The 121,896-nt window shown below is 44.8% G+C and overlaps 2 protein-coding genes across 6 annotated transcripts in view; both read right to left on the minus strand.

Moving 5' to 3' along the window:
• Positions 1 to 7,598, minus strand: part of mdk (midkine) — a 21,414-nt gene extending 13,816 nt beyond the window's left edge. Inside the window, 1 exon segment of the mRNA NM_203743.1 lies at positions 7,475 to 7,598. The gene's annotated coding sequence lies outside the window, so the exon portion shown is untranslated.
• Positions 7,599 to 20,894: 13,296 nt separating this feature from the next.
• Positions 20,895 to 121,477, minus strand: dgkz (diacylglycerol kinase, zeta). 5 transcript variants are annotated; one of them, XM_004913380.4, is made up of 33 exons: positions 69,050 to 69,145; positions 59,916 to 60,498; positions 55,185 to 55,284; positions 52,886 to 52,975; positions 51,527 to 51,604; positions 48,643 to 48,699; positions 47,222 to 47,290; positions 46,436 to 46,507; positions 45,784 to 45,900; positions 45,631 to 45,702; positions 45,413 to 45,508; positions 44,867 to 44,949; positions 44,151 to 44,211; positions 43,855 to 43,968; positions 43,477 to 43,617; positions 43,015 to 43,093; positions 42,516 to 42,571; positions 41,360 to 41,422; positions 40,464 to 40,537; positions 38,991 to 39,102; positions 38,409 to 38,608; positions 37,638 to 37,738; positions 36,618 to 36,697; positions 32,274 to 32,318; positions 30,611 to 30,680; positions 29,808 to 29,848; positions 28,980 to 29,236; positions 28,310 to 28,341; positions 28,148 to 28,191; positions 27,161 to 27,281; positions 26,509 to 26,545; positions 24,583 to 24,682; positions 20,895 to 22,638 (listed from the first exon to the last, which is right to left on the minus strand). In XM_004913380.4, exons 2-33 carry the CDS (start codon positions 60,452 to 60,454, stop codon positions 22,522 to 22,524), a joined length of 3,318 nt encoding a protein of 1,105 aa, XP_004913437.1. In that variant the 5' UTR covers positions 60,455 to 60,498; positions 69,050 to 69,145; the 3' UTR covers positions 20,895 to 22,521. The 5 variants fall into 5 exon arrangements, with proteins under 5 accessions (XP_004913437.1, XP_004913439.2, XP_004913440.1 ...); XM_004913382.3 differs by lacking the exons at positions 59,916 to 60,498; positions 69,050 to 69,145 and adding an exon at positions 121,254 to 121,477; XM_004913383.4 differs by lacking the exons at positions 59,916 to 60,498; positions 69,050 to 69,145 and adding an exon at positions 101,614 to 102,047.
• Between the last annotated feature and the right edge of the window lie 419 nt (positions 121,478 to 121,896).

Consider the following 121,896-nt stretch of genomic DNA (forward strand, 5'->3'; position numbering starts at 1 on the left):
ATTTGGAACTCATGGCTTATGTTCCTATAAGCTGGCAGCCACTGAGTAGCCAGAGGGCAAATGAATCATTAGCACAGACAGGGGTTGACTGAAGGCTGAATCCTACTGTGTATCCGGGGGCTCCGCAGCCCCAGCAACAGCCGAAGTGCTAACAAAGCCCAAGAGACATTTCTGGGCCACTAATGGGCTCTGGGCCCAGTCAGAAACATTTACACTTCTCTGCTGTCAGCTTTTCCCTCCATTGCCCTGGGCAATACCTCCCTATAGCCATTGCTCTGTGTGTTCATTCATTTACACTCCAACTGCCCCCCCCCCCAGGCAAACCCTACTCACTGCCCTTCTCATCGCCTCCCACCCAGGGGGATCCCATCTGGAGCTCTGACCTGGTTTCTATCCCCTCCAAACCCATTAATAACAGGCAGTCAGCACCAGTAACAGAGCCATGTATCAGCAGCCCAGCCAGGGCAGTGTGTCAGCAGCTCAGGGGGGGGCCCAAAATATATCAGCCACATCCAGGAACCCCAACATTATATGGAGCCCAATATATCACCGGGCAGAGCCAGCCGGCAATTTACAAAGCAATATATCAGCAGGCCCAGGAATCCAGTATAAATTACCCCCATGAAAGTGTAACAAGGATGTAATCATTTATGAGACAATGTATCTTTATATACAGGGCAATGTGGCGGCACAGAGAGCAATCTGTCAGCTGGGGAGGCAGTGGGGGCTGACAGTTAGCAGTAGCATATACATTAGCACACAGAGGAATGTACAAACACATAGCTAAAGGTACTTGGGGCTGTATAAACATCCGCAGAAGGCAGATCTGGGGCAATCATGGCCAAATAACCAGCTGCTCTGCAATGACAGGTTAAGCACTTGGGCTGGGGTTATTACATGCACACCCCTGTAAACCTTATGTTACTCTTAATATTAAAGGGGAAGTAAAGGGCGGCATTTACAAAATGCAGTGCAAAAAACAGGCAAAATCCTGTATTGAGAAGAATTGCATTCATGAATACAGCACAGTCTGCATTTGGCAGCACAGTATTCATGTACGGCTTTGCAGAGACACGTAGGGACCCCCCCTCCTGGCCCCTCTCTTAAGTGTCATTCAAGCTAGGGGGCAGCAGTGGGTACAGGCGGCAATGGAGCTCTCTGCACTACCAGCCCGCCCTATGGACTAGGCGCTCTGCACCAATTTGGCACTGTGATTGGCTAAAGGTAAAAACTGCCACTGTGGGTCATTGGACCCACCTCTGTAACGCAGATAGATTGGATTTACAGCCCAAATTCAATATAGGCACCATATGGTATGTATCATGGGCGGTGCTTTTAAATGACACTAATTGGATAAATGTAGGCCCAAACTGAGGAACCTATAGCGGATGAGTCAGCGGCCCATAAGTCCATGTTTGGACCCAATACAATGGCCTGTTATTGGGCTTGGTCTCATATTTGATGGGAGTGAGCAGAAACCCCAGTTGCCATGGGCCCCTAACGCCCAAATGAGGGAGGAAATACTTATCTGGCAACTTGACCAAACAGGGAGATCTACCCGCGGCCTTGGTTTGGCAATGATTAACATTGATCTGGGTGTAGATCATTACTGAAGGGTCCAATACAGCAATACAATGTATATTCCAGTGACTCCGACTGCCTGTACCCGGCAGACAGCATGAGTCAGATTGTTGCACCGGGGGATGAATGACACATGCCCCATCCTATTGGCCCATGGTGCAGTCTGGAATGATTTACGGTGTTTGGCAAGTAAATACAAGAAAGGTCCTGTAATTGCTGGAGGGAACAATCTGGCTGAGATAGCTGGGCCATAAATCACTGGCTATCTCCAGAACTATCCAGAATGGCTGGATGTAAACCTGAGGAAATAATGACTTAGTGAAAAAGTAGGGGAAAGGCTGGAGCCGGGCAGCTGCTCCGTTTGCTAAACTCAATAGGCCAGTTCATTGTAGTCATTTCCTACACTCAATAGGCCAGTTCATTGTAGTCATTTCCTACACTCAATAGGCCAGTTCATTGTAGTCATTTCCTACACTCAATAGGCCAGTTCATTGTAGTCATTTCCTACACTCAATAGGCCAGTTCATTGTAGTCATTTCCTACACTCAATAGGCCAGTTCATTGTAGTCATTTCCTACACTCAATAGGCCAGTTCATTGTAGTCATTTCCTACACTCAATAGGCCAGTTCATTGTAGTCATTTCCTACACTCAATAGGCCAGTTTCCAGGACAAGTAATATATCACGTGTGCATACATGGGTCTGATGCTTGGGGGCGCCACTGTGCAGCGTGAGAAAACATATGGCTGCTTATTTACCTAGCAGATGGGATTATAACAAGGCGCTATACTGGGGTATGATTGTTACTATGTACTGTAGTATGACATTTGTTTATGTGCAGGCACCCTTCCTCTAGCCCCCCCCCCCTCCTGTAAGGGATAATTAGAACCATATCTCCCACCTAACACCCCCATAATGCATTGCTTCTCCCGTCTGCAGCCCTCTATAATTGGGAAACGCACGTAACACTTTCCCAGATTCCCCTGTAATCATTCATCACCAATATCCCAGAGAAGCCCCTTGTAATATGTATCTTCCACAGCACCCCCTGAAACGCACAGCCCCTCAATACCCTGACCTACCCCTTTAATAGATCAGCCCAACATATCTGCCCCAGTCAGCCTCTGTAGTGCCCTGCTTCTCCCATCAAGAACCCCTGTTATAAAGCAACATATTCCCTCTTCTCTAAGTTCTCTTAACCTATATTCCCTGTAATGGATCAGTACATCTTATATATTATATATATATATATCAATCCAAATGGTGTCCGCACTCCAAGGCTCAATATTCTGCGGGGTGCTAGCCAAAATTATGTCTGTATAGAAAATAATCATCTGTGGCCAGCACACCCTTCAATGTTTCATCAAAATTTTTTATATCATTCACAACAGAATCTGTAATGGATCAGCACTACTTTCCCCCCTAACAGATCAGCACCAATTCCCCCCCCCAAAACCCCTGTAATGGGTCAGCACCATTTCTTATTCCCAACAACCTCAGTAATGGGTCAGCACCATTTCTTATTCCCAACAACCTCAGTAATGGGTCAGCACCATTTCTTATTCCCAACAACCTCAGTAATGGGTCAGCACAGCTTCTTTCCCCCAGGAGCCCCTGTAATGGATCAACAGAACACGCAAGGTCCTAATGCTGCTGGATTTGCACCATTTGGATTTGTCGCCGTATCCTAATATTTTAATTGGCTGAATAATCCCAGCCCCGTAGCCATTGCCTTGGAAATCCAACAAATGAAGCCATGTTATTGCCCAAGGCCCAGATCTTGTGTGTGGATTTCAGACTCATAAAGGCTCTTTGCACAGGGCTGTTCTGCTCACGTTTCCAAACTCAGGATTAGGCACAAATTGCCCAATTAAGTTTAACTGGAGAGAGGGGATCTCGCTGAGCAGGGAATTCCAAGGTCAGGAGCCTTTGGATGTTGGTCAAATAAAGTATATTAAAAGCTGCATAAATATTTGAAGAGCCACATGAGAGAGTTTAATGGCTTTTAATGGAGTGGAGGAGAGGCGGCCGGGGGAGCGGGAGGCAGCAGTAATGTGAGCAGGAGAAGGAGGGGATTTGCATTTATAGATTCTTTGTGCAACCCAACATAAGGGCTCTTCATGGAGTTCTAGTGTATAGATTTCCAAACCTGCTGGGATGTGGGCTCTCGTCTGAAAGGGCTCAAATTCTTTCTCGCTGCCAGTTCCAAAGCCGTGCTTATGTTACACCACTCTAGTCTTTTGTCAATGAGCCCCATTCAGCTGACTTGTGCATAAACACCCGAGGCGCAGCGTTAGAGTACTGCATTGGGGTGCTGGGGTCAGAGTGTGGATGTCAGGGTAGGAGCTGGGGTTTAAATGTTAGGAGTCACATTTTGAATACTTGAGTTGGAGTTTGGGTGTAGGAACTGGGTTTTGCATGTAGGAGTTGGGGTTTGGATGTAGGAGTTATGGAATGGATGTTGGGAGTCAAAGTATTGAAGTTGGGGTTAGGATGTTGAAGTTGAAATGTGGATGTTGGAGTTAAGGTTTAGATATTGCTTGGACTTGGAGTTTGGAAGTTGGAGTTGGGGTTTAGATATTGGTTGGACTTTTGATGTTGGAGTTGGGGTTCGGAAGTTGGAGTTTAGATATTGGTTGGAGTTTGGATGTTGGAGTTGGGTTTAGATATTGGTTGGAGTTTGGATGTTGGAGTTGGGTTTAGATATTGGTTGGAGTTTGGATGTTGGAGTTGGGTTTAGATATTGGTTGGAGTTTGGATGTTGGAGTTGGGGTTTAGATATTGGTTAGAGTTTGGATGTTGGGGTTAGGAAGTTGGAGTTTAGATATTGGTTGGAGTTTGGATGTTGGAGTTGGGTTTAGATATTGGTTGGAGTTTGGATGTTGGAGTTGGGTTTAGATATTGGTTGGAGTTTGGATGTTGGAGTTGGGGTTTAGATATTGGTTAGAGTTTGGATGTTGGGGTTAGGAAGTTGGAGTTGGGGTTTGCATGTTGGAGTTGGGGTTTAGATATTGGTTGGAGTTTGGATGTTGGAGTTGGGGTTTACATGTTGGAGTTCGGGTTTAGATATTGGTTGGAGTTTGGATGTTGGAGTTGGGGTTTACATGTTGGAGTTGGGTTTAGATATTGGTTGGAGTTTGGATGTTGGAGTTGGGTTTAGATATTGGTTGGAGTTTGGATGTTGGGGTTAGGAAGTTGGAGTTGGGGTTTGCATGTTGGAGTTGGGTTTAGATATTGGTTGGAGTTTGGATGTTGGAGTTCGGGTGTAGATATTGGTTGGAGTTTGGATGTTGGAGTTCGGGTTTAGCTATTGGTTGGAGTTTGGATGTTGGAGTTCGGGTGTAGATATTGGTTGGAGTTTGGATGTTGGGGTTGGGGTTTACATGTTGGAGTTGGGGTTTAGATATTGGTTGGAGTTTGGATGTTGGAGTTGGACATTTGATGTTGAAGTTATGGCTTGGATATTGAGGTATAATAATAAAATACATGTTGAAGTCAGGCTGTAGATGTTGCAGTTTTGGATGTTGAATAGATGTCATGACAAACTCCTACCCCCAGGACATGAGATTCAGGGAGTGAGATATACAAATTAACACAATCCCCTAGATTACTTGACAAATATCTTCCTCATCAGATGCTTTATTACATTAAATGAATGCTCTGGGAAGCAGTTGGGGTGGGGGCTAATTGGATCCCCACACAGACGAACAGAAGGCATGCACATCTTAGAACCAGATTGCCAACCATGGAGGTGTAGCCTTGGGCGCAGTTCATTTTATCCTTCTTTACTGAGTTGTCTTTGCTTTGCAAATAACTGCGCTGCCTGACAAGCCCCGACATGTGCAGCACCGCTCTGTAACTGGGGGCACAGTGGGGCTCAGCGGGGCTCAGTGGGGGAGCATCACTTTATAGAGATTCCATGAATATGGGAAGCCTTTCAGAAAGATAAGATGTTCCTTCCCAAAAACCCACAAAAGGACAGCAGCTTTGCTCTCCCTATGTTTAGTGATGGATATGGAACCTCCACTGACTTTCTCTCACTGCTTCTCCATCACCAACAGCTTCCAACCTATCAAACTTCCCCTCTTCACCCCTCTATCTCTCAGCCTCAGACCTATCTACACCCCCCAGAATCCTTCATTGTATTATATCCCTTCTCCTCCCTATCTGTGCCGCTTCTGAAACACCTACCTCTAATCTTCCTTATCTATATACCAGCCCAATACATCTAATTATCTTCTTAGTATCCCCCCCCCACCAGTCGGTACCCCATTCTCTCTCTCTCTCTGTCTCTCTCTCTAACTACTACTCCTGTTTGTCACTTTTCCACACCTGCCACTCACATCTCTGCTTGTGCCCTGCCTGTGCCCCATTGTGCCCAAACTACTGCTCATTGCTTGATTTTCCCAGTACACTTCTCTCCCCAATCTACCAAATGACCCCCCTGTATTTCTTTAACTGTCTCCCTGCCGGGGTGGTGCTCCTCTCCAGCAAATGGCATTCCCATAGACTTTCATAGAGCCCACATCACTCTGTAGTTTCATGCTTATGATGCAGATTCTATGACGTTGGTAAGAAAATCATTGATCAGAGCGACAACTTCTCTCCCCTCCTCCCTGTGCCGCTTCCTACTGTCCAACCTTCCAACTTCTTTGTGTACCAATCTGTGTTTTACTCCTCTACCTGATACTTGTCTTTCTCTTCTGTGTGTCCCATATGCTCCTACCTACTAATAACCCTCCCTCTTCCGGGCACCCCATAGGTACTGCTCTCCCATGTAGTTCTGGGTACCCCTCCACCTCTAGCCTTCACCAGACTGGATACTCGTCCGTTACCTTCCCTCTCTTGGGTGCCCCCCACCTCTTTAATGGTAACCATCTCCCTTATCTGTGTCTCATCTACTCCGATTAATAACCTTCTGTTGCCATTAATCTCCCCCCCCCCCCAATGCTTTTCTAGGCTTTAACTTGTGCCTCCTATCTTCTTTCTTTTCTTTCCTCTGGGCCCCCCTTCTCTCCTACCTACTGTTCACCCACCCTTTTTGTGGTTAAGGCTCCACTCCTTTGTACTGCTCCTCTTCTACCTACTACTTACCCTCCCTCTTCTGTGTACCCCTCCACTCCTATTCACCCACCCTCTTCTAGGTACCCCCATCCACTCCTACCTACTACCCACCCTCCCTCTTCTACTCTATGTCCACCTACCCCCAACAAAATTCTTTCTGCGTGCATCACAGTGTACCCCCCCTCCCTCTCTGTACATTGCAGGACCCCCCTCTGCTATCTTGGCCTTTTCACCGCTCAGCCCCATTCAGCTCACATCCCAACCTGAAAGAAATGCCCTAAAGTGAGATCTTTTTATCCCGCCGCTCCCACGCAAGGATCCAGAGAAATGACTCTGTTGATGGATTATTTAAGTGGCAACTTGTTTCAGGACCCAAGAAGAGAAAGGAACCCTTACGTTTATTATACCCCCCCCCCCCCCCCCCCGGCATCTATCAACATCATTCTTCCCAGGTGACTGCAAGCTTTGTGGGTTAGCTGCCCTTTTACTCTATAACTCTGTACTAATGGCACTAATGAACTTTATATGCAAACAATAGAGACATAATTCTATATATATATATATTACATTATATCCAATGCTGAGCTACGGTATTGGGACCCTATAATAAATACAATGTGCGCCTTGCTCTGGAGCAGCTAGTAGTTGGGTGGGATTCACTTGGGATAAAAGGTTGAGGTCTCTTTGATCAGACTGCACTACTATGTAACAAAAGAGATGAACGACTAAAAAATGGAAAGAAAGAACCAATAAGGGGAGGAAAGGAGAAAACTTTCTGGACTTTGTGCCACAAAGCATCCGCCACCTGTCCCTAAGTGCCGCCACTTACCTGCCTGCCTGCGTGGTGCCTTGCTTGTATCTCACACCTCAGAGGAGGGAGCCTGAATGTGGGCAGTGGGTTTCAGCAGGAACGGCCAGCAGCCTTGGGTGCCTGCACTTCTCTCCTTATCTTCCTACTCCTTTGTGTTCTCCCAACTAGTTTCAGCTAGTCGCACAGAAACCTCTCAATTATCTGCTCAGCTGACACCAGCAGGGAGTTTTCCCAAACTCTGACCCTCCCCCTAAAGTATTAAAAAAAAAAGGGGGGGGGGGAAGAGGGGAGGAGGTGAGAGAGGAGGGGGCCAGGGGCTACACTAGCCATTTCAGCTCATCCAGCTGTGCCAAATCTGGACTTAGCACTCTCTGCTAGGGAATAAATGGATTTGGCACTTCAGCCTATCTATGAGACATTCCCTGAAATGCTCTGGGTGCTCTCATTCTCTGCTGCTTAAAGGGACAGGCCACTTTAATTTGCCTACATTCCCCCCTCCAAAGGCACGCTAGAGGGGGGAATAGCTCTGGCAGTTGTTTCATGATGGACAGGTCTCAGGCCCCGGGGCCAAAACAGACGTCAAGGGTCCTCATTATTTATTAACAGCCCAACCTATGGCCCTTTAGCTGTTGAAAAACTCCCAGCAACCCCTGGCCACTATCTCCATGTTGCCCGACTACACACGCCTGCCCCGGAGGAGAGATCACCCCTCTCTGGGGTCCAGTTACATATTATACTTATTATTTATTATTATTCTCCTTACGCTTATACAGGTATGGGATCCCTCTGTAATAATAAAACAGTACCTGTACTTGATCCCAACTAAGATATAATTACCCCTTATTGGGGGCAGAACAGCCCTATTGGGTTTATTTAATGGTTAAATGATTCCCTTTTCTCTGTAATAATAAAACAGTACCTGTACTTGATCCCAACAAAGATATAATTACCCCTTATTGGGGCAGAACAGCCCTATTGGGTTTATTTAATGGTTAAATGATTCCCTTTTCTCTGTAATAATAAAACAGTGCCTGTACTTGATCCCAACTAAGATATAATTACCCCTTATTGGGGGCAGAACAGCCCTATTGGGTTTATTTAATGGTTAAATGATTCCCTTTTCTCTGTAATAATAAAACAGTGCCTGTACTTGATCCCAACTAAGATATAAATAATCCTTATTGGATGCAAAACAATCCTATGGGGTTTAGTTAATGTTTTATTGATTTTTTTAGTAGACTTAAGGTATGGAGATCCAAATTACAGAAAGATCCCTTATCCGGAATACCCTTGGTCCCGAACATTCTGGATAATGGGTCCTACACCTGTACATGATGGAGGTTTGGATTTCATTGGACAGTCATATGGACCAATCACTCCCAGCAGGGGCACCTACTCACTTTGAGGGTCACATGAAACCCCCCATACCATGTGCCTGTAGTTGCTCTCACTATATGTTGTTGCTAGGGGTAACAAGCTCCCTGGTATCTCTTAGGGCCCCTGATCAGTGTTGGGTTGGGGGCCAGAAGAGAACCGGGTCCCAATGGCTTACAATAGATTGTATATTATCCATTATATTTACAGTAGTGAGTACATTATTCCCTGTGCATAGATATATATATATATATATATACACACATAATGCTGTATTACCGTAACTTGCACTTAGTTGGGAGGTTACAATACACATTGTTCTACGTAAAAAAAGCTAATTCTGTTGTTTTTACAGGAAAACGGCTTCTGCGATTCCAGGATTCATCGTAAAGCTCAGTCTGTTTTCCAGGAAACTTAATTATCATGTCAAAGTCATCTCTGTGTTGTCTGAGGCCTGGAATCCAGCGATGATCAGATTTCTCTGCCTATTAATGATACAGTGCATTTATATTAGCTGGAATGGGGGCAGAACAGGGAGATGGACTTATAATGGGAACTACTGGGGGTGTGGCCAATGTATTAGCTAACTATAAGGATTCTGGGACTAATACAGAGGCTACTAATACAGAGGCTACTAATACAGAGGCTATCTCCCCTCTGCTACTATGGGCACCATCTCTCCCTACTATACCTGCTATCTCACAGCCCCAGTCCCTTCCCAGAGGATATTATCCCCCCACTGCTACTATAGGCACCATCTCTCCCTACTATACCTGCTATCCCACAGCCCCAGTCCCTTCCCAGAGACTATTATCCCCCCACTGCTACTATAGGCACCATCTCTCCCTACTATACCTGCTATCCCACAGCCCCAGTCCCTTCCCAGAGGCTATTATCCCCCCACTGCTACTATAGGCACCATCTCTCCCTACTATACCTGCTATCCCACAGCCCCAGTCCCTTCCCAGAAGCTATTATCCCCCCACTGCTACTATAGGCACCATCTCTCCCTACTATACCTGCTATCCCACAGCCCCAGTCCCTTCCCAGAGGCTATTATCCTACTGCTACTATAGGCACCATCTCTCCCTACTATACCTGCTATCCCACAGCCCCAGTCCCTTCCCAGAGGCTATTATCCCCCCACTGCTACTATAGGCACCATCTCTCCCTACTATACCTGCTATCCCACAGCCCCAGTCCCTTCCCAGAGGCTATTATCCCCCCACTGCTACTATAGGCACCATCTCTCCCTACTATACCTGCTATCCCACAGCCCCAGTCCCTTCCCAGAAGCTATTATCCCCCCACTGCTACTATAGGCACCATCTCTCCCTACTATACCTGCTATCCCACAGCCCCAGTCCCTTCCCAGAGGCTATTATCCCACTGCTACTATAGGCACCATCTCTCCCTACTATACCTGCTATCCCACAGCCCCCTGTATGTTTACTAATGGAGGGTGGAGAGGTCATTTAGCCACATGATACCCACCATCAGCCTCAGTGAAAGATCTTAAGACCCTTTGTCCCGCTCCCTGACATCCCTGTGTTTGTGTAACTGTGTGGGTGCTGCTACTGAACAGCTGGGGGGGAACCAATTCACCACTGGGCTATTCACCTTCACAATTCCCTTCTGCTCAGAGCGGTGCCCTGGGGAGAGGAGCAAAAGGCCGGCCGCCTCCCAAAGCCTCTGTATAAAGACACGCGCACTGCCCCGCTCTCTTATACTGTACATTTGCATTTTGCGCATTTTAAAGGGCAAGCGAAGGCTAAAAATATTTTCCTTGTTTGTTTGTGGCAGCAGCTGCATGAAATCAGTGGTATTTCCTTGCAACACTGTGGTTTTAGGTTCAATCCCAGGCAGGGGACTATCATCCAGGAATGTGTGTATTTTCCCTTCTGCTGTTTGGGTTCCTTTTGAGTAACCCAGTTACCTTCCTTCCTTCCACACCCCAAACCCTGTCATATGGACCATAGATTGTAAGCTCACTGGGGTAAGGACTGATGGGAATGTGATAGGGACCTTAGATTGTAAGCTCACTGGGGCAGGGGCTGATGGGAATGTGATAGGAACCTTAGATTGTAAGCTCCACTGGGGCAGGGACTGATGGGAATGTGATAGGGACCTTAGACTGTAAGCTCACTGGGGCAGGGACTGATGGGAATGTGATAGGGACCTTAGATTGTAAGCTCCACTGGGGCAGGGACTGATGGGAATGGGATAGGGACCTTAGATTGTAAGCTCACTGGGGCAGGGACTGATGGGAATGTGATAGGGACCTTAGATTGTAAGCTCCACTGGGGCAGGGACTGATGGGAATGTGATAGGGACCTTAGACTGTAAGCTCACTGGGGCAGGGACTGATGGGAATGGGATAGGGACCTTAGACTGTAAGCTCACTGGGGCAGGGACTGATGGGATAGGGACCTTAGATTGTAAGCTCCACTGGGGCAGGGGCTGATGGGAATGTGATAGGGACCTTAGATTGTAAGCTCACTGGGGCAGGGACTGATGGGAATGTGATAGGAACCTTAGATTGTAAGCTCCACTGGGGCAGGGACTGATGGGAATGTGATAGGGACCTTAGATTGTAAGCTCACTGGGGCAGGGACTGATGGGAATGTGATAGGGACCTTAGATTGTAAGCTCCACTGGGGCAGGGACTGATGGGAATGTGATAGGGACCTTAGATTGTAAGCTCACTGGGGCAGGGACTGATGGGAATATGATAGGGACCTTAGATTGTAAGCTCCACTGGGGCAGGGACTGATGGGAATGGGATAGGGACCTTAGATTGTAAGCTCACTGGGGTAAGGACTGATGGGAATGTGATAGGGACCTTAGATTGTAAGCTCACTGGGGCAGGGACTGATGGGAATGTGATAGGGACCTTAGATTGTAAGCTCACTGGGGCAGGGGCTGATGGGAATGGGATAGGGACCTTAGATTGTAAGCTCCACTGGGGCAGGGACTGATGGGAATGGGATAGGGACCTTAGATTGTAAGCTCACTGGGGCAGGGACTGATGGGAATGTGATAGGGACCTTAGATTGTAAGCTCACTGGGGCAGGGACTGATGGGAATGTGATAGGGACATGAGATTGTAAGCTCCACTGGGACAGGGACTGATGGGAATGGGATAGGGACCTTAGATTGTAAGCTCACTGGGGCAGGGACTGATGGGAATGGGATAGGGACCTTAGATTGGACTGGACCACAACCCATTGATTGGTGCAAACCTTTCATAACATCACCCACTAACTTAAGCAAATAAGGCTGCAGGATATAAAGCAAGTTGGCCAAGGAGCTGACAAAGCACCTATAATTGAAAATCAACCAACCCTAAAGGGGGTCTATGCCCTGACAAATGAAAGCTTCCCCTCTGGACCAAGTTGGCAGATTATTGGTAGATGCATGGGCCTTTCCACTGTTAGAATAGACAATCCCATTGGTCGAGGGCCATATAGGGATGGGGGAAGTGTTTTTATTCCCAACCAGTGCAGATCCACTCACCAATGCATGCCAAGTATAAAGCTGCCCCCTGTCCTGCCCCCAGCAGCTTTTGGGGCCCCTTTGATGGCTGAAGATCAGGCAGATATCTATGGAGCCGGTTAGAAAAGCCCATTGGACAGGCCGCCCTCATTACCATCCAATCATTCACCAGGGGTGGTTTGTTGGCAGGCTCAGACTGGGCTGGCAGGATACTGGGAAAAATCCCAATGGGGGCCCCAGGGGTAACTCGCACACCCCAGTCTGACCCTGTTTGTTGGTGGCCAAACTAGGTCAAGGGCTGCTCTGTTGGTAACTTCATCTTATTTTGGATATAAACCCAGTTGCTGCTGTTTTAGGGCGAAGACACACGGAGCTACTTAGTAGCAGCTACTTCTGCCAGAAAATCCCCTGCCATAGACAATACTGCAAATTGCCTCTGCTAAACACACGTAGAGACAATTATCAGTAAATGATCAGCATTGTCTGTTTCTGTAACCGTGACAAGTAGCTGCTACTAGTAGCTCCGTGTGTCTTCACCCTAAGTATCCCTACCACCTCCAATAAAGACCAAGTTTATACAGTAGTGCCAGGGTCGGACTGGGCTGCCGGGACACTGGGAAAATACCTGGTGGGGCCCCAGCTGCCCAGACCCGACCCTGTTGACGATTCCCTTGCACGCATTCAGGGGAGGACGTCCGGCGGGGGCCCCTACAGGGGACGCGTACCTTGGGGGGTGCGGAGCCCCGGTGGGCCCTGCACCCCCCAGTCCGACCCTGAGTAGCACAGGGTTTGGGCTCACACTAAGGGAGAAGACACACAGAGCTACTAGTAGCAGCTACTTGTCGTGGCTACTAAAATAGACAATGCTGATCATTTACTGATAATTGTCTCTACATGTGTTTTAGCAGAGGCAATTCTCAGTATTGTCTATGGCAGGGGATTTTCTGGTGTTTAGTAGCCGTGACAAGTAGCTGCTACTACTGTAGTAGCTCCGTGTGTCTTTGCCCTAATAGCTTAACCCTCGGCCCCATACAAAGGTAGATTATTAGCGCCTGAGGGTGCAGTTAAACTACACAGCCAGTCACGCCAGGAAGTGACATGCGTTGAAACTATTCCTACCCCCGGGGCAATGTACACCTACACTAACGACCAGTCTCCCTTCTCCGAGGGATGGTAAAGGTGCAGCACCCGCCCTGCCCAACAATATAAAGGTTTGGAATGATGTAGAATGGGTGTAACGACACTGGGGACAAGTCTTGGCACTTTATAAACCACAGATAATAATAATAATAATAATAATAATAATAATAATAGGGGGCGCCTTGCAAAGCAGACAGGCAGTGAAATGGTCCAGCCTGGCATTGGCGGATGTGCTTTCTGCTACCACATTGAGAGTGGTACAGCCCAAGCGCTGGGGGAGGGGAGCTGGCACTCACAGAGAGAGAGGGGGGGGCTTTATTTCAAACTTTAATGGCTCCCCCCCTCCTCCCCATTCACTGCCCTCTTTCTCTGCAAACTCTTTTAATGAACTGCATCTCAAGTGGTTTACAAACAGCTCTCTCTCCCCTGCAGTTAAACCTTTGTGCCGAGGAGCCGGGGAAAGGGGGGGGCAGAAGGGAGAGAGTCTCATGTTACAGCTAGCGCTCCAATGGGAGCCCAGGAGCGGCGGATGGAAGGGGGGCAGCTCTCTTGACCTGTAGCTGCCTGATTCAGTCTCTGGCGACTAAGTGTTGAGCTGTGAGTAATGTGTTACTGGGAGTTGTTACTCCCGACACACTCGCTCCCTGCAGTTCTTCTACTTTATGATCCTCTATAGAGTACGGCAGAAAGTGAGGATCATCTGCCATAGAAGCTGATGCTACAGGGCTGATTATTAAATTTTGATGCAGACTGCACTTATTGCTGTGCTGCCATGAATAGTTACTCTTAATTAATTACTAATCAGCCTTTTATTGTGCCCGTTATAGTGTATATATACTGTATATAGTGACAGTTATAGTGTATATATACAGTATATAGTGACAGTTATAGTGTATATATACTGTATATTGTGCCCGTTATAGTGTATATATACTGTATATAGTGACAGTTATAGTGTATATATACAGTATATAGTGACAGTTATAGTGTATATATACTGTATATTGTGCCCGTTATAGTATATATATACTGTATATAGTGACAGTTATAGTGTATATATACTGTATATAGTGACAGTTATAGTGTATATATACTGTATATAGTGACAGTTAGTGTATATATACTGTATATAGTGACAGTTATAGTGTATATATACAGTATATAGTGACAGTTATAGTGTATATATACTGTATATTGTGCCCGTTATAGTGTATATATACTGTATATAGTGACAGTTATAGTGTATATATACAGTATATAGTGACAGTTATAGTGTATATATACTGTATATTGTGCCCGTTATAGTATATATATACTGTATATAGTGACAGTTATAGTGTATATATACTGTATATAGTGACAGTTATAGTGTATATATACTGTATATAGTGACAGTTAGTGTATATATACTGTATATAGTGACAGTTATAGTGTATATATACAGTATATAGTGACAGTTATAGTGTATATATACTGTATAAAGTGACAGTTATAGTGTATATATACAGTATATAGTGACAGTTATAGTGTATATATACTGTATAAAGTGACAGTTATAGTGTATATATACTGTATATAGTGACAGTTATAGTGTATATATACTGTATAAAGTGACAGTTATAGTGTATATATACTGTATATAGTGACAGTTATAGTGTATATATACTGTATATAGTGCCTGTTATAGTGTATATATACTGTATATAGTGACAGTTATAGTGTATATATACTGTATATAGTGACAGTTATAGTGTGTATATACTGTATATAGTGACAGTTATAGTGTGTATATACTGTATATAGTGACAGTTATAGTGTATATATACTGTATATAGTGACAGTTATAGTGTATATATACTGTATATAGTGACAGTTATAGTGTATATATACTGTTTATAGCGACAGTTATAGTGTATATATACTGTTTATAGCGACAGTTATAGTGTATATATACTGTATATAGTGACAGTTATAGTGTATATCTACTGTATATAGTGACAGTTATAGTGTATATATACTGTATATTGTGCCCGTTATTGTGTATATATACTGTATATAGTGACAGTTATAGTGTATATATACTGTATATAGTGACAGTTATAGTGTATATATACTGTATATTGTGCCCGTTATTGTGTATATATACTGTATATAGTGACAGTTATAGTGTATATATACTGTATATAGTGACAGTTATAGTGTATATATACTGTATATAGTGACAGTTATAGTGTATATATACTGTATATAGTGACAGTTATAGTGTATATATACTGTATATAGTGACAGTTATAGTGAATATATACTGTATATAGTGACAGTTATAGTGTATATATACTGTATATAGTGACAGTTATAGTGTATATATACTGTATATAGTGACAGTTATAGTGTATATATACTGTATATAGTGACAGTTATAGTGTATATATACTGTATATAGTGACAGTTATAGTGAATATATACTGTATATAGTGACAGTTATAGTGAATATATACTGTATATAGTGACAGTTATAGTGTATATATACTGTATATAGTGACAGTTATAGTGTATATATACTGTATATAGTGACAGTTATAGTGTGTATATATACTGTATATAGTGAGTGGGTGCAGGTAAGTGCCAGCGGCCCAGAGTATGTGCCCAGTAGGGGGGGCTATTGGGGGCACCTTCAGGGGCACAGACCTTCCCTGCTATAGGGCTGTGGGGGCCTTGGGCTGGTAGAGAACCCCAAACATAATGAGCAGGTAACTGCCGGCCTGGGGGCAAATGCCCAGAACAATAACAGGGCTATAACTTCCTGAATTAAAGGCAAAGCTGTACCGGCAGAACATGTACAAATCCATAATAGGACTGATCCCAGAATATTAAAGGGGATATAAACCCCCCAAACAACATTTTGCCTAATGAAATATTAATTACAATAAAATATCTGTGGCTTTAAAGTTATTTGTAAGTTCTCCTCCCAGCCTGCTACATTGTTTCAAAAGTCAGAACCACCGCGGTAGAGAAAGGGTCAGACACTCCTTTCTATGGCAATTATGTCTCCGGTTATTATGGGTAGGTAGGTGGCATTCATAACGATCTCACATGCCTAATTGGTGACTGTGGGAAGGAACCTCATTACCTGGGTGACATAATCAGCGCAGAAATAGGAGCTGCCATATTGCTTGTCTGCAATCAGCCGAGGAGGTCCGGTAACGGCAATACCGCTGGTTCCGACTGTAGCACAAGGGCGGAGATTCGGCCATTGTTCCACATATAGCACTCTATTGTCACATACCCCTATGCGGAGTTTGCCTCGCAACACATACCCTTATCTAGCCTGGCCTACTGAGTGTAGGAATGCAACAGGTACACCTGCTGGCTGAAGGTGGAATTACAGGTGATTTGCTATTCTTACCCTTTAGACAGAACACGGGGCTTAAATAAACAAAAACATTTTGATTTTAAAGAGATAGTTCCCCTTTACAGTTAGTATGGCCTATTCCAGTACTCCATACTCCAATATTCCATATCCAACTGGTCTTAATTTTTTTTTTAAATACTTTTTGAATTATTTCTTCCTCTTCTGCCTTTTTCCAGCTTTCTAATGGGGGGTCACTGACCCCGACAGCCAAAAACCTAGTGTTCTATGAGGCTACAATTGTATTGTTACTCTTTATTTAGTCCTCTGCTTTTTATTTTCAATTCTCTCATTCACACCACTGCCTGGTTGCTAGGGTAACTTGGGCCCTGGCAACCAGAAAACTGCTGAAATTCCCAACTGAATAGCTGCTGAACAAAAAAACAGAATAATTCAAAAGACCAATTGCAAATATTGCTGTATGTGGGGTGTGGGGGCTCCTTGGGGGGTGGGCCCTGTATATACATATATATAGTATATATATATATATATAGTACACTGGCAGCAGTCAGAATGGCCTATGTGCCCCTCCCCCCCCCCCACCTTTTCACTACACCACCCAGTATGTGATCAATAGGGCATGCTGGGAACTGTAGTACAACAGATGCAATCTGAGATAGTTAAAGGGCATAGAAACCCTGTGTAGCTCATGGAGAATTACATGAAACATTCTAAAATATATTTATTTTTATATTTTTAAAGCTACGGCACCATACACAGATTTTTATTTTGCTAACACCATCAAGAGATTTCAAGGAATAGTGAACTTTTTTTTTTTTTTGGTTTGAGTTACCCTTTAGGGTGAAGACACACAAAGCTACTTAGTAGCAGCTACTTGTCACAGCAGAAAATCCCCAGCCATAGACAATACTGAGAATTGCCTCTGCTAAAACACATGTAGAGACAATAATCAGTAAATGATCAGCATTGTCTATTTTAGTAGCCGTGACAAGTAGCTGCTACTAGTAGCTCCGTGTGTCTTCAGCCTTAGGGTATAGGATTTGGTTGGGAGCCACTAGTTTAGGCAGCAGAATGTGCCTGTAGCCAGAGCAGCTCTCCCCTGTAACCCATTCCCTGCCAGTAGGCAGAGCTGCAGTGTGGGCACTGCCCCCGCTGGACAGATAAAGCAACTGCAGATACCGCCACACACAACATGGCATCTTCTTGTAGCAAATACAGGTTGGATACATTGAGCCAAAAGGCCATTTTCAGGGATTACTATTGATTGAAAGGTATATACATACGATCCCAATGTGCCTGGCAAGTAACACGTATTAGTATATGGAAGTACCGTGTCCAACGGCAATAGATACTGTATCACAGAGAGACATATATACACTGGGGGAACCTTAGTATGGGCACGGATAGGGAACATTAATCTCGTTACACCCAACAAGACAGAATGAATGTAAACAGACATACGCCAGCCTGGCGCTGCCCAATGGGCACTCACCCTTGGGTCACATTCTCTCCCCAGCACAATAGGAAACATAATAAGAGGAATATACAGTTTCTGGCAGTGTTAGGGGTGGGAAAGAGTTAAACGCAAAGGCAGCAGCAACACCCCTGATTGTGTGAATTGCACCCTGGGAGTCTGGAACCCTGTAAGCCGCGCAGTTATCCCTATATGGGATTCAGTGGCTTTAGGCAGTTTGGCCTCCTTATGAACGTTACGCCAATAAGGATTTTAATAAGATAGAAAAAATGGAAACCAACAACTTGGTGCAGCACAATAATAAACATGGTAACGCGCCCTTATTGCACGTGATGAATAATGGTAATGTGCCCCTATTGCACGTGATGAATAATGGTAATGTGCCCCTATTGCACGTGATGAATAATGGTAATGTGCCCCTATTGCACGTGATGAATAACGGTAACGCGCCCCTATTGCACGTGATGAATAATGGTAATGTGCCCCTATTGCACGTGATGAATAATGGTAATGTGCCCCTATTGCACCTGATGAATAATGGTAATGTGCCCCTATTGCACGTGATGAATAATGGCAATGTGACCCTATTGCACGTGATGTATAATGGTAATGTGCCCCTATTGCACGTGATGAATAATGGTAATGTGCCCCTATTGCACCTGATGAATAATGGTAATGTGCCCCTATTGCACGTGATGAATAATGGTAATGTGCCCCTATTGCACGTGATGAATAATGGCAATGTGACCCTATTGCACGTGATGTATAATGGTAATGTGACCCTATTGCACGTGATGAATAATGGTAATGTGCCCCTATTGCACGTGATGAATAATGGCAATGTGACCCTATTGCACGTGATGTATAATGGTAATGTGACCCTATTGCACGTGATGTATAATGGCAATGTGACCCTATTGCACGTAATGAATAATGTAAATGCACCCCTATTGCACCTGATGTATAATGGTAATGTGACCCTATTGCACGTGATGTATAATGGCAATGTGACCCTATTGCACGTGATGAATAATGTAAATGCGCCCCTATTGCACCTGATGTATAATGGCAATGTGACCCTATTGCACGTGATGGAGAATAGCAATGTGCCCCTATTGCATGTGAGGGGGAATAACAATGTGCCCCATTACACATGAGGGAGAATGGCAATGTGCCCCTATTGCACGTGATGGGAGAATTATAGCGTGGCCCTATTGCACAGGACTAGGAATGGTACCAGGCCCTGCTGAATAACCCTGGGGAATGGCGCCTCCGCTGCCTCCATTGACCTGATGCAGAATAACATTGGGCCGTGCCTCTAATACACATAATGGCACTGGGGCAACGTTACACAAAATGGCGGAATGGTGATGGCGGAATGGTGATGGCGGAATGGTGATGGCGGAATGGTGATGGCGGAATGGTGATGGCGGAATGGTGATGGCGGAATGGTGATGGCGGAATGGTGATGGCGGAATGGTGATGGCGGAATGGTGATGGCGGAAAGGTGGGGCTCTGCTAGTAATGGGCAGGCTGACCCAATATCATCAGGTTTACCTGCAAGTTGGGCAGGAACATGGATGAGCTCAGAAGGAGGTGGGTCAAACTTCAAACATGGTCCCACCCCTACAGTCGCTAATTGCACCCACGTATGAGTAACCAGAGAGCAGTAAAGTCAGGCCTGGGTCACACAGTAGGAAGGGACTTTGGGCCGGTTTGGGTGCGGGTTGGAACGTAGCAGTTTAGGGTTGGGTTCTGAAAAACATTTCTGAAAACTGGGGAAAGGTAATGGCCCTGCACTGCCCCCGATAATGAGCTTCTGTTGTACAAATTGGTAGAGCAGCAGTGTGACCCTACTGCACATGATGGTACTGTACTCTCACTGTACAACAGGGGGAGGGGCCTTTGCTATGTGCCTCTATATCTAACCTGCCTCATTCATTGGCACCTACATCCGGAAAGCAGCCATGTTGGTGCCGGGGCCCATGACGTGACTATTGCTTTACTGCACCCACCAACGCCCCGGGCTTCCTGCCTCTCTGGTCCCTTTGGAAGAACAGGGAATGTGGGACAGAATTTGTCCAAATACATGGGCTGTGGGCTCGGAATCCCCTTGATTGTCAAGCCGTAAAGTGAGCTTGCTTGGTGGGAATGACAAGTGGCCCATTAAAGGGGCGGTTCACCATTAAGTTAACTTTTATTACGTTATAGAATGGCCAGTTCTGAACAACTTTTCAATTGGTCTTTGTTATAGTTTTATAATTATTTGCCTTCTGACCCCGGCAGCCAAAAACCTATTGCTCGGTGACGCTACAGTTTTACTGTTATTGTTACTTTTTGTAACTTTCTTTTCTATTCAGCCCCTCCACTTCCTGGTTGCTACAGTAACTTGGACCCTAGCAACCAAATACCTGCTGTAACTACTGCTGGAGCTGCTGAGCTAAAAATGAACTAAAAAACTAGCAATAATAAAAAATGAAGACCAATTGCAAATAATCTCAGAATATTACTCTGTACATCATACTAAGGGTTAACTTAAAGGTGACCGACCCCTTTAACATCTGACCATGAAATGAGCGGAGATAGGAGGTTAAAAGTGTAATTCTTTGACATCGTTAATCAATATTATAACAAAATGACAAAAAAAAACTATGATAAAATATGCAATAAGTTAAAATAAAACAACTGAAATAAAAAGAACAGCATGAAACAAATAACTCATCTCAGTGATAATATAGTTTGTAGGTTACAATACTCATGGGTGCAGGGGGCGGGGCAACAATGCCACAAACAGCTGCACCAAGATGGCGGCTAGGGCCGTAGTCGACATGGCCGGTGATTACAGCAAGATGGCTGAAAACAACAGCGACAAAAGAAAAAAAAAAAAAAATGTCCAACAGTGACTGGTCCAAGATGGCTGAATGACTGATGTAGTTCCTGGTCCAAAGGTAAAGGTCAAGTATAAGACGGATTGGCGCCCGCTATGTGCAACAACAACAGCCACAGAGAGAATGTAGGGCTTTCGGGAGGGGCAGTATCGGAGCAAAACTGCAACGTTGCACCTGGGCAGTAACCCATAGCAACCAATCAGTGATTAGCTTTCAATGTCAGAACAATAAAATCAAACATCTGATTGGGTGCAATTTTGCCCAGTGTTTATAAATGACCCCCGCAATCTGTAGGCAGGAACCTGTGCTCTGGATGGGGGGGGGGGCTAAAATAAAACTACAAACACTCCAATCGCTCCTATGTCTAGTTAGCACACCTGGTAGTAGGGTAAGGACAAAGGGACCAAACCAGCCATATACACAGGACAAGTGGGACACGGGGGGGTCGCTCCAACGCACAGAATGTATGGGGGTAGGGCCCCGCGCAGAAGAGCAGCACCGTATGGGCAGAATCCTGGGAGCAGGGGAAAGAGGGGTGTCTAATCCTGAGCCTAAATGGGAGGGGGGGGGTGGTATGTGCAAGGAATTGTGCAAAAACAACCACAAATAAAAAGTAGGTCTAACAGCGATCCTAGAAAAATAATAATACAGCCTATAGTGAGGTATGCACAGTGAGCAGGTCTATACGGGGGCCTCTCTCTAAAGCAGTGACCCACAGCCCCCCCATAATCCCAGGCAGCCGCCCAACGTCACTGCTCTAAAGAACGGAAATACTCTGCTTACAATCGCTTTAAAGGGGAAGCTATACCTTACAACCCCCCAAACATTTCTGCATTTGTACATGAGTGCTTGCTGCTGCTCCATCACTGCGAACAGCGCCCCCAGTGGTGATAAAGAGGTAGCCTTTCTGATCTGTTGTCCCAGCTATGGCAGCACTCCCTTGTGTGTATAAAAGCAAATATGCAGAGTAAGAATGCCCCCCCCCCCCCCCTTCCTTTATGGTCTGATCCATAAGAGAGACACAGAGCCAATCGTGTGCCCCTATAGAGCTGGCTGCGGTGTAATGATACTCAGTTTGGGGGGGCAGTCTGATGCGCTGCAGGGAGTAGGGGTGTCCCAATGTCAGTGAAAGGGAACATTCTCCCAAGACTTGAAAGGGGGTGACTGGGAGATGTAGAGTAAGGCCTTCTGCTGGGAGAGGGTGTGGACAAAAGTGCAGTTCTCCCATCAAAGGGAATAGGAAGTTTAGGATTTCCGTAGAGAGGTTCAAGTCTGGGGGGGGGGGGGGGGGGTACGGTTTCTCCTCGTCTCCCACCCAGCGGCATCAGACTGCGGTCTCCTGGTCCTCCCTTTGGATCATTTGGTAGTGCTGCCTGTTCTCTAGGTACGCTGCCAGCTCCAGGTCCTTCGCCTTCTCTGCTTTGTTTTTCGGGGTGTCCCCCTGAAAAGGAAAAGTAGAAACAGATTAGGATAAAATGGTGGAGTTTCACAGTGAGGAGCTCGATGGCAGCAACACATCTCCCCCCATAGGAGGTAGGAATTATAGAGCAGGATTCCCTTGGCAATCATTGGCTGACAGGAAGGATGCAATGCTTCTATAGGCTGTGCTTGGGCTTCAGATCAAGGGCATATATTGCCAATAAATATGTAATACTAGCACTGGCCCTAGTTGGTGATTTGCTGATTGGGCCGGCCAAATAACACCTTGGTGGCAACCATAGCTGGGTTTTGGCGGGGCCACTGGGTTTTTACCTGGTGTCCCCCCCAGCATAAAATACAAATAGGTAGTTATTTTAAATTCAACAGTGAAAATAGATTATTATAAGCTTAAGCGCTAGGTGTTTCAGTGCACAGTTGGAATCAGGCCCCTGTCCCAAAGAGCTCACAATCTATTCAAATGTCCTATGCACTGAGCCAGCGCAGAGTGAAGGCCAATGCAGGCCAATGGGAGAGGACCATATCAAGATATCTGGTTGGTTTTCAGCTAACTATCTGTTAGTGATTGGCCATACACAGGCAGAAATAGAGGGAGAATGGGCTTGCAGAATAGGCAAGTGGTGAGGGTTGGGATTAGAGATTAGTCAGTAGTCTGTAGGATGAAGGTATCGGTCCTTGGCAGGGTCGGACTGGGCCAGTGGGACACCAGGAAAAAACCCAGTGGGCCCTGCTGACCCAGACCCGATCCCCACCCCACCACTGACCACCCTCCCCGGATTGCACCTAGGTAAGTATGAGGTATGCATGCAGGGGGGGTCCCATTAGGCCCTGCACACCGCAGTCTGACCCAGGTCCTTGGGGAAGGTGAGCCAGGGGGTGCAATGGGGCGGTGATGAAGTCAGATGTAAGTATTAGGAAGGGTTAAGCTTATACTGTATATGTGTCACAAACAATGTAACTAAGCTGGCCTTATACCTACTGATTTTGGCTACCAACTTGGCCACTTGAGCAATTTGGAATCTTACTGGCCCTTCTGAGTGGAAGTTCTCTGTCACTGCCATATTGTTTTTCCATATTTTGCTATGGGAGGAAGTGGCAGGTTATTGTTTGATTGCTGGTTTTTCCCACTCTAATGGCCAGAATACCCCAGGGTGTCTCAGGCACAGGAGGGTTAAACTGGCCCTTAGATAATACCAGCAGCAGAGAGGGGAAGGGGAGAAGCTGTAGGATATGATATGGTGCTGGGAATGAAGTGGGCAGGAATTCCCAGTACCAGGCTCTTGGTACCAGTTGGTATGGTATGCGCCCAGGGGAGAGGGCAGACCTGGGAGGGGCGAGACCCTTTTCGCCTGCAGCTGTCTGGAATTCTTCAGCTTCTGTATTATCCCTGCTCCCAACACTTTTTGTTCTCTCCAACCCCCTCCTATGTCTGCCCCCCCCCTGCCATTCCTACCAATGGCCTCTGTACCAGCAGCTGTCATTGCTCAGGTGAAGGGGTTGTAGAAAGACAGACGTCTGGTGGGGGAAGAACAGGGGGTGCACTAAAGCTGGCGGGGGGGGGTTATTGAGAAAGATGGTTGTTATTGAGCCAGATGTTTTGCTGTGGGATATGTGCCCCCCCCCAGATGGATAGTGTTTATAAGCCGGACCAGACAGATCTATATCTTTCTCTGGAAAGAGTTTTGGGGTGGGGGGGCAACAATGTGAGCTAGAAATGAGTTCTTCAGGTCGGTGTGGGGCTGGTGCTGCAGGAAATGCGCCTGTAATTAAAACAACCTGGAGCGGAGTGTGACATGTTGGGGGGGTAGAAAAAGGACTGATGTGGCCGTAGCTCTCACCCCCGCCCATTCTACAGGCTATTTCTATCCTCTCCTGGTGTCTCAGCGCAACGAGGCCTAATTAGCCTGAGCTTTCAGCCCGTCTCCCTGACACCTCTGCTCCCATTTACCTGCAGGTCTGTTTTCATCAGGGACGCGCCGGCCTCCACTATGTAATGGCAGATTGTGCGCTGGCGGAAGGACGCAGCGAGGTGCAGGCAGGTTTCCCCTCTGCAATCAAGGGAAAAAAGCAATAAGTTAGGTGCTTTGCCTCTGCTGCAAACAGGAGAGAATAAAGAGGGAAATAAATAAGCCTCAACCCAGTTAGTATGGATCTGTCTCTGGCATAAACACCTCTGGCACATCCTTCCAATGTTCCTGCTGAATTGTGCTTAGTACAGGGGAATCCCTATGCTGCCATAGTTTTATGGTATCTCTCTGTACAGGCTATGAGCAAACTTAGGGGGCTGTTCCTGCTGAATTGTGCTTAGTACAGGGGAATCCCTATGCTGCCATAGTTTTATGGTATCTCTCTGTACAGGCTATGAGCAAACTTAGGGGGCTGTTCCTGCTGAATTGTGCTTAGTACAGGGGAATCCCTATGTGCCATAGTTTTATGGTATCTCTCTGTACAGGCTATGAGCAAACTTAGGGGGCTGTTCCTGCTGAATTGTGCTTAGTACAGGGGAATCCCTATGCTGCCATAGTTTTATAGTATCTCTCTGTACAGGCTATGAGCAAACTTAGGGGGCTGTTCCTGCTGAATTGTGCTTAGTACAGGGGAATCCCTATGCTGCCATAGTTTTATGGTATCTCTCTGTACAGGCTATGAGCAAACTTAGGGGGCTGTTCCTGCTGAATTGTGCTTAGTACAGGGGAATCCCTATGCTGCCATAGTTTTATGGTATCTCTCTGTACAGGCTATGAGCAAACTTAGGGGGCTGTTCCTGCTGAATTGTGCTTAGTACAGGGGAATCCCTATGTGCCATAGTTTTATGGTATCTCTCTGTACAGGCTATGAGCAAACTTAGGGGGCTGTTCCTGCTGAATTGTGCTTAGTACAGGGGAATCCCTATGCTGCCATAGTTTTATCTTATCTCTCTCTACAGGCTATGGGCAAACTTAGGGGCTGTTCCTGCTGAATTGTGCTTAGTACAGGGGAATCCCTATGTGCCATAGTTTTATGGTATCTCTCTGTACAGACAACGAGCAAACTTAGGGGGATGTTCCTGCTGAATTGTGCTTAGTACAGGGGAATCCCTATGCTGCCATAGTTTTATGGTATCTCTCTGTACAGGCTATGAGCAAACTTAGGGGGCTGTTCCTGCTGAATTGTGCTTAGTACAGGGGAATCCCTATGCTGCCATAGTTTTATGGTATCTCTCTGTACAGGCTATGAGAAAACTTAGGGGGCTGTTCCTGCTGAATTGTGCTTAGTACAGGGGAATCCCTATGCTGCCATAGTTTTATGGTATCTCTCTGTACAGGCTATGAGCAAACTTAGGGGGCTGTTCCTGCTGAATTGTGCTTAGTACAGGGGAATCCCTATGCTGCCATAGTTTTATGGTATCTCTCTGTACAGGCTATGAGAAAACTTAGGGGGCTGTTCCTGCTGAATTGTGCTTAGTACAGGGGAATCCCTATGTGCCATAGTTTTATGGTATCTCTCTGTACAGGCTATGAGAAAACTTAGGGGGCTGTTCCTGCTGAATTGTGCTTAGTACAGGGGAATCCCTATGCTGCCATAGTTTTATGGTATCTCTCTGTACAGGCTATGAGAAAACTTAGGGGGCTGTTCCTGCTGAATTGTGCTTAGTACAGGGGAATCCCTATGTGCCATAGTTTTATGGTATCTCTCTGTACAGGCTATGAGCTATTTATGCAGAATACGCAGGAACACCAATGTAGGCTCAGTATTATGTTATGGGATCAGTTGTGCACAACAAACCCTGGTCATCAGTCAGATGGATAAGCAAACTTATAGTGATCTCACTGATGCCTTTAGTACATTTAGAAAGCAAATTTTAAGAGAATAAAGGTCTCTCGTTTAAACTCACCTCTTTAGTTCTGCTACATCCAGGATTTCAGCGGGAGCTGGGGAGAGAAGGAGAAAAAAGTATTTAGGAAAAAACATAGGTGGTGCCCAATGAACAGACAGACCAAGGGAATGAGTTACGGAATATCGGGGTCCTTGGAAACCCTGGATAAGGGGGGTGCAGGAAAAAAAAGGAACAACTTTGGCCCTCCGTTTGTGGTTGCACTAAATCTCTTAGAATCCCTAACAGTCTTTTATGCCTTTTTACGCCCATTTATCTATTTGTTTTTCCACTCACATAGCCCCCATGATACTGAGGGTCCCAATGCCCTCCCTGCTCTACACTAACACCAGCCCTGGCTGGATCATTACAGAGAAGTGGTAGTTTACACAGGGTGGCAGAGGGAAAGAACAAAAGAAAAGGTTTCTCCCGGAGAACAAGAAGGTGGTCAATATTCTATGTTTGCCATTAGTCATTAGGATCAAGGCACACGTGGCACATTCCCTGCTGATGTGCTTTGAGAAGGCTCCTTGGCACAGCTTGGCACAGCTAAATATACAGTACATGGAGATCAAACAAATTTTGACTTAAAGAGGAGCCACTGCTATTACCCAGGAGAATTTTAGGCATGAGTATTGGCTGTTGGGATGGAAAAGGCAAAGGTGCGACTTACCATGCTCAATGATATACTTGACAATCTCCTTGCTCCCAGAGGTGACGGCATGATGCAGGAGAGTGCAGCCCTGGGCGTCTCTCAGGGTCAGGGTGCCCCCGGCTCGGTGCGCCTCCCTAAACTGGCACAACAACAAAAGAGCAGGTTGAATAGGCGGATGTGGAATATGAGCTACCAACAATAGTCAATAGTCAGTATCCTGCCCAACCGAGAAAACCCTAAAAACTACACAACAGGGTGGAGGTGTATAACAGGGCCTAGTCGTGTAATAGCTTCACCAAATTGTCAATCCTGTGGCACACTTGTAATTCCTGACAATTACTTGCTATTCCTGACTGCACTCTTTCCAAGACAGCCCTGTTGCCCTGAAACTCATTCCAAGGCATGCCTTGTTCCCGTGACATTCTTTCCATCAGAGCCCTGTTGCCCTGACACTCTTTCCATCAGAGCCCTGTTGCCCTGACACTCTTTCCATCAGAGCCCTGTTGCCCTGACACTCTTTCCATCAGAGCCCTGTTGCCCTGACACTCTTTCCATCAGAGCCTTGTTGCCCTGACACTCTTTCCATCAGAGCCTTGTTGCCCTGACACTCTTTCCATCAGAGCCCTGTTGCCCTGACACTCTTTCTATCAGAGCCTTGTTGCCCTGACACTCTTTCCATCAGAGCCCTGTTGCCCTGACACTCTTTCCATCAGAGCCTTGTTGCCCTGACACTCTTTCCATCAGAGCCTTGTTGCCCTGACACTCTTTCCATCAGAGCCCTGTTGCCCTGACACTTTTTCCATCAGAGCCCTGTTGACACTCTTTCCAAGACAGCCCTGTTGCCCTGACACTTTTTCCATCAGAGCCTTGTTGCCCTGACACGCTCTCAGGGACAGCCCTGTTACTCCTTTGCAAGATGGCCCTGTTGCTCTGCTTTGAACAACATGTCCAATGCACAAACACCCCTCAACAGAACTTTCTCCTCTTGTGGTGTCACACACTTACCCTCTCCAAGTCGCCATTTTTTGAAGCTTCCAACAATATTTCATCTAGGGAAGAGAACACAACCAGCGTTAGAAGACATTCACACTCCCGTTTGATTCCCTTTAGCCCCTCCACAGAGACCCCCAATAAGCCCCAATAAAATGAGGCTCCAGGACAACTTACTAGACTGAGACTCTGAGAATCCTTCCTCCATCCTAGAAAAAAAATAGAAGTGTTTAAGTGTCAGATTTTCAAACATGCCATGGCCTTGACTGTGTATCATGCTATTAGGACCAGTAGCCCTGCGCCATCACTGAACATAGAAACTAAACAATCCAAAGATCGTGGGTCCTACATAACACCAAAGTGATCATTATAGTTTCCTTTTGAAAATGCTAACATCTGCCTGTCCTATAAAACTTGTGGCTAATACCAATCCTGCACAGGGGGTATTAGCACCAAGTGAATACTGGCATAGGCTGAATATGGTACGCCCATCTCCCAGAGCCAAGCTGTGCAGGTAGGTACGGATTCCACTTGCGCCAACATTCACTTAACCCTCTGTTCATACAGCACCCTCTCAATGCCCTTGAGTTGCTAGCACTTTATAAATATATACTGGGAATACTATATTGTATGTATCATTCATAACTGGGATATAATAGATTCATGCAGATAGGATAGTATGAGGATAAAGCTTACTGTGTGCACACAACTTTCCTTCTCTGCATGATTACATTGGAATGGGGGCTTCAGTGCTTCAGTGTACATAGTTTAGCCTAGCAACCAGGCAGTGGTTTGAACAAGAGACAGGAATATCCATCATGCAAGTTCCTGGGCCGGGGTAGCTTACCTATTGTGGCTGCAGACTGGTTTGGTGAGAAAGGTGTCACTCGCTGATCTGCTCCTCTGAGATCCATCTGGTGATCCAGTGAGTGGGGGGGAAATCGGAGGTGGGGGGAACTGGAAAAGTCTGTTGTTGGGACTGGCAGCTTTGTCGCTGGTGTCCAGCAGGGCAGGGGAGGTGCCAACAGACTGGGTTATGATCAGCTCGGGATCCAGCACATAGAGTTCGTCCTGACAGATCTCCAGCACAAAGTTCAGATGTTCCTGGAAACACAAAGAGAGAAGTGAGGTGCTTTGGGGTAATGCTGGAACCATTTTCCACAGTGCTATGAAATACAATTGGCTACATTTATCTGCAATCTCCTGGTACAGACTCCTTCAGGCCTGACAGAGACCATTAGAAAGCTATAGAGGCAATCTGATGAAATTTATTGCAGCTAGAATGACAAGTGGGCTGCCTGGAACCTTTGCAGCAATGCTGTTAAGCAAGGATTGTAGCGGAGAGTTTCCTCTGCTGTTAGCTTTCATTACACGCGCCACCTACTGGCAGAACATGAATCAGCAATGGATTGGGTTAAATATATATGAATGTATATGGGCAACTCCAAATATTTTAAACTACTGGCAGAACGTTCTATTTAAGCAAACTGTCGATCACTCCTGGGTAGAATGTTCTAGTCTTGCCCTATGCTGGAAATGAGGGCTCCAAGTCCTTCTAACTATTTGGGAAGAAAAATCAACACAAAGGACTCATGCCCTAGGGAGGAAGAACCTCCACAACTACAGCTCCATGAGTCGGGAGAGGCCATACTGATTCATAAAAAGCACAACTCACCTGTGCACGGTCGATTCGGTAGAACCGGTCAGCAGTGGTGGCTAAAGAAGACAATCAGACAGATAGGTGAGCAAGGAGAAGACTAATAGAAAAGCTTTGGGTAGGGGGTTGGTATACACAAACAGAAAACATGCTTGGAAAATAAAAATAGATGTTCGTCTTACTGGGAGTGTTTTGTCTTTAATGATTCTGTTATATCACCTGACACTCTCAAATAATTATAGGTTACTTGGCACTGCCTGAAACAGATATGGGTCTAGAACCCTTAAGCAAACAGTCAGTACTGTAGATGTCTGAAATCAAATACCTTACTGGTTGCTATGGGTTACTAGAACTGTTTGTGTATTGTTGATTGTGTATGTTAAAAAATGCAATCTGATAAACAGGGCTGGATTTGTTAATATGGCGCTCAAGGCCATCCCCTTTCCAGTCTGGGCCTGGAGGTTACTCTTTTGTTGTACAGATGGGCAGTTGGACTGTGGAACAGTGGACCCCCATGCTAAATGGAAACCCCATGAATCCTTAGAATCCAAAAACCAGCACTGAGCACCGTTTCCTGGACGGCTCTGCTGCTGTTTGGAACACACCAAGAATGCACTTGCCCTGCAGGAATGCGCAGTTGCAATAGGTGATTTATGCCTTTGTTTTGTGGCAGTGACTACACACAAAGTGATATGGGAGGGAGCGCTGCACCCCCCCAGCTCCCCACACCAGTAAAGCTGCTATACCGGAAGGCCAGTTTGTTTCAGCCACCAACAAGATGGCTCCTACAGTGATTTGAATGTTATACACCATATACTCACAGTCAAGGAAACACCATTTGGGGGATAGCTTCTGTGACGAGACAGTTTGGGGTCTAGCTGTTCCATCCTCCTGTAGGAAGACAAAAAAAAAAAAGATTTTATTAGAAATCTGGCAGATATTTATTAGTTTAGGGTTGCACAAAAAGCGTGAAAAAAAGCATGGCAGGGAGAACACATAGGGGTATTGTCAGCAAGTCATGGACTTCTACATGAGAGATGCCTGTGCCGGTCTAATCAGAGTGCTACATGGACCCATGATTTTCCCTAAGACAGAGATTACCTTTCACTGACCCAAAGAGGGTTTTGCTACATTCTTATCCGCTCACTGCATTACCCAGAAGTGATGGCACAATAGCCCGGAAATTAAGGTAAGGCGACTGAAAGGATTGGCCCACCCAACTGGCCATGCAAGGTGCCTGTGGACCTCCAGAATGGTCTTGTATTTAGGGATCTTTGGGACAATTTCTTTTTACCATGCAGGTATCTCTTTTAAAATAAATTATGGATTATACCTTACTAGTCTGTGTTGCCCTTGCTCCTTTTGTCTTGCTGAAACTACAACTCTCTCCATCCACAAAAAGTCAACAGGAGGAGGCTGCCGGGTGTGATATCCCAGATACAGAGAGTTCCAGACACCATTTTGCCTTACTATACACACTATTCTATCTTTAAAGATCATTCCCAGATTACAGATATGTATCTAGGGTACAGAAGGGGTGTTTTTCCTTTGCATTTAACTGTGGCTCTGTGGCGGGCCACAAAATATGGGGCCTGGGCCAGCTGAGTCAGCTCTGGTATATGGCCAAGCTAGTATCTCAACTATGAAGAAAAATTAGCACTGAGCAGTACTGCATTTGCTAAAGTGCCGAATAAGTGGATATCTCAACAATTTGGCCATCCATGAAATTGTTCCCCCAGGCACAAAATCAGGTCCCAATACAGGTCTATATAGACCTTTTAGGAGAGGGCTGAACCAGGGGATGTTGCTGGGGCCCCCACATCCCCTAGGGACACAGGCATGCAAGCATTATAGTTATTATAGTTCAATGCAATCAAGAGAGGGAGAACAGCAGGGAAACGCCGGCGGAGATCGGGTCTGGGTCGGTGGGACCCACTAGGTTTTTCCTGGTACCCTGACAGTCCAGTCTGACCCTGATGCCCGGTGGCATTTTCAGACTAAAGGTGGCCATACACAGGCCGATTCTAGCTGCTGCTATCAGTCCTTTAGACCAATTTGGCAGCTCATCTGTCCGTGTATGGGCACTAACGATGGGCCTGCCCAATCCCCCAGGGACAAACATCCAAATTAGCCCAATATTGCCCACTCGTAGTTGGGGATATCAGGAGGACAGGCCTGTCTGAGGGCCCCATAGACGGGCCAATAAGCTGCCGGCTTTTATTGGCCTGTGTAAGGGCACCTTTATTTTACTTGGGTGTATATAATTTTAAAACTAGTGATAATGCTACAACTAGATCCTACAGCTAAACCCGCCACTGTAACAGAAGCATTCACTGTATCAAGACAAGGCCGGCTGGGACCTCCCGATGCAGCAATAACAAACACTGTATGTACACAGATAAGCACACAGATACACACACACAGGGCACGGAGAAGAGCACGTGGCACAGACACAGATTGGCAGCACAGCCGGGCTGCACAGACCTTTAGATCGAGGCGCTGTAAGATTGTAGGGTAGGCAGGGAAGTCCTGGAGAGAAAAATCCACATTATCTTAACCCCAAAACATCTGCACAATAAGTGATATATATGGGGCTACTGCTGCGCTGTAACATTGGCATTTACTGTATTCTCTTTAGACTTGTTTTTCAGACTTAGAAAAGCCCTAATGGTCCAACATCAGCTTAGGGTCTCCTGTTAGTTCATAACAGTCACCCTGCTATAGTTCCAGGGGTACCCAGGGCACAAATAAGCACTCACCCCAAATCTCCCCCTAACTGGCCTTCAGGCTGGGCCCCCTTAGCCCATAACAAGGTTACAGATATATAGAAACATTGGGGTAACAGTCACCCTGCTATAGTTCCAGGGGTACCCAGGGCACAAATAAGCACTCACCCCAAATCCCCCCCTAACTGGCCTTCAGGCCGGGCCCCCTTAGCTCATAACAAGGTTACAGATATATAGAAACATTGGGGTAACAGTCACCCTGCTATAGTTCCAGGGGTACCCAGGGCACAAATAAGCACTCACCCCAAATCCCCCCCTAACTGGCCTTCAGGCTGGGCCCCCTTAGCCCATAACAAGGTAACAGATATATAGAAACATTGGGGTAACAGTCACCCTGCTATAGTTCCAGGGGTACCCAGGGCACAAATAAGCACTCACCCCAAATCCCCCCCTAACTGGCCTTCAGGCTGGGCCCCCTTAGCCCATAACAAGGTTACAGATATATAGAAACATTGGGGTAACAGTCACCCCGCTATAGTTCCAGGGGTACCCAGGGCACAAATAAGCACTCACCCCAAATCCCCCCCTAACTGGCCTTCAGGCTGGGCCCCCTTAGCCCATAACAAGGTTACAGATATATAGAAACATTGGGGTAACAGTCACCCCGCTATAGTTCCAGGTATAGGTAATGGTGAACCACCCATTTATGAACCTAATTTCAGACTAAGAACAATCTGCCACAGACAAAGTAAGATTCCAGCAATGGAACCACTGATTTTATGTAATCAGAATCCAGAAAATAGAACCGACTAGACTCCAGTGTGACTATGTGCCCAACCTGCTAGTAGCCAGCTGGGTGAATCACATAATAGTAAATACATGCCAGAGGGTGCAGAGGAAGGAGAATATCCATGGAAATAGGGCTGTGTGCATTACAGGGCTACTGGAACTTGTCCGGTTACCATAAACGCCAGAATCCGACGGGACGTAGACAGAATAAATCTTGAGCTGAGACAATAGAAAATGTATTCTGGAGCCTGCGGCAGCCCCACGGCCTTCTTTGCTCTATGGCAAAGGCATGGAGGTGATGGAGAAGAGTGCACGGAGAGATCATTATGTTCCCAGGATCATACTGTGTCTTATAATAGCCTCACAATAGAAGGCCAGGAGCAAGGGGACTGCTACAGAAAGGGATATGAAAAGCACAAAGAAAAACTTGTTTCCAGAAGCAAAGCGCCTTCTCCCCAGCAACCGCAAATAGAATTTCAAATATCCTATGTTCTGTTCATTTGATCCCCCCCCGGCCTATCTCTGTCTATGAGGGGCCCCTGTATAACTCAGCACTCCTGATTACTAACAGAAAGGATGTACAACTACCTTATGATCAGAAAATAGGCTTTACTATACACAATATAGGAACATCCAACTTGTTAACCCTTGGGCGGCTGTTGTACTACAACTCACAGCGTAGGAGGGCTTCATGTTGGACATATCTTAAAGGGGTGGTTTACTATTAAGTTAACGTTCCGTATGTTATAGAATGTCCTATTCCTAGTAACTTTGCAAATGGTTTCCATTATTTATTTTTTGTTATAGTTTTTTAATTATTTGTCTTTCTCTTCTGCCTCTTTTCAGCTTTCAAATGGGGGTCACTGACCCCGGCAGCGAAAGAACTATCCCTCTATGAGGTTGCAATTTCATTGTTATTGTTACTTTTTACTAATTATCGTGAATGCAGGCCCTCTCCTATTCATATTCCTGTCTCTCGTTCAACCCACTGTCTGGTTATTAGAGTAAAAAAGACCCTAGAAACCAGATAGTTGCTCAAATACCAAACTAAAGAGCTCCTAAACAAGCTAAATAACTGAAAGACCAAATGACAATATCAGGGTGATCTCCTCACATGCCTGGAAATAATTCTGCGGAGAATAATCGCCTTGCTGAGAAAGTGACGATTTACACAAAGGTAAAACTTGGCGCTGCTGGCGTCTCCGGCAAAGCGAAAGGGAAGGTGTCCCAGCAGCCGGTTCCCCGCTGAGCGCTTGGGGTCCGGCGCCAAGCTAAATAAACCTAAATCCATTTGGGATGACCTCAGTGCTCTGTATGGGGCTGCTGGGAGGGGAAAGAGAGCGGCGGGATAAAGCGGCTAGGGCTTGGGATTCTGCCACAGAAAACAGCTCAGACTGGAATAATCCACAATACGAAGTGTTTCCATGATGTCACTGTCCCTACAGTGCTCCCCAGTGACACATATGTTCGGATCATATGCAGTAGGGGAGCAAATGTCGAAGCCAAGTTACTTTTTAAAGGTACCCCCAGAAAGTAATGGCTGCACCCATGCAATATTTCCCTGCAAGCACGGGGCCCTTGTTTGCAAAATTATGAGCAAAACACCCATCTTGTCACGTTTTGTCCATACATGAGAATAAAGCAACTATTGTGCCACCATCAGCAGCAAGCACTGCGCATCTCTACGTGCAGATATAATGCACGGCCTCCAGGTGGGGCTGTTGCCAAGAACATTTATCCATGGCCACATGATGGAAAGCAAGAATTGCATCTAAAGCTGGCCATACACGTAAAGATCTGCTCGTTTGGAGAGGTTGTCAAATGGGCGGATTTTTCCCCAATATCAGATTGATCCGATTGTGAATAATGAGATCACATTTATGGGATGCAGGCCGTCGGGGAGAGGCCCACATAAATGCGCCAATGTGCTCCTTGCCCCGACAGGATTTATAAACCTGCCCAAACGATATCTGGATGATTTTCGTCGGCCCAACTGTCGGCAACTTTTATTGTCCCATGTATGGCCAGCTTAAGATTTCTTTCTTTAGGGGAAGTTTGGATTTCCTTCTGAAGATTCCCTTTACTCCAATCCCAGAGGTAGCACGTTCCTATAAATAATAAGCACCCCTGTCCCCTCCAGACCAATTAGGCAGCTTACTGACCAATGTATTCGTCATTCCAGATGGTCTGTCTAATCAATTTTCTAGACAGATATCTATCAAGCAGGTCTGAAAATTCCATTGGGCAAGGACTACATCAGTGTATTGATATGGTCACCATCTGATGGATCTGCCCGTATTCTGAGAGAGCTGCTCATTTGGCTAGGTTGCCATACGTGCAGATTTTCTTACCCTATTTGACCATCAATGTGCTGTGCCTACCCAGCAAATAGGTGGCCAAATAGGACAAAAGAAATCTGCACATTAGGCAACCTAGCTTTTACATTATGGCCAGCTTTAGATAAGCCTATGCTCAACCTAATGAGCATTACAAAGATACAGACCACATAGTGGCCATGAATAATAGAAACAAAAAAGGGAAAGTTGTGCTCAACCACTAAATATTAAACCATTGGGGGGGGGGGGGTGCAATAAGGTTGTGACCACAAAATACCTATAGACAACAACAAAAGCCCCTCTGCACTCCCCCATTATCAGTATATATAGGGCATTAAGCCATTCTGTGCATTAAGCTACCAAGCAATGCCCTCCCCTTTAAGCAAAACAGGGATTGTTTGTCCATATATTGCAATATATTTCATGTATATTGAGGCAGTACATTCTTAATGTGTCGGATAAAAGTGAGTGTAGGACTGGCCAGAGGGCATGACTGATGGAGCTTGAAGTATATTGCAATATATGAACAAACAATCCCTGTTTTGGTAAAGGGGAGGGCATTGCTGGTAGCTTAATGCACAGAATGGCTTAATGTCCTATATATACTGATAATGGGGGAGTGCAGAGGGGCTCTTGTAGTTGTCCATGAATAATAGAAGGCCTTCAGTCAGGCCTTTTAGGCAAGTGTCATAGAAAGCAACAGCCTAAAAGGGTGAAGTACACTTGGGGTGGTCCCAGGAGGAATTGTCATTTCTGAAGACTGTTTACTTTTATTATGCTGTCCCTTGGTGCAAAGCAAAGAGAGCTGAGAGCTTCATGGCTCGATAATTGCTCTCTATGTAAATATTTTACCAATGAGATGACTGTGTTGTACAGACAATGCAAGTGGGCTCATGTGTGAGGGAGAAGCGCAGTTGTGTGTGTGGGCAGGCAGGTGGGTACGCCATGTTTGTGTACTGAATACATTGCGTTCTTACCTCCTGCAGCCGCTCGATGTGTGTGCGACAAGTCTCCAGGTCACTGTCTCCGGGGACCACAATAACTCCCAGCGGGAGAGCTGAAATTGCAGGAAAAAAAGAAGAATAAAAAAAGACTGAATGAAACTGGGAGGGACAACTGGGTGCAATTAGGAGAGGGGGAAAAACAAGAGCACGGATAAAGAAGGCATAAATAGGGCAGAGCTGAATGAAACAAGATGCAAAAGGAGAAAGAAGAAAAAGCCATTTTCGAGAAAATGTTTTTTTTTTAAACAAATGGAAAAAAATGTATTGTGACTGCTATATTGTCCATATACTTTATATTGTTGGGGTGCACTGAACCCAGGATTCAGCAGGATTTGGATTTGGCTAAAACCCTGGTCGAGCCTAATCTGAATCCTTAATATCACATGACTTTGCTATGGGTTACTGGCACTGATTGGTTACTGGCCAGGTGCAAATTTGCCCAGTGTTTATAAATGAGCCCCAAGGGGTTACAAGCGCCCTTGCAGGTCACTATTCCTTAAGGCTGCATCATTATGCACTTCTTGTGTGTACAACAATGGTGGAATTCTGGGAAAATACAAACCCATACTTGAAATTGCACTTTGTCACTGTGCTTGTGTTTGTCAATAACCCCTATAATTTCTAATTCTGTGTTGAGCTTTAGTTCTCCTTAAATACTTGCACAGGCACTTTTCTTATTACACACACTGGCCCCACTCTATACCGGTGACATTTGAGTTCAGCAAAAACTGGGTCCTGATTGGATGTTAACTTTGCAGCACAATCAGTCGGACTACTGTACCTATTGGCCTGTGTATGGAGACCTTAAGGCTATGGCAATAAACAACGGCAAAAAATGCAATATCTTACTTGGGTCACTTGTCCCAACAGCAGCCAATCCTGTGCCATGGAATTTAGTTACCCATGGACCAGTCTAGCCTCAAATCTAATAGCACTAAATAGTTAAAAAAAAAAAAAAAAAAAAAAAAGAAAGAAAATAGTATATTTACTCACAGGCCTCTCTCAGCTTCTCCTTATCATAGTGCAGTGCTTCATAGTCGTGCATGGATATGCGGTTAACACGTAGACGCAGTCTGTCTGGCACTGGCTGCTGACTGAACATAAAAGGAAGCTTTGAATACTCCATGTTGTTGGCAAGGAAGGAAAAAGGTACTATTAATGGGAAAAACTGATCTGGGCCAGGGTTAAATGGGTCATTCACCTTTAAATTAACTTTTAGTTAATTGATCTTTGTTTTTTTGGTTTTGAATTATTTAGCTTTTTGTTCAGCAGCTCTCCAGTTTGGAATTTCAGCAGCTATCTGGTTGCTAGGGTCCAATTTAACCTAGCAACCAGGCAGCGGTTTGAAAGAGACAAATATGAATAGCAGAGGGTCTAAAGAGTAAGATAAGTAATACAAATAACAATAACAATTACATTGTAGCCTCACAGAGCAATAGTTCTTTGACTGCCGGGGTCAGTGACCCCCCCGTTTGAAAACTGGAAAGAGTCAGAAAAGTAAGGCAAATAATGCAAAACTATAAAATAAAAAATGAAGATCAATTGAAAAGTTTTTAAGAACAGGACATTTTACAATGTCTATGAAGATTTTCATTCATCCAGGTCATGGTATATCTAGTATAAATAAATCTAAAGCAACTGGACTTGTTTGGTATTCATTGAAGATGTTTCACTACTCATCCGAGCACTACTCATCCGTAAGTTAAAATGAAGGCCAACCACCCCTTTATGGGCACAGTATCAATGTCCAATGCTGGTACTTACTCGTTGAGCAGTGGGACGGATGTGCGCCTCTTGGTTTTCTGCACAAGGTTGGCCTGGTTCCGCAGGCTGATTTTTATGACCGATGGCCCCAGCTTGCAGGGCTCACCATCTACCTGCATGGGAATGGACTTGGAGGTGGTAAGCAGAACCTCTCGGCACTGGTGCAAACGCTCCCCGTGACCTCCGACCTGCAGAGCAGCCTGGAGAAACAAGTCAAATGGTCAGAGGCAGCACAAATAAGGGATACAATCTACAGCACTGCAAGAACAGAGAGCTAGAAGAGAGAGGAGCAGGATAGAATACATGGGCAGAGTACAAGCAAGGTACACTGGGAAATGTGCTGCAGGGGCTGACAGAGAATAACACACAGGACGACAGGGGGGCTTCTTAGACCTACCACAGGCAGAAGCCTGCTCAGCACATATATAGGTTTTTTTATCCTTCCACATGGGGGTGGGTGAGGTTTTGGGGTTCACAGATATTTTTCTGCACACAGAGCCATCCCAACCAAGGAAACATGAACACCAGCACATATAAAGCAAACAGACACACAGACAACAGACAAATGTGCGCACTAAGTACCAGGGATGCCATGGTAAAACCAATCACTTCAATGCATCCATCATCGTGCCGCTGAGGTTCAAAATCATGGTGCTCCCCTGGATTTCCCCATGGCATCGTGCCAGCACAGTACCTAGTGGGAACCAAGGCAAGGTCACCTGCCACAATCCCAGCAGTCACAGCGTCACTAGCAAACTACAACCCAGCACTCAATGCTATAATACAGTTTAGTCACATTCTGAGGGGGGGCGGCCATAAATCAAGGCCTTATCTCCAGTTATTTAGCTATTGGAAATGGCTGAAAAAGCCACCCTGGTGGTCGGCCAAACTGGATTATAATGGGGGGGGGGGGGGGCTAATCATTTGGTCCTAACTTGACATAATTCCAAATCTGCCTAACCAATGTTTGGACAGGGCTGGTTATGGCCCTAAACAATGGCCAACAAGCTGCCGACTCGGTGGAGTTGCCAAGTGTCAGGTCCATCTTAACAAAAAGAGTACAACCTGCTGCCCTCTAACTATTGCTCAACACAAGTGTTCAGTAAGATCTGGAAGGGCAAATGTTGTTGGACACAACTTTAAGGTCCATTTAGCACTCTTACAGGGGTTGTTCACCTTTAAATTAACTCTTAGTATGTTGTAGAGTAGAGATCCCTAGCCAGTGGCTCGTGAGCAACCTGTTGCTCCCAGTGGAGACAAGTTTTGGAAGCCCAGAGATGCAGTTTTACTTCAACCAGAGCCTCTTGCAGGCCAGCAGTCTACAAGGGGCTACCAAATAGCCAATCACAGCCCTTATTAGGCTCACAGGCAGGTCCGGACTGGCAATCTGTGGATTCTGACAAATGCCTGTAAGATGCCATAGACAGTCCCTATTTATCGTGCTGTTTAGGACTCTGTATACTTCAAAGCCAGGGCCTATTTTAAATGCCAGTCCAAGCCTGCTCACAAGTAAAAAAAAAAACATTAGGGATGCCTTTTGTAGAGAGTGCTATTCTGAAACAATCTGCAGTTGGTCTTCATTTTCTATTATTTACGGTTTTGAATTATTTAGCTTTTTATTCAGCAACTCTCCAGTTGAAAATCTTAGCAGCTACATGGCTGCGAGGGTCTAAATGACCCTATCAACCAGTCAGTGGTTTGAATGAGAAACTGGAATATGAACAGGAGAGGCCTAAATAAAAAAGATAAGTAATAAAAACTAACTAATAAAATTGCAGGCTCAAAAATCAATAGTTTTTTTTTTTGACTGCTGTGGTCAATGACCCCCTTTTGAAAGCTGGAAAAGGTAAGCAAATAATTTAAAAATGATAAAAAAAAAAATGAAGACCAACTTGAAAAGTAGCCTAGAACTGGCCATTCTATAACGTACTAAAACTTAACTTATAGGTGAACCACCCCTTTTAAGGTATAAGCCAACCCATCTCCCATAAAATGGTCTATGATTTGGACACTAAAACTAATCTGTCTTTTAGGTTTAACCCTTCTGGCACTTACCGAGGGATGTTAAGAAAGACTAAACACTGTAGTTTGAGGTCCTGGATTTTAGCAGTCAGGTCCACACCATCACACTGTGAGGGGAGGGAAAGAAAATGTGGTCAGTTATTAGGCAACAAAGGAATGTATTTTGTTCAAATTAACTGGAATACTTAGCATGGAGCAACAAATAGAATTCATGCATAGATTGATATCTTAAGCTTTCCTTTACACCTAGACTTAAGCAGCTGGCATCCCAGTGAGAGCCCCCTAGCTGCCTTAAGCAGGACCCATTTGACTTTGCAATTTAGCTACACACATTAATAGGCCAAAGCAGCTAACAGTCTGATCTTTCAGCACTAGCCAGTAGTATCGGATCCATGTAGTTCATTAAAGTGACAACCATTTACAATGATCATGTGGAAACTATAATTCACCGAATAGATTTACCAGTATGTTGGACTGATACGGATGTCTGCCCACATATAGCCAGATTTATAAATATCAATGATGTCTAGTGACTATGTTATCGTTTGATACTACTCCAGTGTCTGGAAATACTATCAGAGCCATAAGGTGTTAAATGAGGATCCAAACTTCTTTGTCCTAAAGTGGATGCTGCTGCTCCACAGAATGACACAGTTCTGTTGGCAGAAGGGTAGTCAGAGAACTCACAAATGAACATGTAACTGGCGAAGTGTGAAGACACACTGAGCTACTGGTAGCAGCTACTTTTTCATGGCTATTAAACACCAGAAAATACCCTGCCATAGACTGAGATCGTTCTCTGATAAAACACACACAGAGACAATTATCAGTAAATGATCAGCATTGTCTATTTTAGTAGCCGTGACAAGTAGCTACTGAAGCAACTGAATTAAATAAAAAGAAGACATAAATGTTGTCCTGATACTCACCACTACCCGGATGTGTTTAGCCAGGTCCCTGGAGCTGCCAGTGAAGAAGTCTGAAACCGCTGTCTGTACAAAGAGAAAGAAAATAAGAATAATGAGTGTGATGTGTGTGTTACAGAAAGGAAAAGCACAGTACGTCCGATGCCAATGGGAGGGAAGAAGCAACCAAGAATAGGCCAATGACAGTAGCAAAACAACAGGGCATATACATATACATTTTAGTGAGGCATGTGTATTAGAGAGCATTGAGTGTATAATCATAATGGGGCTCATTTATAAACACTGGGCAGATTTGTACATGGGCAGCAACCCATAGCAACCAATCAGTGATTACGATTTGCCAGCCAGCTGCAGGTATAACAATAAAAGCAGATTAGTTGCCATGGGTTACTGCCCAGGTGCAAATTTGCACTGTGTTTATAACAGACCCCCAATATACTTTGGAGTAGATGCTCAAAGAGAGGGCAGGGAACAACACCTATTCATATCTGCAGTTAAGAAGGCCAGACATGTACAAACACCAAATGTATCCGACCCACTGACACACTGGGCAAAGGTAGGTATACAGTATGGCAGTGCATGCATGGTATGGCCACATTTCTATTATTCCAGACCCAACTCAGAACAGCAGGAAGCAAAGAGGAGCTGTGACTCCATGTCTGCCAATGTAAGGTTAAGGACCCACGGAGCGGTTCAGTCGCCCCCGATAGATCTCTGCTATTGCGGGTGACTAAGCGCTCTGAAATGGCTTTACACCGGCAACAATAGAAGTCGCCAGCGGAGAGCCCTTTGCAATTGCTTCTGTATTCCGAAGTTGCACAAAGTCTCCCCCTGCAGGCAACTTTGTGTAACTTTGGAAAACTGAAGAGATGCGAAGGCCTTTCCACCGGTGACTCCTATTGTTGCCAGTGGAAAGCCATTTCGGAGTAGTTAGTCAGCCCTGACAGCAGAGATCTATCACGGGTCCATGGCCTAATGCTAGATTAAACAATCAAAGTGTCCAATCAGTGAATCAATATTAGACTGGCTCATCCAACCACAATACATTACATGTATAACAAGCGAGTTGAAATGCAGAGGTAAGGGTATGGGAATGCTTTCAGTGCTACAGCTATGATTAAGCAACAGTAAGGATACAGTCAGCTGAATCAACACTCACCCCCGCATAGAACATCTTGTTACGGAAGCGGCTGTTAAATTTCTCAGGATTTGCCTCTGAGGGTGGGAAAGGATCAAACATACAGCATAGATTATCAGCTGACCAGATAAGCAACCCTGTAGCCCCCTCACTACATACATCACAACATTGCACAGGGCCCACAGCTCAATAACTGCTTCATATCACAGGTTTTTTTGTGAAAAGGAAAAAAAAAAAAGGTGCTGATTTGTCCCATATCTGTATGAGTCAGCATTCTCTGAAAATATATTTGGTGCCAATGGGAAAAGGCAAAGGTTCCCACACTTGCCTAGCTACTGTTCTCTAAGTGGGAAACAATATGTGGCAGCTTCCAGTAATGAACATTTCAAGCTGGCACCCAGAGATTGCACCCATAGCTGGCACCTATCAGAAGCTGAACTAAAAAGAAAAAAAACGCACAATGGTAACAGTGAGCCTTGCATTTGCTTGTACACAATAACACAGGAAGAGCGCTATGTACCTCGGGACTCATGAAATTCCAGTGTGACGTGGGCATCAAACCCCAGGCTGAAGTAGTTATTAAATACGTCCAATGGCAGCTGTAAGGCAAAGAGCACCGTTTAAGTGAAAAAATCATGTTCAACTCAGTTGAAGATAAGACATTTAGGCAATTCCTAAAATAACAATTCCAACTGTTATAGCAATGTGTTTTGCAGCAGGGAGCAGCTGTTGCTGATGCACCTACAGATAAAATTTCATTTTGGACAGGTCAACTATGATCCAACAGGATAGAAGGATGTTTTGTAGCATCCTTAAGATACCATACATGATCCAAATGTTCGACCAGTGCCACTTTTTAACCAAAATACCACATAAGCCCCCTGAAGCTGATGCATTACAGACAGACTTAGAATGTCACAAACAGCCACTGATCTCCAGGAAAGTATATTAAGTTCCCAAATCACTGCCTTAAAACACTCACCTTATCCGTGGCGCCATCCCCCTTATCATCTTCCCAAGCTTCAGGGTTCCTCTCCACTACCAGGTTCCACCGGTCCAGCTGGACAACGATCCCTTCCTCCACATGGCTTAAGATCTTAGAGAGCGGCTCATCTGTGTAGCCCTGAAAATAAAGGAACAAATTTGAGATTAAATCAGGTTAATGACAAAATATAGGGTTATTTATAAGTAAAGGTAGACTTGTGTGGTGGGTCATGTAGGGAAATTCATTTTTGGGAGCTCGGAACATTCCATGGAATACCACTGTGTAAGCCATAAAAATGTGCAGCCGTAGAATTTAGATGTTTCTTGGAAGCGTAGAAGTTACTAGATAAAAGTATTTGGGAAGGAAGTTACTTACCCCACCCCAGTTGAGTGTTCTGGCAAGGTCATTTCCTGTCCCTAGAGGTAGGATGGCAACAGGTGGAGGAGGAAAAAGGCGCAGTTGGTCCAAGGCGGAAAGGATCCATCCAACCTATGGGAAGAAAGGACCATGACAAATGTAGAAACATGAGTCAATATAAAAAATCTGAAGAAGTAACAGAGAAAATAAGAGCCGAAAGAGCAATTAGAGCACAGTGGAACATAGATAGGTAAGGGGGATTTGTAAAGCAATAAAGGACAGTACAAGCAGAAACAAAAATATTCGGCACTCACAGTGCCGTCTCCACCACAGGCCAAGATGCGCAGAGAAGGGACCTTCCGATACATTTCTAACCTGCCAAGAGAACAAAAGAAAAGAGCAGGATGAGAACACAGGAAATCAGCCATGTTTCTTCTCCATTTTTTTCAGAATTCTAGAGTAACTGCCAGTGCCTCCATCAAGTACAAAATGCGACAGTAGATACCAGAAGACAATGTTTATACACTGCATTGTCATTAAAGGGGAACTATGGCTTCCAAAGCAAAATTATATTTACTTTCCAAACAGCTTAAATTGTGTTTGGGTGGTTTTCCCCTTTAAACTCTCGTGCTGCTGACTGATATTCATACAGATCTATTAAGGCAAAACTGTTAATATCTAAGTAAATGGCATAAGTTACATCAATAATTTTTTGGGTTTAGACCCCATTTAAGTTCTCAGAGCATCTCTGCAAACACTGAGGTTAGGTTAAAAATGTTCACACTGGCAGCAAAAATGCACCTTCTATAAAAACTCCTCCACTTCTTATTTTTTACACCATTCCTCGATCCTAAGCAATCCCTGCCTGGCAGAATCACAAGCACATTTTCCCTTTCAAATAGATGGGAAGCCACTGTGGCAGTAATGGGTGTAGTGACTGTGAAAGTCTATTCTCTGCATGTTCCATGAGCCCTAATACCTTCTATATTATGTCACTTGGCTTTGTCAAGGCATGCACTTTTATACTTACGCTTCCTTAGGACCACCTTGGCTCAAATCAAACACTTGACGAGGGTTAAGATACCACATGAAGGACTGAAGGATCTTGACTCCCTGTGTGCCAGATCAAAATAAAAGGCACAGTCACACTACAATAGATATTTTTTGAACACATTTCCTTTTTTAAAAATACATTGCCATGTTTGTGTGTCTTTTTTTTTTTGCCATTTCTAAATCTGCAGGGTGGAAGGTTTAACCCAAGATACATAAAGGTAGCAGAGCAGGATGGGGTCTATATGTGGAACTGTAAGGGAGAGTAAATATGCACAAATAATGCACAAACCCACAGAAAGGGAGAGAAGAAAAACATAGAAAGAAGGGCAAAGAGAGAAGAGATGTGGAGTAGGGAATGGGAAGGAGAAAAAAAATGCACGCTTTTGTGTTTTGAATGGGTAAAACAGAGAGGAACAGGACAGACAAGTGAAGGGTAAAGGGAAGTGTGAATTATAGCCTACTACTTCCTCAAGGGGGAAGAGGATGAAAAAAGCAGATGGGAGTGCAGAGAGCGGCCACTCACTTGATTTCCACCACTCTTGGGATTTACAAAGACAAGCACAGGCTTCATCAGGGGACACGGTGCCGGTCTGATTATAAACGGCCGCTGCCTGGGTTCCTAAGGGAAAGTAACAATCCACAGTAAGCTTCCTTTTTACAGAACATCCTACCATTACTGCCCCATCACTAATTCCACTACACCATAATTAATGATGTATAATACGGGGCCTTCCAAATCACCTCAGATGCTTTCTTGCTGAGTTTCCTCTTAAACGACGGCCTCTTTTTCTTCTTACTGGACTTGAGGGAACTCTGCAAAGAAATAAGAGCCATGTAAACAGCAATGGAAACAAATATTCAGAGCTGGGCTACTGAGAAAAGCACTCAGCCTACCTGTGGCCGACGCACACGAATTATCCACGTGGGGGGCACAATGACAGCAGCGTGAACCCCTAAAGAGCAGGGTTCTTCTATATGGTGAAACATGAAGCATGATACTTTGCTGTGATACTAAAAGCAAGAGGGGAAGAAGGGAAAACAAAAGTAGGGTTTTAGACTATTTACATTTGCATAGGACAAACTCTAAAATAAAAAAAAAAAAAAAACGAAGGAGAGAAAAAAAGAAAGTGAACGAAGGAGAGAAAAAGAAAGAAAGAATCAGAGAATGAGAGAAAAAGAAAGAAAGAGAATGAAGGAAAGATGATAGATAGATAGATAGATAGATAGATAGATGATAGAGAAAAAAAGAAAGAATGAGAATGAAGGAGAGAAAAAGAGAATGAGAGAAAGAGAGAAAAAGAAAGAATCCGAGAAAGAGAGAAAAAGAATGAGAGAAAGAAATAAAGAGAACAAAGGAAAGAAAGATAGATAGATAGAGATCAAAGGAGAGAAAAAGAAAGAATGAGAGAAAGAGAGAAAAAGAAAGAATGAGAGAAAGAGAATGAAGGAAAGATAGATAGAGATCAAAGGAGAGAAAGAAAGAGAACGAAGGAGAGAAAAAGAAAGAATGAGAGAAAGAAATAAAGAATTCCGAGGTCCAACTCACAGCCTGTTTGCACCACGAGCAGCTGATTGCAACAATCTCTTTGCTGTGAAAGGCAAATTTTTGCTGGAACCCCTAAAACAAGAAAATAGGCCAACTGTTACAGCCAATGTGAGACTAAGCCCTCTAGGGCCCACCGACGGACCTTATATTCTGGGCCCACCGACGGACCTTATATTCTGGGCCCACCGACGGACTTTATATTCAGGGCCCACCGACGGACCTTATATTCAGGGCCCACCGACGGACCTTATATTCAGGGCCCACCGATGGACCTTATATTCAGGGCCCACCGACGGACCTTATATTCAGGGCCCACCGATGGACCTTATATTCAGGGCCCACCGACGGACCTTATATTCAGGGCCCACCGACGGACTTTATATTCAGGGCCCACCGACGGACCTTATATTCAGGGCCCACCGACGGACCTTATATTCAGGGCCCACCGACGGACCTTATATTCAGGGCCCACCGAAGGACCTTATATTCAGGGCCCACTGAAGGACCTTATATTCAGGGCCCACCGACGGACTTTATATTCAGGGCCCACCGACGGACCTTATATTCAGGGCCCACTCGCAAAAGTGCAAAAGGTTATAGGTATTACTGTATATAGGCCTATAATGGAAGCAAGAATGGGTTGCTAGGTACTGGTCCTTGGCTGCGGCCCACTAGGTTCCTGTGTATGTTCTAGTTATTATATAGTCCCGCCCCCCCCCGTACAATCCCAAAGCGGGGTATATAAAAGCTCATGGGTTACACACTGCAAAGAAGCTCATCTCTCACCTTCCCGCACTGTCGACATTTTCCCGCTTGTCGCCGTCGGTGAACCCAATGATGCCGAACAATTACAGGCTGTCATGGAAGCAGAAAAAGGGAACGTAACGTAGCTAATAATGAGATGCTGGGAAGAAGTGATGCCAGCTACGGCCTGTGCTAAACAGCTGGTCTAACAATCGCACCCCTATTTGTTTCTAGGAAGTCACATGGAAACCACATGCAAATCTCTCTATGATTATACTGCTACCCCCCCCCCCCCCCGTCAGCTGAATTAGATTACCAACCAGCTATCTGCACATTATATACACAGAGGAATACATTATTTATGCACATTTTCTAATTGTATCTACCTTTTGGCACGCTGTGCCATTAAAAGCACAAAGCAAATACACTCTTGGACCTATGCTAAAACTGATACAGAAAAAACTAATGGGTTTGAGGAAGGTCTAAAGGTGAACGGATCTTCTCTTGATATCCCTACCTACGAGCGGGCGATATTGGGCGAATTTCGGCTAATTCAGTCGTTTGGCCCTGGGGCCAAACGATCGAATTATAACGACGGTAATGGGCGCAGTCGGTTCAGGGACCGCATCAATGAGCCGATGCGTCTCGTTGAGACTACATTTTTTAACCTGCCCGATCAATAACTGGCCGATTTCAGGCCAAATATCAGTTGGACAAGCCTGTCTTCGCTGCCCCTACACGGGCCGATAAGCTGCCGAATTGGTCTAAGGGACTGATATCGGCAGCTAGAATTGGCCATGTATGGCCACCTTTCAAGGAATAGCAAAATCAAAAAATGAAAGTGGCTTAAACCATTCAAGCACAGGATACATAGTAGATAACAGATAAGCTCTGTAAAATCCCATTGTATAATACAGAGCTTACCTGTTATCTTCTGTGTAACCTGTACCTTTTTTTTCTTTTTCAACTTTGAATGGCTGCCCCTGTGACTAGGCAGCAGCTTATTACTGTTATACTGTTGCCCAGCATGCTTTAGAAACACTACTAAAGTTCACAGTAATAAGCTGCTGCCTAGCCACGGGGGCAGCCATTCAAAGTTGAAAAAGAAATAAAAGGCACAGGTTACACAGAAGATAACAGGTAAGCTCTGTATTATACAGTGGGATTTTACAGAGCTTATCGGTTATCTACTATGTATCCTGTGCTTGAATTGCTTCCCCATGGCTCCACAGTAGCTTGTTTATATAATGTATAAGCAAACGTACCAGTTTTAACAGCGTAGGGCAGCAGTACATTATATTTTGATTACTAAAAAGACTTTCATTTTTTTAATGTTACTGTTCCTTTAAGATCCTGCTAGATCCACAGTATCTCCAAGCATTCTCTGGTTAAGCAGGTTGTTCTAGTTGCAAAACAGCCACCATTGCTGAACTGAATTTGGGGACAGATAGAAAGACACTCACCTCCCGAATATTGCGAGACCCAGATTCTCTAAATGAGGGTTTACACCGGAAGTTTATCTGCAGATTGAAAAATAATATAATGTTTCAGAATCATGAATCAATAAATTGGATTAATACAAATAACAGGGCACCGCCACATAGGGGAACTCGTGTGCACTCTTGCAAGTCACGCAGCAGCGGCACCATTTCTATTTTCGGGCACAGGCCGGCCATTTTGCTTCCTGCGAGTGAGGCATTCTCTATTGCCCAATTAAAAGGAAATCTATGTTTCAGCCTTTGAGAGTTAATCAAGCAATCACTGCCTCCCACCTGGATATGGCTTTGAAAGTATCTGAAACGTTGCTGCATGAATACATTAATCTGTACATGACAGAACAAAACTGGTACGCTGGCATTATACATGTAAATATGCCTTTTCCATTCTCAGCAACAAACAGATGTGCAGAAATATGGCTTTATATAGGTGCAGGCCCAGACTGGCAATCTGTGGGTACTGGGAATGCCAGAGGGGCTGCTGTAAGATGCCACAGACAGTCACTATTTATTGGGCTGGGGGGGCTGTTTGTGCCTCTGGGTACTGGGAATGCCAGGGGGACTGTAAGATGCCACAGACAATCACTATTTATTAGGCTGGGGGGGCTGTTTGTGCCTCTGGGTACTGGGAATGCCAGGGGGGCTGTAAGATGCCACAGACAGTCACTATTTATTAGGCTGGGGGGGCTGTTTGTGCCTCTGGGTACTGGGAATGCCAGGGGGGCTGTAAGGTGCCACAGACAGTCACTATTTATTGGGCTGGGGGGGCTGTTTGTGCCTCTGGGTACTGGGAATGCCAGGGGGGCTGTAAGATGCCACAGACAGTCACTATTTATTGGGCTGGGGGGGCTGTTTGTGCCTCTGGGTACTGGGAATGCCAGGGGGGCTGTAAGGTGCCACAGACAGTCACTATTTATTAGGCTGGGGGGGCTGTTTGTGCCTCTGGGTACTGGGAATGCCAGGGGGGCTGTAAGGTGCCACAGACAGTCACTATTTATTGGGCTGGGGGGGGCTGTTTGTGCCTCTGGGTACTGGGAATGCCAGGGGGGCTGTAAGGTGCCACAGACACTCACTATTTATTGGGCTGGGGGGGCTGTTTGAGCCTCTGTGTACTTTAAATGCCAGGGCCTATTTTGGATCCAGACCTGTATAGGTGTGCAGGTGTTATTCTACCCTAAAGTTGGCCATACACGGGCTGATTGTAGCTGCCGATATTGGTCCCTTAGACCGATTCAGCAGCTTATTGGCCCATGTAGGGGCACAAACGACAGGCCTGCCCGACATCTGGCCTGAAATCGGGCAGGTTAAAAAAATGTAGTCGGATCGGGGACTACCATATTCGGTCCCCGAACCGACAGCACCTATTACCGGCGTTCTAATTTGATAATTTGGCCCCAGGGCCAAACGTCCGAAATTCACCCGTTATCATCCACCCGTAAGTAGGGATATCAGGAGACGATCCGCTCACTTGGCGACCTCGCCAAGTGAGTGGATCTTAACGTTCAATCATTATAATTAAAGCATTTTAGGCGACTAAGCAGACACACTGGGAGGTGCCAATATAATAGGCAACCCCCTTGTGAATTAAATTCCAGGGCTGGTACAGCAGTCTGATAAAAAGACTACTGGCAGGGGGATGTTCCTACCTCATTTTGGCTTTATTTCCCAGAGATCCCCCCACACCTAGACACAACTTCTCATGCAAAGTATAGTAAAATATATGCACTGGCTAAAGGTCCCCATACACGGGCCGATTATAGCTGCCGATATGGGTCCCTTGGCAGAACCGAGGGGCCTGGCCGACCGATCTGGCCTAAAAATCCAGTCGGATCGGGGACCGCATCGGCTCGTTGATGTGGTCCCCGAACCGACTGCCCCATTGCCGCGTGCAGAATTCGATGGTTTGGCCCCAGGGCCAAATGATCGAATTCGCCTACATGCCTCCCCGATATCGCCACCCATAGGTGGGGATATCGGGTGAAGATCCGCTCGCTTGGCGACATCGCCAAGCGGGCGGATCTACCCGTGTATGGCCAGCTTTAGAGATAAAAAAAAACAAAAAAAACTTAGGGCTAGGTTTATCAAAATACGAGATCAGAGCTCACCTTCTATTCATTCCTAAGGGACTTTTGAAAGCTTACTTATCAATGGGTTAAAGTTAGAGTTTACCATATGAATACACTTCAAAAAAATCCCATAGGAATGAACAGAAAGTGGCTGATTTTTTTTTGTGGTGAGCTCTAATTTACATTTTGATAAATCTGCCCCTTAGTGTTTTAATTTACTGGGGGTTTCCCTAACATATAACCCCTGAGAATTAGGCTTTCTGTGTCCTATAAATGATTAGTCTGGCCTTAGGTTGGTTGTAGGGTAAAGTTAGTATTATGAAGTAGCATTTTGGAAAGCATTTGGTCTCTTTACACTATGAATATAAGAATGTTGGCTCTTATATTTCCTAGGGGCGAAACAGTACGAAACGTGTAAGGCTTTATAGCATTTATGTGTATATGCCAATAAAACTACTCTGATTTTACTTTATACCTGAGCTTTATATCTACTTTTTTGGAGTTCCGGAGTGTCTGCCTACTTCACTATCTTGGTTCCTATTGGCTGAAGGGGAAAGGTTAGTATTATGTAGTAGCATTTTGGAAGGCATTTGGTCTATTTACACTATGAATGTAAGAATGTCGGCTCTTATATTTCCTTGGGGCAGCTTTATGCGTATTGGTCCTTTAATAGAAAACAAAAAAAAACTAATGGGAGCATAAAGATGATGGAGCAGTAGAGAATAACCAGACATTTGAAAGCCTTGTTAGGTAATTAGTTCCCCTGCACCGGCTTCTTTTCCCACCTTTTCCAGCTGCTCGATGCACGGCGTATGCACCACAATCTTACAAGCTGCGCACTTTCTTCGCGAAGCTGACTTTTGCTATTAAAAGCAAGAGAGGGTTTTAGTACATGAGAGAGAGGATTAATGCAATTACAGAAAGAGAGACAATGAATAGCAGTTTAAACCCATTAAGTGCCTGCTGCTGGCCCTCCTCCCATTCATTGTGTTACCGTGTACAGGATGTAAGCTACAGTCACAAGGCAATAAGCCACAAACTAGACCATTAATATGCCAGGGCTCCATGTAAAAAAAGATATAATATTATATATATATAGACAGATAGATATATATCTATATAGATATATATCTATATCAGATAGATATATATGTATATCTTGTTTGAGCTTGATAAAGGGCACTTTGCTTGCCCGAAACATTGCTGGATATATTACTTTTATGAACTTAATACACTATTTTGCATTTTTGTAACCTTTGCGTGCCGCTTATATTATATATATATATATATATATATATATATATATATATATATATGTGTGTGTGTGTGTGTGTGTAACAAATATGTAAAAAATGCTGATATATATATATATATATATATATATATATATATATATAAATAGTTTTTGAATTATGCGGACTATGTGACTAGGTATTCCCTGCATTAGATGTATGTAAAACAAGTACATGTAGCCTGCGCACCCCTATCAGCCCTGCCCTTTAAACAGCACAATAAGTGGGGCATGTTGTATTAAAATTCCTACAGTCAGCCGCTTCCAATGAGGCTCTGGAAAGCTTTCCATATACAATGGAGAACAGCATACTGTTTTAAAGAGAAGGTTGCAATGTTATGCCTATGGCAGTACTAAAGGCACTGCTACATAGCAGAGCTAAGGCACAATACTGTTTATTGTTTAGATTCTTTAGAAAGCCACTTAGAGATACATTTCATCTCAAAACAACTTTCCAGAACAATGTTCCATGGCTGCTTTACATTTTGTGTATCCAGTGACCTGCAGTAGCATGTATGCCTTCAGGCACAAAGCAGCATATTGGCATTGTGAAACGGCAGAAGCCATTCATGCAATGCACACAGCTGGCTATAAATAGCAGGCCATCGCTTCAGCAATTGTTTGCCTATGAACAAACCTCCCCAATCAAAACCCAAGATAGAGCTATCATGTAATTGACTAGGGTTCTTACGCATCAAAACAGTCATGTCATTCTCTCATGTGCCCACAAGAGGGAGCCAAAAATGAACTTGCTTGCAACATGTACTTAGATGTGTTCGCTTGTCTGTGAATCCCTACAGTAGGTGTATGGATTGTCTTGGGATCAGGATACTAAAAATAGGGATTCACTTACCTTGGAAGTGCAGTTTTGTTCTCCCAAGTAGCAAAAATCTCCAGATACATTTGTTTCAAACCAAAGGTGATCCCCGTACACTGCGGCGTCCTAAAAGGATTGTGAGAAGGGAGTTTAATTAAAAAGGACATTACTACTGGATTAAAAATCAGTATACGTTTTATATGAAACATAAGAGCAACTAGTGTGGCAGTTTCCACTCTTATTTAAGGGGATCTCTGCCCAAAAACCCACATTCATTACAAATTGTCAGTTGATCTAATGTTATTATGTTATATGTCAATGTAATTGCTCTTCGAAGCAGTATCTGTAGCTGTTTTTCTATTCTACACCTCTAGCTGGGACTCCAGAAACAATGTAGCAGAAGCCAGCTGAGCAGACTTAGAAGGCAGACTTCTGCTACAGAGTCAGAACCAGAGGACCGGTTATCCAGAACTCTCAAGAACTGGGTTTTTTTTGTAGAAGGGGTCTTCTGTAATTTGGATCTCCATACCTTAAGTCTGCTAAAAAAAATTAAAAAAAAATCTAAACATTAAATAAATCCAATAGGACTTCCAATAAGAATTAATTATATCTTAATTGGGATCAAGTACAGGTACTGTTTTATTATTACAGAGAAAAGGGAATCATTTAACCATTTAATAAACCCAATAGGGCTGTTCTGCCCCCAATAAGGGGTAATTATATCTTAGTTGGGATCAAGTACAGGTACTGTTTTATTATTACAGAGAAAAGGGAATCATTTAACCATTAAATAAACCCAATAGGGCTGTTCTGCCCCAATAAGGGGTAATTATATCTTAGTTGGGATCAAGTACAGGTACTGTTTTATTATTACAGAGAAAAGGGAATTATTTAACCATTAAATAAACCCAATAGGGCTGTTCTGCCCCAATAAGGGGTAATTATATCTTAGTTGGGATCAAGTACAGGTAATGTTTTATTATTACAGAGAAAAAGGGAATCATTTAACCATTAAATAAACCCAATAGGGCTGTTCTGCCCCCAATAAGGGGTAATTATATCTTAGTTGGGATCAAGTACAGGTACTGTTTTATTATTACAGAGAAAAGGGAATCATTTAACCATTAAATAAACCCAATAGGGCTGTTCTGCCCCAATAAGGGGTAATTATATCTTAGTTGGGATCAAGTACAGGTACTGTTTTATTATTACAGAGAAAAGGGAATCATTTAACCATTTAATAAACCCAATAGGGCTGTTCTGCCCCCAATAAGGGGTAATTATATCTTAGTTGGGATCAAGTACAGGTACTGTTTTATTATTACAGAGAAAAGGGAATCATTTAACCATTAAATAAACCCAATAGGGCTGTTCTGCCCCCAATAAGGGGTAATTATATCTTAGTTGGGATCAAGTACAGGTAATGTTTTATTATTACAGAGAAAAAGGGAATCATTTAACCATTAAATAAACCCAATAGGGCTGTTCTGCCCCCAGTAAGGGGTAATTATATCTTAGTTGGGATCAAGTACAGGTACTGTTTTATTATTACAGAGAAAAGGGAATCATTTAACCATTAAATAAACCCAATAGGACTGTTCTGTCCCCAATAAGGGGTAATTATATCTTAGTTGGGATCAAGTACAAGGTACTGTTTTATTATTACAGAGAAAAGGGAATCATTTAACTATTAAATAAACCCAATAGGACTGTTCTGTCCCCAATAAGGGGTAATTATATCTTAGTTGGGATCAAGTACAAGGTACTGTTTTATTATTACAGAGAAAAGGGAATCATTTAACCATTAAATAAACCCAATAGGGCTGTTCTGCCCCCAGTAAGGGGTAATTATATCTTAGTTGGGATCAAGTACAGGTACTGTTTTATTATTACAGAGAAAAGGGTAGCAAAAAGTCTTGCCATAATTTGGAGCTTTCTGGATATTGGGTTTCCGGATAATGAATCATATCTTTCTATATATATTAATTTAGTGGACTAGGCCCTGACTGGGGGTGGTGGGGCTCAAAAGAGAGGATAGTTTGAATCCTGCTGGGTGGTAGCCAGATAGGAACACAAGCTAAGGGAAAGAATAATGGTGATGGTAATAATGATATTGACAATAAGTAGGGTGCAAGGAGGAAGCCTATTAACCTGTAAGGCATTTGTATATACAGCACAAAGACTTCCAAAGCTAATGAGGACAAGGGTCAGAACAGAGCCTTTTGCTACCCACTCTAATAAACATTATACACAGTAATGATTGACAATGTACAGTGAATACGGTGCCAAGGAAGATACATTGCCAAGAGACACCAACTGCACAATCAGTACTTACAGTCCAGTCCACAGTGTTGCGCACTTGGGTATCAGGCTCACTGGGCAGGACGCTGGGGGTAGCCACCAGGTGCTGGGCGCCGGACTTGGCAATGGCTTTTCTGCAAAGACACAAAGGCATAGGCTGAATGTTGAAACATGCAGAGCAATAAAGGGGAAGTAAACTCCAACCGACTTTTGCTCAATGGAAAAAAAAAAAAAAATATATATATATATATATATTTTTTTTTTTTTTTAAGCAACTTACCCGTACACATTAATTATACATTTTATAATCACCCATTTCCCCACTCCTTACATTATAGCCACAAAATGACATTATGACCTGTCCCCAACCCAAAGGCCAGTATTATTGACGGCAACCCTAACTGTGGACCCAAGGATAACCTTTAGGTTTATGAGTTAAAGTCCCCATACACGGGCCAATTGTAGCTGCCGGTATCGGTCCCTTGGACCAATTAGGCAGCTAATCGGCCCGTGTAGGGGCAGAAACGATGGCCATACCCGACCGATATCTGGCCTGAAATTGCCCAGATATCGATCGGGCAGTTTAAAAGATTCAGTCGGATCGGGGACCACATTGGCTCGTTGATGCGGTCCCCGAACTGACTGCCCCATTGCCACCAATATAATTTGCTCATTTGGCCCCAGGGCCAAAAGATCGAATTAGCCTACAAGCTCCCCGATATCGCTCACCCGTAGGTGGGGATATTGGGTGAAGATCCGTTCGTTTGGCAATCTCGCCAAGCGAGCGGATCTTATAGTGTATAGGGACCTTTAGGCTGCTGGAACACATCAATTACCTTTATATTTTTATCCATTTTTTTCTTTTTAGAACAATTCAGCCAAAAATAAAAGAAAAAAAAAAGAGACAACAGGATCTGCCTGTAACATCAGCACGTAGGATAGGGAAATCAATAGGAAGGGAATAGACTGTTGTAAAAAGATTCCTTTCTCTGAAATGTACCCAGAAGCAAGGAGAGAAATGTGAGCCTCGGTAAAGGTATTATGTAGAGATACGTGAGACGAGTAATCAGCCCTGGGCTGGGGGGGAGCGTTCAGGGATTCCATCCCCCATACTGGATATTACACAGGTGCCCAAGAAAAGATGCCAGGAGAGAAAGGCAGCCCCGGCCAAAATAAACTCAGCAGCCTTGGCTTTGTGCGTGCCACATACAGGGGGGCAAGGCCGGAGAATGGAAATATTCACTTTACTACATCATCCCAAAGGCCAAGAACAGCTACAGTACTGGCATTCAGCCCGGGGAGGTTCCTGGTATCACTGAGCTATGGATCTCATATTATGGTTACAACTGGGTTTTGTTTCCTTTGTTGGTATATAGTAATAGCACATACACCTGGGGCTGTCTGTACAGGTGTGGGGACCTGTTATCCAGAACACTCGGGACCTGGGGTTTTCTGGATAAGGGATCTTTCCATGATAGGATTGTATTGCTTCCAATAAGGGGTAATTATATCTTAGTTGTGATCAAGTACAGGTACTGTTTTATTATTACAGAGAAAAGGGAATCATTTAACCATTAAATAAACCCAATAGGGCTGTTCTGCCCCCAATAAGGGGTAATTATATCTTAGTTGGGATCAAGTACAGGTACTGTTTTATTATTACAGAGAAAAGGGAATCATTTAACCATTAAATAAACCCAATAGGGCTGTTCTGCCCCCAATAAGGGGTAATTATATCTTAGTTGGGATCAAGTACAGGTACTGTTTTATTATTACAGAGAAAAGGGAATCATTTAACCATTAAATAAACCCAATAGGGCTGTTCTGCCCCCAATAAGGGGTAATTATATCTTAGTTGGGATCAAGTACAAGTACTGTTTTATTATTACAGAGAAAAGGGAATCATTTAACCATTAAATAAACCCAATAGGGCTGTTCTGCCCCAATAAGGGGTAATTATATCTTAGTTGGGATCAAGTACAGGTACTGTTTTATTATTACAGAGAAAAGGGAATCATTTAACCATTAAATAAACCCAATAGGGCTGTTCTGCCCCCAATAAGGGGTAATTATATCGTAGTTGGGATCAAGTACAGGTACTGTTTTATTATTACAGAGAAAAGGGAATCATTTAACCATTAAATAAACCCAATACGGCTGTTCTGCCCCCAATAAGGGGTAATTATATCTTAGTTGGGATCAAGTACAGGTACTGTTTTATTATTACAGAGAAAAGGGAATCATTTAACCATTAAATAAACCCAATACGGCTGTTCTGCCCCCAATAAGGGGTAATTATATCTTAGTTGGGATCAAGTACAGGTACTGTTTTATTATTACAGAGAAAAGGGAATCATTTAACCATTAAATAAACCCAATAGGACCCATAGCCTGGCAATGGTTGCAACTTTGTTGCACTAAACAGTGTCAACGGAGAATGGTTTTATTTGGTCTCGACAGACACAGAGTGGTAAAAAGAGGAAACTATATTGTTATGCTCACTCCCCGGTACTAAAGGCTCCTTATTCAGCAGCAATTATTATTATTTTCACGCTGAAGATTCAAGAAGGAAGAGACAATGAAAAACAAACAGCTCTTTGTTCGTGAAGGAGAACTAAAGATTAACAAGGAAGTAGGGTAGAAACACTGCGCATTATGTTTGGGGTTTCTGGAACGTCCCAAAGTGACTACAGTCATTTAGCGGGAAAGATCTGTGCCCCTGAAATGCCCCCACAGGGTCTGGGGTGATGGCACTTACCTGTGTCTATATACAGTATATACACACACTATCACTGTCACTATATACAGTATATACACACACTATCACTGTCACTATATACAGTATATATACACACTATCACTGTCACTATATACAGTAGATATACACTATAACTGTCACTATATACAGTAGATATACACTATAACTGTCACTATATACAGTAGATATACACTATAACTGTCACTATATACAGTAGATATACACACTAGAACGGGCACTATATACAGTAGATATACACACTAGAACGGGCACTATATACAGTAGATATACACACTAGAACGGGCACTATATACAGTATATATACACACTAGAACGGGCACAATATACAGTATATATACACACTAGAACGGGCACAATATACAGTATATATACACACTAGAACGGGCACAATATACAGTATATATACACACTAGAACGGGCACAATATACAGTATATATACACACTAGAACGGGCACAATATACAGTATATATACACACTAGAACGGGCACAATATACAGTATATATACACACTAGAACGGGCACAATATACAGTATATATACACACTAGAACGGGCACAATATACAGTATATATACACACTAGAACGGGCACAATATACAGTATATATACACTAGAACGGGCACAATATACAGTATATATACACTATAACTCACTATATACAGTATATATACACTATAACTCACTATATACAGTATATATACACTAGAACGGGCACAATATACAGTATATATACACTATAACTCACTATATACAGTATATATACACTATAACTCACTATATACAGTATATATACACTAGAACGGGCACAATATACAGTATATATACACTAGAACGGGCACAATATACAGTATATATACACACTAGAACGGGCACAATATACAGTATATATACACACTAGAACGGGCACAATATACAGTATATATACACACTAGAACGGGCACAATATACAGTATATATACACTAGAACGGGCACAATATACAGTATATATACACTATAACTCACTATATACAGTATATATACACTAGAACGGGCACAATATACAGTATATATACACTAGAACGGGCACAATATACAGTATATATACACTATAACTCACTATATACAGTATATATACACTAGAACGGGCACAATATACAGTATATATATATATATATATATATATATACACACACACACACACACACACACTATAACGGGCACAATATACAGTATATATACACTATAGTTAGTTTATATTTAATATAATTAAAAGTTAATTATAGTTTAGTAATTAATTCCGTGTCACATTACAAGACAGTACAGTAACCAGTGCATCCTGCAGCAGAATTTAATAATCAGCCCTGGGGCATCAGCTTCTATGGCAGATGAACCTCACTTTCCTTGTTGATTTCCCACAACCCCTAAGCTCAGCTTCTCCCCAGCAGCCCAGAGCCCACTGAGCATGTGCAGTGCCACTGACACACAAAAGGACAGGCCTAACAAGATCCAAGATGGGGAGAACTTTAAAAACCTGGATCATTACAGTTATAGGGCTGCTGCACTTCTAGGCCGGTACAGTAACATCAGGATATACAGTGTCGAATGGGGTGCCAGGGGTTCCATTGGGGTTGCCACCTGGGCACCCCTCCTATAGTCACAAGGTCCTACTGTAACGCTAACCCCCCTCCCCTGCACACAGCGTTGTGATGCCCAGAAGGGCCCGGGCCCACCAGGTTTTTTCCTGGTGCCCCGCCAGCCCAGTCAGACCCCGAGGATATAAATCACAACATTTGGATCTTGATTCATTTTTTAGGCTTAAGTTGTCCTTTAGGAGTACCATTTCAAGTTTATGGTGTATCCTTGAGTATTTAACAAAAAGCAGATTATTTGCCATTAATTCATAACAAAGGCTATGATACAAATTACTGACTGCAACCTGCCCAGTAAGTACCTTAAACCTAACGCGTTATGCGCCCCATCAATCCGTTCTTTTCTTAGTACCTACAAGTTTTGATGATCAATGGAGCAAGGTTCTAGGTTTAAACCATTCCCGGAACTGGTCGCCCCTACATCCCTGGGGATGAGATTTTCCTGATCGACTCCTTCATCGGATGTGTCTATTAACTCTTCGTCCTCAGAACTTTCCCTTTTTTTCCCTGAATCTTTCTTTATAGGGATTAGGCTAGCCAGAAGCATAGATGGACCAATGAGTTGCTGGTCAATGGTGTGCAATCTCCCGCCACGCTTTTTCTGCACTGCAAAACGGGGACTTAGCCTTGGCGTGGTTGTACTTGATCTCCGGCGCCCATTTCTTTTGGCGATGCGTGATGGTGCCCCCAAACTAATAGGAACTGGTTGCACCGGATTGATAGAGGTTCGACGTTGCATGGCCAAGGAAGACGATGGCTGGCCCGCACTGGACCGACGGCGGGCTTTCCCCGTGGTGACAACCACACTGCACCGCCGCGGTGTTGGGGCAAGGCAAGGCTCCGCGGGGGCAGATGGACGTTTCCTGCGGAAATGTCTTTTAAAAAAAGTATCCATTGTGGGCTCAACAAGAGAGAGACAGCTTACGGCACTTCAGTAGGCTGTTGGTGCAGAAACCATGGTGTTAAAATGACAATTTTTGGTTCGGTAGCAGCATCCCCTAAATAATACACTTCCTGAAGCGAGCAGGAAATCAGCACCAAAAATAGACCAATATTCTGCAAGTTATTCAGCACTGGGGGGGGGGGAAAAAAAAAAAGAGAAATCCCAGCCCAAGCATAATTGTTCTATGGAGGAAACGTGCAATGGGGGTTAATATACTACAAAATAAGGGTTAAATACCTCCCTCCTCCCCCCTAAGTGTCAACAGTGGCACGGTGCCCTTTGATGTAGGTGTAGAAGTGGCGCGAGGGGCTGCCTTTGTTTTCTGTTTTAATTAGCATCTTTTCATCTGCTAATCAGCCCTGAATCCCCCACTGGCAGTTACGCAAGTTAGAGGGCGAATATGACGGGAGGCTGAGGGTGCCCGGTGAGCAAAGGGCATAGCACACAAGGGGGGGCACTGTCACCACAAGCAAGGTGGTAAAGGGCGGGTGTTAAACCAGTATTTGGAAATGTCCCAGCAGGGCAATGTTCTCTCTAATCTTTAAAGGCAAGTTTCCTTCATGGACTGCATAGAGACAGTTAGTGTGCAGGTACGGGCTACAGCCCTTGGAACATCACAATGACGTTGAACAACTCCATGCCTTGGGGTGTAGGCAAGGAATAACTGAGTCACTAATTACCTCACTTGCACTTAAAACTAAGAGCATGGTTAGGCCAGCATGGGGAGAGACTATGCCAACTCCAAACATTCCTCTTTATGTAATCAGCCTTTTATGTAATCATACTTAAGCACGTATGTACTGATATTACTATCTCTTTAGCAGGTTGGTAGCCCCTCTTGACGACCAAGGAACTGCGCATCAAGCTGGGTTGATCAGCTTTCAAGGCAAGGCCATAGAGTCAGATCAAAGCAACAACTAGAGGTCCATAGCTGCTTTAGTCCCTACTGTTATTGTCCCCTATAGGCCACCCCAGATCCCAAAAGCCTGGGTCCCAAAGGTCTTGGAACCTCACCCCCTGTAGATATGCCTCTTGTGTATCTGTTGGGAATTATGAGAAAATACAACAGCTTAAATGTAAAAGGGATGAATTAACAACAGTTTTGCATTGTAGGTTTGTATGTTGTCAAACTATAGTACTGTCCATACAACTCCATGCCATGGCTAAACAATGACAGGTAGAAATGGAATATCATGTGGCCAAATGTTCCAATTATTCACCACCCAGTCCATTGATCGGGTCACATTGGTCACCTGTGTCAAACTGTTGACCTGCACCCATGGTGGCATAAGGTCAATGGTCTTTAATAATTGCTGCCTAGACTGAATATGGCCTCATCATCTTATTTATGGGCAATTCGTTTGTGCCCATACTTTGTGGGTCAGCCAAGAGTGGCGATGTAGATAACCAATATGAGTCTATGTATGCACACCTTTAGACTAAAGGTCCCCATACACGGGCCAATTCTAGCTGCAGATATTGCGCTTGGCGACATGAAGTAGAGCGCTGGTCAGTCATAGATACATTCTTAATGCTGAGCAACTGACAGTCAGCGTAGGGTCTGATTATACAGAGCTCATGGCAGCTTTAGGTGATAAACAATAGAAATGTCTGTACCAGTCCAGGAAGCTAAGCAGTGAGAACCTTTGTGGTCACTGCAGGGAGCCGTACAGTAAAATGGCAAATAGCAGAACCTGGAAAAGTGAAAGGGCAAACGTAAGTAAACCAGACCCCTGCAAGCACCTTTTTCATATCATGGCATTCTACCTTCTCTCTCTCTAATTGCGTATATGAACTAACCGTCTCGTTGGCAAGCTCTCGCTTGAAGGGGGGCTAGATCTGTATTTAAAGTACAACAGCTGGAAGGGAGGTGTTTATAGGCCAAATCCTGCATGCAGGAAGAGAAGGAGGGGGGTTAGATTAGGTAGGGCACACCACGTATCAGCCATCAGTAGATGGATAAATGGCCAGTGTGGGCACTAAAGCCCAAGCCGAGTGCTTTTCAAAAGACTTCACCATTGTGCATTTGTGCCGGTTACAGGCCATAATGGATGTGTGTGCTCTTTAACCTTATGGCTGCCAGGAATGCCTGTGGCATATTTATGCAAGCCCTGTAGTTCCTTGACTTTGTCAAAAGTTCCCTGGGCTCGGAGCAATACAATGTGCCTTCTAGCCGGGATGTTCCCAGCCTCCTTCCTAAAATCATTCTGGACCCCGGCCCAGAACAGCCAAAAAGGACACAGGTTAAAGGTCCCTCAACTCTCAAAAGAATGAACAGGAAGCTGGTTTGTTTCGTGCGTTTCCTGTACATGGACTCTTTGGGAGCTGGGGGGGCAAATCTGCAGGCACAATGCCTGCCCTGTGGCTGCGGCCATTCGGGGGGCTGCTTATTTGCACTTTAGTGTTCACTTCTGGGTTACGTCAAATATCAGAATATCATTAACTCAGTGTTGCAGAGGAGCGATGAATAAGAGATGTTTATTTCCTGTATGTTGGGTTAACCCTTTGCATGATATATTTTTATGGCAATCTACCCTGGAACAACTATATGCACCATCACAGTTACAGCCGTTTCCACCATGTTATGTTATACGCACTAGCCCACAATTATCCTGTTTGCAGAATCTAATCATGGATTTGCATTTTATTATTTTGCCTTCCGTGATCAAAGCAAATTGCTGATAGTCTGCTTTGTATTACAGAGCAGTGCAAATTAGCCCCATATTCATTAACAAGCCATCGGTTCTTCAGCAAATTTGCTCAGAATACTGGTGTCAGATCACATCCCATAATAGCTGATAGGTAGTGCCAGTATTCTGTAGAAACCAATCCATAACTCACTGCAAGTCAGAATTACCAACACTAATGTAAATCTTATTAACCCATAGCAACCGATCAGCAGTTAGCTCTTCTGCACTAACACAAGCAAATATTCTTATAGGTTGTTACAGGTTACTCACCAAAGTAAATTTTACACCTATTTTGAAAATGACAAGTCACTTAGAGAAAGTTCTTCTCAATAAGTGAATAAGCCTTGACACATTTAAACAGGAGTGGTGCTCCAGGTTTCACTACTTGCTCTAAAAATCACAATGAGCTAAAACCTTCAAAACAAGTTGCTTTCTCCAGCGACAATAGAAATGGTCATCCTTATAGTGGGATAATAGCCCCTGGGAATGGACTGGGGCTGTGGGATAGCAGGTATAGTAGGGAGAGATGGTGCCTATAGTAGCAGTGGGGGGATAATAGCCTCTGGGAAGGGACTGGGGCTGTGGGATAGCAGGTATAGTAGGGAGAGATGGTGCCTATAGTAGCAGTGGGGGGATAATAGCCTCTGGGAAGGGACTGGGGCTGTGGGATAGCAGGTATAGTAGGGAGAGATGGTGCCTATAGCAGCAGTGGGATAATAGCCTCTGGGAAGGGACTGGGGCTGTGGGATAGCAGGTATAGTAGGGAGAGATGGTGCCTATAGTAGCAGTGGGGGGATAATAGCCTCTGGGAAGGGACTGGGGCTGTGGGATAGCAGGTATAGTAGGGAGAGATGGTGCCTATAGTAGCAGTGGGGGGATAATAGCCTCTGGGAAGGGATTGGGGCTGTGGGATAGCAGGTATAGTAGGGAGAGATGGTGCCTATAGTAGCAGTGGGGGGATAATAGCCTCTGGGAAGGGACTGCGGCTGTGGGATAGCAGGTATAGTAGGGAGAGATGGTGCCTATAGTAGCAGTGGGGGGATAATAGCCTCTGGGAAGGGACTGGGGCTGTGGGATAGCAGGTATAGTAGGGAGAGATGGTGCCTATAGTAGCAGTGGGGGGAAAATAGCCTCTGGGAAGGGACTGGGGCTGTGGGATAGCAGGTATAGTAGGGAGAGATGGTGCCTATAGTAGCAGTGGGGGGGATAATAGCCTCTGGGAAGGGACTGGGGCTGTGGGATAGCAGGTATAGTAGGGAGAGATGGTGCCTATAGTAGCAGTGGGGGGATAATAGCCTCTGGGAAGGGACTGGGGCTGTGGGATAGCAGGTATAGTAGGGAGAGATGGTGCCTATAGTAGCAGTGGGGGGGAAAATAGCCTCTGGGAAGGGACTGGGGCTGTGGGATAGCAGGTATAGTAGGGAGAGATGGTGCCTATAGTAGCAGTGGGGGGGATAATAGCCTCTGGGAAGGGACTGGGGCTGTGGGATAGCAGGTATAGTAGGGAGAGATGGTGCCTATAGTAGCAGTGGGGGGGGATAATAGCCTCTGGGAAGGGACTGGGGCTGTGGGATAGCAGGTATAGTAGGGAGAGATGGTGCCTATAGTAGCAGTGGGGGGATAATAGCCTCTGGGAAGGGACTCTGGCTGTGGGATAGCAGGTATAGTAGGGAGAGATGGTGCCTATAGTAGCAGTGGGGGGATAATAGCCTCTGGGAAGGGACTCTGGCTGTGGGATAGTAGTGAGAGATGGCACCTATAGTTGCAATGGGGACTGTTGCATAGCAAGTATAATAGGCTAAAGCAAGCCCAAGACCACTAAAGAAGTCCCAGAATTACAGTTTTATAATGAAAATATGGGAAATATTGGACAGCACTAATACAAGTTATGGGGTTAGTGTAGGTATACTGTATCTGTTGCAAAAGGTGTAACACCATGTGACTGCACTGGGTATTGCACATTACCGCCGCAGGTGGGAAGCTGACAAGTCGCTAATGGCCAAAGGACAATAGAGGCCTATACAGACCTGCTGTGAGAGGAGCATAATAACTGCCCAATGCAGTCAATGTCTGACAAGAATTTTAAACCAGTCCAAAAGACACGTGGCCAGTCTCCAGGCAGACACTGATTGGTCAGGCTCTTTGGCCCCAGAGTGCCTGAATGAGCAGGGGATGTTTCATAGTGACAACAGTCTGTAGTTGTACGTCATACAGCCCAGGAGGCAGCTTTCTGTTTGTGTATATTATGTAAGAGCAAAAGGGGTTAATAAGCCAGACATTTTAAGAAGGTTTTAAGCAGGGCTAACAAAATAGACTGATGCGGCTATTAATAGAGGCACTATGGCTCGGCACCCAGCTATTAATAGTAGCGGTGCCGCACTCACTCAGTAATGGGAATATACATGCTGGGGGATAAGGGGCAGGTGAATGTATATCTACACAATGCTCCCTGTGTATCTGTATCGGCGCAATGGAGATATAATAAAGGGTAGCCAATGCAGTTTTGCATACCCCCCCCGACCGGTTTTATCCACGGTCAGACTGGGCCGGTGGGGCACCAGAAAAAAAAAAAAAACGGTGGGCCCAGCTGGCCCGACCCGATCCCCAGAGCTCTCGATTGCTGCTGTTCTCTAGGGAGGGGTTGGGCGGGCAGTGAGGGGTCCCTTTGGGGGTGCAGGGGCCATGACAGGGGTCCCTTTGGGGGAGCGGGGGCCCCTGGGGTGGCAGCCCTGACCCTGACCCATAAAAGCCTTACAGACAGTGTCGGACTGGGACCCCAGGGGCCCACCAGAAAACCTTAGACCACAGACCCACTCTCTAGACTATTTTCCTCCTTTCATCACCCAACCTCTTTATTCTCCTAGTCTCTTTCATGTACATGCTAGCATCTATTCTTCCAACTATTTCTCCTCTTTGTTTCCATTCAGAAATAGGAAATGACCATGAAGCCAGCTGAATGGTCAGGGGCAGGAGGGCCCACTGACCCCTGGGCCCACCGGGAGTTTTCCTAGTATCCTGGTGGGCCAGTCTGACACTGCTTACAGAAGCAGGTACTGGACCCCTTATCCACCTATCTTCTTATCTGGAACCCTCCCAAAGTCTGGATGCCCATAAACCCCAAATCCTTCATGAAAGATTCGGCCGAAAACCGAATTTTTAATTTCCGTGTCTATGTGACAAAAAGTCCCGTGATTTTAAGGATTCGGTTCAACCAGAAGTGGGCACGACAGAGAGAAAATGAGACTGTGTGTGAGAGTTCAATAGTATATATGCATATTTTATAGGGAGCAAAGGTACATTTTTTGTTTCTACAGTTCACATACACACACACGCACACACATATATATATTTAGGTTTCTGTTACCAAAAATATCCTGTCCTAATATACACACGCTGTATAAATAATAGACACACACTGAGAACACCAGAATGCATCCCTCTGATATATATAATTATTGCATAAGTACCCATGCATTATTTAAGAAGAAGAGCCTGAGTCGTGTGTGTGTGTGTGTGTGTGTGTGTGTGTGTGTGTGTGTGTGTATCTGTAAATCATTGCTTAGTTATACATATAAACATATAGATATAGGAGCTGCTATCCAGAATGCTCGGGACCTGGGGTTTTCCGGATAAGGGGTCCTTCTGTAATTTGGATCGCCATACCGTAATAAAAAATCATTTAAAAATTAAATAAACCTAATAGGATTGTATTGCCTCAAATAAAGGTAAGTTTTATATCAGTTGGGGCAAAGTACAAGGTACTGTTTTATTATTACAGAGAAAAAGGAAATTATTTTTAAAAATTAGAATTATTTGATTATAATGGAGTCTATGGGAGACGGCCTTCCTATAATTAGGAGCGTTATAGATAAAGGGTTGGGATTCCGAACAGTGAATCCCATACCTGTGTTTCTGCGTTTTTAATACACAATCTTTTTTTTTAAATAAAACTCGGGTGTTGCTGGTCTTTTTTGTATATCTAAATCATTTACCTTGCACCTGAGGTAAGAGCTGAAGCAGAGTGCCACCCTGGGTTTATATTTTTATTATATATATATATATATAATGTTACACACACACACACATAATTTAATTAAAAGCGTTATGGATAACTGGTTGGGTTTCCGAATAATGAATCCCATATATTATATCTATATATATATATATATATATATATATATATATATATCTATATCTATATATCTTTATCTATATATATATATCTATATATATATATCTATATATCATTTATTAATATACATATATTATACACACACGTATGGGACCTGTTATGCAGAATGCTCGGGACCTGGGATCTTCCAGATAAGGGATCTTTCCGTAATTTGGATCTCCTTTCCTTAAGTCTACTTAAAAATAATTTAACCATTAAATAAACCCAATAGGGCTGTTCTGTCCCCAATAAGGGGTAATTATATCTTAGTTGGGATCAAGTACAGGTACTGTTTTATTATTACAGAGAAAAGGGAATCATTTAACCATTAAATAAACCCAATAGGGCTGTTCTGCCCCCAATAAGGGGTAATTATATCTTAGTTGGGATCAAGTACAGGTACTGTTTTATTATTACAGAGAAAAGGGAATCATTTAACCATTAAATAAACCCAATAGGGCTGTTCTGCCCCCAATAAGGGGTAATTATATCTTAGTTGGGATCAAGTACAGGTACTGTTTTATTATTACAGAGAAAAGGGAATCATTTAACCATTAAATAAACCCAATAGGGCTGTTCTGCCCCCAATAAGGGGTAATTATATCTTAGTTGGGATCAAGTACAGGTACTGTTTTATTATTACAGAGAAAAGGGAATCATTTAACCATTAAATAAACCCAATAGGGCTGTTCTGCCCCCAATAAGGGGTAATTATATCTTAGTTGGGATCAAGTACAGGTACTGTTTTATTATTACAGAGAAAAGGGAATCATTTAACCATTAAATAAACCCAATAGGGCTGTTCTGCCCCCAATAAGGGGTAATTATATCTTAGTTGGGATCAAGTACAGGTACTGTTTTATTATTACAGAGAAAAGGGAATCATTTAACCATGAAATAAACCCAATAGGGCTGTTCTGCCCCCAATAAGGGGTAATTATATCTTAGTTGGGATCAAGTACAGGTACTGTTTTATTATTACAGAGAAAAGGGAATCATTTAACCATGAAATAAACCCAATAGGGCTGTTCTGCCCCCAATAAGGGGTAATTATATCTTAGTTGGGATCAAGTACAGGTACTGTTTTATTATTACAGAGAAAAATGGAAATCATTTTTTAATTAAATTATTTTATTAAAATGGAGTCTATGGGAAATGGCCCGTAATTTGGAGCATACACACACACACCATTTTTCAGAGGACCAGAAAAAAAATGGTGTAAAATGTAAAAAAGTTTCAATGCATTATATATTGATGGCACCACAACAAAGAAAAACAATATAAAATGAGGGAAAATGTCACTGTATATACATATACACACATGCACACAGACACATATAAATATTAAATGACTTGTCAGTCAATACACAGTGACAGTTGTGCATACAGTAACTATACACACAGTACGCACGCGCCTCCATCACTTCACAAACGCTCACACTTGCACTTGTGTCACTGCCAACAATGGTTATTTTGTCTTTTGTTTTTTTTAAATACTCCCCCCACCTCTTACAACCCCATCCAGTGCTGGAGATCTGCAGAATATTGCTCCAAATACATGAAACATACAAGGCAGGCTATGCCAGCCGTGACCAACCCACCATAACAGGAACCCAGTGAGACACTTGCCCCCCTCCTCCCCATTAGACAGACAGACAGACGAGAGAGAGGAATAAAGTGTGTGACCTGATCAGCGGTGAGGAGACTCCGGCCAAGGGAAACTGAGCCCACTGTGTAAGGAGACACACAGCAGTGTCAACTTCAAGGAAGCCAAGCATGTGAGAGAGTGTGTGTGTATAGTGAGAGCCCTGCGTGTGTGCCCAGCCTATCAGGGAGAAGCAGAGGTGTGCGAGCCTATCAGGGGGCTGATGTGAGGTGTGAGAGCTTCCCCATGTGGCCATGGGAGTAGCATGACAGGCAGGCTGGCACATCTCTCCTAGTGCCTGTGTGGTAATAAAAGGTGTGAGGCTGTCAGTGCGAGAGGTACATGAGTCAGTCCCACAGTGTGACTGTGACATACGGGTCTGGGTGGGCTCCTCATAGCCTTAACTCATAGCCAGAACCCACTGTTATCATGTATATACATATAACAATATCCTAATTGTATAAATGTACAGGGCAGGGGTGAGCTGCGTGCTGGAAGGATTTGGGGAGTTGTAGTTCTACAGCTGCCGGAGTTCTATGACCTGTATAAAAGCATTACGGAGTTCTATCCTGCATTTTACAATTTCAAGAGTTCTGGAGTTAAAGAAACGGTCACGGGAAAACATGATTTTTACAAAACAGTTAATAGAGAATCCTGCATTGTAATCTGTTTTCCCCATGGGGCTAGCCATATGCTTCATTTCCCAGGGTGCCACAGCCATGTGACCTGTGCTCTGATAAACTTCAGTCACACTTTACTGCTGCGCTGCAAGTTGGAGTAAAATCCTCCCCCCCCCCCTTCCCAGCAGCCGATCAGCAGAACAATGGGTAGGGAGCAGCTCCCAGTAGGTATCAGAATAGCACTCAATAGTAAGAAATCCAAGTCCGGCTTGGGACTCCTCCAGTTACATGGGAGTAGGAGAAACAATAGGTTAGCTGAAAGCAGTTCTAATGTGTAGCGCTGGCTGAAAGCTCAGACTCAGGCACAAGGCACTGAGATGGCGCCTACACACCAATATTACAGCTACAAATACATTTGTTGGTTCAAGAATAAAATGTTTAAATGGCAGAGGGAATTATTTGCTATGTGAAAAGTGTAATTTAGAAATAAAAAGTACAACATAAAAATCATGACAGTATCCCTTTAATAACAATGAAACAGTTAACAGATGGAGGATGTTCTCTAACAGGTTGGTCACAGGCTCGCTATCACCTCCCACAGGTCACAATCCCATTACACAACGCTAAAGGGGGCGGTGTAGGATGGGATTGTGGGTGTGGCCAGCCAGACCGGGCCATAAATGGCACTCTCCATAGCAGGGGGAACTCCTTTCCCAAAGCCTCTACAGAGGGATACCCTCAATCTACCCCACGATATATCCCTGCAACAAGGACGACTCTGCAGGGAAATTCTGAGGGTACAGTGCACCTTAAAATAAGTTCCTTCCCCAATTACCAGCTAACACTCTGTTCCTAATTTAATTACCACCCCTAGCAACGTGTAAATAAATGCCAGGTGCAAGTCTGGTCCCGTGGGCTGGAGGTACCAGTCTGGTGAGGGAGGGGGTGGAAGGAATCCGGTATTATAGTGAATCTAATAGTGAAACAAATGTTACAACCCTAAATAGAGGTTTTTATGGCTAATAGTAATGGCGTGTGGGGTGCACGGATGGTGGTGCAGAGCAGGGATGGTGGCTGCCATCTTTGGTCACATGACAGCCGATGTATGTACCCCTTGCAGCAATAAGCAGTAAAGCCAGGACCAGATTGTCCTCCAGTGTCTTAGAGAGTACGTGGGGCTTCTATGCATGGTCAGAGATAGAAAGCCTGAGTATATAAAGGGACAATAAAGCAAGTGTGAGCGAGTGTGCAAGAGCATTGGCGTGATGGTAGCAGTGTGGGAGCTGTCGTACTAGTGAATAGATTATCACTGTGGGGATTTCAAACTGTTCCCATTACAGACCCCATGTCCCCAGAGGAGACACTTGGCTGCATATATGTAGGGAGGCTGGGGGCCCCTAGCTATGTAGGGAGGCTGGGGGCCCCTAGCTATGTAGGGAGGCTGGGGGCCCCTAGCTATGTAGGGAGGCTGGGGGCCCCTAGCTATGTAGGGAGGCTGGGGGCCCCTAGCTATGTAGGGAGGCTGGGGGCCCCTAGCTATGTAGGGAGGCTGGGGGCCCCTAGCTATGTAGGGAGGCTGGGGGCCCCTAGCTATGTAGGGAGGCTGGGGGCCCCTAGCTATGTAGGGAGGCTGGGCCCCTAGCTATGTAGGGAGGCTGGGCCCCATTTGAAGCAAGGAAAAATTCCAAAAAGTTCCAAAGTCCAACCTGCACCCTATAAGCGGTTATTAAAACCACAAATCCCAGCATCCCTTAAAAGCCTGTGGCTGCTGACGCACTGGAGGGCCACATCCGCTGACAAATGGCCCCTGCCTATAGTTTATCCTGCAATCTGGGGGGTATACCGTTTTTTTAAAAAAAAAAAACGGTATGAGTTTTAAACATACTGCTATACCGGTATGCGCGCCTCCTGCTGTTTTTCTCCAATCACATCCGGGTTGCGCCCGTGCGTACGTGACGTCGGCGCGCATGTGACGTCAGCGCGCACGCGACGTCGCTAGGACGCATCGCTGGAGCTGGAGGAACCACAAGTTGGGTAAGTTCTGCTGGGGGGTTGTGGCTGGGGTTGTGGCTGGGGGGGTTGTGGTTGGGGGGGTTGTGGCTGGGGTTGGGGGGGCTGGGGTTGGGGTTGTTGGGGGGGGCTGGGGTTGTTGGGGGGCCACCAATATTTATTATTTATTTTTTATTTATATACCGTCAAATACCGTGATACCGATATAATTTTGAAAAATACCGTGATATAAATTTTTGGTCATACCGCCCAGCTCTACATTTTATGTTATTTAGCCACATATATGAATGGCAGAACTGTAAAACATGGGCTGAATAAAGAGCCCAGCTCCAGGCTAATAAGCATATCAAGTCTGGACTGGCAATCTGTGGGTACTGGGAATGCCAGAGGGGCTGCTGTAAGGTGCCATAGTCACTCACTATTTATTGGGGCTGTTTGGGCCTCTGAAATGCCAGGGCCCATTTTCAATTACATTTTTGAGTTCTAAATGCAGCACAGATATGGGACCAGTTATCCAGAATGATTGGGATGTTTTCCCAGATAAGGGGTACTTCTGTAAGTTGGATTTCCATACCTTAAGTCTACAAAAAAAATCATGTAAGCATTAAATAAACCCAATAGGGTTGTTTTGCCTCCAATAAGGGGTAATTATATCTTAGTTGGGATCAAGTACAGGTACTGTTTTATTATTACAGAGAAAAGGGAATCATTTAACCATGAAATAAACCCAATAGGGCTGTTCTGCCCCCAATAAGGGGTAATTATATCTTAGTTGGGATCAAGTACAGGTACTGTTTTATTATTACAGAGAAAAGGGAATCATTTAACCATTAAATAAACCCAATAGGGCTGTTCTGCCCCCAATAAGGGGTAATTATATCTTAGTTGGGATCAAGTACAGGTACTGTTTTATTATTACAGAGAAAAGGGAATCATTTAACCATTAAATAAACCCAATAGGGCTGTTCTGCCCCCAATAAGGGGTAATTATATCTTAGTTGGGATCAAGTACAGGTACTGTTTTATTATTACAGAGAAAAACTGAATCACTTTTAAAAATTAGAATTATTTGATTAAAAAGGAATCTATGGGAGATGGCCTTTCCATAATTCGGAACCTTCTGGATAACAGATTTCCAGATAACAGATCTTCTACCTGCACAACATTAAAATACAGAAGATGCTTTATGCATTGGGTTGAAAGGGTTGGTTCAGCTTTATGATAACTTTTACTATGTTGTAGAATGTCCTAGTCCTAACAACTTTGCAATTGGTCTTCATTGTTTATATTTTATCGTTTTTTTTTTTTGTTTTTTTTTTAATAATTTGCCTTCCTCTTCTTCCAGCTTTCAAATGGTGGTCACTGACCCCGGCAGCCAAAAACCTATTGCTCTGTGAGGCTCCAGTTTAATCGTTATAGTTCCTTTTTATTACCTATCTTTCTATGCAAGCCCCTCTCCTATTCATATTCCAGTCTCTCCTTCACCCCACTGCCTGGTTACTAGAGTAAATAAGACCCTAGCAACCAGACAGCTGCTGAAATCCCAGACTGGAGAGCTGCTGAACAAAAAGCTAAATAATCGAAAAACAAAATGTAGACCAATTGCAAATTGTCTCAGAATATCTTCATCGTACTAAAAAGTTAATTTAAAGGTGAACTACCCCTTTAACCAAGCATACAGCAGAACCCATGGTGCCCTTCTATTGCAAGCGGTAGCACTGCAACTTACCTACCTATCAACTTCACATTCAGCTGCATAAGATTGTGGGAAAATGTGATGTATTTTTTCAAGTGCTATAGTTAAAAATACTTTTTTTTTTTTTTTTTTTTAGACGTGCGAAAGAGGCTGGGGGTTGCGGAGTGTGACAAGGAGAGAGCGAGGCTGCCGGTCCCGCAGCCAACAGCAGTCACAAGGCTTTTAAGTCCTAGTTTGGTGTTTGTGTTTTGCAAAGGATCCCTGGCTCCCACCGCGCTGTATGACAGGGGAGATGGCTTGGCAGCACTCAGAACTTCAGAAAAAGGGAATATTAGTGGAAGGGAGTTCTGGATATTAAGTGGTTGAGGTTGGAAAACTCCCAGCACCCTTTGCCAGCATGTGTGTGTGTGCATTCTAAAGCATAGATATGAAAAGTGAGAATTGGCACAGACAAATGTGCTGCACTGGTTACCCTTTAGCATCTACAGCCCCCCTACACTTGTGCGACAGCCCCCACTAAGGGTGAAACTGCAAGGCGTGAGTCAGAGAATGGGGAGGGGGGGGGGACACAGCGAGCAGGGTGAAGCCACAGCCAGAAGCGAAACCTGGGGGAGACCGGTGCAAAATGAGAATTTTAAAAGCCTGAGAACAATCTAGACCTCAGAAAGAGAGAGAAAAATCTCCCCAAAAAGAGCACCAACCTCTCAGCGAGATGCTCCTTAATCCACGCGTATTTGTATTGGGAGGGGCGGCGAGACAGCCGCTTAAAGGGGACCCGGCCCGTGACGATTTTGGTTTTTTGAATAAATACATTAATATAATTAAAACACTATCAGTGTATATTTATTTTGTGCTTGGGTTTTTTTTTTTTACATAAACATTGCTTTTTTTTTTTTTTTTACAAGACAGGAGTGCTCCTGGCACAGGGATGCACAGCAAAACATCAGCGCTTGGAGGCACCTATACCAGTCCAAAGCAAGGCGGGCGGTGCGAGTCAGCTGATAATTTAACCCTGGAAGTGCCAGTAAGCCGGCAGCGGATATAGAAAAGGGGATTATTGCTGGCGCTTACAGGATTAAATCAATTGCTCTCATGAAGGCAGTCTGTGATGAGTCGGGAGTTAACACAGGCAGCCTGCCTAGTTATTTATTACTGATTTGTCTATTTGGGCCCTCTACTATTCACCTCCCAACTCAACTGCCTGGTTGTTAGGGTAAAATGCACCCTAGCAACCAGACAGCTGCTCAGTGCTGGATTTTAAAATGATGCACCCCTAGGCCAGCCACCTATTGCGCCCCCTTGTGCATATCATATACCCTACATCCCATATCACATATATTGTGTTCTCTCTCATGCCTGGACATGGAGCTGGAGATTCAAGTATTTTTCAGAATCTTAAGCGTGTCCAGTCCCCACTGTTCCAGGAGTCTGTAGGAACGAGAAAGAGACATTCGGCTGGGTGGCATGCCTCCCCAAAAAACTTGCCGCCCTAGGCCAGGGCCTTTGGGCCTTCCCACAAATCCGGGCCTGTAGCTGCTGAAATTCCAAACCGGAGAGAGAAAAAAGCTAAATCATCCAGAAAAATTAGGACCAACTGCAAGCTTTATGAGTATATCATGGTCTATAGTAGAACAGTAGTAAACTTAATTTCCAGGTTGCCTATCCCTTTAAGAGAGGGAGAGGCTAAAACGGTACAGAAAGATGGCAACACAAAAAAGCAAGAGGCTTATAAAATAAAGGTCACCTCTCAAGCAGAATGAGGGGAAGTATCAGGAGAGTTACCAAAAGGAGGGGTGGGTGGAATGAAAGAGTGAGTGAGAGAAACTCAGAATGAAAGTGAGAGAAGCAGGGGAAGGCAGAAAGAGACAGCTATTACATCAGTTAAAGACAGAAAAAGGGCAAGAGAGAGCAAGATGAAAGAAATGAAACAGAGATGGAGAGGGTAACTGTAACTAGTGGCTATACAAAGTCCAATATGGCTGCAGACTCAGAAGCTTATTGGCCAGTGTTGATGGCCTCCCTGGCCGATAACTGGTCAACACTGAACCATATAGAGCATCCCACTGAGTGAGGATCAAGCCATAATTGTGCCCCTCTCCCAATGGGTCTGCACAAGCCACCAGTCTGCTCCAATTATCAGCCTGGGGGCCAAGAGACAGGGATAGCCTGATCTGACCAACTGACCATTGCTGGCTTAACTTTTGAGGCCTATGGCACCCGTCCCATGTTGTGTGTCAGAAATCTGGCTTTTGGTGAATTGCAGCCCAAAAAGATAGTGTTTGCATTTATTGGAGGCTGGGGCATGAAGTGGGCCACAAGTACGACCCACAGGTTGTCTGTTCGGCATTAGTTATATACTGAAATATACTGGGTTTTTGCATGTAACAGGGTTCACACATTAACCCCACTGTTGGCATAAATGCTATGTATATTAACAGCACAAAAGGCACCAAATTTATATTATGTGGAGCTACACATACTAGTGACTTACACTTATAAAACCCCTTTGATAAAGTCATATAATAAACAAAATACTACGCTTAAATATCAGCCCAGTAAACACAGCGCCGGTTCTCCCATACAGGACAAAGAGCGGCCCCTGCTGACCAGAAGAGGAACTGCACCGAAAATGACAGCTGTTGGCTCTGCATGACAAACTCTCCAATCACGCAGCGTGGCAGATCATTTGTTATAACAGCCGTCTATTGAATGTCCTACAATCAAAAATAATAATAACACTTTTTTCACTGAGGGCTTCTTATGGATTATGTGTCATCAACATTGCAATTTTACACTCATGTAACATCAGAATAAAAAGTAAATAACATTTCAAACCACACACAACAGTATAACGTAAAATAATGCCCCAGTAGTGGGGGAAACATACAGGCAGGTTAATGGGCTCCTAATAAAACTGACCCATAGGGGGAGATTTATTAAGACCCGAACGGGTCCGAACGCGCCGAGCGGATTCGCGCGGGCGCACGAAAAAGTTGTGCGCCCGCCCAATTTTATCGAGCGGGCGCACAAAAAAGTCGTGCGAAAAGTCGTGCGCCCGCGCGAAAAATTCGGAAAGACTGCCGCTGTTTGCAATGGCTTGTTACGAAAATTACGTGACTTTCGGATCGCCAATACGATTTTTTCGTGACTAATACGATTTTTTCGTGACTAATACGATTTTTTCGTGACTAATACGATTTTTTCGTGACTAATACGATTTTTTCGTGACTAATACGATTTTTTCGTGACTAATACGATTTTTTCGTGACTAATACGATTTTTTCCCCTATGGATTTTTTCGTAAGCATTTTCGGGATATTTGCGATCTTCAGAAATTTTCGTTTCCAATCCGAATTTTTCCCATTCGGGATTCGAACTCGGGTTTTGATAAATCTGCCCCATAGTGTGTGAATTGGATTGGGCCCTTAAACTGTAAGCTCCTCTGGGACAGGGAAAATGAGAATGATTTATAATCTCTCTAATGCTGCACATTAGTTCCTACATCAATAAATAATAATAATGCCCATAACTCTTCAGAATCAGTTAATAGTTCTACTTCAGAAGCTTATTTAGATGAGCTAAAAGTCCACTACTAAATATAGGTACTTCCCTTTGGCCTGCAAGGGCCCACTGTGATATAATTTCCTATAACCTTCCTTGCCTTAGCCCGACAGGAAACTGAAAAACCACTCCCAGAATCCTTTTCCGGCGGCCAAGCTGAACTAAACCCAAGCCATGAGACCTCCAAGCGGCTCTGATTCTCCCCATCAGTCATAGGGGCACCAGGAGGAAACAGGACAAGGAAAGCCTAAATCAGTATAGGATACCAAGCAGAATCTGCCTATCAAATCATTATTAAGATTGGAGGAAAGGAGGTTTCAACATCAGCATAAGTAGTAAGGGCAGTCAAGCTACGTCATTTCCTACCAGGTGGGTGTCATTGGTTGGGTTTGCAATTGGTCGGATGCATTGCTAAGAAGGAGCACTAGTTGCGACTGTAGATCATACTATTTATCATGGAATAATCAGAAAAATATTTCTTTTCTCTGGTGCGAATCCCACTCTTTTCAGCTAAATAAACACATAGTTGAAAGATGGAAGCCGATGAATACACCATTTTCACCCTGCCTACGTAGCAATACTAAAGTGCCAGCAATTCCCAAGAGCTGGGGGGCCGCCGACTGCGCACCCCGGCGGGACACTGCATGCCTTCAATAGCCATATACTGATGTCAGGTTTAGTCACCTCCAATTAGCAAAAGAAAATAAAAAGGAAATAAAAAAGTGATAATGTTTCTAAGAATAACACAGTTTGCAGTATTGACTTAGTGATATTTATTTCCTTTCCCCCCCCCACACACACATTCACCCACTTTCCTTACAATCTGCACTGATTCCTATCCCCCCCCCCCCCCCCCCAGTAATTGTGTAGCTTTGTGCAGAATATTACAACTCAAGCCATCGGGCTGCACATAATTGCACAGTTTGCAGCAGAGACAATTCATGCCACTTGCTCCTACACTATTCATTTTCACCCACGTACATAAACCTGAGCAGGAAAACCATTATCTGACCAGATTCCTAGTGAGTAGATATGGTTATACATATAATAGTGTTAGTTACAATGTGTTATTCATATACACCGACAATGGACTGCCAGTATTTAAAAACAATATATATAACTTTCTGCTACTAGTTCCAGGGGTACCCAGGGCACAAATAAGCACTCACCCCAAATCTCCCCCTAACTGGCCTTCAGGCTGGGCCCCCTTAGCCCATAACAAGGTTACAGATATATAGAAACATTGGGGTAACAGTCACCCTGCTATAGTTCCAGGGGTACCCAGGGCACAAATAAGCACTCACCCCAAATCCCCCCCTAACTGGCCTTCAGGCTGGGCCCCCTTAGCCCATAACAAGGTTACAGATATATAGAAACATTGGGGTAACAGTCACCCCGCTATAGTTCCAGGGGTACCCAGGGCACAAATAAGCACTCACCCCAAATCTCCCCCTAACTGGCCTTCAGACTGGGCCCCCTTAGCCCATAACAAGGTTACAGATATATAGAAACATTGGGGTAACAGTCACCCTGCTATAGTTCCAGGGGTACCCAGGGCACAAATAAGCACTCACCCCAAATCTCCCCCTAACTGGCCTTCAGGCTGGGCCCCCTTAGCCCATAACAAGGTTACAGATATATAGAAACATTGGGGTAACAGTCACCCCGATATAGTTCCAGGGGTACCCAGGGCACAAATAAGCACTCACCCCAAATCTCCCCCTAACTGGCCTTCAGGCTGGGCCCCCTTAGCCCATAACAAGGTTACAGATATATAGAAACATTGGGGTAACAGTCACCCCGCTATAGTTCCAGGGGTACCCAGGGCACAAATAAGCACTCACCCCAAATCCCCCCCTAACTGGCCTTCAGGCTGGGCCCCCTTAGCCCATAACAAGGTTACAGATATATAGAAACATTGGGGTAACAGTCACCCCGCTATAGTTCCAGGGGTACCCAGGGCACAAATAAGCACTCACCCCAAATCTCCCCCTAACTGGCCTTCAGGCTGGGCCCCCTTAGCCCATAACAAGGTTACAGATATATAGAAACATTGGGGTAACAGTCACCCTGCTATAGTTCCAGGGGTACCCAGGGCACAAATAAGCACTCACCCCAAATCTCCCCCTAACTGGCCTTCAGGCTGGGCCCCCTTAGCCCATAACAAGGTTACAGATATATAGAAACATTGGGGTAACAGTCACCCCGATATAGTTCCAGGGGTACCCAGGGCACAAATAAGCACTCACCCCAAATCTCCCCCTAACTGGCCTTCAGGCTGGGCCCCCTTAGCCCATAACAAGGTTACAGATATATAGAAACATTGGGGTAACAGTCACCCCGCTATAGGAGTAGAACAAATAAACACATGCAGAGCTGACTGCTGCAATTCTTATATATATATATATATATATATATATATATATATATATATATATATATATAATCTGTTAAACAAGGGAACCATTTAAGCTCTATGAATGGACAGTTGTCACATCATAGAATAATAAGTAATATTTACACCATGACGTTACATATTTACGTGACAAAAACCAAGTCAACAATAGTTAACTTCACATCATCACTACTGTCAATGCAAAAAAATAGTGTAAATTGGTTTTATTTGCAGAAGGCGAAGCTTTCTATTCATGGCCGGACTGTGTGTCAACAGAAAAGGAGAAGGATAGGATGTATATGTCACGTTTCAAGGGCAGTTAAACCTCCCCGGCACATTTTTTTTTTCTTTAGCCCCAGTGTAAAGGCCAGTGGCCCCATCTTTGAGCTGCACTGATCTTGGGGATCAGCAAAACGTGGTGGAAGCTGTTAGTGATGCACTTGGCAAGGGGGTCTGTGCACTGGGTCTAATGCGATGAATTCTAGGGATGAACCAAATGCAGGGTTTGGTTTGAGATTTGGTGAAGATTTGGCTTTTTTAGCAGGATTTGGCCAAATCCAAGTGTCTGGCCGAACCGAATTCGTAAAATCGAGGGACTTTTGGTTACGTGAAAAATGTTTAAGCACGCGCTTCTATTTAACCCTTCTCACCCTAATTTCAATATGCACATTTGGATTCAGATTTGGGTCAGTATTCGGCTGAATCTTTCATGAAGAATTCGGGGTATGGCCGAACCTAAAAATAATGTATTCAGTGCATTAGTAATGTGTAGGTTGAGAAAACCTTAACCCGACCCTTAATCCGCTTGATCCCAACCCGAACCCCACCTGACCCAGCATCTCCCCTCTATTTATAGACCCACACCCGCCACGCAATGACATCACAAAAGGGGTGGGGCATATCAGGCGCGCGTCTATATATTCCCAAGCCAGAAGAGGAAGCCGACAGTGTTAGGTCGCAGGCAGAGAGGGTGACCTGCAAGTGTTGTGCCAAGGTCGGCCCGAGCTCGACTGACCCCCGGGTATCGGGCTGGCCCGCACATAACTACAGCGCATCCCTAATAAATTCACCAAGAAGCGTTAAATTGCCCTTTAATTTTACCTAGCCACATTTACATTAGCCCCACTAAGACTCTTCCCCGGCATAAGTGGATCCAAGCTCCTTCCTATCCATATACTTACCTAAATTGCGTGTATTCTCTTCTTTTTAAACCTAGGCTGCTCTCTTTCCTACTGGCAGGAGAAAGGGGAGGGGCTTGATTAGGGCGTTCTTCCCATTGCATTGATCTCTACTGGCCACAAGAGGGAGCTCCTGCTTTATAAAAATATGTTTTACACTGCTTCCTCTGGCTCTTTTGAGATCAAAGCAACAGCAAATTTCAAAAGGGGGTCATTTGCCTGAGCGGCAGGAAGGAGCACAGCCCAGGAAGAGGAAGTGCAGATAATTAAGACTCCTCTGCCTGAGCAAGTAATTGTATTTGGTTCAAATCATAAGTAATCCAACAATGCACACATCCCTGAGGAAGGTCACTGTTATGTGACCAATTCCAATCAGTCGTTATTTGGGTTGAAAGCCTGAATCTGGACAGTTTTTTTTTGGCTCATATTATATATATTTATTATATTTTTGCTTTTTATACGCAGTAAAATGTAAGCCTGGGCAGGCCTTATTTTCACCACACGGGACCCTTGTGTGTCTGCATATTTGCTTTTATTTGTGTATGGGACTGCGCCCGACGGATCTAACAATAAAACAGTAGAACGCTTGCTTGGATTTACGAAATAAAAACATACTCCGCGTAACCTCAGACAAGGGAGCGCCCTTTCTGAGGAAACACAAAAAAAAGCCGACTCCATACTTGGTCATTATTATGTGACTGTAACGAATCAGAACACATTTATGGGACGGCGGCACAAAAATGCTGCCCGACTTGTTACCAAAGTGGCTCCTTTGTATGTAAAGAAAAAGCTATATATAAGGTGAATGTTTGAATTGGGTTTACAACAAGCACGACAAAGCGCAAACTTCCCCATCTCATCGGAACAAAAGATCTAAACATGAAGAGGCTCTAAAAATAAAGGCAGCGGGCAGAAGCGGGCCCTCTGGGCGATTCCTAACCTTTGGGCGCTCGTGGGAGACATACAACATGCTATAAATCACTTAAAATACCACAGTCCCGGCTTATTGCCCCTACAGTATGTAAAATCTTACCGAAATGATAAAATGTATGGTGTATGTATGCCAGAGTAAGTGTAAGCAATGCAGAGCTATGGGATGGTTTGTGGGCGCTATTATTAACAATGGAGTAGCTCCCAGATAATGTCTAGTGTTTCTACAAGTTTAGGCATGTAGTTATCTTAAAGCAGGCTGCTAAACCAGTTTCTCCCCCTTAAGATATAATAGTCCTACTGAGTTTCCCTTCAATCACTTTAGTCCAGAAAAAACTCTGTACTTCAACCTGAACTGTATTTCCATTACCTGCTATCCCACAGCCCCAGTCCCCCCACTGCTACTATAGGCACCATCTCTCCCTACTATACCTGCTATCCCACAGCCCCAGTCCCCCCACTGCTACTATAGGCACCATCTCTCCCTACTATACCTGCTATCCCACAGCCCCAGTCCCTTCCCAGAGACTATTATCCCCCCACTGCTACTATAGGCACCATCTCTCCCTACTATACCTGCTATCCCACAGCCCCAGTCCCTTCCCAGAGGCTATTATCCCCCCACTGCTACTATAGGCACCATCTCTCCCTACTATACCTGCTATCCCACAGCCCCAGTCCCTTCCCAGAGGCTATTATCCCGCACTGCTACTATAGGCACCATCTCTCCCTACTATACCTGCTATCCCACAGTCCCAGTCCCTTCCCAGAGGCTATTATCCCCCCACTGCTACTATAGGCACCATCTCTCCCTACTATACCTGCTATCCCACAGTCACAGTCCCTTCCCAGTGGCTATTATCCCCCCACTGCTACTATAGGCACCATCTCTCCCTACTATACCTGCTATCCCACAGTCACAGTCCCTTCCCAGAGGCTATTATCCCCCACTGCTATTATAGGCACCATCTCTCCCTACTATACCTGCTATCCCACAGCCCCAGTCCCTTCCCAGAGGCTATTATCCCACCGCTACTATAGGCACCATCTCTCCCTACTATACCTGCTATCCCACAGTCCCAGTCCCTTCCCAGAGGCTATTATCCCACCGCTACTATAGGCACCATCTCTCCCTACTATGCCTGCTATCCCACAGCCCCAGTCCCTTCCCAGAGGCTATTATCCCACTACTACTATAGGCACCATCTCTCCCTACTATACCTGCTATCCCGCAGTCCCAGTCCCTTCCCAGAGGCTATTATCCCCCCACTGCTACTATAGGCACCATCTCTCCCTACTATACCTGCTATCCCACAGCCCCAGTCCCTTCCCAGAGGCTATTATCCCCCCACTGCTACTATAGGCACCATCTCTCCCTACTATACCTACTATCCCACAGTCACAGTCCCTTCCCAGAGGCTATTATCCCCCCACTGCTACTATAGGCACCATCTCTCCCTACTATACCTGCTATCCCACAGCCCCAGTCCCTTCCCAGAGGCTATTATCCCCACTGCTACTATAGGCACCATCTCTCCCTACTATACCTGCTATCCCACAGCCCCAGTCCCTTCCCAGAGGCTATTATCCCCCTCTGCTACTATAGGCACCATCTCTCACTACTATACCTGCTATCCCACAGCCCCAACCCCTTCCCAGAGGCTATTATCCCTCCACTGCTACTATAGGCACCATCTCTCCCTACTATACCTGCTTTCCCACAGCCCCAGTCCCTTCCCAGAGGCTATTATCCCCCCACTGCTACTATTAGGCACCATCTCTCCCTACTATACCTGCTATCCCACAGCCCCAGTCCCTTCCCAGAGGCTATTATCCCCCCACTGCTACTATAGGCACCATCTCTCCCTACTATACCTGCTATCCCACAGCCCCAGTCCCTTCCCAGAGGCTATTATCCCCCCACTGCTACTATAGGCACCATCTCTCCCTACTATACCTGCTATCCCACAGCCCCAGTCCCTTCCCAGAGGCTATTATCCCCCCACTGCTACTATAGGCAGGCACCATCTCTCCCTACTATACCTGCTATCCCACAGCCCCAGTCCCTTCCCAGAGGCTATTATCCCACTGTTACTATAGGCACCATCTCTCCCTACTATACCTGCTATCCCACAGCCCCAGTCCCTTCCCAGAGGCTATTATCCCCCCACTGCTACTATAGGCACCATCTCTCCCTACTATACCTGCTATCCCACAGCCCCAGTCCCTTCCCAGAGGCTATTATCCCCCCACTGCTACTATAGGCACCATCTCTCCCTACTATACCTGCTATCCCACAGCCCCAGTCCCTTCCCAGAGGCTATTATCCCCCCACTGCTACTATAGGCAGGCACCATCTCTCCCTACTATACCTGCTATCCCACAGCCCCAGTCCCTTCCCAGAGGCTATTATCCCACTGTTACTATAGGCACCATCTCTCCCTACTATTCCTGCTATCCCACAGCCCCAACCCCTTCCCAGAGGCTATATTTCTGACTGTGACCTGCCAAAATAAACAGGAGCTCTATTAAAAGAATCATTTGAATCTTGCAAATGTGCCTTTACACATATTTTGCAAATAGGCAGCCTGTAACTACAAATTCAAATATGCATCACCAACCAGGGAACCCCTCCCCAAAAAATTATTTTTGAACAATTAAAGAACAAAGCAACTTTCCAATGCAAGTTAGTTGAAAATGTTCATTAGTTTTAAAATATTTTTTTTTTTAATTTTAATTGAAATTACTGTTGGCTCCTGAAACAAGGCATCAGAAGCCAACTCAATAACATATCTGGAGGAGAACGGATTTCTGCTGCTACCAATAAGCTTATGGAAAATAAATGCTAAAACATATTGTATGTTACAGACATATAAATGTAAAGGTATGTTGCAAGGAGCAAGGGGAAGCCGTTTCCTATAATATCACTTCCTGTTTTGTACCAGTTACTCTATGTTACAACTTCCTGACCTGGAAGAACTGGAGCAGGAAGTAGTGGGAGGGGGTTTGTAGCTCTTGCAATTGCAAGCTGGCCCCTTGCTACCCATTTACCTATTACATACATTTCCTGACACATTAATGGGCCACTACTTTTTCTCATTGTATTTATAATAGTATTAGACCATAATAAACAATACAGCAGTGAAAACATAGGGGATTTTGGCACTGCAGGGGGGTTGTGGGAGAAAAGGACAACGATACCTAAGTGCCCTGCCATGGGGCGCTTCATTGTCCAACAGGAGATAGAGAACAAGTAAAGGGGAGAAGTATAGCAGCCAAGAGGGCATTCTCAGGGCTGCCATCAAGGGGGTACAAGTGGTACTGCAGTCAGGGGTCCTAGGGCCAAGGGGTCCTTAAGAACAGGTTGTAAATTGGCTGGCCTGCAGGAGAGCGGGTGAGGTTTTTATTAAATGTGAGCAGAGATTTGGCATAATTGGGTGTTGCTGGGAGGATCAGGGGCAGTGGCGTTCCTAGGCCACAGTGGGCCCCCCTTGCAAAAAAAAGCCTTCATAGGGGCCCGGGGTACAACGTAAGCACATCCTCACGTCCCCCATCTCCGCCTGCTAGCTATCAGGTAAGAGAGCAGTGGGGAGGGGGGGTTCGCTAAAGCTATGGAGGAAGCAGACCCCCCCGGTCCTGTCCCCCTCACAACTGTGGGGTCTGCTTCCTCCTCTACAGTTAAAGGGGTATTGTAAGATTGTGCATCCATAATATCCACAGCTAGTCAAGACCCTCTGTCCCTGGGTGATCAATGAGTTAAAGTTTGTAGTACGGGGGCCATGATTACTGATGGTCTTCATTATTTATAGTTGCCTATAGTATCTGCCGCTCTCTTCTGACTCTTTTCAGCTTTCAAATGGGGGTCACTGACCCCAGCAGCCAAAATCTATTGCTCTTTAAGGCTACAATTTTATTGTTATTGCTACTTTTTATTACTTATTTGTCTATTTAGGCCCCTCCTCTATTCATATTTGTGTCTCCTTTTCAAATCACTGCCTGGTTGCTAGGTTAAACAGGACTCTAGCAACCAGATAGCACCTGAAATTCCAAACTGGAGAGCTGCTGAACAAAAGGCTACATAGTTCAAAAAACGCAAATTACAAATGAAGACCAATTGGAAATTGAGCACAGAGAATGTAAAAAATACAGGTATGGGACTTTTATCCAGAATGCTCCGGACCCAAGGCTTTCCGGATAAGGGATCTTTCTGTAGTTTGGATCTCCATACCTTAAGTCTACTAAAAAATAAATTAAACATAATTTAAACCCAATAGGATTGTTCTGCCCCCAATAAGGGGTAATTATATCTTAGTTGGGATCAAGTACAGGTACTGTTTTATTATTACTGAGAAAAAGGAAATCAATTTTTAAAAATTAGAAATATTTAATTATAATGGAGTCTATGAGAGAATGCCTTTTTGTCATTCGGAACCTTGTTTTTTTTTTTTTTTGTCATTCGGGCCTTTAGGCATATAGCCATTAGCCTGTCGGTTCTGGGAGGAGTGTCGCCCACGCTCCGGGTTACCCTAGGCCATAGGCTACAATAGTACATTAGAGGAAGGTATGTTTCCCCCCCCCCACGGCCTGCAGGAAATACAAGTCATTCAAGGAAGTGCAAACGTATGGATGGGGAATTAGCATTGCATTGTTCCAGCGGATAAAGTCCTCCTTTAAAGAGCACTGACACTGAGGCTGCGAGCGGGTCACAGTAATACATGGGAGAGGCGCTAGGAAATAACCCCAAGTGAATTGTTGTTATTCATGAGGAATGGTTTCTTGCACTTTCCTATTGAGGAGGCAGAAGATTCTAGCCATAGAGGGGATATTTCTTATTGCACAGTCAGCCAAGAACTACAGCTCCCATGATTCTTAGTGAGCCAACGGCCCATCAGTGGAACATATTATACACATATCATGAATTTAGAAAACTCCCAGCATCCCCTGCTGCCACAATATACAGGTGTAGGACCTGTTATTCAGAATGCTCAGGACCTGGGGCTTTCCCGATAAGGGATCTTTCTGTAATTTGGATCTCCATACCTTAAGTCTACTAAAAGATCATTTAAACATCATTGAAACCCAATAGGATTATTTAGCCTCCAGTAAGTATTAATTATATTCTAGTTGGGATCAAGTACAGGTACTGCTTTATTATTACAGAGAAAAGGGAATCATTTAACCATGAAATAAACCCAATAGGGCTGTTCTGCCCCCAATAAGGGGTAATTATATCTTAGTTGGGATCAAGTACAGGTACTGTTTTATTATTACAGAGAAAAGGGAATCATTTAACCATTAAATAAACCCAATAGGGCTGTTCTGCCCCCAATAAGGGGTAATTATATCTTAGTTGGGATCAAGTACAAGGTACTGTTTTATTATTACAGAGAAAAGGGAATCATTTAACCATTAAATAAACCCAATAGGGCTGTTCTGCCCCCAATAAGGGGTAATTATATCTTAGTTGGGATCAAGTACAAGGTACTGTTTTATTATTACAGAGAAAAGGGAATCATTTAACCATTAAATAAACCCAATAGGGCTGTTCTGCCCCCAATAAGGGGTAATTATATCTTAGTTGGGATCAAGTACAAGGTACTGTTTTATTATTACAGAGAAAAGGGAATCATTTAACCATTAAATAAACCCAATAGGGCTGTTCTGCCCCCAATAAGGGGTAATTATATCTTAGTTGGGATCAAGTACAGGTACTGTTTTATTATTACAGAGAAAAGGGAATCATTTAACCATTAAATAAACCCAATAGGGCTGTTCTGCCCCCAATAAGGGGTAATTATATCTTAGTTGGGATCAAGTACAGGTACTGTTTTATTATTACAGAGAAAAGGGAATCATTTAACCATGAAATAAACCCAATAGGACTGTTCTGCCCCCAATAAGGGGTAATTATATCTTAGTTGGGATCAAGTATAGGTACTGTTTTATTATTGCATTATTATTATTATTATTTTCAGATATAAATTCACTTCCAGTATGAGCCATAGTCCAAGACAATTTCAAATTGGTCTCCATTTTTTTTTATTGCTTGTGGTTGTTGAACTATTTAGCTTTTATGTTCAGCTGCTCTCTAGATTAAAATTTCAGTAGTTATCTGGTTGCTAGGGTCCAAATTACCTTAGCAAATGGGCAGTAGTTTAAATGACAGACTGAAAGATGCATAGGAGCAGGATAAGAATTGAAAATTGACAGTGACATTGAAACTGTAGTTTCACAGGGCAATAGTTTTTTGCCTGCTGGGGTCAGTGACCCCCATTTGAAAACTGCAAAGTGTCAGACAAATCATTCAAGACCAATTGAAAACTTGCCAAGAATAGGCCATTCTAAAACATACTAAAAGTTAATGTAAAGGTAAATGACCCCTTTAATACTGCACAAAATTAGAGACAAACAAATGAGATTTAAGTCTTATACAAAGCAGCTATGAGAGGGGAAAGCAGCCAATGTAAGTAATTAAGCAAATTAGAGCCTGACATTTACTGCTACTACTCACTCCTCTCAATAAAAGCAGCTTCTGACTCCCATATAAATAACATCCAATGAGCATTCTCCATCTGTTCCAGTGAATAAGCACGGCTCCTCGCAGCGCAATGCATTTAATGGGCTACTCTGTCGGCCCATAGCGCGAGGGAAGTATGCTCAATGGCTGCATTTATCTCCTTATTAGTGTCTTATTGGTGTGTAGGTGCCATCTCAGTGCATTGTGCCTGAGTCTGAGCTTTCAGCCAGCGCTACACATTAGAACTGCTTTCAGCTAACCTATTGTTTCTCCTACTCCCATGTAACTGGAGGAGTCCCAAGCCGGACTTGGATTTCTTACTATTGAGTGCTATTCTGATACCTTCCCATTGTTCTGCTGATTGGCTGCTGGGGATGAGGGGTGAGGGGAGGAATCACTCCAACTTGCAGCGCAGCAGTAAAGTGTGAGTGAAGTTTATCAGAGCACAGGTCACGTGGCAGTGGCACCCTGGGAAATGAAGAATATGGCTAGCCCCATGGGAAAAACAGATTACAATGCAGCTCTATTTACTGATGCGTTTTGAAAAAAAAAAAAAAACATGTTTTCCCATGACAGTATTCCATTAAGTTAATGTTGCCAAACTGGACACAACTGCACCAGGTGCAACACCTGCTTACAGCTTCAATGTCGCTTGAACTCAGGCAAAAAAAAAAAAAAAAACCCACCAAAAACATGACAATTGCGTAAAATTAAAAAAAAAAAAAAAAAAAAAAAGAATCTGAGGAAAGGGTGTGCTGCAATATTCTCTGATGAAAGGTTTACAGATTGCAGAATAATGAAAAATACCCAGAAATGAAGATAGAAGTAAGAGTGCAGAGTTCTAGTATCATGGAGCTGAAAGAAGGCAGGGGTGGGCTACAGGGAGGGGGCGCTGAAAGGGCCCAGGGAGTGCTAAAGGAAGAACACTAAAAGAGCCAGTGGGGTGCTAGAGAAAACGCTGAAAGAGTCCCGGGGGGGGGCTCTAGAGCAGTGATCCCCAACCAGCGGCTCAAGAGCAACTTGTTGCTCCCCAACCCCTTGGATGTTGCTCTCAGGGCCCCCAAACCAGGGAGTTATTTTTGAATTCCTGACTTGGGGGCAAGTTTTGGTTGAATAAAAACAAGATTTCCTACCAAATAAAGCCCCTGTAAGCTGATAGGGTGCACAGAGGCCCCGAATAGCCAATCACAGCCCTTATTTGGCTCCTCCATGAACTTTTATGGTGCTTGTGTTGCTCCCCAAGTCTTTTTACATTTGACTGTGGCTCACGAGTAAGAAAGGTTGGGGAGTAACTGAAACTTGACTGTTATATTCTGATATCCGCTGCATAAAAATCAAAAGGCAAATAAAAATTATTGAAAGGAAAGGTAGGAGAGACTCCAGAAAGCCAGAAAGAACCCAAGGGAGCAAAAATAGACTGTCAGGTCTGGAGTGGGAGTCAAAATAGGCCTTGCCATTCCATGTATACAGTGGTCATACAGCCCTGGCATTAAACTACAGGCCCAGCGGAAGAGTTTAAATGTCAGATGTTACTCATCAGCATCCACTGCTACCTCCTATTAGAAGCAAGCAGATAATATTCCAAATGATGCCCCAACAGGAACATTAGGGTCCCTTTATCCCAGGGCAATTTGTCTGGCTGTCTGGTTGTTAGGCCTTGATTACCCCAGCAACCAGGCAGCCGTTTGAAAGATGAAGTGAAGCCACAGCCAATATTTCTTTTCTTGGCTACCGAGGTCAGTGACCCAGGCAAACAGACCAGTGATAGAAGGAATAAGAGGTATAGAACCTTATTCTACCTCTTTATCATTCAGAGAAAAGTTGATAAAAAAGAAGCATTTTTGAGAACACACCCTCGCTACTGGGTGCAAGTGAAGCATGTGACACCTCACAATGTGCTACATAACCCACAGGATGGCAGGAATATGTCACATCATGAAGCTTCAGCAGATAAAAGAGCCTGAGTAGTGTGTGTGTGTGTGTGTGTGTGTGTATATGTGTGTGTGTGTGGGGGCGAATAGAAGAGCAGATTCCATTCGACTGAAGCAGCCTGTGCCATAGAGTGCCCTGTCGTGCTCAGCAAATATACCTTTTACTATGGTGCTTCCCACAGCCAGCAGCACCGTCCTACTAAACCTACCTTTTATTATACTTTATTTATATAGTGCCGGCCCGTATAATCAACCCTTTTACAGAGATCATACATAATTTATATCAGTCCCTGCCCCAGTGGAGCTTACAATCTAAGGTTCCTATCCCATTCCCATCAGCCCCTGCCCCAGTGGAGCTTACAATCTAAGGTCCCTATCCCATTCCCATCAGTCCCTGCCCCAATGGAGCTTACAATCTAAGGTTCCTATCCCATTCCCATCAGCCCCTGCCCCAGTGGAGCTTACAATCTAAGGTCCCTATCCCATTCCCATCAGTCCCTGCCCCAATGGAGCTTACAATCTAAGGTTCCTATCCCATTCCCATCAGCCCCTGCCCCAGTGGAGCTTACAATCTAAGGTCCCTTTCATATTCCCATCAGTCCCTGCCCCAGTGAGCTTACAATCTAAGGTCCCTATCATATTCCCATCAGTCCCTGCCCCAGTGGAGCTTACAATCTAAGGTCCCTATCACATTCCCATCAGTCCCTGCCCCAGTGGAGCTTACAATCTAAGGTCCCTATCACATTCCCATCAGTCCCTGCCCCAGTGAAGCTTACAGTCTAAGGTCCCAATCATATTCCCATCAGTCCCTGCCCTAGTAAGCTTACAATCGAAGGTCCCTATCACATTCCCATCAGTCCCTGCCCTAGTAAGCTTACAATCGAAGGTCCCCATCACATTTACACACACACTATGGTCAATTTTATCAGTAGCCAAATAACTTGCCTGTAGTCGTATGGGAGGAAACTGGGGTACCCAGATATACACATATAGGGAGACCATACAAACTCACCACAGATAAAGAAAGTCAGAATGCAGCTAAGCTGAAGTGCCTAAGCTACTGAGCCTCCTAGGACTAGCATGGGCCTGCTTTGCCCGTGCAGCATGAGCTGCCTCAGTGGGGTTGCCTTCTTCATGCACGTTACCCCTCTGGGGTTGCACCTCACATGAGCATATCCCCACAATAGAATAACATGAATAACGTGGACTTGAGCTGACCTTAACAAGGCTAAAGATACATGAACATACCACATCAGTGTCGGACTGGCCCACCAGGTTTCCAGGAAAACTCCCGGTGGGCCCAGGTGTAAGTGGGCCCTCCTGCTCCTGAGCATTTGGCCTGTTTCATGGTCATTCCCTATTTCTGTATGGAAAGAAAGAGGAAAAATAAATGGAAGAATAGATGCTAGCGTGTAAATAAAAGATACTAGGAGAATAACGCGGTTGGGTGGGGAAAGGAGGAAAAATAGTATGGAGAGTTTGGCCTACGATGTAAAGTTTTCTGGTGGGCCCCTGTGGTCCCAGTCCGACAATGTACCACATTAGAAGTCACCCTTCTATAAATACCCGGGGATCCAGGATCAAAAGTAAACATTTAGCCTAACACTTATTGGTCTGGGACAGTACCACTAAAACCCTTTTCTTTACAGTACATACCTCGGGTGGCCAAAATGCTTCAAATAGCCCCTCACCAGTCCCTATGATAATTGCCCTGAGAGGGCTAGCACCAATGCTAGCCGGGTCATACTCACCTGAAAAAAATGATTCTCATAGGGAGCCATTGAAAGAATATTCTGGCCCTGGGCTATTAAAAAACTATAATATATAGGAATATATAGGAATATATAGGAATACAGTTTTCCCTTAATATGCGGCAGATAACAACACAGCGTGGAATGGAACAAGTCTGTACCGGTCTGTTGTGCCTAGGGTAACTAATCTGGTCTCCATTCCATAACGACTGATTGGCCCTTAGGGCACAAGGTGCCACATAGGGATCCTGATTTTGGGTCCAGAAAGTGAACCAATCCAACACTTATCTACATTTAAGGGCTAATGCCCATTGCACCAGGCTTTAATTTGCCCTTATCTCTCAGTTAGTAAAAAGGGAAGCGGTTATGTGGGGCAACAAATGCACTTGATGCAACTGACCGATTTGCATCACAATTCACTGCTGTGTCTTAATAAATAAATTAAAGTTAAACGACGATGGAGTTTCTCCATGAGATCATTTTAAAGGGGTAGTACACCTTTATTTTAACTCGGGGGCCCACTTATCAATGTTTGAATGTATTTATTTAGTTTTTATTTACCAGACTTGAGAATTTGAGTTTCACACCTTCATAAAAATGTGCACATTCAAGATTTTCAAGTTAAGAAAAAACCCCAGAAATGAGATTTGAATTTTGATAAATCTGCCTCTTAGTATATGACATATTCGGAGACTAAAGAGTTTTTATTTTTTGTGGGTTTTGAATTATTTAGCTTTTTATTCAGCAGCTCTCCAGTTTGAAATTAAAGCAGCTGGTTGCTATAGTTTATTTTACCCTAACAACCAGGAAGCCGATTGACAGGAAGAGGAGTAGGAGAGACCTAAATGGAAAGAAACTTAAAAGTAACAATAACGTTGTTTTGCTTTATGCATGTTATTACCAGAGATGCACTAAATTCAGGACCCGGTTCAGGGTTGGAGGCACCTGAACAGTCTGGTTGCTAGGGTCCAATCCACCCTAGAAACAAGGCAGTTATTTGAATGAAAGACTGAAAGATTAATATGAAAGGGCTGAATAGAAAGATAAGGAATAAAAAGTAAAGGTCCCCATACACCTTCAGATCCGCTCACTTAGCAATATCGCCAAGCGAGCGGATCTTCTCCTGATATCCCCCACCTACGGGTGGGCGATATTGGGAGAATCCAGGCAATAACGACAGGTATAGGCAAAGTCGGTTCGGGGACTGCATCAACGAGCCGATGCGGTCCCTGATCCGACTAGATTTTTTAACCTGCCCCATCGAGGTCTGGCAGATTTCAGGCCAGATATCGGTCTGGCAGGCCCGTCGATAGTGCCCCTACACGGGACGATAAGCTGCCGAATCGGTCTAAGGGACCTATATCGGCAGCTAGAATCAGCCCGTGTATGGGGACCTTAACAATAGCAGTAGTTATTGTTTTGTCTGCCGGGGTCAGTGACTCTCAGCTGAAAGCTGAAAAGAGTGAAGACCAATTGAAAAATTGCTTACAAGTACCCCTTTAAGAAGAATCAGATATGAAACATAAGGACAGAACTTGCCATACACTGAAAGATCAACTTTTTTGGCAAGGTAGTGAACCAAGACCTCTCCCCGATAGGCCCACCTTGATATTGGTTGGGGGGCCCGTCAGATATTGGTTGGGGGGCCCGTCAGATATTGGTTGGGGGGCCCGTCAGATATTGGTTGGGGGGCCCGTCAGATATTGGTTGGGGGGCCCGTCAGATATTGGTTGGGGGGCCCGTCAGATATTGGTTGGTAGGCCCGTCAAAGTGCCCCATACACGGGCAGGTAAGCTGCCGATTGAAAAAGCTAAATCGGCAACTGCAATCTGCCCGTGTATGGCCACCTTTAGACTTTTGTTGCTTCAACTGTTCCAGGACTACAGTTCCCAGCATCCCTGCACTAGGTCATCTATAGGAGAGATAGTGAGAATTGTGGATCTGCAGCGTCTGAACTACAAGTATAACATAAGTTCAGACAAATAAAAAAAATATAAAAATCTAACTTCAATATTTTATAGAACAGTACATCAAAGCGGTTGAAAAATGCAACCACACAGAAGATCAGAGGGCACACTTCTTGCATTATATTAATCATATTCTACCTTAAATCGCTTAATGAAGGGATTCCCCGCCCCCCCCTGTAATGGAATTAATAACACAAAAACACATCATACGATATTTTGTTCCACAAGATCATGACTTGGAAAGTAGCGTTCACCAGTGGAAAATATATAAAGTCATCAGATTCACGCTGACAACATCAAATGGAAACAGTCCTTTATTCAACACACACAGTGCAACCACAAGAACGTATAAACAAAATAAAATGACAAATTAGGAGCGGGACTGCGCTTAAACCATAGAGTCAGAGGGGATTACAGCAAGTGCAGTGCAATGTTTTGATTATACCAAATATACAAGTTATTTAGCAGAAAAATTGGCCCGGTTTTAATGTTAGTTTTAAAGGAACAGTAAGACCAAAAAATGAAAATATATCAAAGAAATTAAACAATAATGTACTGTTGCCCCGCACTGGTAAAGGTTATGTGTTTGCTACAGAAACCCTACTATAGTTTATATAAATACCCCGCTGTGTAGCCCCGGGGGCAGCCATTCCTGCACTGGTACAGCTGGGGTGTTTGCTAAAGAAACCCTACTATAGTTTATATAAATACCCCGCTGTGTAGCCCCGGGGGCAGCCATTCCTGCACTGGTACAGCTGGGGTGTTTGCTACAGAAACCCTACTATAGTTTATATATAAATACCCTGCTGTGCAGCCCCGGGGGCAGCCATTCCTGCACTGGTACAGCTGGGGTGTTTGCTACAGAAACCCTACTATAGTTTATATATAAATACCCTGCTGTGCAGCCCCGGGGGCAGCCATTCAATAGGAGAAAAGGAGCAGGTTACATAGCAGATAACAGATAAACTCTGTAGAATACAACAGTGTCCTATATGTTATCTGCTATGTAACCTGTGCCTTTTCTCCTATTGAATGGCTGCCCCCGGGGGCTACACAGCGGGGTATTTATATAAACTATAGTAGGGTTTCTGTAGCAAACACCCCAGCTGTACCAGTGCAGGAATGGCTGCCCCTGGGGCTACACAGCGGGGTATTTATATAAACTATAGTAGGGTTTCTGTAGCAAACACCCCAGCTGTACCAGTGCAGGAACGGCTGCCCCCGGGGCTACACAGCGGGTTATTTATATAAACTATAGTAGGGTTACTGTAGCAAACACCCCAGCTGTACCAGTGCAGGAATGGCTGCCCCTGGGGCTACACAGCGGGGTATTTATATAAACTATAGTAGCGTTACTGTAGCAAATACCCCAGTTTACCAGTGCAGGGCAGTACATTATATTTTAATTACTTTAAAACACATTTGTTGGTGTTACTGTTCCTTTAAATGAAGATGCCTGCCACATTGCAGACTATCATGGGGTAAGGAAGTCATACAGTAACAGCAAAGTAAAGTTTCCAACCATTGGCTCACCTGCGCCTGAAGAATCGAAGCCCGCTGAAGGCCTTGACGCTGTGTCTTCGGCTCACCACAAGCCTTTCGGTTTCGGGGTTCCTTTCCGACTCGCTGGAAGCACCCGAGCTGCTATTGCCCAAGTCCTCGTCCATGCCCTCTTACCTGCCCCCCCCTCCCCCCCGAAATCTACGCAACCGTGTGGCCTCACGCCATGCTCCCAGAATCAAAGGAAGAGAGCGCCAAGTCCTGCCTTAGGAATCTGCCCAGCACAGAGCACTGTGCATACTGCTTGCAGATACCGGTGTGTACACACAATGCAAAATAACATTGCAAAAGTCTACATAGGCATTGGTATCAGTACACACAACGACACAGCCCTAATATTATACACATACACGACAATTATTCTTACTCCATGGCTGTGTCAAGACACTGCTTTCTACTTACAAACCAAGCGATCACAATGACAACCCTGTTGTTGTACTATGGCTGTCCATTGTCACTTGAAACCTGACTATAAAACGCCTTCCGTCTCCCTTTAATCCAAGAACAAACCGACTCTAGAGATGAATGAGCAGCCTAACTAGCAGTGTGGCAACCGTAATCCCCGTATACAGCCGAGCCTGGAAACCCTACACCCCAAACACAGATACAATCAGAAAGTGCCAAGAGAATAAGGGACAGATCCCTGTACAGTAATATAATACAATAGTGACACGACTAGCAATAGACTAGTGACGGCGGTAGGAATCCATTAACACACGAAGGGGCGTAACTATACAGAAAAGCACATACTAGAGGGTATAGGGGACATTGGCTGATAAGCAGCTTAGGTATTTGCTTTTGATCCCAATGTTGGGGGTGGGTTAATGGAATAATGCACTACTACTAGTCAGTTACACACACCCCTACTACTAATAGGAATACACAGTGGGGCAAGATATGTATCAGCCTAAGCCTCTGCCCACTCTGCTCTCCTGCCCACTCTGCCCACTCTGCCCACTCTGCCCTCCTGCCCCACACACACAGCCCACTGTACCTGCCACATACACAATACCCTATGGCTGCCAGCGAAGCTTCCCAGCCCCAGTCAGCAGTGCTAAAGGCATGCAGGGTTCCTTCCCCTCTGACACACAACACGTTTCCTGTCACTTCCCAGCTCACAATAACAAGACTCTTCCCAACCAGGAAGTGTTTGAAGCCTGTGCGTCCTACACCGAGGACCCGCACACATAGGCGTCCTTTCTGTTGCCTGCTCAGGCTGAGAGACGAACTACAAAAGAAGTAGCGAGCGCCACCTTCTGGTAACTTTAAAAAATGACTGCTATTCAAAGGGATGGAAACCCTGCTGGGTTTAACTAAACTTTTACTTTACAGGGTTACCCTTTTGAAATAAAAAGTGGTATAAAGGTGACACCTTTATTGGCTAAGCCTAAGATAACCATAGCCAAAAGGGGTTACCCTGTAACATTTTGACTGGCTAGCACCCTACATTACTAAACTTTACTAAACTTGTTGCTGGATTACAAATCCCAGAATAAAGTAACATATAATGAAGGGTGAGGCATGCTGGGAGCTGTAGTCCAGCAACATCAAGGTTGTATTCTTAAAGTAATATTGCGCAATAAAACTTTTTCTAAACTTTTACCCAAATCTCCACAGCCAGCGACTGCTTTAAAATGAAAAAAAAAAGCTGATATAAATCTGGCTCCATGTTCTCTGTTCCTGCAATTGGAGTTGGGAGCATTAAACCCAGTTTCCCAGCACTGAACAAGTCTGTCCTTATCCCCATGTCTGATTCCTGTGCCATATAATGAGGGGAAAATGCCATCATTATCTCTATATGTAAGGTACCAGCAAGGTGCCTGACACAGTGCTGGGAATCAGCATTCTCATTGGTCACTTCTTCTGTATTTATAATGAAGTTATTTATCAGTAGAATTCTCATTGGTGAATTTTCTTGCATCTATAATTATGTTTTCTAGCAACTTCTATAGCAAAACTAGGGGGCGCAAGGTTTTTGAAACCACCACTAAACTCATTTCCACCAAAACCATGACTTACTAGTTCATACCCCCCAACTGTCCCGCTTTTCGCGGGACAGTCCCGCTTTTTATGGCGCGTCCCGCTGTCCCGGATAGTTCCATGAATGTCCCGCATTGTGGGACATTCATGGAACTATCCGGCACAGCGGGATGCGCTTGCTGTGCCGAATGTTCACGCTTCGCCTGCGGCTTCGTTATGCCTCTCCTTGTGCAGCGCGACAGTCCCTTTTATAAGGTTGCGCCTGTGGGTGTGACGTCATTACGCACAGGCGCAACCTTATAAAAGGGCCTGTCGCGCAGCGCAAGGAGAGGCATAACGAAGCCGCAGAAGAAGGCGGAGCTCCTATGGGAGGTACTGTGATAGGGGGACACTGTGTATAGGGGACTACTGTGATAGGGGGACACTGTGTATAGGGGGCTACTGTGATTGGGGGCTACTGTGATTGGGGGACACTGTGTATAGGGGGCTACTGTGATAGGGGGCTACTGTGATAGGGGGACACTGTGTATTGGGGGGCTACTGTGTATGGGGGGCTACTGTGTATGGGGCGGGCTGCTGTGTATGGGGTGGGCTACTGTGTATGGGGGGCTACTGTGTATGGGGGCTACTGTGTATGGGGGTTACTGTGTATGGGGGGGCTACTGTGTATGGGCGGGCTACTGTGTATGGGGGGGCTACTGTGTATGGGGGGGCTGCTGTGTATGGGGGGGCTGCTGTGTATATGGGGCTACTGTGTATGGGGGTTACTGTGTATGGGGGGGCTACTGTGTATGGGCGGGCTGCTGTGTATGGGGGGGCTACTGTGTATGGGGCGGGCTACTGTGTATGGGGGGGCTACTGTGTATGGGGCGGGCTACTGTGTATGGGGCGGGCTACTGTGTATGGGGCGGGCTACTGTGTATGGGGGCTACTGTGTATGGGGGGAAAAACTGGTACTTAGTTATAACTCACTTATAACTGACTGCCTTCTCTCTATATTTGTATTTTAATGTAGGAGTTGCTGTATTGTTTTCCTTAGGTCGTTCAGTATGAGGGTATAGCACATTTTCGTCTGCTCCCGCCATTTGATCTATATAAAAGGGGTATTTTTTTTAAAACGGGGTGTGGTAATTGGGGCGTGACCACAAAAGGGGGCGTGGTCAAAAAAATTGTCCCTCTTTTCATTTTTCAAATGTTGGGAGGTATGACTAGTTATTTATTAAAAGATTTAAGACATGAATTAAAAAGGATGTGAAAAAAGGAAGGAACTTGTAAAAGGGACACCTGACTTCTACATAATCTCAGCAGCTTTTAGATGGTGTTTTGTTGCTTTCAGATTTGTCTCAGTTTTGTCGCATAATAAATCACAAAAAAATTGTGTTAGGAGAGGGGCCAGGGAGGGGGACTACAATACAGCCAGGGCCGGATTTCTACTTGGGGCACCCCAAGGCCGCCCCCATTCGGCCGCTGCCGGCGCGAATGCGCATGCGCCTAACTTGCGCATGCGCGAACAAGCCCCCCCCCGTGACCGCTAATGCGCAAGCGCCAAACGTAGACCTCCCATACGGCGCAGTGGGGAGGTGTCCCCATTGCTCCGTATGGGAGAAAAATGTTAAAATTTGCTTGCGGCGGGGCGGCATGCTGCCCCTGTGTATGTGCCGCCCTAGGCCCGGGCCTTTGTGGCCTCGCCACAAATCCGGGCCTGAATACAGCAGAGCTTGTGGTCCGGGCCCTCCTGTCACCCTGTCTGTTGTATAGGTAGTTCCGGCACTGAAAAGTCACCAAAGTGCAAATTTTTCAAATTTAAAAACCAGGATCTCTACTGTTTCGAATTGCCGCACAAAGAAACAGTGTCAAAAATCCGAAAACCTCTAACGTTTTAAAGGAAAAAAGGATCCTCCAGGCAGGACTGGGGTGTGGAGGGCCCACTGGGGCCCGCGCCCATAGCGTACCCCCCCCCGAGGGGCCCCCCACCCGACGACCTTCCCTGAGCACGTAAATATAACGCGTCGGGGCAGGAGCGTTTAGGCAGGGGGAGCGGGTCTGGGCCGCCGGGGCCCACTAGAGCCGGGGCCCACCAGGATTTTTCCCGGTGTCCCGGCGGCCCAGTCCGACCCTGCCTCCAGGGAAAGAAAGGGGCATCCGCCATTGACTTCTACATTATCTCAGCAAGTTTTAGCTGGGAAATTGTTGAATTCTTATTTTTAGCTTATTTTTAGCTGTTTTAAAGCACAGTAAATCTCTTTCACTTTTTTTTTGCGACTTCTGCACAAAAAAAATCGGAGCTTTCGTTAATGGCCCCCTAAAAATTATAGTTAATATGTTAATAACCACCAGGGTCGGATGGGGATGCCGGGACACCGGGAAAAAACCTGCTGGGCCCCGGCGGCCCAGACCCGATCGCTTTAGGGCGCTCCACCGAGCCGCCCGTCTCCCTCCCCCGACACGCTGCAGGTAACTTTCATTTACGCGCATTCAGGGGAGGGGGTCGGACGGGTGGTGGGGGCCCCTGTGGAGGGGGGATGTGTGTGTGAAGGCTGTGGTGGGGACATTGGGGGCAATCCGACAATGATAACCCCTTTAATGACGTGATGAAATATGCCTTATTTTTATCGATACTAGATGTTATATATATAAAATGAAAGGCACCAAGAAATATAAATAAATGTTAGAGTACTAGGAAATGTTGGTTCAGGACAAGCAATGAGTGAGCACGTAAGGGTATTGTTATAATGAACTAGGTATAAAAAAAAAAACTCTCCTAAAAAAAAAGATCTCCTATGAAATTTATCTTTGCATTATTTATATAAAGACCAGTGTCGACCCAAATACAGAACTGGTAGACTGTTGTTCAATATGGGCACTGTCCCCCCCTTTGTGGCACAACCCCAACTTCTTTAATCACAGACCACCCTCTTTCATCACCTCCTCCCCCACTGTCCGGCAAGGCAATGTTAAAAAATGGCAACCCTAGCCCCACTAGATCCTTAGAGCTATCTTGTACTGGAATTGGAATCCAGTAGGTACCAACAAGCCAGGTGGCTCCCAGTAGTAGTGTATGTCCGGCTTGGTAAAGCTGTAATACGTGCCCAGATTTGGTCAGGCAGTTTTGTCAAGTTTGACCATGCTGCCCGTCACCTCAGGGACCCTATGGAATCACAGCTATGTCCAAACTTGAACATTCCATCTGCTGATATACCTTGGCAAAATCCCAAATCCGCAAGCATTTTAGATAGTAGTTCCCACAGTTTACTTTGGCAACCAGTATGGCAGGGCCCTCGCATTTGTATATATGTATATATATATTACAAATACATATCCAATATCTGTGAAGAATCTCCATATGCGGTACTAAATAGTTACTGTAAAGCAAAGTGAAAGGACCAAGTAAAGGACTAGCCCCCATTACAATCAGTTCATATTTTCCAATAATAATCTCTAATGATGGCATTTAACTAGTGCTATGCAGACAATATTCAGAGACCCAGTGCAATACTTGGTTGGTATTTCTCCCCCTCTAGTAACGTGAATAACCTCCATCTGTTTAATGGCACCTTCCTACCCCCCCCCCCCCAACACTCTGCCTCCTCATAACTATCTGACAGGCAGCCTTATCTTAATTACCCAGCATCCCTTTCTCTGCCTCTTTACCACCAGCTGACCAAGCCGATATCAAAATCCACTTCCTGCTTCCCCTCTCTCACTTCATTGAATGGTTCCCATTCTGTACCACAGTATAAATGATACAAGTGAGCAATGAAAGGAACCAAAAGAATATTGCAGCAAAGCACTGGCAGGTTAAAAGCCGAGTGGGGGGGAAATACAATCTTTTACACACATTTTGCTATGAAGCCAAGTGCCCACATACTCATCTCCACCTACAGGTCTTCATTCATACAGGAATAACATGGACCAGATATCCCTCTGCCCCAAATCCAACCTGTGACAAATGCAGTGCAACCCTTTTCCCTCTCTGTAGTAAACATGTGCAACTTTCACCTACCAAGATGTAGCTGAACTACCACACTCAACCGCCTACCTGAGAGAATTTTCATTCCCATCCCCTAGCATACAACTTATTCATTCTTGCAAAATATATCAAATATCAGGGTAAGAAAGTCAATTAAAAGGGGATAATTCACGTTTACTATACAATTGATCTTTATTTTTCGCTGTTTTTCATTGATTTAGCTTTTTTTTCAGCAGCTCCTCAATTCAAGCTCTCTCATTGCTAGGATACAATTTACCCTAGCAACCAGGCAGTGGTTTGAATGAAAACAGAACACTGTAGAACAGGGGTGGCCACACTTTTTGCAGTTGCGACCGGCGTGAATGTGTACGTACGTAATCGCGCAGCACTTCCACATCCCTGGCTTGATGGCGGTCCACTAGAAATCTACGGGGGATTGACTGGTGGACCGCGATTGACGTATTGGCCACCCCTGCTGTAGAACATACTTTAAAGAACTACTCCTTTACACTTATATATACATATTCACGGGCACTAACCTTGTCTCCTCCTCCGGGGGTGTTGGTGGCACATCCCAGGAATATCTTTTCCACATGGGCACGGATTTCTGTTACACCCTCCTTGCTGCTTGGAACCTGTCCCCACTAGCACCCGGAGCGATGCCTGATCACTGGCCTCTTGTGTAGATTATTGCCCTTTGCATTGCCTGCCTCACTTCTCCATTATCCTTTGCTCACTGTTATATCTCCCTCCACCCTTATCTGATCTCCCTTATTATTCCCCGCACTGCTTTTGTCCCAAATAACTTATCTAAGTGTCCCAGCGCTCAACCATCTCTCCTCCCTACCCAAAGCTAATTTCTCTCTCTTGCTCTTTTCATGACTCTCTTTCCCAGAAGCCTCTCTGTTTTACCCTGTTAAATTTACCCTGTTCTGTTCAGTTGCTTCTCTTCCATTTATTTTTACCCGTGCCCACTTTCCTCTCTCACTAATCTCTCTTCCTTATGGCTCCCATCTCCTCGCTCGTGTCTTGACTTTTCATGTCAGGCAGATATTTGGTTGCGCCTTCCTGTTTTTAACACTTCCTTCTCTAATTTCTCTTGTTTCTGATTGTTTCCACCCACGGACCCTCTTGAGTGCAAAGAAAAGCTGAGGATAGCGTGCAGCCGTGCATTTCTGTCTATAACACAGGATATTGGTGTCAAAATAGGATTCAGCACCATCTTCTGGAGACAGCACCCACGTCTGTGGGGTCCCCTAGCTTATTGCTACTGCAACCCTTCCTACATATTTTTTTTTACTTAAAAGGGATTTAAAACCCCCCATAAACTTCCATAATGAAAGAAAATGTTTATCACAGGGGGTACTAATTTGTTAGCATCCACTGTAATCACTCACCTCAGGCCCCAGCCCAGTGGAACTACTCTGCGTTGGACCCACACACACAAAAAAATCTTCAAATGGGCCCGGCAAGTGTCATATTGTGTGTGGCTCCACCAATGGACATGCTCCATTTTCACACCATCACTGCCCTGATGCCCCCGTTCCCAAGTCACTATTTAGTGGGCTGCTGGGGGGCTGTTTGGGCCTCTGGGTACTGGGAATGCCAGGGGGGCTGTAAGATGCCATAGACACTCACTATTTATTGGGCTGGGGGGGGCTGTTTGTGCCTCTGGGTACTGGGAATGCCAGGGGGGCTGTAAGGTGCCACAGACAGTCACTATTTAGTGGGCTGCTGGGGGGCTGTTTGGGCCTCTGGGTACTGGGAATGCCAGGGGGGCTGTAAGATGCCATAGACACTCACTATTTATTGGGCTGGGGGGGGCTGTTTGTGCCTCTGGGTACTGGGAATGCCAGGGGGGCTGTAAGGTGTCACAGACACTCACTATTTATTGGGCTGGGGGGGGCTGTTTGTGCCTCTGGGTACTGGGAATGCCAGGGGGGCTGTAAGGTGCCATAGGCAGTCACTATTTATTGGGCTGGGGGGTGCTGTTTGTGCCTCTGGGTACTGGGAATGCCAGGGGGGCTGTAAGGTGCCACAGACAGTCACTATTTATTGGGCTGGGGGGGCTGTTTGTGCCTCTGGGTACTGGGAATGCCAGGGGGGCTGTAAGGTGCCACAGACAGTCACTATTTATTGGGCTGGGGGGGCTGTTTGTGCCTCTGGGTACTGGGAATGCCAGGGGGGCTGTAAGGTGCCACAGACACTCACTATTTATTGGGCTGGGGGGGGGGGCTGTTTGTGCCTCTGGGTACTGGGAATGCCAGGGGGGCTGTAAGGTGCCACAGACAGTCACTATTTATTGGGCTGGGGGGGCTGTTTGTGCCTCTGGGTACTGGGAATGCCAGGGGGGCTGTAAGGTACCACAGACACTCACTATTTATTGGGCTGGGGGGGCTGTTTGGGCCTCTGTGTAATGCCAGGGTCTATTTTGAATCCCAGTTTGAACCTGTTTCCAGAACTAATGCCGACATGTTCTTATTATTGCCTTTGGGAATAGAAATAGGTAGCACGCAGGTTAGATCACCTCAACAGAACCAAAGGCTCATTGTTGTAGATTATTTACTATCCCACTATATGTTTTGGTCTAACATACAGCCAGAAACCTTCTTTCTGTGTAAACAGGCGACACACGGGTGATGTAACTAGAACGTAATGGGTTCCACAGCAAACTTATTTAAAGCCCCCCCCCCCCTTAGCTTTAGGAATAATACAACATATATAGAAACAGCTTATTGGCCATTGCCCTACTGAGCCCGCTAGCAGTCTTAAGATCTGCTTGCTCTATAGTTGTGCCCCTCTATACAGGTCAATCATTTGTGCTAACTAGGCCACTCCTTGGCAACTTATTGGCCCATGTACGAGCCCAAAATGAAGCATAAACAATACCTGGTCAGGGCTGAGGCAGATACCTATAGGGCTGACTTAAATATATACAGATGGACATGTCTCACTTTTGTATAGAACTTTAATGTAATAAAATCAAACATTTTTACAGGTTAGTTAGGGCTATGATCTATATCAGCCTTTAGGCTGTCACTTCCATGATGTTCTGATTTTGCCTTTTGTGGGCCAGCCCCACAATGTGGGAATCTCTATGGGCAACAAAGCATATAGACAATTCTGTCAACAAAGACAGCAGCAGTTAAACCCTCTTTCTACTGTAATTTATTATAAATGACATACATAGCATGGGTTTGTTAGGTGACAGCTGTGACAGTACAATGGGTGGGGGCATATTGCCACATCAGCCTTTTATCAGGTCACGCTCACTCATATATTAATGTAATAATGTCGGTAAATCCAGAAACAGATCTTCATCTCATTGATGGGAAGCAGTTAGTTAACATCTTTGTAAGGAAGCTGCCTGCCCTTATGCTATTTCTTTCCTTATTTAATATCCTCAAGCAATTGAATTAAACTTACATCTGGATCCCTTGGACCAGAGCTCCAAATACACCAAACTAATAATGTTGTCTTTATTAAATTACTTATTTTCCTGATTCTTAGTCATTGTCCCATTAAGTACTGGTCAGGCGGGGACTCCCTGCATCTCAGCAGGGTCAGTGAGGTGACTGAGAAAGCAGAAAATGGGATTCATTGCTTATATGGAAACAATTGAGCATTTGGGTCCTTATTTAGAATATTGAATAGGATTTAGGTTTCATACATATCTGTAAAATCATAAGAGCTTTTCAATGGAAAAATTCTGCTGATCCAAAGGATATATATGACCATCATTGTTATTAATGGGAATCTCTGGTTTGTGGCTCATAATGGGCATGACTACCTCGAGGAGGTAGTTAAACTACAATTCAAGATGTCAGGCAATTCCCTTCTACTAGTTGAACTGAAGAAGCCCCCAATCAGCCAGGAAGCGGTTTGCATGATGGAAAATTAATTAAACCAATTGTATCTTCAAAGGGCAACACATTTTTGGCTGCTAGGGTCGGTGACCCCCAATTGAAAGCTATATATAAAAGGAAGAGCAGTTGTAGCCATGCATGCAGGTTGACATAAAAAGTTGTGCAATGAATCATGATACTTTATTTTTACTGGCCATTGGCCAATACAGGTATGGGACTCGTTATCCAGAATGCTCGGGACCTGGGGTTTTCTAGATAAGGGGTCTTTCCGTAATTCCGATCTCTTACCTTAAGTCTGCTAAAAAAAATATTTAAACAGTAATTAAACCCAATAGGATTGTTTTGCCCCCAATAAGGATTAATTATATCTTAGTTGGGATCAAGTACAGGTACTGTTTTATTATTACAGAGAAAAGGGAAATCATTTAACCATTAAATAAACCCAATAGGGCTGTTCTGCCCCCAATAAGGGGTAATTATATCTTAGTTGGGATCAAGTACAGGTACTGTTTTATTATTACAGAGAAAAGGGAATCATTTAACCATGAAATAAACCCAATAGGGCTGTTCTGCCCCCAATAAGGGGTAATTATATCTTAGTTGGGATCAAGTACAGGTACTGTTTTATTATTACAGAGAAAAGAGAATCATTTAACCATGAAATAAACCCAATAGGACTGTTCTGCCCCAATAAGGGGTAATTATATCTTAGTTGGGATCAAGTACAGTTACTGTTTTATTATTACAGAGAAAAAGGAAATCATTTTTAAAAATGTGAATTATTTGATTAAAATGGAGTCTATTGGAGATGACCTTTCCGTAATTTGGAGCTTTCTGGAAAATGGGTTTCGGTATAAGGGGTCCGATGCCTGTACTTACAGGGTTGTCTGCAAGAGTCGAATACAGTGCATGCTAGCACTTACATCCTGTCATAGCAACCAAAAAGCTCACACAAGTCACACATTGTTATTTCTTCAGCAGGAAAGAAACCACTAAACATTTAACTTAAAAGGGAAGCGTTATTGCAATATATCTAAAATTATCATTATAGTAAGTCAAGGCGCTGCACAATGCCCATATATATATATATCCCGCCTACTCACCATTTTTTTATGGTGTCCTGTATCACAGACTGACAATCTGTCTGTGATACAGGACACAGCATGTAGCCCAGCATGTAGCCGGCCAAATAGGCTAAAGTTCTGATTTCTTGGTGCCCTTGCCGTGTATACCTGGCTTTACACTGGCAGTCAGTAGGTTCTAAAATTAAATTAGGTTAAAGAGTCATATTAATCTGTGATATTTCTCCAGTTTGGAGTCTGAGTGAATCAAGGAAGGGTTGGCTCTGATAATGGCTAATATAAGGCAGGGATGGCGCCTGGTTAATCTTAGTAGATACAGTAAAGTGGTGCAAGTGGCCAGGACTGCAGCTGGTGATGCCCTAGCCCACTCCATCCACATTATTTCTACATTTTTAAATGCCTTTTTTTCTACTGTGGGCACCTTAAGGGCACCCACCCCTAATTCCAGTATGCTTGCACATCCTTGGATTTGTGTGCAGGAATGGGCAGAAGTCATATAGGGTTTGAAAAGAACCCAAGCTAACAAGTTACTATCTGCGTTATCCTACATATCTCAACCATTCTTTGTACTGGTACTGTAGCCGCTTTACATCCCTTTCTTATGTTAACCCCAACTAAATACCCCTGCTTTGTTATACAACCTCCAATCTGCCAAACCATCACCCCACTGTTTCATACCCCTTTGTCCCAAGGGATGGTAGATGAACCTGGTGTTCCCTCTCCCCCACCGCCCCAACGTAAGAGGCCATCAGTTAAGATGTTCCATTGAGATCAACCTGCTCTTCAAACCGACACCCTGGGGGGGCAGGTGGGGTTTCGAGTCTGGGTGGGTGGGGCCCATAGGGTGTGGGGCCCATAGGGTTTTTTTCCGGTGTCCCGTCACCCCAGTCTGAAACTGTACATGGGTGGATTTTAGCTGCCAATCCCCCCTCAGACTGAGTTGGCACATAATCTGCCCATGTATGGGCCCTATCTAATGGCCTATCCAATAGATATCTGGCCAGTTGCAGTATTGTGTAAAGATCCACTTGTTTGCGTTCTCACCAAATGAGCATATCTTTATGAGCATAGCCATTTTACTTTTAAATAATAAAAATAGTATCAGAAAGGTTTTCTTTGGTAATGGTTTTACTGTGGGCTGAGATGAGCTAAATTTAGGATTCAAGAATTGCCCTACAGTTAATCAAACGCTTCTCCTTTAAAAAGAGTATGTGCCACAATTTATGGTGCAATGTAGTTGCCTTGCAGATTAGGGAAGTGGTGGGGGCACACAACAACAACACAACTTCTTCCTTCCATTGTGCAATGATCAGTAGGTTGTTAGTCCATTGGGGAAAGTCATTATTATGTGGTCCAGGGAATTTAGAACTTGATTTGATGGCACTTTGGGAAAGGGGGGTGTCAATTTTAATATGTTTGAATGTGAACCAATGGGCTGTTTTCTTTTAGTATCAGAACCAGCCTTCGACGTGTCCGACCTGTATGGCAACATAAGGTGCCATAAGGGACACTTGAAACAAAGAATATCAGGAAAACGTATATTTTTTTACTTTTTACGGCTAGTCACTGGAACTTTCAGAGTGGCTGTTACCATCATGTTCCTATATATCTGTAACCCAGTCTGAAGGCCAGTTAGGGGGCAAGCGCTTATTTGTGCCCTGGGTACCCCTGGAACTATAGCAGGGTGACTGTTACCCCAATGTTTCTATATATCTGTAACCTTGTTATGGGCTAAGGGGGCCCAGCCTGAAGGCCAGTTAGGGGGGGATTTGGGGTGAGTGCTTATTTGTGCCCTGGGTACCCCTGGAACTGTAGCAGGGTGACTGTTACCCCAATGTTTCTATATATCTGTAACCTTGTTATGGGCTAAGGGGGCCCAGCCTGAAGGCCAGTTAGGGGGGGATTTGGGGTGAGTGCTTATTTGTGCCCTGGGTACCCCTGGAACTATAGCAGGGTGACTGTTACCCCAATGTTTCTATATATCTGTAACCTTGTTATGGGCTAAGGGGGCCCAGCCTGAAGGCCAGTTAGGGGGGGATTTGGGGTGAGTGCTTATTTGTGCCCTGGGTACCCCTGGAACTATAGCAGGGTGACTGTTACCCCAATGTTTCTATATATCTGTAACCTTGTTATGGGCTAAGGGGGCCCAGCCTGAAGGCCAGTTAGGGGGGGATTTGGGGGTGAGTGCTTATTTGTGCCCTGGGTACCCCTGGAACTATAGCAGGGTGACTGTTACCCCAATGTTTCTATATATCTGTAACCTTGTTATGGGCTAAGGGGGCCCAGCCTGAAGGCCAGTTAGGGGGAGATTTGGGGTGAGTGCTTATTTGTGCCCTGGGTACCCCTGGAACTATAGCAGGGTGGCTGTTACCCCAATGTTTCTATATATCTGTAACCTTGTTATGGGCTAAGGGGGCCCAGCCTGAGGGCCAGTTAGGGGGGGATTTGGGGTGAGTGCTTATTTGTGCCCTGGGTACCCCTGGAACTATAGCAGGGTGACTGTTACCCCAATGTTTCTATATATCTGTAACCTTGTTATGGGCTAAGGGGGCCCAGCCTGAAGGCCAGTTAGGGGGGGGATTTGGGGTGAGTGCTTATTTGTGCCCTGGGTACCCCTGGAACTATAGCAGGGTGACTGTTACCCCAATGTTTTTATATATCTTTAACCTCATTATGAACTAAGGGGGCCCAGTCGAAAGCCAGTTTTGGTGAGTGTTTGCTTTACTAGGTACCTGAATAGCAGGGTGATAGTTATACCAACATTCCTATATATCTGTAACCTTTTGAAACACAATAGGAATCATTTGTGACATCCAAGACAGAGTGAAAAATGCAAAAAATGTTTTAGCTCTAAATTTAATTCGTTTTTAGGTTAGGGCATTTCATTTAAGAAACTGGGACAAGACAGACGACCTATCATTATGTTGGACCTCACTGTGCTTCACACATAATGACCGCTACCAGCACAGTCTGTACAGATTCTGCAGTAAAAACCCCATCCATCCACGTCCCTTAGCAGCTTCTGGTTTCTCTTGCCTTACTAATTGGGAACAGAATGTGCTCCTTTCCCCCTGTTGATCTTTAGAAGACATGTCAGCCACACAGAATCGAGATTTATATTTAGCTGCTTGACAAACATAATTAATTAGCAGGATCCCTTTGAGAGCAGGCTGATTGGCAGTATTAGAGAGCGAGGAGGGGAGCAGGGTTAAATAACATCTTGGGTACAGGGCTGGGTATAAAGCGCAGAACTGGAGAGCAGGTTAAAGGGGTCGTTCACCTTTCAGTTAACTTTTAGTGTGATATAGAAAGTGATATTCTAAGACAATTTCTAAGTAGCCTTCATTATTTATTATTTGACCAATTTGCAATTGGTCTTCATTATGTATTAATTATGTTTTTTTCAATTATTTCACTTTTTGTTCAGCAGCTCTCCAGTTTGGAATTTTAGCATTTATCTGGTTGGTAGGGTTCAAACTATCTTAGCAACCAGAGAGAAGTTTGAATGAGTGCCTGGTATATAAATAGGAGAGGACTGGAATTGAAAAATATGTAATAAAAAGTAACAATAACAAAAAAATGATGCCTAATAGAGCAATGGTTTTTTGGCTGGTGGGGTTACTGACCAATTGAAAAGTTGCTTAAAATTGGCCATTCTATAACATACTAAAAGTTAATTTAAAGATGTTGTAAACCCAGCCATGATGCTGTCCCACTGCGCCCCCTAGTTTTGCTATAGAAGCTGCCAAAATACATCATTATAGATGCAAGAAAATTCACCAATGAGAATTCTACTGATAAAAAACTTCATTATAAATGCAGAAGAAGTGACCAATGAGAATGCTGATTCCCAGCACTGTGTCAGGCCCCTTGCTGGTACCTTACATATAGAGATAATGATGGCATTTTCCCCTCATTATATGGCACAGGAATCAGACATGGGGATAAGGGCAGACTTGTTCAGTGCTGGGAAACTGGGTTTAATGCTCCCAACTCCAATTGCAGGAACAGAGAACATGGAGCCGGATTTATACAGATCAGCTGGGATTCTCATTGGAGGATTTTTCGCATTTTAAAGCAGTCGCTGGCTGTGGGGATTTGGGAAAAGTTTTATTGGGCAATATTGCTTTAAGAATACAGCCCTGATGTTGCTGGACTACAGCTCCCAGCATGCCTCTACCTTCATTATATGTTACATTATTCTGGGATTTGTAGTCCAGCAACAACTGAGTAAAGTTTGGTTGAGCAGTGCTGTGCAGCAGGGTTTATATTTATATATATATATATATATATATAAAGGTGAACCACCCATTTAAAGGGTTAGTGGAAGAATGGATGAGGGGAGACAAGTTCAGGCCTCCAACAAGACGATCCCCTCTGTGCCAGAGGTGGCAGGGCCCATGGGTGTTGGGGCCCACAGGGAATTGTTCCGGTGTCCTACTGGCCAAGTCCAACCCTGGGGGTAATGGAAAAAATGATACAGAGTTTACTTCAGGTGCAAAAACCCACAACAGGGATCACTGATTGGTCTGTTGTTATAAATGAAATGTCTAATTGGTTGCTATTAGTGATGAACAAATCTGTCCTGTTTGGCTTTGCTGGAAATATAGCGAAACGGCAAAAATCCACAAAATGCATTGAAATTAAATGCCCATTTTTTGCAGCTACCCCATGACTTGGTTTTTACAGCACCTTTTTGCCCATTGGAGATTTTATCCCCTGTGACTGGGGGGGTTGAGACCGATTTCACAATGTTGCTCCTTAATAACCCGCCTGTTACTGCCTCTTTGTCTAGTTCTAGTGTCTAGTGCAATTGTATTGGGTGGAGAAGTATTCCAATAAAATGCCCCAGCATTACTGGGGTATCAACCAGTCTGTTGTTTAAAGGGGAACTCCGGCTTCCGAACCAAAATTTGTTTAAGAACCCCACACAGCTCAGAAACCCCCTAATATCCCTATCACTGTAATCTGTTCCTTCATAAATAAATACCATTTTTATGCTGAAATCCAGCTGCAAAACAGTTCTTCTCTTGCTGCATCATTTGAGATCCTGGCAGGGGAGGAGGGACTAAAACATTAATGTTACAAATTGTAACAACTTCTCCACAGCTTACAGACAGCATGCAGGAACTACATATCCCACAATGCATTGCACTGCGATGTTCCTTTCCTAATTCACATCACATGTGCAGGGAATTGTGGGATTGGGAGGAGGCAGGCTGGAGGCAGGCTGAGGACAGGCGACTACTGTTACATTTTGTTTGAGTCTAAAATTAGTCAGTCAGATCAGCAGGGGAACAGGGGGTTACATTAAGGGGGTTACATTAAAATTGCTTGAAATTATGTTTTCTTTTCATAAAGCTTTAGTAGGGTAGAGTTCCCCTTTAACCAGTATGATGGTCATCAATTCATTGCATTGTCATAACTATAAAGTGCCTATGGGGCCCCTCACTTGTGCAGCTGTAGGGTGGGCATCACCTTGGGAAGAGATACATTTCTGTTGACTCTCATTTCATGTTATTGGGGGACTATTGAAGCCCCTGTTGTTACCTTGAGCTGTTACTGCTGTTTGTTGGCAAGGCTAACATGATTACTGGGGCTGATACACTGTGACAAATGGCTGGGCAGCACTGGCTCCATCTGTAGATACAAGCATATGGCTGGTGCTTTGGAACATCTAGTGTCTCTCTGGTGCAGCGGATATTGTGCTAATTACTGCTCTTGATAAATGACAGATTGAATCAGGATACGAGATAAGGAAACCCATGGCAAGGCACAGAAATACAGCCAATCCTGAGCAAACTCAGAGCTGCTTTTAGGGGAATACAGTTTGGGGCAGTTGGTTTAAATTGTAATACTTCAGGGGCTGGAACTGTGGGATAGGGTGTATAATAAAGCACATTGGTCTCAGGGGAAGAGGCTGGAACTGTGGGATAGGGTGTATAATAAGGCACATTGGTGTCAGGGGAAGAGGCTGGAACTGTGGGATAGGGTGTATAATAAGGCACATTGGTCTCAGGGGAAGAGGCTGGAACTGTGGGATAGGGTGTATAATAAGGCACATTGGTCTCAGGGGAAGAGGCTGGAACTGTGGATAGGGGTGTATAATAAGGCACATTGGTCTCAGGGGAAGAGGCTGGAACTGTGGGATAGGGTGTATAATAAGGCACATTGGTCTCAGGGGAAGAGGCTGGAACTGTGGGATAGGGTGTATAATAAGGCACATTGGTCTCAGGGGAAGAGGCTGGAACTGTGGGATAGGGTGTATAATAAGGCACATTGGTGTCAGGGGGTAGGGTGATTCTGGGATAATTTGTATAGTAGGCAAGATGCTTAGCTAAAGGTCCCAATCATATTCACACACACTAGGGCAGTTCTATCCAGTGGCCCCCACAGTCTATCCAGAAGGATTGCTATGTAAGCTGCTGGCTACTGTCATGATTTGCCATCTGTACCAATTCTATCTCTGTGCCACCTTGCCAGCCTCACCGGTGCCAAACAAATCCATTCCCCTAACAGGCACCAAGTTAGCTGTAACAAACACTACTCTGTTTTGCTGACATTTTGTGTCAACTGTAACATCACATTAATTAGCTGTCGGCACTGAGTGGCAGGATGCCTGGAACACAAGCACCAGAGGGAGTTTTTTTGACACAGGGGGGATAGAAATGATGCGGAATAACACGGAATATGAACAATCCCACTCTCTCATACTCGCCCCCACCCAAGAGACCAATTACAAACCTTTATGCAGTATCTTTTCTGTGCTTAGGCTGATATTTAAACAGCAGAAGAACCATGCAGAACATGTGCATTTGTGACTGTGTATCTTTGTTTGGTCTTGGAAGTCTTTGATGGCTTCTGATATCCTTATAGCAGTGATCCCCAACCAGTGACTCGGGGCAACATGTTGCTCCCCAACCCCTTGGATGTTGCTCCCAGTGGATCAAAGCAGGTGCTTAGTTTTAAATTCTTGGCAAGTTTTGGTTGCATAAAAACCAGGTGTCCTGCCAAACAGTGCCTCCTTAAGGCTGCCAGTGCACATAGGGGCTACCAATTAGCCGATATTTGGCAACCCTCATGAACATGTTTTATGCCTGTGTTGCTCCCCAAGTCTTTTTACATTTGAATGTGGCTCAAGGGTAAGAAAGGTTGGGGATCCCTGCCTTATAGTTAGCTGTAGGAGGTACATTATTCCTCACAATATCCTTATCATTTACAGTAGGGGGTACATTATCCCTTATAATACATGAGTGATACTCAGAGTTCCCTGTATAACTCAGCCTGCAGCCTTGTGCCTTTATATGGGCACAGAACCCCTCAGTGACTTCTAATATCCTTATCATTTACAGTAGGGGGTACATTATCCCTGATAATACATGAGTGATACTCAGAGTTCCCTGTATAACTCAGCCTGCAGCCTTGTGCCTTTATATGGGCACAGAACCCCTCAGTGACTTCTAGTATCCTTATCATTTACAGTAGGGGGTACATTATCCCTTATAATACATGAGTGATACTCAGAGTTCCCTGTATAACTCAGCCTGCAGCCTTGTGCCTTTATATGGGCACAGAACCCCTCAGTGACTGCTAATATCCTTATCATTTACAGTAGGGGGTACATTATCCCTTATAATACATGAGTGATACTCAGAGTTCCCTGTATAACTCAGCCTGCAGCCTTGTGCCTTTATATGGGCACAGAACCCCTCAGTGACTGCTAATATCCTTTATCATTTACAGTAGGGGGTACATTATCCCTTATAATACATGAGTGATACTCAGAGTTCCCTGTATAACTCAGCCTGCAGCCTTGTGCCTTTATATGGGCACAGAACCCCTCAGTGACTTCTAGTATCCTTATCATTTACAGTAGGGGGTACATTATCCCTTATAATACATGAGTGATACTCAGAGTTCCCTGTATAACTCAGCCTGCAGCCTTGTGCCTTTATATGGGCACAGAACCCCTCAGTGACTGCTAATATCCTTATCATTTACAGTAGGGGGTACATTATCCCTTATAATACATGAGTGATACTCAGAGTTCCCTGTATAACTCAGCCTGCAGCCTTGTGCCTTTATATGGGCACAGAACCCCTCAGTGACTGCTAATATCCTTATCATTTACAGTAGGGGGTACATTATCCATTATAATACATGAGTGATACTCAGAGTTCTCTGTATAACTCAGCCTGCAGCCTTGTGCCTTTATATGGTCACAGCACTATTCAGTGACTCCTAATATCCTTAGAATGTACAGTAGGGGGCACATTATCACTTAAGTGATACTGTTCTGTAACCAGAACATTAAAACAGTCTCATCATAGAATCAAGAGGCTGATTAAGGGACATTAATAGATATCTATCTACATCTGGTTAGCGTTGTTGCCTTGCAGCACTGGGGTTGTGGGTTTGATTCCAGGCAGGGTACTATCTGCAAGGAGTTTGTATGGTCTCCCTAAGTCTGTGTAGGTTCCTCTGGTTACTCTAGTTGTACATTTTATGTTTAATGCTGCCAGCATTGGCCAATGGATATGCCTTGGGTCCTGGAATAACTAAAGGCCGTTCAGATAGCGAGCCGGTGGAACTGCGCAGAAAGGCGCCACTCCTGGCCTCTAATGATTCCGTTTAGCAGAGAGGAGTCACCTTTATAATTAGCAGTTTGCAGCCGGCAGAACAATTCCACTGCATTAATAATTCAAGGGGCCAAGTGTTATGTGAAATGGGAATATTCAAGTCCTTTGGGGTTTGTAATTGCCTGATGTGCGGTTACTGTTCAGCGATGAGTGTTTTCAGATTAAGCAAAATCACTGAAATAAGTGCAGAGTTTAGTGATAATTAGCCCCACATCCCTGGTGGTACAACGGCCCCCCGTGTCTCTATGTGGTACAGTGGCCCCAGGCATCTCTATGTGGTACAGTGGCCCCAGGCATCTCTATGTGGTACAGTGGCCCCAGGCATCTCTATGTGGTACAGTGGCCCCAGGCATCTCTATGTGGTACAGTGGCCCCAGGCATCTCTATGTGGTACAGTGGCCCCAGGCATCTCTATGTGGTACAGTGGCCCCAGGCATCTCTATGTGGTACAGTGGCCCCAGGCATCTCTATGTGGTACAGTGGCCCCAGGCATCTCTATGTGGTACAGTGGCCCCAGCATCTCTATGTGGTACAGTGGCCCCAGGCATCTCTATGTGGTACAGTGGCCCCAGGCATCTCTATGTGGTACAGTGGCCCCAGGCATCTCTATGTGGTACAGTGGCCCCAGGCATCTCTATGTGGTACAGTGGCCCCAGGCATCTCTTTGTGGCACAGTGACCCCAGGCATCTCTATGTGGTACAGTGGCCCCAGGCATCTCTATGTGGTACAGTGGCCCCAGGCATCTCTATGTGGTACAGTGGCCCCAGGCATCTCTATGTGGTACGGTGGCCCCAGGCATCTCTATGTGGTACTGTGGCCCCAGGCATCTCTATGTGGTACAGTGGCCCCAGGCATCTCTATGTGGTACAGTGGCCCCAGGCATCTCTATGTGGTACAGTGGCCCCAGGCATCTCTATGTGGTACAGTGGCCCCAGGTATCATCCCTCTACATAGGACAGCACTGTGACTCCCAGGATACAATTGTACAGGGACCCCAGTAACATCCCACTACATAGGACAGGACTGTGGCTCCCAGGATACAATTGTACAGAGACCCCAGTAACATCACTGTAACTAACAGTCTAAAATTGCCATATGAACCCACCCCAGCAGCTCCCCTAGCAATAGTACAACAGTGTCATTTCCATAAACTCACCAGCAAAGGGCAGCACTGTGTCTCCCAGCATCCAGTTATACTGTGACCCAAACAACACCCCCCCCCCCGCACAAAAGAGAACAGGGAGTCCCACTATAAAATGATACTGTGACCCCAGCAACACCTTCCCGCACAGGACAGTGATAGGATTCAGCACTCCCTGCCTTAAAAACCACCTCCATGGGTGGCGCAGGGGTCTGGACGATTTCTCTTCTGCTACATTGCCCTGCCAATTGGATGTGAGAAATAAAGCTCAGTGCAAATGGAGAGCAAATGGAGCCTCTCAGTTAAATGTGGGTAACTGCAAACAGCAGCTCCCTGAACTGCCCCCTCTCCCCTTGGGCTTTTGGTTTGTAACTGTGACTCAACATGGGACATAATGTACAGAACTACTGGCTTTTCCTCCCGCAATCTGTCTCCGGTATATCCAAGGTCACTCTCCGGCTCCATAAATATCCAGCGCAACAGATACATCCCACATATATATATATAGTCATGTCATGGAAATGAGCAGGAATCTCTCAGGCACTAAGTGTCCGTTTCTTTTCCTTCTGTCAATAAAATATTAATCCATTTATCCTTTTAATGTTCATAAAATATTAATTCACTTCCCTTCTCATTATTTTATGGGTACTCTCAGTAAGTGCATGAATTTTGGAAACAAAACATCTGGTTGGTGCATGAATGTGCATGATAATGAGACAGGGTAGGCAGAAGAGGCAAATGCCTAGGGTGCTATGGAGGGGGGCACTAGGCAGGTACCTCTTATTTTTGCCTACAAGTCTGGGTCCTTGTCCCACCACCACCCATTTACAGACCCAGTATTGAACATCCCAAAAGATGGGACTGGCAATCGGTGAATTCTGGCAAATGCCAGAGGGGCTGCTGTAAGGTGCCACAGACACTCACTATTTATTGGGCTGGGGGGGCTGTTTGGGCCTCTGGGTACTGGGAATGCCAGAGGGGCTGCTGTAAGGTGCCACAGACACTCACTATTTATTGGGCTGGGGGGGCTGTTTTTGCCTCTGGGTACTGGGAATGCCAGGGGGGCTGTAAGGTGCCACAGACACTCACTATTTATTGGGCTGGGGGGCTGTTTGTGCCTCTGGGTACTGGGAATGCCAGGGGGGCTGTAAGGTGCCACAGACAGTCACTATTTATTGGGCTGGGGGGCTGTTTGTGCCTCTGGGTACTGGGAATGCCAGGGGGGCTGTAAGGTGCCACAGACACTCACTATTTATTGGGCTGGGGGGCCGTTTTTGCCTCTGGGTACTGGGAATGCCAGGGGGGGCTGTAAGGTGCCACAGACACTCACTATTTATTGGGGCTGGGGGGGCCGTTTGTGCCTCTGGGTACTGGGAATGCCAGGGGGGCTGTAAGGTGCCATAGACACTCACTATTTATTGGGCTACTGGGGGGCTGTTTGTGCCTCTGGGTACTGGGAATGCCAGGGGGGCTGTAAGGTGCCACAGACACTCACTATTTATTGGGCTGGGGGGGCTGTTTGTGCCTCTGGGTACTGGGAATGCCAGGGGGGCTGTAAGGTGCCACAGACAGTCACTATTTATTGGGCTGGGGGGCTGTTTGTGCCTCTGGGTACTGGGAATGCCAGGGGGGCTGTAAGGTGCCACAGACACTCACTATTTATTGGGCTGGGGGGCTGTTTGTGCCTCTGGGTACTGGGAATGCCAGGGGGGCTGTAAGGTGCCACAGACAGTCACTATTTATTGGGCTGGGGGGCTGTTTGTGCCTCTGGGTACTGGGAATGCCAGAGGGGCTGCTGTAAGGTGCCACAGACAGTCACTATTTATTGGGCTGGGGGGCTGTTTGTGCCTCTGGGTACTGGGAATGCCAGGGGGGCTGTAAGGTGCCACAGACAGTCACTATTTATTGGGCTGGGGGGGGCTGTTTGTGCCTCTGGGTACTGGGAATGACAGGGGGGCTGTAAGGTGCCACAGACACTCACTATTTATTGGGCTGGGGGGGGCTGTTTGTGCCTCTGGGTACTGGGAATGACAGGGGGGCTGTAAGGTGCCACAGACACTCACTATTTATTGGGCTGGGGGGGCTGTTTGTGCCTCTGGGTACTGGGAATGCCAAGGGGGGCTGTAAGGTGCCACAGACAGTCACTATTTATTGGGCTGGGGGGGGGCTGTTTGTGCCTCTGGGTACTGGGAATGACAGGGGGGCTGTAAGGTGCCACAGACACTCACTATTTATTGGGCTGGGGGGGCTGTTTGTGCCTCTGGGTACTGGGAATGCCAAGGGGGGCTGTAAGGTGCCACAGACATTCACTATTTAGGGTGAAGACACACAGAGCTACTAGTAGCAGTTACTTGTCACGGCTACTAAAATAGACAATGCTGATCATTTACTGATAATTGTCTCTACGTGTGTTTTAGAAGGGGCAATTCTCAGTATTGTCTATGGCAGGGGATTTTCTGGGGTTTAGTAGCCATGAAAAAGTAGTTGCTACAAAGTAGCTTTGTATGTCTTCACCCTTATTGGGCTGATGGGGAAGCTGTTTGGGCCTCTTTGTATTTGCAATGCCAGTTCTAGTGATGAGCAAATTGTTTTTGCCTGTCATTGATTTTGCAGCAAATTTCCACATTGCTCCATTGGCGAATTGTTTCGCGAAACTTCTGCAAAAATTTGCAGCGAAAATGTGGCAAATTGGCTGTGGTCACGTATAAAAAAGACATTGGTGACAAAAAAAAACACATGGGTGACAAAAAAAGTTGTGCGACAAACGCGTTTTGCGGATTTTCCACCATTTCACAAATTTTCCTGTCATTTCAAAAAATTTTCTAAGCCAAACGGGACAGATTCGCTTATCACTAGCCAGGACCTATTTTGAATTCCAGTCCAGACCTGGTTGCAACCCTATTTGCACCCTGCCCTGCAGTTGGTAAGTGGCCCCTATAGAGACTGACCCTAGCGTCACCATTTTGTTCCTGTGCCATACATTGTTTTACTTTTCTCCTACAAATGGCCACACCCACACCTAACCCACCCAATCCCAAACTGCATCTAGGGTTGCCACCTGTCCGGTTTTTACAGCCGGTTTTGGGAAGGGCTGCCCAGGTTAAAACCTCCTGCCTGGTTTTCTAAATCAGGACTGAGATTGACGTGGCGATTGGCAATCACAAAATTCGTGTCATAGCCCCGTCCAGTGATGTCACTGCTCCACCTCTTCCCTGCCCCGTGACATCACGGCCCCACCTCCTCCCCACCCTGTGACATCACCGCCTGCCCCCTGCCTGGCAAAAAAAGCTGGCAGAGGTGGCAACCCTAACTGCATCCAACTCAACCCAGCAAGTGGTTGGTATTTATATACCCATGCCATCCCTGTTGTCACAGAAGGGGGTGGGGCAAAGAGGGCTTAATGACGCCACATGTGGAGGGCAGATTTTGCCCCCCATGACCTACAAAGGATGTGTGTGTGTGCTGGCCTGAATCCCCCAACCCCTGGGTACCATGGGTTTCGGGCTGGCCTGCACTTCACTAATGCTCTTGGCATACTGCATAAAAACAACATGGCGGCACTCATGCCTGCGACACCAGTGTATGGAAAGTATGAAATGGAAGTGTGAATAAAACCCAGCACAAGAATCACTTGATTAAATGTGTGATCAAAATTCCCAGCATCCCCATAGGCCGACAAGAAAGAGAAGAGATGCAGTTCCCACGCCGATGGAGACGTCACCTTTATAAAATTAATATTGTGTAGCCGCAAGGGACATTTCCTGGCTGAAAAGTCACAGCAAAGCATTGTTTTCTCTAAATAACCCCAAGCCTCTTAGTTTATGGCTTTCTCAGTACCTGCAATCAGTGACATTTACATGTAAGCAAAGGGTAAGTAAAGGGCAGATGTTTTCATGTTAAACGCAGATATATCGGGTGAAGAGAGTTCCCCCCTCCCCAGCTTGCCACTTAGTATTTTCTTAATCGTGACATCAGGTTTTTATTGCCCTTTAAAACCAGTTTTTGTGCGTCAGTGATGCCCAAGAGCCTAAAGGGGATATAAACCCTGCTGCACTGCTCAACCAAACTTTACTCAGTTGTTGCTGGACTACAAATCCCAGAATAATGTAACATATAATGAAGGGTGAGGCATGCTGGGAGCTGTAGTCCAGCAACATCAGGGCTGTATTCTTAAAGCAATATTGCACAATAAAACTTTTCCCCAAATCCCCAAAGCCAGCGACTGCTTTAAAATGAAAAAAAATCCCCCAATGAGAATCCCAGCTGATCTGTATAAATCCGGCTCCATGTTCTCTGTTCCTGCAATTGGAGTTGGGAGCATTAAACCCAGTTTCCCAGCACTGAACAAGTCTGCCCTTATCCCCATGTCTGATTCCTGTGCCATATAATGAGGGGAAAATGCCATCATTATCTCTATATGTAAGGTACCAGCAAGGGGCCTGACACAGTGCTGGGAATCAGCATTCTAATTGGGCAGTTCTTCTGCATCCATAATGAAGTAGAATCAGTAGAATTCTCATTGGTGAACTTTCTTGCATCTATAATTATGTTTTTCAGCAACTTCTATAGCAAAACTAGGGGGCGCAGTGGGACAGCATCATGGCTGGGTTTATATCCCTGTTAAATGTACCTATGTGTGTTTTACAAATAAAGGGCAAGTAAAACTGGCCAAAAATATTTAGATCTGCTTCTTTAGCCATAGGTTTGATCTGACTGTTTGACCAAAGGGGACAATAACCGAATTATACAGCAGGGCCTATGGTGACACTTCTGTACAGAACTTCCCAATTTTCTGCAACCCCAATAAGCCATTTTTTTTGGGCCAATAAGTCAACTTTTATTGCCCTCCAGGTTAACTGGGGGTTAACGTTGTGACTGTTGATTGTAGTAATAGCTTATATGTCCTTGGCGCTTTACTTGGCCTTTACTTAATTCAAAGGATATGACAGCAATGAAGAGATGGCCACTGTGAAGAATCTGTGTTTGCCTCCCTATTCCATAGCTGCCCTTGAGATTGTCCCTATTCAGACAGAGCAATGTTTGCCAAAACATTGGTAGAAATCTGCCCTCCGGGACTTACAAGAAGAGAGCTTAAAATTTGACCATGGGGAGGAGAGCAGCCCAGGAGCAGGGAAGCAAAGCTCTGTATCTGGGTAGGTTCTACACCTTCTGTGTTTGCATTTCACACTCGATGCAATTCCCACCGATCCCCCAATTCTGCATTAACTCTTATATCTGGCAGAGCAATGTGCAAAGTGCAATTCGGAGCACAATTCCCCATGTTTTTTGTTTTACCTACAGTGCAATTTTTTCACCATAAAAGATTAAAGCTGTCAGAGAATGCTGGTACTTGTAGCTACATACATGTCCCTGGTATATAGTATGCAGAGCACATATGTAATGTATAATCACAAGTAAAGCTTTATTGACCCCCTGAGGCGCTCACTTACCGGTAGGACAGCTGCTTCTTCATATACAGAGGCAGAAGGGTCTCTGCTGCTCCATGGACACTGATTGCGGGGTCTGTGCATCTTCTGCCCCCGGAGGTGCCAGGTATCACGTCCATCTCCTCGCCCACCTCAGGGAAGCAGGACCCCCGCCTCCCCCCAAGCTTCAGCTTTTCCTTGCCTGGTTCCCTAACTTGCCCCCCCTCTGCCATGGTAAAGATGCCCTCTTCTGTTCCCACTTTTACCCCTGCCTGGCCAGCTAAGCCCTCCCTGCGTGCCCCAAGCAGTGCCAGGCTCAAGAAGAAAATGAAAGGAAAACCAAATAAAAAATAGAAGAAATGGGAATGGGAAAAGCAGGGGGAGAAAGCCCAGCGTTCACTAGAGAGGTTGATCCAAGTGGCAGAAAAGAAGGGAGGGAGAGAGAGGTTAGTGGGGAAGGGAATGCAGAGAGGCTGGCAGGCAGGCAGGTAGAGAGGGGAGAGGGCAAGGTGTGCGAGAGAGAGTGCTGTCTGGCTGTGCTGGAGAGCTGAGACAGGCAGGATGGAGTGAGAGCCAGAGAGCTGTGTGCCCTGTAAAGCGAGGAAGAGGAGGAGGAGGAGGAGACCGCTCTAATACAATAATGTTCATCGTGTCACCTTAGAGACAA

This window comes from Xenopus tropicalis, chromosome 4 (assembly GCF_000004195.4).
Source record: "Xenopus tropicalis strain Nigerian chromosome 4, UCB_Xtro_10.0, whole genome shotgun sequence".
Classification (NCBI taxonomy): Eukaryota; Metazoa; Chordata; class Amphibia; order Anura; family Pipidae; genus Xenopus; species Xenopus tropicalis.

Coding starts and splice junctions, on each gene's coding strand:
- dgkz (XM_004913380.4), bottom strand. CDS start 60,454: ATGGATACTTTTTTTAAAAGACATTTCCGCAGGAAACGTCCATCTGCC. Junction 48,700..51,526: donor GCATCGAGCAGCTGGAAAAG/GTGGGAAAAGAA, acceptor TTCAATCTGCAG/ATAAACTTCCGGTGTAAACC. Junction 44,212..44,866: donor CAAGGTGGTCCTAAGGAAGC/GTAAGTATAAAA, acceptor TTCTCTTGGCAG/GTTAGAAATGTATCGGAAGG.